Raw genomic sequence first — 144179 nt, forward strand, 5'->3', positions numbered from 1 at the left:
GTCAATTTCGAGCTGGTGTTCCCACCATCCTTCTTCAATATCATGACGCACATCCTAGTTCATCTAGTCGACGAGATTGTCATTCTGGGGCCCGTATTTCTACACAATATGTTCCCCATTGAGAGGTTCATGGGAGTCCTACAGAAATATGTCCGTAACCACGCTAGGCCAGAAGGAAGCATCTCCGTGGGCCATCAAACAGAGGATGTCATCGGGTTTTGTGTTGACTTCATTCCTGGCCTTAAGAAGATAGGTCTCCATAAATCGCGGTATGAGGGGAGACTGACTGGAAAAGGCACGCTTGGAAGGGACTCAATAATATGCAGGGACGGATATTCTTGGTCTCAAGCACACTACACAGTTCTACAGAACTCTACCTTGGTGACCCCGTATGTCGATGAACACAAGAACAGTCTGCGCTCCAAACACCCGGAGCAGTGCGACGACTAGATTACATGTGAACACATTAGGACTTTCAGCAGTTGGTTGGAAACACATCTCAGAGGTGACAACGCTGTTTGTGATGAGTTGTACTTGTTGTCCAGGGGACCATCTTTGACTGTTACGATTTGGAAAGGATATGAGATAAATGGGAATATATTTTACACGATTGACCAAGATCAAAAGGGCACCAACCAAAACAGCGGTGTCCGCTTTGATGCAACAACCGAGAGGGGAAAGGACACATATTATGGTTACATAGTGGACATATGGGAACTTGACTATGGACATGATTTTAAGGTCCCTTTGTTTAAGTGCAAATGGGTCAATCTGTCAGGAGGCGGTGTACAGTGGATCTGAAAAATCTTGGGTACACTAACGAACTGTTCGTCCTAGCCAATGATGTCGCACAGGTTATCTATGTGAAGGACATGTCTACCAGACCGAGAAAAAGAAAAGATAGGGAAGCGAATACATCATACGATGAGCCAAAGCGCCACATAGTTCTTTTAGAGAAAAGGGACATCGTGGGAGTGGAGGGCAAGACAGACACGTCTGAAGATTATGAAAAGTTTCATGAAATTCCTCCCTTCAAAGTCAAGGCTGACCCAAGCATCCTGATAAACGATGAAGATTATCCATGGTTACGGTGCAATAAGCAAATGACACAAGGGAAGAAAAAGTCAAGACTTTCTCCCGCAACTATTATGATGATACCATGCCAACTTTGTAACAGACGAGTATGATACCATTCTCCGTTTTGTACATGTACATGCTATGTGGGTGAAATTATGATACCATGCCAACTTTCAACTTTTTCAGAGTTCATTTGAAATGCTTTAATGTCTTATGGTTCGGCCGTCGTAATACCATTAATCAAGGTTCGCTCCTTGTCAACTATGTTCTCACCAAGAACACTCTCAAGAGGGCAGCCACATGGGCCATTGGTCCCGGTTCGTCTGGACCTTTTGGTCCCGGTTCCACGCACGAACCGGGACCAATGCACCTCGCCCGGGACCATGACCATTAGTGCCGGTTTGTGCCACAAACCGTGACTAAAGGGTTGGTACTCGTTTCGCTCAGAGTTTAGTCCCACCTCGCCAACCGAAGGGTGCTCACACCAGTTTATAAGCCCGTCCCACTCTGCCTTGTTGAGCTCCTCTCAAAGTGAAAATAGATGCCCCTGTACAGGGAATTTGACCTAAAATCATAGTGAATTTCTCTGAAATTCATAGAAATTTATTATGAATTTAGGTTGAATTTTCTCTATTGGCGCATCTATGTTCATTTTTTTAGTAAAGTTAATCACAAACTTGTGATTCACACAAATTTCAAAGAATTCAAATTTTAACTATTCAAATTTGAAAACTAATGGCACTAATAGAAAGTTTATAATTTTTCTAAAACTAATGGCACTAACAAAAAGTTTATAATTTTCCTGACCTAAAAGCAAAAAGAATTAAAAATAATGCAAAAAACAAAAGAAAATAAATAATGCAGAAAACAAAACAAAAAAACAGGAAACAAAATAAAAATAGCAACAATAATTATTTTTTTGTAAGTAGAAACAAAATAAAATAAATAAAGCAACAAACGAAGAAAACAAAAAAGGGTTTTCAAATTTGAAAACTAATGGCACTAATAGAAAGTTTATAATTTTTCTAAAACTAAAAGCAAAAAAGAATTAAAAAATAAAGAAAAAAACAAAAGAAAATAAATAATGCAGAAAACAAAACAAAAAAACTGGAAAAAAATAAAAATAGCAACAATAAGTAAAGAAAACAAAAAACAAAAAAAGTGCCTCCTACTAGGCCCCCACGACCTGAATACGACTAGAAACCCAACAATGGGCCAGGATTTAGGCCCGCAGTAAGCCCAGTAGGCCCACAGGCACATAGAGACAGATTAGGCCCGAAAGCCTGATTTAGAGAGGAGCTCGAGAGGGTTGGCACATCGCACCTTATAAACAGGTGCGTCTCTCTCTCAGCTAGCGAGGTGGGACTAAACTCCCACCACCACGCCGTTGTGCAAGGCCCATTGGTCCCGGTTGGAGCTACCAACCGGTACCAATGCCCCCCCCCTTTAGTCTCGGTTGGTGCCACCAACCGGGACCAAAGGGCGCCGCTTCCCGCACTTTGGGATGCTGAAAACTGGCCTTTCGTCCCGGTTGGTGGCACGAACCGGGACCAAAGGGGGCATTCGTCCCGGTTTGTGCCACAAACCGGGACCAAAGCCTTTCCTATATAACCAAACACTTGGGAAATTTCCCCCACCCGCCATTCTTCTCTCCAGCGCCGTCAGGCTGCTACGCTGCTCCTCGACGCCGGCCCCTGCCACAACATCGCTGTCGCCTCCCCTAGCCGCCTGAGGTCGCCGTCGCTGCCCGCTCAACGTCGCCCGTGCCCTCGCTCGACGCCGTCGCCGCTCGCCGACCTGCCCCGACGCGCGTCGCGTGCCGCGGCCCTCCCCCGTCGTCGTCGTCGCCCTGCCCCAGCCCCTTCCTTGCCGGCCGTCGCCCCTGCCCCGTCGCAGTCCTCGCCGCCGAACGCGCGCCCCCTGCCCCGGTGCCGTCCTCGCCGCCGAACCCACGCCCCTGCCCCTCCGTTGGTCCGGCCGGCGCCCCTCCCCTGTTTTGTTTTCTTATATTACAGGCTTGTTTTTTTCAGATTATATATATATATATATATATATGTATATATGTGAGTATATGTATTGTGTATATTGCTTCTTTTCAGATTTTTTTCATATATATGATGATTTTTATTTTGCTTTTTTATAAAAATGTATATATGTTTGTATGTTCTCTATGTATATATGTTCATATATGCAAAAGTTAGATTTATATATTTAGAAAAGGATTATCTATATATGTTCTATGATTTAGTACATTTTAGGTTAGTTTCATTTTTAGAAAAGTTTTATATATTTAGGAGAGGAAGAAGGAAAATAAGAAGAGGAAAAAGGAGAAGAAGAGGAGAGGAAGAAAAGGAAGAGGAGAGGAAGAAAAGGAAGAGGAGAAGAAGAAAGGAATAGAGGAGAAGAAGAAGAAAATAGAAAAAAATTCTATTTTTTCTTCTACTCCTCTATTCCTTCCTTCTTCTCCTCTTTTTTTTCTTCTTTTTTTTCTTCGATCTTCTCATCTATTCCTTTCTTCTTCTCCTCTTTTTATTTCTTCTTCGTTTTCTTATGTTTTATCGGGTCTATCGTCGTCCATATCCCCCTCCCAATAACTTCAACATGCGGGGGGGGGGGGGGGTCGATATACCCCCTCCCCGATAATATTATTTTCCCATGTACGTATGTCGTGTCGATATAAACTTCCGATAACTTCAACACGTGGGGAGGGGGGGTCGATCGATATACCCCCTCCCGATAACTTCAACACGTGGGGGGGTTCGATATACCCCCTCCCCGTTACTATTATTTTCCCATGTACGTATGTCGTCGTTGTCGATATAAACCCCTCCTGATAACTTCAACGCGTGGGGGGGGGTCGATATAACCCCTCCCAATAACTTCAACACGAGGGGGGGTCGATATACCCCCTCCCCGATAATATTATTTTCCCATGTACGTATGTCGTGTCGATATAAACTCCCGATAACTTCAACATGTGGGGGGGGGGTCGATCGATATACCCCCACCCGATAACTTCAACACGTGGGGGGGGTCGATATACCCCCTCCCCGTTACTATTATTTTCCCATGTACATATGTCATCGTTGTCGATATAAACCCCTCCCGATAACTTCAACATGTGGGGGGGGGGGTCGATATACCCGCTCCCAATAACTTCAACACATGGGGGGGGTCGATATACCCCCTCCCCGATAATATTATTTTCCTATGTACGTATGTCGTCGTTGTCGATATAAACCCCTCCCGATAACTTCAACATGTGGGGGGTCGATATACCTCCTCCTGATAACTTCAACACATGGGGGGGGTCGATATACCCCCTCCCCGATAACATTATTTTCCCGTGTATGTATCTCGTCGTTGTCGATATTACCCCCTTGAAGCATTGTCGAGGCCACCCCAAACCCTAGAGAAGCAGCGTCGAGGCCACTAATTAATATGATTCCTTACTGTGATTAGCTAACTAGTTCTACGTTTGCCACTAATATATCCATATATGTCATGTTTGAATAATAGTTGCCATGTTGTAAATATTTGTAGAAACTATGGACACCCCCCGAGATGAAGCAACAGAAGCGATGTTGGGGGAGATAATCGCACATGGAAGTGATGCCGTCTTATCGTTTCTAAATGACACCAATGGTCTGGAAGGACAGGGTGAAGAAGCAGGCAATTATGATGGCTCCTTTGACCCAATGCCGGTGCAAGGAGACCATGAGGACGGCTCCAGTGACCCAATGATGGTGCAAGAAGGAGACTGTGATGACGGCTCCGGTGACCGAACCGAGTCTGGCCAGGTATATATATTAGTTAAGCCTGTACTGACTAGCTAATTGATGCATTCATTGTTTTGGTATATGTACACATATTAATTAACTCTCGTCTTTCTTCTTTTTTCTAGCCCTCCGGATCGAGCACAACTTCAGTAAGGAGACGAGACCCGAAGAAAAAGTTGAGCTCGGATGAAAGGTTTGAGATCACAGCAATCACGCGCGACGACGAACCGATTGAACCCATCCGGACAAAGAACGCATTTTCTGCTCAGTGCGGGGTTCTTGTTAGGGACAAGATCCCGATCAGCATCCACCAATGGTATAAGACTAAGGAGGAAGACCCTGAGGTGTCTTATGTCAATGATATGCAGAAAGATGATCTTTGGACTGAGCTGAAGGCAAATTTCACCCTACCGCCAGAGGAGGATCTGGAGAAGCCAGTTAAAGAGCAATTAATCAAGTCTTGTGATCTTAAGAAGATGGCAGGCCTATTCAGGAGGTGGAGGAAAGAGCTAAAAAAGTTTGTCGACAAAGAAGAGACACTAGAATTCATCGACAAATATGAGAAGATCAGATATCACTGGCCCGCATTTGTGGCCCACAAGACATCGGAAAAAGAGTAAGAAGATGTCGGCGACAAACAAGCAAAATTCTGTGAAGAAGAAGTTTCACCATCGCACGGGGTCAGGTGGCTACCTCAAAGCCCAGCGTAAGTGGTCCAAGGCTGAGAATGATCTGCTTGATAAAGGGATCGAACCAGAGACAATGAACTGGCCAGACCATTGCTGGACTTGGTTCTTCGGGGCTGGCGGAATCTTGGACCCTGTATCATGGAAGTGCCATTGCACGGACGAGCAACTGAAAATAACAGTCAATAGGCTTCGGCACTATATCGATGCAGCGCAGCAAGGGACGTTCGTTCCAGACAGGGAGAAGGACGAGCACACAATGGCCCTTGGGAATCCTGAGCACCCTGGACGGACACGAGGCACGCCAGGCTCCATTCCATGGAAGGTTGGTTTTCCGGACGCAGGCGGTTACAAATGCCATGAGAGGAGGAAGAAAGTGGAGCATAGCCAACTGGAGGCGCTGCACGCAAGGGTACAAGGGCTAGAGGAACGAGAAGCATATCACAGCAAACGACCTGCCGAAGCTTCCCCCGAAGCTACCCCGCCATCTCAGCGGAGAAGCAGCGTGGCTTCCACCGAGTTGCTTCAGCCGGAGCATGTCTTGATGGCTCCTGCTAGCTACCCCATGGATTTTATCACGGAGTCTCAAAATTTCCACCTTATGATGCAATGGCAGAACTTAAAAGTCAAGGCGGCTGTCGGCCAAGTTTGACCTTCTGAACCCGGCGCAACTTTTCACTGTCTTACGATTACAGAAGGATATGCTAGGGTGATGGTGGAAAAATAACGGAGGGATTTGAGGACCCTACCGGTGAAGGGGAGACTCGGCTGGGTTCTGCTCTGAAGACTCCATGCCTATGGAGGAAGGAGTTCATGAAGCTTCCGAACTGGACGCCTCCTCCTCCTCCTCCGGCGAGTCAGGGCACTCCGCCTCCTCCACCGCCTACTCCTCCGGCGAGTAACGATCAGGGCACTCGGCCTCCTTCTCCGGCGCGTGGCGGCACTCCGCCTCCTTCTCCGCCTGTGCCGGCGCGCCCGAGCAGCCAGCAGCCTCCTCCTTCTCCACCTCGCCAGCAAGGGCGGAAGAGATCCGTCACCGCACTGGCTACTCCGGCGCGTCGTAGTACTTCTCCTCCGCCTCGTAAGCAAGCACGAAAGAAGACAAACGCTGCAGCCGCTCTGTCTGCTCCGGTGTCTAGCAGTACAGCCAGCAGAGGTGGGAGGCAATACATATATAGTCCTTCTCTCAAGCCTCTAGTGAAGTTACCGTACGAGAGGACCAAGGAGGAAAACGCGAAGATCGTGCGGACCGAAGTGGAGGACTTCTTTAAAGGCTTGAAAGCAAAGAGACATCCACCTCCGGAGGAGAAGGTAGATCTAGTGAAAGCAAAGCGCACTATCGATGCCCTGAGGAAACCACCAAAGTCTCCATCGAGAACCAACTATGAGCGCAATACTGAACAGGCATATCTCGCAGCGGAGCGGTGGGGAAGTACTGTCAGTGATCGAAGGTTAAAAGAACGAGCAACTAAGAAAAAAATTGCCCAGCTCGACGAACAAGCAAATCAATCGTAGCCCCCGCTCAATGTGTCTAGCGGCGACATCATCGCTAATGCTCCGGGGATGGTGCCCAGTTATAACAATCTTGCAGATTACCTGCCTGATGATACGTCCATTTTGCATCATGCTTTTATATCAATATTTATTGCATTATGGGATGTTATTACACATTATATCTCAATACTTATCTGTTGGAAATATGCCCTAGAGGCAATAATAAAATGATTATTATTATATTTCCTTGTTCATGATAATTGTCTATTATTCATGCTATAATTGTGTTATCCGGAAATCATAATACATGTGTGAATACATAGACCACAACATGTCCCTAGTGAGCCTCTAGTTGACTAGCTCATTGATCAACAGATAGACATGGTTTCCTGATTATGGACATTGGATGTCATTGATAACGGGATCACATCATTAGGAGAATGATGTGATGGACAACACCCAATCCTAAGCATAGCACAAGATCGTGTAGTTCGTTTGCTAGAGCTTTTCCAATGTCAAGTAACATTTCCTTAGACCATGAGATCATGTAACTCCCGGATACCGTAGGAGTGCTTTGGGTGTACCAAACGTCACAACGTAACTGGGTGACTATAAAGGTATACTACAGGTATCCCCGAAAGTGTCTGTTGGGTTGACACGGATCGAGACTGAGATTTGTCACTCCGTATGACGGGGAGGTATCTCTGGGCCCACTCGGTAACGCATCATCATAATGAGCTCAATGTGACCAAGTGGTTGGTCACGGGATCATGCATTATGGTACGAGTAAAGTGACTTGCCGGTAACGAGATTGAACGAGGTATTGGGATACCGACGATCGAATCTCGAGCAAGTAACGTACCGATTGACAAAGGGAATAGTATACGGGATTAATTGAATCCTCGACATCGTGGTTCATTCAATGAGATCATCATGGAACATGTGGGAGACAACATGTGTATCCAGATCTCGCTGTTGGTTATTGGCTGGAGAGCTGTCTCGGTCATGTTTGCGTGATTCCCGAACCCGTAGGGTCTACACACTTAAGGTTCGGTTACGCTAGGGTTGTAGAGATATTAGTATGCGGTAATCCAAAATTGTTCGGAGTACCGGATGAGATCCCGGATGCCACGAGGAGTTCCGGAATGGTCCGGAGGTAAAGATTTGTATATGGGAAGTCCAGTTTCGGCCACCGAGAAAGTTTCGGGGGTCACCGGTATTGTACCGGGACCAACAGAAGGGTCCCGGGGGTCCACCGGGTGGGGCCACCTATCCCGGAGGGCCCTATGAGCTGAAGTGGGAAGGTAACCAGCCCCTGATGGGATGGTGCGCCCCCTTGGGCCTCCCCCTGTGCCTAGGGTTGGAAACCCTGGGGGTGGGGGCGCCCCACCTGACTTGGGGGGCAAGTCCCCCCTTTGGCCGCCGCCCCCCCCCCCCCCTTGAGATTGGATCTCTAGGGGGCCGGACCCCCTCCCCCAAGGGCCCCCTATATAAAGAGGGGGGAGGGAGGGCTGCGTACCCTAGCCCCTGGCGCCTCCCTCTCCCCCATAACACCTCTCCCTCTCGCTGAGCTTGGCGAAGCCCTGCCGAGATCCCTGCTACTTCCACCACCACTTCGTCATGCTGCTGGATCTCCATCAACATCTCCTTCCCCCTTTCTAGATCAAGAAGGAGGAGATGTCTTCCCCAACCGTACGTGTGTTGAATGCGGAGGTGCCGTCTGTTCGGCACTAGGATATTCAGTGATTTGGATCACGACGAGTACGACTCCATCAACCCCGTTCTCTTGAACGCTTCCGCTCGCGATCTACAAGGGTATGTAGATGCACTCCTCTCTCTTGTTGCTAGATGACTCCATAGATTGATCTTGGTGAAGCGTAGAAAATTTTTATTTTCTGCAAGGTTCCCCAACAGTGGCATCATGATCTAGGTTTATGCATAGTTTCTATGCACGAGTAGAACACAATTTTGTTGTGGGCATAGATTTTGTCAATTTACTTGCCACTACTAGTCTTATCTTGTTTCAGTGGCACCATGGGATGAAGCGGCCCGGACCGACCTTACACGTACGCTTATGTGAGACAGGTTCCACCGACTGACATGCACTAGTTGCATAAGGTGGCTAGCGGGTGTCTGTCTCTCCCACTTTAGTCGGATCGGATTCGATGAAAAGGGTCCTTATGAAGGGTAAATATAAATTGGCATATCACGTTGTGGTTTTGATGTAGGTAAGAATCGTTCTTGCTAGAGCCCTATAGCAGCCACGTAAAACTTGCAACAACAATTAGAGGACGTCTAACTTGTTTTTGCAGCATATGCCTTGTGATGTGATATGGCCAAAAGGATGTGATGAATGAATTATATGTGATGTATGAGATTGATCATGTTCTTGTAATAAGAATAACGACTTGCATGTCGATGAGTATGACAACCGGAAGGAGCCATAAGAGTTGTCTTTATTTATTGTATGACCTGCGTGTCATGGAATAACGCCATGTAATTACTTTACTTCTTTGCTAAACCATTAGCTATAGTAGTAGAAGTAATAGTTGGCGAACAACTTCATGGAGACACGATGATGGAGATCATGGTGTCATGCCGGTGACAATGATGATCATGGCGCCCCGAAGATGGAGATCAAAAGGAGCAAAAAATGATATTGGCCATATCATGTCACTATTTGATTGCATGTGATGTTTATCATGCTTTTGCGTCTTATTTGCTTAGAACGATGGTAGTAAATAAGAAGATCCCTCATAATAATTTCAAGGAAGTGTTCCCCCTAATTGTGCGCCATTGCGAAAGTTCGTTGTCTCGAAGCACCACGTGATGATCGGGTGTGATAGATCCTAAAGTTCACATACAATGGGTGTAAGCCAGATTTACACATGCAAAACACTTAGGTTGACTTGACGAGCCTAGCATGTACAGACAAGGCCTCAGAACACAAGAGACCGAAAGGTCGAACATGAGTCGTATAGAAGATCGGACACGGCCTAGTTGAATCGGATCATGGATCACTTAGATGACTAGAGGGATGTCTATCTGAGTGGGAGTTCATTAAATAATTTGATTAGATGAACTTAATTATCATGAACTTAGTCTAAAACTTTTGCAATATGTCTTGTGGATCAAATGGCCCACGCTAATGTTGCCCTCAACTTCAACGCGTTCCTAGAGAAAACCAAGCTGAAAGACGATGGCAGCAACTATACGGACTGGGTCCGGAGCTTGAGGATCATCCTCATAGCTGCGAAAAGAGCATATGTCCTAGATGCACCGTTAGGTGAAGCACCCGTTTTCCCCGCAACTCAAGATGTTATGAACGCCTGGCAGTCGCGTGTTGATGACTACTCCCTCGTTCAGTGCGGCATGCTTTACATCTTAGAACCGGGGCTCCAAAAGCGTTTTGAGCAACACAGAGCATATGAGATGTTCGAAGAACTGAAAATGGTTTTCCAAGCTCATGCCCGGGTCGAGAGATATGAAGTCTCTGACAAGTTCTACAGTTCTAAGATGGAGGAAAATAGTTCTATCATTGAGCACATACTCAAAATGTCTGGGTTGCACAACCGCTTGTACCAGCTGGACATTAACCTCCCGAATGAGGCGGTCATTGACAGAATCCTTCAGTCGCTCCCACCTAGCTACAACAGCTTTGTGATGAACTACAATATGCAGGGGATGGTGAAAACTATTCCTGAGGTATTTTCAATGCTGAAATCAGCGGAGGTGGAAATCAAAAAGGAACATCAAGTGTTGATGGTCAATAAAACCACTAGTTTCAAGAAAGGCAAGGGTAAAAAGAACTTCAAGAAGGACGGCAAGGGAGTTGCCGCGCCCGGTAATCCAGTTGCCGAGAACAAGCCAAAGCATGGACCCAAACCTGAGACTGGGTGCTTTTATTGCAAGGGAAACGGACACTGGAAGCGGAACTGCCCCAAGTACTTAGCGGACAAGAAGGCCGGCAACACCAAAGGTATATGTGATATACATGTAATTGATGTGTACCTTACCAGTACTCATAGTAGCTCCTGGGTATTTGATACCGGTGCGGTTGCTCATATTTGTAACTCAAAACAGGAGTTGTGGAATAAGCGGAGACTAGCGAAGGACGAGGTGACGATGCGCGTCGGGAATGGTTCCAAGGTCGATGTGATCGCTGTCGGCACGCTACCTCTACATTTACCTACGGGATTAGTTTTAAACCTCAATAATTGTTATTTAGTGCCAGCTTTGAGCATGAACATTGTATCTGGATCTTGTTTAATATGAGATGGCTACTCATTTAAATCCGAGAATAATGGTTGTTCTATTTATATGAGAGATATGTTTTATGGTCATGCCCCGCTGGTCAATGGTTTATTCTTAATGAATCTCGAACGTGAAGTTACACATATTCATAGTGTGAATACCAAAAGATGTAATATTGATATTGATAGTCCCACATATCTATGGCTGCCGCCTTGGCCACATTGGTGTCAAACACATGAAGAAGCTCCATACAGATGGACTTTTGGAGTCTCTTGATTTTGAATCATTTAACACGTGCGAACCATGCCTCATGGGTAAAATGACCAAGACTCTGTTCTCCAGAACAATGGAGCGAGCAACCAACTTATTGGAAATGATACATACTGATGTGTGCGGTCCAATGAGAGTTGAGGCTCGCGGTGGCTATCGTTATGTTGTCACCCTCACTGATGACTTGAGTAGATATGGGTATGTTTACTTGATGAAACACAAGTCTGAGACCATTGAAAAGTTCAAGGAATTTTAGAATGAGGTAGAGAATCAACGTCACGAATTTGGTACGCACTTATGGAAATGTGCAATCATTTCACAACTCACGCCGCCTGGAACACCTCAGCGTAGTGGTGTGTCCGAACGTCGTAATCGCACTCTATTGGATATGTTGCGATCTATGATGTCACTCATCAATTTACCGCTATCATTTTGGGGATACGCTCTAGAGACAGCTACATTCACTTTAAATAGGGTACCGTCTAAATCCATTGAGACAGCACCGTATGAATTATGGTTTGGGAAGAAACCTAAGCTGTCGTTTCTAAAAGTTTGGGGATGTGATGCTTATGTCAAGAAGCTTCAACCTGAAAAGCTCGAACCCAAATCGGAAAAATGCGTCTTCATAGGATACCCTAAGGAAACCATTGGGTATACCTTCTACCTAAGATCCGAAGGCAGGATTTTCGTTGCCAAGAATGGGTCCTTTCTGGAGAAAGAGTTTCTCTCGAAGGAAATAAGTGGGAGGAAAGTAGAACTCGATGAAGTACTGCCTCTTGAACCAGAAAGTAGCACAGCTCAGGAAGATGTTCCTGTGGTGCCTGCACCGACTAGAGAGGAAGTTAATGATGATGATCGAGGTACTTCGGATCAAGTTGCTACTGAACTTCGTAGGTCCACAAGGACACGTTCCACACCAGAATGGTATGGCAACCTTGTCCTGGAAATAATGTTGTTAGACAACGGTGAACCTTCGAACTATGAAGAAGCGATGGAGGGCCCAGATTCCAACAAATTGCTTGAAGCCATGCATCCCGAGATAGGATCCATGTATGAAAACAAAGTATGGACTTTGACAGACTTGCCCGATGATCGGTGAGCAGTAGAAAACAAATGGATCTTTAAGAAGAAGACGGACGCGGATGGTAATGTAACCATCTATAAAGCTCGACTTGTTGCTAAGGGTTATCGGCAAGTTCAAGGAGTTGACTACGATGAGACTTTCTCTCCCTTAGCGAAGCTGAAGTCCGTCCGAATCATGTTAGCAATTGTCGCATACTATGATTATGAGATATGGCAAATGGACGTCAAAACGGCATTCCTTAACGGCTATCTTAAGGAAGAACTGTATATGATGCAGCCGGAAGGTTTTGTCGATCCTAAGAATGCTAACAATGTATGCAAGCTCCAGCGATCCATTTGGGTTTATGAAGACTTATGGAGAAGCCTGCGTTTACAAGAAAGTGAGTGGGAGCTCTGTAGCATTTTTCATATTATATGTAGATGACATACTTTTGATGGGAAATGATATAGAAATTTTGGACAGCATTAAGGCCTACTTGAATAAGTGTTTTTCAATGAAGGACCTTGGAGAAGCTGCTTACATATTAGTCATCAAGATCTATAGAGATAGATCGAGACGCCTCATAGGTCTTTCACAAAGCACATACCTTGATAAGATATTGAAGAAATTCAATATGGATCAGTCCAAGAAGGGGTTCTTGCCTGTGTTGCAAGGTGTGAAATTGAGCTTCGCTCAATGCCCGACCACGGCAGAAGATAGAGAAAAGATGAGTGTCAACCCCTATGCCTCGGCTATAGGTCTATTATGTATGCCATGCTGTGTACCAGACCTGATGTAAACCTTGCCGTAAGAAGTTACCAAAGTAATCCCGGCATGGAACACTGGACAACGGTCAAGAATATCCTGAAGTACCTGAAAAGGACTAAGGATATGTTTCTCGTTTATGGAGGTGACGAAGAGCTCGTCGTAAAGGGTTACGTCGATGCTAGCTTCGACACAGATCTGGATGACTCTAAGTCACAAACCGGATACGTGTATATTTTGAATGGTGGGGCAGTAAGCTGGTGCAGTTGCAAGCAAAGCGTCATGGCAGGATCTACATGTGAAGCAGAGTACATGGCAGCCTCGGAGGCAGTGCATGAAGCAATATGGATGAAGGAGGTCATCACCGACCTAGGAGTCATACCCAATGCGTCAGGGCCGATCACTCTCTTCTGTGACAACGCTGGAGCTATTACCCTTGCCAAGGAGCCCAGGTTTCACAAGAAGACCAGGCACGTCAAGCGTCGCTTCAAATCCATTTTTGAAAATGTTCAAGATGGAGACATTGATATTTGCAAAGTGCATACAGATCTGAATGTCACAGATCCGTTGACTAAACCTCTTCCGCGAGCAAAACATGATCAACACCAGAACACTATGGGTGTTTGATTCATCACAATGTAACTAGATTATTGACTCTCGTGCAAGTGGGAGATTGTTGGAAATATGCCCTAGAGGCAATAATAAAATGATTATTATTATATTTCCTTGTTCATGATAATTGTCTATTATTCATGCTATAATTGTGTTTTCCGGAAATCATAATACATGTGTGAATAAATAGACCACAACATGTCCCTGGTGAGCCTCTAGTTGGCTAGCTCGTTGATCAACAGATAGTCATGGTTTCCTGAGTATGGACATTGGATGTCATTGATAACGGGATCACATCATTAGGAGAATGATGTGATGGACAAGACCCAATCCTAAGCATAGCACAAGATCATGTAGTTCATTTGCTAGAGCTTTTCCAATGTCAATTATCATTTCCTTAGACCATGAGATCGTGTAACTCTCGGATACCGTAGGAGTGCTTTGGGTGTACCAAACGTAACAACGTAACTGGGTGACTATAAAGGTATACTACAGGTATCCCCGAAAGTGTCTCTTGGGTTGACACGGATTGAGACTGGGATTTGTCACTCCGTATGATGGAGAGGTATCTCTGGGCCCACTCGGTAATGCATCATCATAATGAGCTCAATGTGACCAAGTGGTTGGTCACGGGATCATGCATTACGGTACGAGTAAAGTGACTTGCCGGTAACGAGATTAAACGAGGTATTGGGATACCGACGATCGAATCTCGGGCAAGTAACGTACCGATTGACAAAGGGAATTGTATACGGGATTACTTGAATCCTCGACATCGTGGTTCATTCGATGAGATCATCATGGAATATGTGGGATCCAACATGGGTATCCGGATCCCGCTGTTGGTTATTGGCCGGAGAGCTGTCTTGGTCATGTCTGCGTGATTCCCGAACCCATTGGGTCTACACACTTAAGGTCCGGTGACACTAGGGTTGTAGAGATATTAGTATGCGGTAATCCGAAAGTTGTTCGGAGTCCCGGATGAGATCCTGGATGTCATGAGGAATTCCAGAATGGTCCGGAGGTAAATATTTATATATGGGAAGTGCAGTTTCGGCCACCAGGAAAGTTTCGGTCATCACCGGTATTGTACCGGGACCACAGAAAGGGTCCCGGGGTTCCACCGGGTGAGGCCACCTATCCCGGAGGGCCCTATGGGCTGAAGTGGGAAGGGAACCAGCCCACCACACCCCCTCGGACCTTCCCCTGCACCTAGGGTTGGAAACCCTGGGGGTGGGGGGCGCCCCACCTGACTTGGGGGCGCAAGTCCCCCCCTTTGCCCCCCCCCCTCCCCCTTGAGATTGGATCTCTAGGGGGCGGCGCCCCCCCAGGGCCCCCTATATAAAGAGGGGGGAGGGAGGGCTGCGTACCCTAGCCCCTGGCGCCTCCCTCTCCCACCGTAACACCTCTCCCTCTCGCTGAGCATGGCGAAGCCCTGCCGAGATCCCCGCTACTATCACCACCACGCTGTCGTGCTGCTGGATCTCCATCAACCTCTCCTTCCCCCTTGCTGGATCAAGAAGGAGGATACGTCTTCCCCAACCGTACGTGTTTTGAACGCGGAGGTGCCGTCCATTCGGCACTTGGATCTTCGGTGATTTGGATCACGACGAGTACGACTCCATCACCCCCGCTTTCTTGAACGCTTCCGCTCGCGATCTACAAGGGTATGTAGATGCACTCCTCTCTCTCGTTGCTAGATGACTCCATAGATTGATCTTGGTGAAGCGTAGAATTTTTTTATTTTCTGCAACGTTCCCCAACATTATGTCTATTCTCTCTTATTTTACAAGGTTTACCATGAAGAGGGGGAATGCCGACAGCTGGAATTCTGGCTGGAAAAGGAGCAAACGTTGGAAACCTATTCTGCACAACTCCAAAAGTCCTGAAACTCCATGAAACAACTTTTTGGATTTATTAAGAATTTATGAGCAAAAGAAATAGGCCAGGGAGCCCACACCCTGTCCAGGAGACAGGGGGCGCCCCCCCCCCCTGTAGGGCGCGGCCCCCTATCTCCTGGGCCCCCTGGTGGGCCTCCGGCGTCCATCTTCAGCTATATAATCACTCTTTCTCTGGAAAAAAATCTAGGGCTCTGGCGGAGCTGTTCTGCCAGGGAAACTTCCCTCCAGGAGGGGGAAATCATCACCAACATCATCACCAACGATCCTCTCATCGGGAGGGGGTCAATCTCCATCAACATCTTCACCAGCACCATCTCCTCTCAAAACCCGAGTTCATCTCTTGTATCCAATCTTGTATCAAAACCACAAATTGGTACCTGTGGGTTGCTAGTAGTGTTGATTATTCCTTGTAGTTGATACTAATTGGTTTACTTGGTGAAAGATCATATGTTCAGATCCTTTATGCATATTATTACTCCTCTGATTATGAACATGAATATGCTTTGTGAGTAGTTACGTTTGTTCCTGAGGACACGGGTGAAGTCTTGCTATTAGTAGTCATGTGAATTTGGTATTCGTTCGATATGTTGATGAGATGTATGTTGTCTTTCCTCTAGTGGTGTTATGTGAACGTCGACTACATGACACTTCACCATTATTTTGGCCTAGAGGAAGCCATAGGGAAGTAATAAGTAGATGATGGGTTGCTAGAGTGACAGAAGCTTAAACCCTAGTTTATGCGTTGCTTCATTAGGGGTTGCTATGGACCCATATGTTTAATGTCGTGGTTAGGTTTACCTTAATACTCCTTTTTGTAGTTGCGGATGCTTGCAATAGGGGTTAATCATAAGTGGGATGCTTGTCCAAGTTAGGGCAGTACCCAAGTTCCGGTCCACCCATATATCAAATTATCAAAGTACCGAATGCGAATCTTACGAACGTGATGAAACTAGCTTGACGATAATTCCCAATGTGTCCTCGGGAGCTCCTTTCTCATTATTAGAATTGTCCAGGCTTATCCTTTGCTACATAAAGGATTGGGCCACCTTGCTGCACTTTATTTACTTTATTTACTTTTTGCTCGTTACTATTTATCTTATCACAAAACTATCTATTACCTACTATTTCAGTGCTTGCAGAGAAAACCTTACTGAAAACTGCTTATCATTTCCTTCTGCTCCTTGTTGGGTTCGACACTCTTATTTATCGAAAGGACTATGATAGATCCCCTACACTTATGGGTCATCTGGCGCCGTTGCCGGGGAGTGTAGCGCTTTTGGTGAGTGGAACTTGGTAAGGAAACACTTATATAGTGTGCTGAAATTTGTTGTTACTTGTGACTATGGAAACTAATTCTTTGAAGGGTTTGTTTGGGGTATCTTCACCCCAACCAGAAGAACAAAGAGATTCTCCTCAACCTACTGAACCTTAAGAAAATATTCACTTTGAGATTCCTTCGGGTATGATAGAAAAACTGCTAGCTAATCCTTTTGCAGAAGATGGAACATTGCATCCCGATTTACATCTTATCTTTGTGGATGAAGTTTGTGGATTATTTAAGCTTGCAGGTATCCCCGATGATGTTGTCAAAAGGAAGTTCTTCCCTTTATCTTTGAAGGGAGATGCAATGACATGGTATAGGCTATGTGATGATACGAGATTTTGGAATTATAAACGATTGAAGTTGGAATTTCACCCGAAGTTCTATCCTATGCATCTTGTTCATTGTGATCGTAATTACATATATAATTTCTGGCCTTGCGAAGGAGAAAGCATCGCTCAAGCTTGGGGGAGGCTTAAGTCAATGTTATATTCATGCCCCAATCATGAGCTCTCTCGGGAAATGATTATTCAGAATTTTTATGCTCGGCTTTCTCTTGATAATCACAACCTGCTCGATACTTCCTGTGCGGGTTCCTATATACTGAAGACTATTGATTTCAAATGGGATTTATTGGAAAGAATTAAACGCAACTCTGAAGATTGGGGTTCCGACGATGGTAAGGAGTCAGGTATGACACCTAAGTTCGATTGTGTTAAATTTTTATGGATACCGATGCTTTCCGTGGATTTAGCTCTAAGTATGGACTTGACTCTGAGATAGTAGCTACTTTTTGTGAAACTTTTTCTACTCACATTGATCTCCCAAAAGAGAAGTGGTTTAAATATAATCCTCCTGTTGAAGTGAAATTAGTTGCACCTATTACAGTCGAAGAAAAGACTATTACATATAGTGATCCTATTATTCCTACTGCTTATGTTGAAAAACCTCCTTTTCCTGTTAGGATAAAAGATCATGTTAAAGCTTCGACTGTTGTTCGTAAGAGTAATACTAGGACTTATACACCTCCTAAGAAAATTAATGTTGAACCTGGTATTGCTATGATTAAAGATCTCTTGGATGAGGATTTAGATGGGCATGTTATCTCTTTCTTGGGTGAAACTGCTAATATTGCTAGACCCGATACTAAGACACGTAGACCCGTTGTAGGCACGCCTGTTATTTCTGTTAAAATAGGAGATCATTGTTATCATGGCTTATGTGATATGGGTGCTAGTGCTAATGCTATACCTTATGATCTTTATAAAGAAATTATGCACGATATTGCACATGTTGAATTAGAAGACATTGATGTTACTATTAAGCTTGCTAATAGGGACACCATTAAACCTATTGGGATTGTTAGAGATGTTGAAGTCCTGTGTGGGAAGATTAAATACCCTGCTGATTTTCTTGTTCTTGGTTCCCCACAAGATGATTTTTGTCCCATTATTTTTGGTAGACCCTTCTTGAATACTGCTAGTGCTAAGATTAATTGTGAAAAGAATATTGTCACTATTGGCATAGATGGTATGTCTCATGAGTTTAATTTCGCTAAGCTTAGTAGAAAACCTCGTGAAAGGGAACCACCTAATAAGGATGAAATTATTGGTCTTGCTTCCATTGATGTTCCTCCAACGGATCCGTTAGAACAATATTTGTTAGACCATGAAAACAATATGTTTATGAAGGAAAGGGAAGAGATAGATGAAGTGTTCCTTAAACAAGAACCTATGCTAAAACATAACCTTCATGTTGAAATTCTTGGGGATCCCCCTCCACCCAAGGGTGATCCTGTGTTCGAACTCAAACCCTTACCTGATAATCTCAAGTATGCTTATCTTGATGAAAAAGAAATATATCCTGTTATTATTAGTGCTAACCTTTCAAAGAAAGAAGAAGAAAGATTATTGAAAACTCTGAAGAAGCACCGAGATGCTATTGGATATGCTCTGGACGATCTTAAGGGCATTAGTCCCACATTATGCCAACACAAAATTTCAGTGGAGAAAGATGCCAAACCAGTTAGAGTTCCTCAAAGACGATTAAATCATAAAATGAAGGAAGTGGTAAGAAAGGAGATTCTAAAACTCCTTGAGGCAGGTATTATTTATCCCGTTGCCGATAGTGAATGGTAAGCCCTGTCCATTGTGTCCCTAAAAAGGGAGGTATTACCGCTCTTCCTAATGACAAAGATGAATTGATCCCGCAAAGAATTATTACAGGCTATAGGATGGTAATTGATTTCCGTAAGCTAAATAAAGCTACTAAGAAAGATCATTACCCTTTACCTTTTATTGATCAAATGCTAGAAAGGCTATCCAAACACACACATTTTTGCTTTCTAGATGGTTATTCTGGCTTCTCTCAAATACCTGTGTCCGCGAAGGATCAATCTAAAACTACTTTTACTTGCCCTTTTGGTACTTTTGCTTAGAGACGTATGCCTTTTGGTTTATGTAATGCACTTGCTACCTTGCAAAGATGCATGATGGCTATATTCTCGGATTTTTGTGAAAAGATTTTTGAGGTATTCATGGATGACTTCTCCGTCTATGGATCCTCTTTTGATGATTGTTTGAGCAACCTTGATCGAGTTTTGCAGAGATGTGAAGACACTAGTCTCATACTGAATTGGGAAAAGTGTCACTTTATGGTTAATGAAGGCATTGTCTTGGGGCACAAGATCTCCGAGAGAGGTATTGAAGTTGATAAAGCTAAAGTTGATGCTATTGAAAATATGCCATGTCCCAAGGACATAAAAGGTATAAGAAGTTTCCTTGGTCATGCCGGCTTTTATTGGAGGTTCATTAAGGACTCTTCTAAAATCTCTAGGCCTCTGACTAATTTATTGCAAAAAGATATTCCTTTTGTCTTTGATGATGATTGTGTAGAAGCATTTGAAACACTTAAGAAAGCTTTGATCACAGCACCTATTGTTCAGCCAGCTGATTGGAATTTACATTTTGAAATTATGTCCGATGCTAGTGATTATGATGTAGGTGCTGTTTTAGGGCAAAGAGTCGATAAGAAATTGAATGGTATCCAGTATACTAGTAAGACTCTTGATCTGCCCAGAGAAATTATGCTACTACTAAAAAAGAGTTCTTAGCAGTTGTGTTTGCATGTGATAAGTTTAGACCTTATATTGTTGATTCCAAAGTTACTATTCACACTGATCATGCTGCTTTAAATATCTTATGGAAAAGAAAGATGCTAAGCCTAGACTCATTAGATGGGTTCTCTTGCTCCAAGAATTTGACTTGCATATTATTGATAGAAAGGGAGCTGAGAACCCCGTTGCAGACAACTTGTCTAGGTTAGAGAATGTTCTTGATGACCCACTGCCTATTAATGATAGTTTTCCTGATGAACAATTAGCGGTTGTCAATGCTTCTCGTACTGCTCCTTGGTATGCTGATTATGCTAATTACATTGTTGCTAAATATATAGCGCCTAGTTTCACATACCAGCAAAAGAAAAAGTTCTTTCATGATTTAAGACATTACTTCTGTGATGATCCACACCTTTATAAAGAAGGAGTTGATGGTATTATTAGATGTTGTGTTCCTAAGCATGAACAGGAAGAAATCCTACGCAAGTGTCACTCTGAATCTTATGGAGGACACCATGCTGGAGATAGAACTGCACACAAGGTACTACTATCTGGTTTTTATTGGCCTACTCTCTTCAAAGATGCTCGCAAGTTTGTCTTATCCTGTGATGAATGTCAAAGAATAGGTAACATTAGTAGACGTCAAGAAATACCTATGAATTATTCTCTTGTTATTGAACCGTTTGATGTTTGGGGCTTTGAATATATGGGACCTTTTCCTGCCTCCAATGGTTATACACATATTTTAGTTGCTATTGATTACGTTACTAAGTGGGTAGAAGCTATTCCAACTAGTAGTGCTGATCATAACACTTCTATTAAAATGCTTAAAGAAGTTATTTTTCCGAGGTTTGGAGTCCCTAGATATCTTATGACTGATGGTGGTTCACACTTTATTCATGGTGCTTTTTGTAAGATGCTTGCTAAGTATGATGTCAATCATAGAATCGCATCTCCTTATCACCCGCAGTCTAGTGGTCAAGTAGAGTTGAGCAATAGAGAGCTCAAATTAATTTTGCAAAAGACTGTGAATAGATCTAGAAAGAATTGGTCCAAAAAACTTGATGATGCATTATGGGCCTATAGAACTGCATAAAAAAATCCTATGGGTATGTCTCCATATAAGATGGTTTATGGAAAAGCATGTCATTTACCTCTTGAACCTGAACATAAAGCATATTGGGCTATTAAAGAGCTCAATTATGACTTCAAACTTGCCGGTGAGAAGAGGTTGTTTGATATTAGCTCACTTGATGAATGGAGAACCCAAGCATATGCGAATGCCAAGCTTTTCAAAGAAAAAGTCAAACGCTGGCATGATAAGAGGATACAAAAGCGTGAGTTTAACGTAGGAGATTATGTGTTATTATTCAACTCTCGTTTAAGATTTTTTGCAGGAAAACTTCTCTCAAAATGGGAAGGTCCCTACATTATCGAGGAGGTTTATCGTTCTGGTGCTATAAAAATCAACAACTTCGAAGGCACAAATCCGAGGGAGGTAAACGGTCAAAGAATTAAACATTATATTTCAGGTAATCGTATCAATGTTGAAACTAATATTATTGAAACCATAACCCCTGAGGACTACATAAGAGACACTTTCCAGAACGTTCTAGACTCCGAAAAGGCATAGGTATGTGGTACGGTAAGTAAACCGACTCCAAAACAACTCTAATGGCAATTTTTATCAGTTTTGGATTATTTAAGAATTTTAGGAAGAAAGAAGTAGTCCAAAAGGGACACGAGGCTCCCACGAGAGAGGAGGCCGCGCCCCCCTGTAGGGCGCGCCCCCTGTCTCGTGGGCACCTCGTGTGCCTCCCGGACTCCGTTTTCTTGTATGTTAAGTATTTTGGTCGGTAAAAATTCATTATATATACTCCCGAAGGTTTTGACCACCGTATCATGCAAATATCCTATGTTTTCGTTTCGAGTTGTTTCCGTTGCAGATTTAGAGCACCATGACTTCTCCCTCCCCCAACAACGAAGACAAGGATGCTTGGCTATTGAAGATAGAGTTGAAAAGATAGGAACCAGAAGAGATCAACAAGGATGAAGGGATCAAGAAAGCCATGGAGGTTCAAGTTCCGGTGGTGAAAGAAGAAGACATCCCTCAACCTTTACCTAACCTTTTCACTCCAACAGAGATTAAAGCTTTCAGGATGATTGAGTTAGCCCGCATACAGAACAAGTATCTCACACAGGAGAATATTTTGTTGAAGGATCATATTGCTGGGCTCAAGGGCATTATCCGTAAGTTGGAGGAGATTTTACGCTCGATGTGCGACTATCCACCGTCATCATCACCACCTCCATCACCTCCGAGGAAATAATCATATGGGTATGGGCACTCCCCTTGGCAACTGCCAAGCTTGGGGGAGGTGCCTCGGTATCGTATCACCATCACGCTCCTATCTTTACTGCTTTATTTAGTTTGATCCTTTTAGTAGTATCTTGATCTAGTAGATTGAAGTTTCATTCCAAGTAGTTTTGAGTTTTGCATTGTGATCTCTTTATGTAAGGAGTCTGTGTGCTATCTATAATAAAGATTAGTGTTAAGTCAAGGGCTTTGCTATTTTGCTATGATCTTGAGAAAGTAGCTAGAAAGAACAAAAGAGTTCATATTGATCTTATGGATAGTAATAACTTCACACATAGAAAGTATGAGGCATAAAAATTGTTGAGAGTTGATGAACGTAGCATTGGTCATCGTTGCAATTAAATGGAAGTGATAACGAAAGATGGGTTCACATATAAATATATTATCTTGGACATCTTTTATGATTGTGAAGCACTCATTGAGTATGACATGCTAAAAGAGTTGATGTTGGACAAGGAAGACAACGTAATGGTTTATGTTGTCCGACATCTCAGTTACAGTATATTGTCATTGACCTTCCAAACATTTAGAGCTTGCCTTTCCCCCTCTTGCTAGCCAAATTCCTTGCACCAAGTAGAGATACTACTTGTGCTTCCAAATATCCTCAAACCCAGTTTTGCCATGAGAGTCCACCATACCTACCTATGGATTGCGTAAGATCCTTCAAGTAAGTTGTCATCGGTGCAAGCAATAAAAATTGCTCTCTAAGTATGTATGACTTATTAGTGCAGAGAAAATAAGCTTTGTACGAACTTGTTGTGGAAGTAATAAAAGCAACGGATTGCATAATAAAGGTCCACATACAAGGGGCAATATAAAGTGCGTTCTTTTGCATTAAGATTTCGTGCATCAACCATAAATGCGCATGACAACCTCTGCTTCCCTCTACGAAGGGCCTATCTTTTACTGTATGTTTTTACTTTATGCTTGAGTCAAGGTGATCTTCACCTTTCCTCATGTTTGAAAGATCATGATACATATATCCAATTGGATGTAAGTTGGCATAGGCTATTATTGTTGACATCACCTAAAGGTGAATACGTCGGGAGGCAACATAATAAGCCCCTATCTTTCTCAATGTCCGGCTGAAACTTTATAACCATAAGTATTGCGTGAGTGTTAGCAATTATGGGAGACTACGAGATAGTTGAGTATGTGAGCTTGTTGAAAAGCTCTATTATTTACTCTTTCTGATGTTACGATAAATTGCAATTGCTTCAGTGACTGAGATTATAGTTTGTTAGTTCCCAATGAAGTTTATGAACTATACTTGACATTGTGAATTGCTTATTACTTGAGCATAGGAAATCATATGACAAACTCTATATAGGTTGCTGTTATTAGAATGATCATGATGCCCTCATGTCCGTATTTTATTTTTATCGACACCTCTATCTCTGAACATGCGGACATATTTTTCGATCTTGGCTTCCGCTTGAGGACAAGCGAGGTCTAAGCTTGGGGGAGTTGATACGTCCATTTTGCATCATGCTTTTATATCAATATTTATTGCATTATGGGCTGTTATTACACATTATATCTCAATACTTATGGCTATTCTCTCTTATTTTACAAGGTTTACCATGAAGAGGGGGAATGCCGGCAGCTGGAATTCTGGCTGCAAAAGGAGCAAACATTGGAAACTTATTCTGCACAACTCCAAAACTCCTGAAACTCCACGAAACAACTTTTTGGATTTATTAACAATTTATGAGTGAAGGCCAGGGGGCCCACACCCTGTCCAGGAGACAGGGGGGCACCCCCCCTGTAGGGCGCGGCCCCCTATCTCCTGGGCTCCCTGGTGGGCCTCCGGCATCCATCTTCTGCTATATCATCACTCCGTTCCCTGGAAAAACTCCGCCGCAACGAGGTGGAACCTTGGCGGAATCAATCTAGGGCTCTGGCGGAGCTGTTCTGCCAGGGAAACTTCCCTCCAGGAGGGCGAACTCATCACCAACGTCATCACCAACGATCCTCTCATCGGGAGGGGGTCGATCACCATCAACATCTTCACCAGCACCATCTCCTCTCAAAACCCTAGTTCATCTCTTGTATCCAATCTTGTATCAAAACCACAAATTGGTACTTGTGGGTTGCTAGTAGTATTGATTACTCCATGTAGTTGATACTAATTGGTTTACTTGGTGGAATATCATATGTGCAGATCCTTTATGCATATTATTACTCCTCTAATTATGAACATGAATATGCTTTGTGAGTAGTTACGTTTGTTCCTGAGGACATGGGTGAAGTCTTGCTATTAGTAGTCATGTGAATTTGGTATTCGTTCGATATTTTGATGAGATGTATGTTGTCTTTCCTCTAGTGGTGTTATGTGAATGTCGACTACATGACACTTCACCATTATTTGGGCCTAGAGGAAGGCATAGGGAAGTAATAAGTAGATGATGGGTTGCTAGAGTGAGAGAAGCTTAAGCCCTAGTTTATGCGTTGCTTCGATAGGGGTTGATATGGACCCATATGTTTGATGTTGTGGTTAGTGAGGGAGTCTTGGATAAGGGGGTATCCAGACAGCCGGACTATATTCATCATCCAGACTATAGAAGCGTCAAGATACAAGACTCAAGACTTCAGCTCGTGCCCGGATGGGACTCTCCTTTGCATGGAAGACAAGCTTGGCGATCCGGATATTATGTTTCCTTCCTTGTAACCGACTCCATGTAAACCCTAGCTCTTCGGTGTCTATATAAACCAGATAGGATGGTCCTTAGAAGTCCGATCACAATTACAATCATACCATGATAGGCTAGCTCTTAGGGTTTAGCTTCTACGATCTCATGGTAGATGTACTCTTGTACTACTCATATCTTCAATATTAATCAAGCAGGAAGTAGGGTTTTACCTCCATCGAGAGGGCCCGAACTTGGGTAAACATTGTGTCCCTTGCTTCCTATTACCATCAGCCTAAGAAGCATAGATCGGGACCCCCTACCCGAGATCAGCCGGTTTTGACACCGACATTGGTGCTTTCATCGAGAGTTCCTCTGTGTCGCCACTGCAAAGGCTCGATGGCTTGTCTCATTGTCAAGGACGACATCACTTCTGGGGGAGCACTGGCTGTAGGCCAGACTCTCCGGCTTGGCAGCTTCATTATGACCGCCCCATTGGCTGTCGCGCCGACGATGGCCTCTCAGGTCATCACACATAACCTTCACGTCAATTCGGAGCTTGCCGAACAGATGGATCCGATAGAACTCTCCTCTCTTAACGAGCTCTTGGATCACATCGCCGCTTTGGGAGTCACTACGGACTACGACCGGATTGGGATTAAACCCGACCAGAGGGACATTAGATCCCCGCCGGCCACCCATGAGATAGCGGTAGTGGAGGAACCACACGTGGGTCGCCCCTCGACTTTGAGAACGAATTATGTCTGGATCACTGAACTCAGTGAGCCAAACACCCACTCAAAGGAAGACATGACCCAGGTCCCGGACTTAGAATCGGGCATTGGGCCAAAGGGATTAGGTAATACTCCAGATCCCGAACTGTCAGGCTCGGTACTTCCCGTGCCCCCAGGCATCAGATCTGACCAGAATCCGGATTTAGCCAATGATGCCCGCTCGGACTTAAACCGTCTCTTCCGTACCAGGCAGGAGCCCCAGGAGACGGTACACCGTTACTGTGCCAGATTCCTCCTTGCTCTAAATAAGGTTAAGGACTGCCACAAGGAGGACGTAGTCTCTCTTTTCTGCAGAAACTGCACGAACAGAGGACTCCTTAATGTTATAAGTCGACGTGACATAGTGCACTTTACGGACTTGGCAACCATAGTACAGAAGTATTGTGCGATGGAAACTGCCTGCAAGACCCAAACCGAATTTTGGGATAGTACAGCCTTCACCAGAACCTTTGTCCGAACTAAACGTCTGAACTCTCGTAAGTCGACCAACTCAATTCCCAAGAAACCAAAACCCGCCCCAGGGCGCGGAACCGTATTGGAAGAATGGCTCAACGGGCCATGTAAGCTTCACAGCACGCCGGATGCAGCGCCGACCCATAGCCTTAGAGCATGTTGGATACTCCGGCAGGTAGCTAAGAGTGGCGAGGATCTCCTCGAGAACCATAAACCAGAACCACATCCCGCCAAGGAACACAATACGGTACTGGTGGTCTTCGAGACCTTCGCCTCAAACAATATGCGCAAGCAAGTGCATCGAAGCTCCACTGAAATTTGCCATGTGGCAAAAATAAATCTGTGGAACGACACTGCTATAACCTTCAATGCCAGTGACGAACCCCAATTCCAGTCCGTCTGGGCGCCGGCCGCTCTAGTCCTCAGCCCAATAGTGGACGGCTTTCGGCTCACTAAAGTACTCATGGACGGTGGAAGCGGATTAAACCTAATCTACGAAGAAACACTCAAGAAGATGGAGATTGTCAAAAGCCGCATTGAACAAAGTGGCACAACCTTCAGGGGAATTATCCCAAGTCGGGAGGCACGGTGTGCGGGAAAAATCACACTCGATGTGGTATTCGGCACCCCAGAGAATTACAGGTCCGAAGAAATCACCTTCTAAGTGGCTCCTTTCAACAGCGGATACCACACCCTTCGAGGGCGGGACGCGCTTGCATGCTTTCAAGCCATACCCCATTATGGGTACATGAAGCTCAAAATGCCCGGACCCAATGGAATTATCACTCTAGCTAGTGATCCGGACGTCGCACTCCGTGCCGAAAACAAAACCGCGGCACTAGCGTTGGAAGCACTATCCGAAGCCCTAGCGGCAGAAGAATTAACAACGTTGTGCGCCACCGTGGACAGGGACGACGTGATACTCGACAAGCGACCCAAGTCCACCTCATTTAAACCCACAGATGAGATAGTCAAATTCCAAGTCCACCCAACCGACCCCACGAAGACAGCTTCCATCGGGACATAGTTGAACCCCGCTATGGACGCCGCACTGCGCGACTTCTTACGTGAGAATTGGGATGTCTTCGCCTGGCACCCATCAGACATGTCGGGCATCCCACGCAAATTGGCCGAACACAGCCTCAACATACTAAAGGGATACAAACCTGTTAAACAGACCCTAAGGCGATTTGTGGAACCCAAACGGCAAGCCATGGGGGAGGAGCTAGCCAAGCTACTTGAGGCTGGATTCATCAAAGATATCAAACATCCGGATTGGCTGGCGAACTTGGTAATGGTACCAAAGAAGGACAAATCCTGGCGCCTGTGCGTCGACTTCAAATACCTTAACAAGGCTTGCCCCAAGGATCCCTTTCCCCTCCCCTGCATTGATCAAATCATCGATGCCACAGCTGGACACGACTCGTTGTGTTTCCTCGACGCATACTCTGGATACCATCAAATAAAGATGGCAGAGTCCGACCAAGATGCAACAAATTTCATAACGCCATATGGCCCTTTCTGCTTCAACACTATGCCTTTCAGTCTTAAGAATGACGGAGCAACCTATCAACACATGATTCAAACATGCTTGGAAAAGCAAATCGACAAAACAGTGCAGTCATACATGGACGACGTAGTCATAAAAACAAGACACGTTGAAACCCTAATAGATGACTTGAGGCTTACGTTCGACAACCTACAAACATATGACATCAAGCTGAATCTGGAGAAATGCATTTTTGGCGTCCCCTCTAGAAAACTGTTGGGCTTCATCGTTTCCAATAGAGGAATTGAAGCTAATCCGGCAAAAATCCGAGCTTTGTCGCAGTTGGCTATACCAACAGACCTCAAACATATCCAGAAACTAGTTGGATGTGTGGCTGCTTTAAGCCGCTTTATCTCCAGGTTAGGAGAAAAAGCATTGCCTCTTTACCGCCTTCTTTGGCGTACCGAACACTTCGTGTGGACGGATGCAGCCGCGGCCGGACTCGATGAAATAAAGACCTTGTTGGCCAATAATCCAGTCCTAACAGCGCCAAATATTGGCGAACCTATGCTGCTGTACATAGCTGCAACACACCAAGTTGTAAGCACAATACTCGTTGTCGAGCGAGAGGTTGACGGATACAAATTCCCGCTACAAAAGCCGGGTTATTACGTATCCACGGTCCTCACCCGATGCAAATCCCGATACCCACACTATCAAAAAATAGCATACGCGGTCTTCATGTCATCTCGAAAGCTACGACACTACTTTCAAGAGTGTTCGATTATGGTGGCCTCCGAAGTACCACTAAACAATATAATAAATAACTGCGATGCCACGGGCCAGATCGCTAAATGGGCCATCGAGCTCCTTCCATTTGACATAACATACAAGCCTTGGCGGTCTATGAAGTCGCAAGTATTAGCCGACTTCGTCGCCGAATGGACGGAAGCCGAACTGCCTAAAGAGTACGGCGCATACTCTAACTGGATCATGCACTTTGACGGCTCTAAAATGCTGGCCGGATTGGGAGCATGCGTAGTCCTGACTTCTCCCATCGGAGACACGGTCCAATACGTCCTCCAAATATTATACACAGATTCCAACAATGCAGCCGAATATGAGGCTCTGTTGCACGGTCTCCGGATGGCAGTCTCTATGGGCATTCAACGCCTAGAAGTGCGCGGGGATTCAAACCTCGCAATATCACAAATAAATGGAGACTTTGATGCCAAGGATCCGAAAATGGCAGCCTATCGCAATGTCGTCCTTAAAATGTCAGCTCGGTTTGAGGGGCTCGAATTCCACCATGTGGCTCGAGAAAACAATCAAGCGGCAGATGTCCTTGCCCGCATCGGCGCTAAACACGACCCCGTCCCACCTAACGTATTCCTGGAAAGGCTGTTCAAGCCATCCATGGTATGGGAAGGGGAGTCCGGCAATACCAGCACGGATCCGAATACATCCCCAGATTCCGAACTATCAGACATAATCGGAGGTTCTACCACCGAAATAACATCGTCAGCCCACGAAATAATGGCTGTCATCGCCCCGTGGACTAAGACTTTCTTAGCCTACCTAAGTAGGCAGGAGCTCACTGAAGACCAAAATGAAGCACGCTGCATTGTCCAGCGTTCTAAACCTTACAAAGTCCATGAAGGGGAACTCTATAAGAAAAGTGTCACCGGAGTGCTCCAAAGGTGCATCTCCGAATAGGAAGGGCGGCAGCTCTTGGCTGAAATCCATGTCGGACTAGGCGGTCGCCATGCTGCGGCTCGAGCATTAGTCAGCAAGGCCTTCCGTACAGGTTTCTATTGGCCCACAGCTCGAGCAGACACACAAGACCTTGTCCAACACTGCGTAGGTTGCCAGTTGTTTGCCAATCAGAGTCATATGCCCCCTACCGCTCTCCAAACAATCCCCATAACTTGGCCCTTCGTGGTCTGGGGGTTGGATATGGTTGGACCCCTTAAAGGGGGAAGCCATAAGAAAAAATACTTATTGGTCATGGTTGACAAGTTCACCAAATGGATAGAAGCCAAACCAGTGAAAACGGCCGAGTCCGGACTAGTAATAGACTTTATATCCGGGTCATACACCGATACGGTGTCCCCCACAGCATCATCACCGATAATGGCTCAAATTTCACGGCCGATGAGGTGAAATCTTAGTGCGGCAAAATGGGCATTAAGCTCGGCTATGCTTCCGTCTACCATCCTCAAACAAATGGCCAGGTCGAACGGGCAAACGGTCTTATCATGAGCGGCATCAAACCCAGACTAGTGTGATCCTTGACAGAGTCCAATACTCGGTCGGTCGAGGAGCTCGACTCCGTACTCTGGGGGCTGCGGACCACGCCGAATCGCACCACCGGATATACACCATTTTTATGGTGTACGGCGCGGAAGCAATACTACCATGCGACATAATACATGATTCGCCACGCGTACGCATGTACGAAGAGAAGGAAGCCGAGTTAGATCGCCAGGATAATTTGGATGCCCTAGAGGAGGAGCGCGATGTCACTAAGGCCCGTTCCGCATTCTATCAGCAACAGGCTCGACGATACCAAAACAGAGAAGTGTGGGCCAAAACTTATAATATTCGTGAACTCGTTCTACGCTTACCGGAGAAGAAGAAGGACAAGCTCAAACCCAAGTGGGAATTCCCCTTCATCATCAACCGGAGGAGCATACCACTTACTAATGCTTCTGGACTCGAGCCGAACCCATGGAACGCGGCCAGACTCCGGAGATTCTACGCCTAGCACCGAACTCAGTGTTCGTCTCCTTAACCCTCCTTTTTCAATTATGCTCCCCCCCTTTTCCTTTCTCGATCTTTTTCTTTTCACACACAATATTTAATATAGTACGGACTACCGGATTACTCCGGCCGCACTATGTGTGTAAATTTTACCTGGGGGCTTCCTATACGGAAGCTAAATATCAATTACTTTCAGGGCTTTTTGCCCGTCGCACATGCATTTCTTTTTCCATGGGTGCCTTTTCTTCACCATTATATGCATCGATATGACTTAAGACGTGGCCAAGATGGGTTGCCTGGCTCCTATGTTTATGCCCTACATTCCCATTAATTCGGTTAGGGCATAAGGGGAGCACCTCTGCGATTGTTACTGCCGGTTGAGCCGGATGTGTACCTCAGACTGGGTGAAGCGGAAAGCTAGTTTCCTTAAGAGAATATTCGGTCGGTGAACAAAAGATGTGTTCGTTTATTATAACATTAATACCCAAAAGTTTTGTATCCTGCGCTTTGGTTCGTAGTCCGGACATGTGCCTTGACACATGCTTACCCAGGGAAAGGAACCTTAACGGAACTATTCTCCCTGGAAGATATTTCTTACTAACCATGTAATATAACATAACTAGTTGGGTACTTGTCTGTTCAAGCACTTATGACCCCTACGCGCATACTCCGGTTTTGTATAACCGAGCGGGTATTCGGACACACCCCGGACATTAGGATCCGGGGGCTGAAGCGAAAAGGTCCGCCATGACAAATGATTTTAATCCGGCTAGGGGCTACTTATGTCCATCGAATTACACAGTCATTTGGACTGATTATATTCATCCTCTATACCATCCAACAGGCTATCTAGCTTACAATCCTGTTGAGAATACTTTGTGGCTAACGCCACCTGGTCATATACTAGACTCACGGGAATTTCTTCCCCATCTAGCCCGGCCGGTCCAACTTCGGCCATATGGTCCGGGTCCAGCTTGGTGTAGCGCGTCTTCACCATCGCCCATGCTTCTCTTGCACCTTGCCGGCAGGCTGATATCTTTCACAAACGGAAGCACTGTCGTGCCCCTTGACGCATGTACACAAGCCCCCCCCCATGCCATTTGGCAGGGAGCTTGATGGCCACAGAGACTGCGCAATGCCCTGCATCACCTGCCGAGCTCTCTCGTGCAGTTAGGAGAGGTCCTGTAGTACATCACCTGAAGAAGCGGGCATCTCCTCCTCAGGGCGACCCGTCAGCTTTCCTGCAAACATAACTTTTTCAATATACTTCCTCACCGAACTATGCTATAGTTCGTTTAGGCACTTACGATAAATGTCGCGGCGAAGCCTTCTGTTCTCCTTCACGGAGTCTTCCAGATGCGTGCGGACGTCCTTCAATTCCACGTCTAGCCGAACCTTGGCATCTTGGAGCATAATCTTATCATCTTTCACTTGCGTAAGAATGCGCTCACCGGCCTTTAGTTGCCTCTGGAGATGCGACTCGTCATCCCCGCCGCCCTCCGGATTTACTCCGGGGTTGTCTACAGAACTTTCTGTTAAATTTGGCATACCAGCCAGTTGCCAACTAGTGCACTTTCATATAATTCAGATAAATGTTACCATATGAGGCCTTCTGGGATTCCTCTAGCTTGGCAACTGTGGCCCTCAGTTGAGTCTTGCACTCCTCTAGCTCCCGAGACAATTGCTCATTTTTATCTACAAGAACCTGTGCATGAATTGATACTTAAAACTACTGTTTCAACCGTTTCAAGTCTCAGGGGCTACTGCTATATATATGCTCATCAAATTTTCTTACCCATATATCTTTGGTATACTGGACTGTTGCCCGAGCGAGTCCGCTTTGAGCAGCTCGGATGTATGCGTCTCCCGAATTGAAAGCATTAAATGCCTCTTCGGAAAAGATGTTGTTGCGAAGCACGGCCCGTCGACGCCGATGATGCATGGCGCTCTCTACTTCCGAATTTGTGGCAGAGAGAATGTATGCGTCCTCTGTCGGAGGACTATGCGGTGTCGGCCCTACGTCCGCCTCCTCTCTCGAAGTTGGTCTTGGATCCCGACTGGTGGAGGCGTGGTTGGCAGGATCTCCGGATACAGTTTGGATAATCCTCTTCCTGCCAAGATGTAAAAAGGGCACTGTTAGACTTCAAATGACAACAAATTACATGATAGGTTGTTTTCTTACCTCTGTAGAGGCGTGTCGGTTCTAATTGCTTTCCTCTTGAGCCTACCCAATCCGTACGCCTGTGGCTGACGGGTCCCTAGGGGCTAAGCCCTATGCTCCGAACGTCGCTTCTGCAAAAGCACGACCTATTAGGGATAAGATGTGGTATCAGGAAAGAATCCTCTTCGAAGGATCGAGTTTTCGGCTTGACTTACACGCGACCAAGGTAACAGTCCGGGATAATTAGTGGTGATAGCCACTGGGGCGCCGTCACGGCTCGCCCGATAAAATATCCCGTCGACAAGATCCACGGCCACATCTGGGTCTTCTTCGAGTCCCGGATCCAGGGCCCTTTCGGGGTCCTCAGGCTGCGGGGAAGGGCTGGAGATTCCTTCCACATCCCTCCTCAATTCCTGCTCGGAAATATCGATGCAGATAACTTTAGCAAAGAACGCCATAATAAGTGGAGCAAGGAAATAAATGACGGCTTACCCAGTTAGGGGGATTATACATGGAGAATCTGTCCCGCAGTTTGATATGGAGGAAGTCTTCCTCTTCTCCTTTGTATAGGTCGGACAGTATCCTTGCCAGAAAGGTGGGGGAGTCCGAACCCTTATGGCCACAATGGGTGGCGTCATCTGTCCCGTTGAAGTGCCACATGGGATTGCTCTGATATTGAAGCGGTTGCACTCCCCGCATTATGCATATTGCCATCACCTCGACTATTGTCAGTCCGGATTTGGCTAGTAACTTTATCCTGCTCATCAAGAAATGTACTTCCTTGGAATCCTCTTCTTGGAGGCCTCGGGGGCACCAGCTTAGATGTACCCTCGGCGGGGTGTTACTGAACTTGGGGAGTCCTGTCCGGACTGGATCCGAAAGGGGAGCGTCGTCAATATAAAACCACTCTGAAGCCCAGTCATCTGGTGCCTTCTTGGGAGTACCGGATAGCTATCCGGTCTTAGCGATACGCCATACTTCGGCCCTGCCCACTTGACATAGGGATTCTCCCTGGTTGCGGGGGACAAGGCAGAACAGTTTCTTCCACAATCCGAAATGAGCCTCGCAGCCTAGAAATAATTCACAAAGGGCGACGTACCCTGCTATATGCAGTATGGAGGCTGGTGTAAGATTGTGCAACTGGAGGCCGTAGAAGTCAAGAAGCCCACGAAGGAACAGGTGAATAGGAAACACGACACCCCTTAGAAGATGCGGAATTAGGCATATTCGCTCCTCTAGAGATGGATTGAGGAATCTCTCCACCTGTTCTCCGCCGTTATAGGTTGCCACTCCGGCTCGAACGGGGACCATGAACGCCGGCGGGAGGAGCCCTTGGGTTTGTAACTTTATCAAACGACTATGAGGGACTGAACACTCTCCCCAGTCCCCCGGCTTGGGGCAAGGGGAGCGAGCAGAAGAGCTGCGATGACCGGCCATGTTGGAATGATTTTTTCTGGCCGCTCTGTTGGATGCTTGCTCGAGGAGGGAGAGTGGGGTTTGGATCTTAGGATCCTCCGTCTCTTCAAATAGAAGGCTAGCCCGAAGGAACGACGGTGGCAAATGCAAAAATGCCTCAACTCCTCGCATTCACTCGACACGTGGAAATGGTCATTATTGAAGCACTGAAGCCGAGGAGTAAAACATTGATGAAGATGCTGACACTGTTCGTCATGATGGGATCATTGGAGTATTCGGAGGAAGGAACCCGCCTTGCAATGACGAAGACAAGACTGCGCGTCGGACTCATCGTCATTGAAGCCTGGTTCAGGGGATACTGAGGGAGTCCTGTATAAGGGGGTATCCGGAAAGCCGGACTATATTCATCGTCCGGGCTATAGAAGCGTCAAGATACAAGACTCAAGACTTCGGCTCGTGTCCGGTGGGACTCTCCTTTGCGTGGAAGACAAGCTTGGCGATCTGGATATTATGTTTCCTTCCTTGTAACCGACTCCATGTAAACTCTAGCTCTCTAGTGTCTATATAAACCGGAGAGGATGGTCCTTAGAAGGCCGATCACAATTACAATCATACCATCATAGGCTAGCTCTTAGGGTTTAGCCTCTACGATCTCGTGGTAGATCTACTCCTGTACTACTCATATCTTCAATATTAATCAAGTAGGAAGTAGGGTTTTACCTCCATCGAGAGGGCCTGAACCTGGGTAAACATTGTGTCCCTTGCTTCCTGTTACCATCAGCCTAAGACGCACAGATCGGGACCCCCTACCCGAGATCCGCCGGTTTTGACACCGACAGTTAGGTTTACCTTAATACTCCTTTTTGTAGTTGTGGATGCTTGCAATAGGGGTTAATCATAAGTGGGATGCTTGTCCAAGTTAGGGCAGTGCCCAAGTGCTGGTCCACTCACATATCAAATTATCAAAGTACCGAATGCGAATCTTACGAACGTGTTGAAACTAGCTTGACGATAATTCCCAATGTGTCCTCGGGAGCTTCTTTCTCATTATTAGAATTGTCCTAGCTTATCCTTTGCTACATAAAGGATTGGGCCACCTTGCTGCACTTTATTTACTTTATTTACTTTTTGCTTGTTACTATTTATCTTATCACAAAATTATCTATCACCTACTATTTCAGTGCTTGCAGAGAAAACCTTATTGAAAACCGCTTAACATTTCCTTCAGCTCCTTGTTGGGTTCGACACTCTTATTTATCGAAAGGACTACGATAGATCCCCTGCACTTGTGGGTCATCACCTGACAATGTAAATATTGATTTCATGGAGGTGGACGAACACAGATACGAGTACGGGAAGCCTCTCGTCAAAGATGAAAAATCTCTAACAACGATGATGCGAAGATTCCATAATTGGTACATGAAAACCTGCAGAGAGTCTGGGTGGATGAATACTTTGTATCTAAGAATTAAAGAGGAGCACGACCTCGTTGGAATTGATTTGTTGCCTGTTCCATTTGAGGAGTTCTTCGAGTTCTTCAATCAAAAGGCCCTCGATAAATTAAGGGTCTTTTACTACTGTCTGTAAGTACTATTTCTGTCATTAAGTCTCTATATATAGCTCAGCTCTTTCATTGCATGTATTTATAATTAATTATCCTCACTATATTATGCAGATTGAAGATCGTCGAGTGCAGAAAACAAGAAATGTATGATATTGGGTTCATTAACACAAATATCATAGATGAATTTCAGGTTAAAAAGCACGCCGAAGAGGCCGAGGCCAACTTGCTACAATCGTTGATCAAAAATCAAAACAAAGATTTAATACTCTTTCCTTACAACTTCAAGTGAGTGCTACTGTCGTGTGCATATTCGGTTTCCCTTATTACTCGAGCGAGGTTATAGTAATGTAATTGATGAGTTATGCATGCGTGCGTAGCTTCCACTATGTTCTTCTGGAGGTTAAGCTTGAGCGGGGACTAGTAACCGTCTTAGACTCGAGACGAAAAGATCCCGAAACCTATGCGGACATGACTAAATTGCTCAACAAGTAAGTTCAATCGATCATTATCGCACCATATCGGCAACTTTTTGTTCATTTCCTGATATCTCAAGTAATAATAATTATTTTCTTTGTCTTGCAGGGTTTGGAAACAGTTCACCGCAGAAGCTCCGGGACTGCCGAAGGAGCTGCCATATACATACCCAAACGTAAGTACTACTGGCTAGCTAGTTGCGCGCATCTCCCGTTGATTCTATAGCTATACTTTCATCAATGCCATTTATATTGCTTCATTATCAGTTTGATTGACCTCTATTTCTCGTAAAGTGCTTGTGGCAGGAACAAGGGAATAATTTATGTGGATACTACGTGTGCGAGTTCATCTACAACGCAGCTTTGAAAAATAAGCGGGGCTACTCTAAAAGACAATATGAAGTGCGTAAGCAATAATATTCACAATTTCATTTTATTACACCATCATTTCTATTGAGTTTCATTCATATATATGTATTAACCCCCTTCTTCAAATTAGACGTGGCAGATGCGGGATGAACTCCTAGAACAAGATTGCATGAAAGCAATTCAAGAGGAATTGGCGGGATTCTTTCTTGACCACGTCATCAATAAAGTCGGAGAATACCATGTGGAAGTTGATTTCAATTGCTAGGGGATTGTAAGAGATCTTACATATTGTATATGTATGTAGCCAGTAGCATCGGCTAGATAATACGAAAACTTGTTGTTTGACCAATCTCTCGGGGAAGGAGAGGTCGATCGATCACTTCTCTTGGTATGCATGACGAACTTCTGTACTTAATGGTTCCCTTCATTTTCTTACTAGCTAGCGTGTCGAGGGCCTCTCTATGTACAGTACGTAGCGTCGACCAAGCACGGATATAAGAGAGGACACTTCTCTCTATTAATTAGCTAGCTAACACAATATATGAAACACCTTAATTAACCCCCCAAAACCCCCAACCCCCCCCCCCCTTTCAAAAAAAACCCCAGCCACTGAAATGCTGACGCGTGGATGCCTTTTGGTCCCGGTTGGTGCCACCAACCGGGACCAAAGGCCCTCCTGCCTGGTCTCGGCGCACCGGCCACGTGGAGGCCCATCTGTCCCGGTTCGTGTTAGAACCGGGACTAAAGGTCTAGGGCATTAGTAACGACCCTTTAGTCCCGGTTCAAGAACCGGGACAAAAGGCCCTCATCAACCGGGACTAATAGGGGTTTTTCTACTAGTGCTACCTCCATATCTCAAAACAATTATCAAGTATCAAATTGATCATAGCATCCAATTCACTTCCTATGATAGTTTTTATTATACTGAACTTGGATGCCTACCATTCTAGGACCAATTTTATAAGCATAGCAAATACCATGTTGTTCTAAGAGACTCTCAAAATAATATAAGTGAAGCATGAGAGACTAGCAATTTCTACAAAATTAAGCCACCATCATGCTCTAAAAGATATAAGTGAAGCACTAGAGCAAAAATTATCTAGCTCAAATGATATAAGTGAAGCACATAGAGTATTATAATAAATTTCAATCAAGTGGGATTCTCCCAAAAGGTGTGTACAGCAAGGATGATTGTGTAAAACTAAAAAGAAAATACTAATATCATACACGATGCTCCAAGCAAAACACATATCATGTGGCAAATAAAAATATAGCTCCAAGTAAAGTTACCAATGAACGAAGAAGAAAGAGGGGATGCCTTCCGGGGGCATCCCCAAGCTTAGGCTTTTGGCTATTCTTGAATATCTTGGGGTGCCATGGGAATCCCCAAGCTTAGGCTCTTGCCACTCTTTATTCCATAGTCCTTCAAATCTTTACCCAAAACTTGAAAACTTCACAACACAAAACTCAACAGGAAATCTCATAAGCTCCGTTAGTGAAAGAAAGCAAAACCACCACATAAGGTACTGTAATGAACTCATTATTTATTTATTTTGGTGTTAAACGAACTGTATTCCAAGTTCTCTATGTTTCATACCACTTAATACTAGCCATAGATGCATCAAAATAAGCAAACAACACACGAAAAACAGAATCTGTCAAAAACAGAACAGTCTGTAGCAATCTGTAACTAACGCAAACTTCTGGAGCTCTAAAAATCCTACCAAAATAGGAAGTCCTGGATAATTTGCCTATTGATTAGCAGCAAAAAGAATTAACGCAAAATCACGTTTCTGTGATTTAACAAAACTAATTTCGTGCCCGCAAAGTTTCTGTTTTTCAGCAGAATTAAATCACCTATCACCACAGGTTATCCTATAGGTTCTACTTGGCACAAACACTAATTAAAACATAAAAACACATCTAAACAGAAGATATATGTAAAATTCATTACTAAACACAAACAAAAACACAAAACACAAATAAAATTGGGTTGCCTCCCAACTAACGCTATCGTTTAACGCCCCTAGCTAGGCATAAAAGCGAAGATAGATCTAAGTAGTGCCATCTTTGGCACTCGGAAAGGAAAAGGAGGATCTCCTTTCTATGGAATTCATTCTTCTATTTAGGGTAAGCACATTGCCATTAATGGATGAAGTAAGATTAAGCACGTTACGGAAATTTGCATCTAAACTAGACTTCATCTCTTTGATAATTTCATTTTGATAAAAGCACACGAGAGTAGTTGATTCAACCTTATCATTCATAGGGTGCCCAAATATGGTTTTCATTTTTTCATAGGTATGTATTGCATCCCCTTTAAGAAAACCTTCTTCAAAAATAGAATCTAGAACTTGCTTGAAAGAAGCGGGTAAGCCAACATAAAAACTTTTTAAACTTCAATTTGATATTGTGGCACATAGCTAGCCTGAATCTTTAATAACCTATCCCAAGCATCTTTTAAAGACTCGTCAAGCAAATAGCGAAAAATTCCAGAGTCATCTTCATCAAAATTATTTAAGCTCTCATTGGTGACCCCGGTGGGTCTTTCCATAGCATCATTATTTATGAGCTTAGAAAGGATAGAGGGGTTATCCAAGGTACTAGAACCCTGGAAGAGACCCTTGGTGATCTTAGATTCGGCCATGGCAACGGAAAGGCAAACGGAAAAGAGAGGAGATTGGGAAAGAGAGGGAAAATAAAACGGCAAGGGTGAAGTGGGGGAGAGGAAAACCGAGAGGTAAATGGCAAATAATGAAAATGTGAGGGAGATGAGTTTGTGATGGGTACTTGGTATGTCTTGACTTGAGCGAAGACCTCCCCGGCAACGGCGCCAGAAATCCTTCTTGCTACGTCTTGAGCTTGCGTTGGTTTTCCTTGAAGAGGAAAGAGTGATGCAGCAATAGTAGCATAAGTATTTCCCTCAGTTTTTGAGAACCAAGGTATCAATCCAGTAGGAGGCTCCTCAAAAGTCCCACGCACTGATGTCTACTACACAACCTTCTTCTTGTAGACGTTGTTCGGCCTACAAGTGCACAAGTTTGTAGGACAGTAGCAAATTTCCCCCAAGTGGATGAACTAAGGTTTATCAATCCGTCGGAGGCGTAGTATGAAGATGGTCTCTCTCAAACAACCCTGGAACCAAATAACAAAGAGTCTCTTGTGTCCCCAACACACCCAATACAATGGTAAATTGAATAGGTGCACTAGTTCGGCGAAGAGATGGTGATACAAGTGCAATATGGATAGTAGATATAGGTTTTTGTAATATGAAATTATAAAAACAGCAAGGTAACAGGTGGTAAAAGTGAGTGTAAATGGTATTGCAATGGTAGGAAACAAGGCATAAGGTTCATACTTCCACTAGTGCAAGTTCTCTCAACAATAATAACATAGATAGAATATATAACAATCCCTCAACATGCAACAAAGAGTCACTCCAAAGATACTAATAGAGGAGAACAAACGAAGAGTTTATGGTAGGGTACGGAACCACTTCAAAGTTATCCTTTCTGTTCTATCTATTCAAGAGTTCGTAGTAAAATAACATGAAGCTATTCTTTCCGCTCAATCTATCATAGAGTTCATACTAGAATAACACCTCAAGACACAAATCAACAAAAACCCTAATGTCACCTAGATACTCCATTGTCACCTCAAGTATCCATGGGCATGATTATACGATATGCATCACACAATCTCAGATTCATCTATTCAACCAACACAAAGTACTTCAAAGAGTGCCCCAAAGTTTCTACCGGAGAGTCAAGATGAAAACGTGCGCCAACCCCTATGCATAGGTTCATGGGCGGAACCCGCAAGTTGGTCAACAAAACATACATCAAGTGGCACATGATATCCCATTGTCACCACAGATAAGCAAGGCAAGACATACATCAAGTGTTCTCAAATCATAAAAGACTCAATCAGATAAGATAACTTCAAAGGGGAAAACTCAATCCATTACAAGAGAGTAGAGGGGGAGAAACATCACAATATCCAACTATAATAGCAAAGCTCGCAATAGATAAAGATCGTGCTATAGAGAGAACACGAGAGAGAGAGGGATTAAACACATAGCTACTGGTACATACCCTCAGCCCCAAGGGTGAACTACTCCCTCCTCGTCATGGAGAGCGCCGGGATGATGAAGATGGCCACCGGTGATGGGTTCCCCCTCCGGAAGGGTGCCGAAACGGGCTACCGAGAGGTTTTTGGTGGCTACAAAGGCTTGCGGCGGCGGAACTCCAGATCTATCTTTGTTCTCGGTGTTTTTAGGGTACGTGGGCTTATACAGGCGAAAGAAGTCGGTCAGGGGGTGCTCAAGGGGCCCACGAGACAGGGGGAGCGCCTAGGGGGGTGCACCCTCCTATCTTCTGGCCTCCTCGAGGATCTTCTCATGTGAACTCCAAGTCTAGGATCATATTCTTCCAAAAAATCACGCTGCCGAAGGTTTCATTCCGTTTGGACTCCGTTTGATATTCCTTTTCTTTGAAATACTAAAACAGGCTATAAAACAACAATATGGGCTGGGCCTGTGGTTAATAGGTTAGTCCCAAAAGTAATATAAAAGTGTATAATAAAGCCCATAATCATTCAAAATAGATAATAAAATAGCATGAATGCTTCATAAATTATAGATATGTTGGAGACGTATCAGCATCCCCAAGCTTAATTCCTGCTCGTCCTCAAGTAGGTAAATGATAAAAGAAAGAATTTATGAAGTGTGAATGCTAGAGGTGCACAAGTTTGATCAATGATAATTTCAATCACCTTTACGAGCATCATTATATGTCATAACAGTAGTTCATCTCATAAAACTTTTCATGATCAAGTAACAAGCTATTCACATGTTAAAGCATAGACCATAAACATTCTTTAAAACTAGCAAACTTCATTCTTAGTCATCAAACAATTGCAATTCATCTTATTTTCAGGAAGGGTCTATGTTAGAGCTTTGATTTAGCAAACTTCACATACTCAACTATCATATAGTCTTCTACAATTGCTAACACTCACACAATACTAATGGTTATGGAGTTTTAATCGAACATTGAGAAAGATAGGGGCTTATAGTATTGCCTCCCAACGTATTCACCTTTGGGTGATGTCAACAATAATAGTTCATGCTAACTTACATCCAATTAGATATATGTATCAGGATCACCCCAACACAAAGTGCTTGCCAAAGGATAAAATGAAAAAGGGAAAGGTGAAGATCACCTTGACTCTTGCATAAAGTAAAAGACATAAGGTAAAAGATAGGACCTTCGCAGAGGGAAGCAGAGGTTGTCATGCGCTTTTAGGGTTGGATACACAAAATCTTAATGCGAAAGAACGTCACTTTATATTGCCCCTTGTTTATGGACCTTTATTATGCAGTCCGTCGCTTTTATTGCTTCCATAACAAGATCGTACAAAGCTTATTTTCTCCGCACTAATAAGTCATTCATATTTAGAGAGCAATTTTTATTGCTTGCACCGATGACAACTTACTTGAAGGATATTACTCAATCCATAGGTAGGTATGGTGGACTCTCATGGCAAAAACTGGGTTTAAGAGTATTTGGAAGCACAAGTAGTATCTCTACTTGGTTCTAGGAATTTTGGCTAGCATGAGGAGGAAAGGCAAGCTCAACATGTTTGAATGATCCATGACAATATGCTTTAACTGAGATGTGAGAAAACATAACCCATTACGTTGTCTTCCTTGTCCAACATCAACTCTTTAGCATGTCATACTTAATTAGTGCTCACAATTACAAAAGATGTCTAAGATAGTATATTTATATGTGAAATTTCTCTTCCTTCAATATTCTTTCATGAATTGTTCAAATGACCAATACAATGCTTGCTAACCATCAATAACCTTACTACCTCTACTTCTTAGATGTGAAGTCATTACTCCCCATGGGATAAGAAACTGAAACATATATAATTTTAGATTTATGACATTCAACTCATTCAACCATTTACTCATAGGATATAAGTGAAGCACACGAGTAAATGACAAACTACTCCAAAAAGATATAAGTAAAGATCAATGAGTAGCTAAATAATTATGCAACTATGTGAAGACTCTCTCTCATTAAAGAATTTCAGATCTTGGTATATTATTCAAACAGCAAGTAAGCAAAATGACATTGCAAGGATAGCACAACTCGTGTGAAGAAGCAAAAACTTAGGCTCAACCGATACTAACCGATAGTTGTTGAAGAAGAAAGGTGGGATGCATGCCTCACGGGGCATCCCCAAGCTTAGATGCTTGAGACTTCTTGATATATTATCTTGGGGTGCCCTGGGAATCCCCAATCTTGTGCTTTTGTGTCTCCTTAATTCCTTTTATATCATGGTTTCTCTTTTTATCAAAAGCTTCATCCACACCAAACTCAACAAGAACTCGTGAGATAGGTTAGTATAAACCAATGCAAAATCTTATCATTTTCTACTGTAAAAAATCACTAAAATTATTATTCAACATTGCATACTAAATTACTCTGCATATTTAATACTCCTATCCTCAAATAGAATCATTAAACAAGCAAACATATGCAAATAATGCAAACATAACAGCAATCTGTCAAAACAGTACAGTCTGTAAAGAATGCAAGAGTATCAATACTTCCCTAACTCCTAAAATTATGAGAAAAATACCACGTTGTAGAAGATTTATCAGAGCTCAATATGCAAAAATATTCAACAATATATCACTCTCTGACTTTTCTAGGGAATTTTTACAACAGTGGTAAACTTTCTGTTTTCAAACAGCAACATGTATACTTGCAAAATTAGCATGGTAAAGGCTATCCTTGACATTTTTATTGAAAATATAGATGCAAAACATTATTCTAAATAACAGAAAGCAAATACTAACAAAATAAAATGACGCTCCAAGCAAAACACATATCATGTGGTGAATAAAAATATAGCTCCAAGTAAAGTTATCGATGAACGAAGACGAAAGAGGGGATGCCTTCCGGGGCATTCCCTGTTGGAAATATGCCCTAGAGGAAATAATAAAAGGATTATTATGATATTTATTTGTTCATTATAGTTGTCTTTTATTCATGCTATAATTGTATTATCCGGAAATCGTAATACACGTGTGAATACTTAGACCACAACATGTCCCTAGTGAGCCTCTAGTTGACTAGCTCGTTGATCAACAGATAGTCATGGTTTCCTGACTATGGACATTGGATGTCATTGATAATGGGATCACATCATTGGGAGAATGATGTGATGGACAAGACCCAATCCTAAGCATAGCACAAGGTCGTGTAGTTCGTTTTTCTAGAGCTTTTCCAATGTCAAGTATCTCTTCCTTAGACCATGAGATCGTGTAACTCCCGGATACTGTAGAAGTGCTTTGGGTGTACCAAACGTCACAACGTAACTGGGTGACTATAAAGGTGCACTACAGGTATCTCTGAAAGTGTCTGTTGGGTTGACACGGATCGAGACTGGGATTTGTCACTTCGTATTACGGAGAGGTATCACTGGGCCCACTCGGTAGTGCATCATCATAATGAGCTCAAAGTGACCAAGTATATGGTCACGGGATCATGCATTATGGTATGAGTAAAGTGACTCGCCGGCAATGAGATTGAACGAGGTATTGGGATACCGACGATCGAATCTCAGTCAAGTAACATACCGTCTGACAAAGGGAATAGTATACGGGGTTGTTTGAATCCTCGACATCGTGGTTCATCCGATGAGATCATCGAGGAGTATGTGGGATCCAACATGGGTATCCAGATCCCGTTGTTGGTTATTGACTGGAGAGCTGTCTCGGTCATGTCTGCATGTCTCCCGAACCCGTAGGGTCTACACACTTAAGGTTCGGTGACGTTAGGGTTGTATGAATATGAGTATGCAGCAAACCGAATGTTGTTCGGAGTCCCGGATGAGATCCCGGACGTCACGAGGAGTTCCGGAATGGTCCGGAGGTAAAGAATTATATATAGGAAGTGCTGTTTCGGCCATCGGGAAAGTTTCGGGGTCACCAGGTATTGTACCAGGACCACCGGAAGGGTCCCGGGGGTCCACCGGGTGGGGCCACCTATCCCGGAGGGCCCCGTGGGCTGAAGTGGGAGGGGAACCAGCCTCTAGTGGGCTGGTGTGCCCCCTTGGGACCCCCTGCACCTAGGGTTGAAAACCCTAGGGTGGGGGCGCACCCCACTTGCCTTGGGGGGCACTCCACCCCCCTGGCCGCCGCCCCCCCTTGGGAGATTGGATCTCCCAGGGCCGGCGCCCCCGCCTGGGGGCCTTTATAAAGGAGGGGGAGGGAGGGCAGCCGCACCCTGTGTCTTGGCGCCTCCCTCCCCCTGCTACACCTCTTCCTCCTCCCGCAATAGCTTGGCGAAGCCCTGCCAGAGTTCTGCTGCATCCACCATCACGCCGTCGTGCTGCTGGATCTTCATCAACCTCTCCTTCCCCCTTGCTGGATCAAGACGGAGGAGACATCACGTTGACCGTACGTGTGTTGAACACGGAGGTGCCGTCCGTTCGGCGCTAGGATCTCCGGTGATAGGATCACGACGAGAACGACTACCTCAACCCCGTTCTCTTGAACGCTTCCACACGGGATCTACAAAGTGGTATGTAGATGCATCTCTCTCCTATCACTCGTTGCTTGGATGAACTCATAGATGGATCTTGGTGAAACCGTAGAAAAAAAATTTATTTTCTGCAACGTTCCCCAACAGTTGCATCATGATCTAGGTCTATGCGTAGTTCTCTATTGCACGAGTAGAGCACAAATCTGTTGTGGGCGTAGATCTTGTCAACTTGCTTGCCACTACTAGTCTTTTCTTGCTTCAGCGGTATTGTGGGATGAAGCAGCCCGGACCGACCTTACACGTACGCTTACGTGAGACAGGTTCCACCGACTGACATGCACTAGTTGCATAAGGTGGCTAGCGGGTGTCTATCTCTCCTACTTTAGTTGGAGCGGATTCGATGAAAAGGGTCCTTATGAAGGGTAAATAGAAGTTGACAAAATCACGTTGTAGTTATTCGTAGGTAAGAAAACATTCTTGCTAGAACCCAATTGCAGCCACGTAAAAGATGCAACAACAATTAGAGGACGTCTAACTTGTTTTTGCAGCAATTCTCATGTGATGTGATATGGCCAGAAGTTGTGATGAATGATGAATGATATATTATGATGTATGAGATCATGTTCTTGTAATAGGAATCACGACTTGCATGTCGATGAGTATGACAACCGGCAGGAGCCATAGGAGTTGTCTTAATTATTGTATGACCTTCGTGTCAATGATTTAACGCCATGTAATTACTTTACTTTATTCCTAAACCATTAGCTATAGTAGTAGAAGTAATAGTTGGCGAGCAACTTCATGGAGGCACGATGATGGAGATCATGATGATGGAGATCATGGTGTCATGCCGGTGACGAAGATGATCATAGAGCCCCGAAGATGGAAATCGAAGGAGCTATATGATATTGGCCATATCATGTCACTACTTTATATAATTGCATGTGATATTTATTATGTTTTATGCATCTTGTTTACTTAGAACGGCAGTAGTAAATAAGATGATCCCTTATAATAATTTCAAGAAAGTGTTCCCCCTAACTGTGTGCCGTTGTTAAAGTTCGTCGTTTCGAAGCACCACGTGATGATCGGGTGTGATAGATCCTTACGTTCACATATAACGGGTGTAAGACAGTTTTACACATGCATAAACACTTAGGTTTAACTTGACGAGCCTAGCATGTACAGACATGGCCTCGGAACACAAGAGGCCGAAAGGTCGAACATGAGTCGTATGGAAGATACGATCAACATGGAGATGTTCACCGATGATGACTAGTCCGTCTCACGTGATGATTGGACACGGCCTAGTTGACTTGGATCGTGTAACACTTAGACGACTAGAGGGATGTCAATCTGAGTGGGAGTTCATTAAATAATTTGATTAGATCAACTTACTTATCATGAACTTAGTCTAAAGTCTTTGCAAAATATGTCTTGTAGATCAAATGGCCAACGCTCATGTCAACATGAACTTCAACGTGTTCCTAGAGAAAACCAAGCTGAAATATGATGGCAGCAACTATTCGGACTGGGTCTGGAACCTGAGGCTTATCCTCATAGCAGCCAAGAAAGCATATGTCCTAGAAGGACCGCTAGGTGAAGCACCCATCCCAGAGAACCAAGACGTTATGAACGCTTGGCAGTCACGTGCTGATGATTACTCCCTCGTTCAGTGCGGCATGCTTTACAGCTTAGAACCGGGGCTCCAAAAGCGTTTTGAGCAACATGGAGCATATGAGATTTTCGAGGAGCTGAAAATGGTTTTTCAAGCTCATGCCCGGGTCGAGAGATATGAAGTCTCCGACAAGTTCTATAGTTGTAACATGGAGGAAAACAGTTCTGTCAGTGAGCACATACTCAAAATGTCTGGGTTGCACAACTGCCTGTCCCAGCTGGAGATCAACCTCCCGGACGAGGCGGTCATTGACAGAATCCTTCAGTCGCTCCCATCAAGTTACAAGAGCTTTGTGATGAACTACAATATGCAGGGGATGGTAAAGACCATTCCTGAAGTATTTTCAATGCTGAAGTCAGCAGAGGTTGAAATCAAGAAAGAACATCAAGTGTTGATGGTCAATAAGACGACTAAGTTCAAGAAGGGCAAGGGTAAGAAGAACTTCAAGAAGGACGGCAAAGATGTTTCCGCGCCCGGTAAGCCAGTTACCAGGAAGAAGTCAAAGAATGGACCCAAGCCTGAGACTGAGTGCTTTTATTGCAAAGGGAAGGGTCACTGGAAGCAGAACTGCCCCAAATACTTAGCGGACAAGAAGGCCGGCAACACTAAAGGTATATATGATATACATGTAATTGATGTGTAGCTTACCAGTACTCGTAGTAACTCCTGGGTATTTGATACCGGTGCCGTTGCTCACATTTGTATCTCACAGCAGGAGCTGCGGAATAAGCGGAGACTGGCGAAGGACGAGGTGACGATGCGCGTCGGGAATGGTTCCAAGGTCGATGTGATCGCCGTCGGCACGCTACCTCTACATTTACCCACGGGATTAGTTATGAACCTCAATAATTGTTATTTAGTGCCAAGTTTGAGCATGAACATTGTATCTGGATCTCGTTTAATACGAGATGGCTACTCATTTAAATCCGAGAATAATGGTTGTTCTATTTATATGAGAGATATGTTTTATGGTCATGCCCCGATGGTCAATGGTTTATTCTTAATGAATCTCGAACGTAATGTTACACATATTCATAGCGTGAATACCAAAAGATGTAAAGTTGATAATGATAGTCCCACATACTTGTGGCACTGCCGCCTTGGTCTATTGGTATCAAGCGCATGAAGAAGCTCCATGCTGATGGACTTCTAGAGTCTCTCGATTATGAATCATTTGACACATGCGAACCATGCCTCATGGGAAAAATGACCAAGACTCCGTTCTTCGGAACAATGGAGCGAGCAACCAACTTATTGGAAATCATACATACTGATGTGTGTGGTCCAATGAGCGTTGAGGCTCGCGGAGGATATCGTTATGTTCTCACTCTCACTGATGACTTAAGTAGATATGGGTATGTCTACTTGATGAAACACAAGTCTGAGACCTTTGAAAAGTTCAAGGAATTTCAGAATGAAGTAGAGAATCAACGTGACCGAAACATAAAATTCTTACGATCAGATTGTGGAGGAGAATATTTAAGTCACGAATTTGGTACGCACTTAAGGAAATGTGGAATCGTTTCACAACTCACGCCGCTTGGAACACCTCAGCGTAACGGTGTGTCCGAACATCGTAATCGCACTCTATTGGATATGGTGCGATCTATGATGTCTCTTACCGATTTACCGCTATCATTTTGGGGATACGCTCTAGAGACAACTACATTCACTTTAAATAGGGCACTGTCTAAATCCGTTGAGACTACACCGTATGAATTATGGTTTGGGAAGAAACCTAAGCTGTCGTTTCTAAAAGTTTGGGGCTGCGATGCTTATGTCAAGAAACTTTAACCTGAAAAGCTCGAACCCAAGTCGGAAAAATGCGTCTTCATAGGATACCCCAAGGAAACCATTGGGTATACCTTCTACCTTAGATCCGAAGGCAAGATCTTTGTTGCCAAGAAAGGATCCTTTCTGGAAAAAGAGTTTCTCTCGAAAGGAGTAAGTGGGGGGAAAGTAGAACTCGATGAAGTACTACCTCTTGAACCGGAGAGTAGTGCAGCTCAGGAAAATGTTCCTGTGGTGCCTACACCGACTGGAGAGGAAATTAATGATGATGATCAAGGTACTTCAGATCAAGTTGCTACTGAACTTTGTAGGTCCACGAGGACACGTTCCACACCAGAGTGGTATGGCAACCTGTCCTGGAAATCATGTTGTTAGACAACAGTGAACCTTCGAACTATGAAGAAGCGATGGCGGGCCCATATTCCAACAAATGGCTAGAAGCCATGCAATCCGAGATAGAAGCCATGTACGAAAACAAAGTATGGACTTTGACTGACTTGCCCGATGATCGGCGAGCGATAGAAAACAAATGGATCTTTAAGAAGAAGACGGACGCGGATGGAAATGTCACCATCTTTAAAGCTCGACTTGTCGCTAAGGGTTATCGGCAAGTTCAACGGGTTGACTACGATTAGACTTTCTCTCCCGTAGCGAAGCTTAAGTCCGTCCAAATCATGTTAGCAAGTGCCGCATACTATGATTATGATATATGGCAGATGGACGTCAAAACGGCATTCCTTAATGGTTATCTTAAGGAAGACCTGTATATGATGCAGCCGGAAGGTTTTGTCGATCCTAAGAATGCTAACAAAGTATGCAAGCTCCATCGATCCATTTATGGGCTGGTGCAAGCATCTCGGAGTTGGAACATTCGCTTTGATGAAATGATCAAAGCGTTTGGGTTTATGCAGACTTATGGAGAAGCCTGCGTTTACAAGAAAGTGAGTTGGAGCTCTGTAGCATTTCTCATATTATATGTAGATGACATACTTTTGATGGGAAATGATATAGAATTCTTGGACAGCATTAACGCCTACTTGAATAAGTGTTTTTCAATGAAGGACCTTGGAGAAGCTGCTTACATATTAGGCATCAAGATCTATAGGGATAGATCGAGACGCCTCATAGGTCTTTCACAAAGCACATACCTTGATAAGATTTTGAAGAAGTTCAAAATGGATCAGTCCAAGAAAGGGTTCTTGCCTGTATTGCAAGGTGTGAGATTGATCTCGGCTCAATGCCCGACCACGGCAAAAGATAAAGAAGAGATGAGTGTCATCCCCTATGCCTCAGCCATAGGATCTATTATGTATGCCATGTTGTGTACTAGACCACATGTAAACCTTGCCGTAAGTTTGGTAGGTAGGTACCAAAGTAATCCCGGCAAGGAACACTAGACAGCAGTCAAGAATATCCTGAAGTGCCTGAAAAGGACAAAGGACATGTTTCTCGTTTATGGAGGTGACGAAGAGCTCGTCGTAAAGGGTTACGTCGACGCTAGCTTCGACACAGATCTGGATGACTCTAAGTCACAAACCGGATACGTGTATATGTTGAATCGTGGAGCAGTAAGCTAGTGCAGCTGCAAGAAGAGCGTCGTGGAGGGATCTACATGTGAAGCGGAGTACATGGCAGCCTCGGAGGCAGCGCATGAAGCAATTTGGGTGAAGGAGTTCATCACCGACCTAGGAGTCATACCCAATGCGTTTGGGCTGATCAAACTCTTCTGTGACAACACTGGAGCTATTGCCCTTGCCAAGGAGCCCAGGTTTCACAAGAAGACCAGGCACATCAAGCGTCATTTCAACTCCATTCGTGAAAATGACCAAGATGGAGACATAGATATTTGCAAAGTACATACGGATCTGAATGTCGCAGATCTGTTGACTAAACCTCTTCCGCGAGCAAAACATGATCAACATCAAAACTCTATGGGTGTTCGATTCATCACAATGTAACTAGATTATTGACTCTAGTGCAAGTGGGAGACTGTTGGAAATATGCCCTAGAGGCAATAATAAAAGGATTATTATTATACTTCTTTGTTCATGATAGTTGTCTTTTATTCATGCTATAATTGTATTATCCGGAAATCGTAATACACGTGTGAATACTTAGACCACAACATGTCCCTAGTGACCCTCTAGTTGACTAGCTCGTTGATCAACAGATAGTCATGGTTTCCTGACTATGGACATTGGATGTTGTTGATAACGGGATCACATCATTGGGAGAATGATGTGATGGACAAGACCCAATCCTAAGCATAGCACAAGGTCGTGTAGTTCGTTTTGCTAGAGCTTTTCCAATGTCAAGCATCTCTTCCTTAGACCATGAGATCGTGTAACTCCCGGATACCGTAGAAGTGCTTTGGGTGTACTAAACGTCACAACGTAACTGGGTGACTATAAAGGTGCACTACAGGTATCTCCAAAAGTGTCTGTTGGGTTGACATGAATCGAGACTGGGATTTGTCACTCCGTATTACGGGGAGGTATCACTGGGCCCACTCGGTAGTGCATCATCATAATGAGCTCAAAGTGACCAAGTGTATGGTCACAGGATCATGCATTACGGTACGAGTGAAGTGACTTGCCGGCAACGAGATTGAATGAGGTATTGGGATACCGACGATCGAATCTCGGGCAAGTAACATACCGTCTGACAAAGGGAATAGTATACGGGGTTGTTTGAATCCTCGACATCGTGGTTCATCCGATGAGATCATCGAGGAGTATGTGGGAGCCAACATGAGTATCCAGATGCCGCTGTTGGTTATTGACCGGAGAGCCGTCTCGGTCATGTCTGCATGTCTCCCGAACCCGTAGGGTCTACACACTTAAGGTTCGGTGACGCTAGGGTTGTATGAATATGAGTATGCAGCAAACCGAATGTTGTTCGGAGTCCCGGATGAGATCCCGGACGTCACGAGGAGTTCCGGAATGGTCCGGAGGTAAAGAATTATATATAGGAAGTGCTGTTTCGTCCATCGGGAAAGTTTCGGGGTCACCCGGTATTGTACCGGGACCACCGGAAGGGTCCCGGGGGTCCACCGGGTGGGGCCACCTATCCCGGAGGGCCCCGTGGGCTGAAGTGGGAGGGAAACCAGCCCACTGCGCCCCCTTGGGCCCCCCTGCGCCTAGGGTTGAAAACCCTAGGGTGGGGGGCGCACCCCACTTGCCTTGGGGGGCACTCCACCCCCTGGTCGCCGCCCCCCCCTTGGGAGATTGGATCTCCCAGGGCCGGCGCCCCCGCCTGGGGGCCTTTATAAAGGAGGGGGGAGGAAGGGCAGCCGCACCCTATGTCTTGGCGCCTCCCTCCCCCTGCTACACCTCTTCCTCCTCCTGCAATAGCTTGGCGAAGCCCTGCCGGAGTTCTGCTGCATCCACCACCACGCCGTCGTGCTGCTGGATCTTCATCAACCTCTCCTTCCCCCTTGCTGGATCAAGACGGAGGAGACGTCATGCTGACCGTACGTGTGTTGAACACGGAGGTGCCGTCCGTTCGGCGCTAGGATCTCCGGTGATAGGATCACGACGACAACGACTACCTCAACCCCGTTCTCTTGAACGCTTCCGCACGCGATCTACAAAGTGGTATGTAGATGCATCTCTCTCCTATCACTCGTTGCTTAGATGAACTCATAGATGGATCTTGGTGAAACCGTAGAAAAAAAATTATTTTCTGCAACATTCCCCAACATCCCAAGCTTAGGCTCTTGGTTGTCCTTGAATATTACCTTGGGGTGCCTTGGGCACCCCCAAGATTAGGCTCTTGCCACTCCTTATTCCATAGTCCATCAAATCTTTACCCAAAACTTGAAAACTTCAACCACACAAAACTCAACACAAAACTCGTAAGCTCTGTTAGTATAAGAAAATAAAACCACCACTTAGGTACTGTAGTGAACTCATTCTAAATTCATATTGGTGTAATATCTACTGTATTCTAACTTCTCTATGGTTCATACCCTCCGACACTACTCATAGATTCATCAAAATAAGCAAACAACACATAGAAAACAGAATCTGTCAAAAACAGAACAGTCTATAGTAATCTGTATGAAACGTATACTTCTGGAACTCAAAACATTCTGAATTAAATTTCTGGACCTGAGGAATTTGTCTATTAATCATCTTCAAAAAGAATCAACCTAAAATCACTCTCCAGTAAAAAAATGGCAGCAAATCTTGTGAGCGCTAAAGTTTCTGTTTTTTACAGCAAGATCACATAAACTTCACCCAAGTCTTCCCAAAGGTTCTACTTGGTACTTTATTGAAACAAAAGCTATAAAACATGATTACTACAGTAGCATAATCATGTAGACACACAAAAACAGTAAGGGTAAATATTGGGTTGTCTCCCAACAAGCGCTTTTCTTTAATGCCTTATTAGCTAGGCATGATGATGACAATGATGCTCACATAAAAGATAAGAATTGAAACATAAAGAGAGCATCATGAAGAATATGACTAGCACATTTAAGCCTAACCCACTTCCTATGCAAAGAGATTTTGTGAGCAAACAACTTATGGGAACAATAATCAACTAGCATAGGAAGGCAAAACAAGAATAGCTTCAAGATTTTAAACACATAGAGAGGAAACTTGATATTATTGCCATTCCTACAAGCATATGTTCTTCCCTCATAATAATGATCAGTAGCATCATGAATGAATTCAACAATATAAGCAGCACCTAAATCATTCTTTTCATGATCTACAAGCATAGAAAACTTGCTACTCTCCACATAAGCAAAATTCTTCTCATTCGGAATAGTGGGAGTAAACTCAACAAAATAATTATCATGAGAGGCATAATCCAATTGAAAACTAAAATCATGATGACAAGTTTCATGGTTATCATTATTCTTAATAGCATAAAAGTCATCACAATAATCCTCATAGATAGCAACTTTGTTCTCATAATCAATTGGAACCACTTCCGAAATAGTGGATTCATCACTAAATAAAGTTGACACTCTTCCAAACCCACTTTCATCAATATAATCATCATAAATAGGAGGCATGCTATCGTCAAAAAAAATTTGCTCATCAAAACTTGGGGGACAAAAAATATCATCTTCATCAAACATAGCTTCCCCAAGCTTGTGGCTTTGCATATCATTAGCATCATGGATATTCAAGGAATTCATACTAACAACATTGCAATCATGCTCATCATACAAAGATTTTATGCCAAACATTTTATAGACTTCTTCTTCTAGCACTTGAGCACAATTTTCCTTACCATCATTCTCACGAAAGATATTAAAAAGATGAAGCGTATGAGACAAACTTAACTCCATTTTTTTGTAGTTCTCTTTTATAGACTAAACTAGTGATAAAACAAGAAATAAAAAGATTCGATTGCAAGATCTAAAGATATACCTTCAAGCACTCACCTCCCCGGCAACGACGCCAGAAAAGAGCTTGATGTCTACTACACAACCTTCTTCTTGTAGACGTTGTTGGGCCTGCAAGTGCACAAGTTTGTAGAACAGTAGCAAATTTCCCTCAAGTGGATGACCTAAGGTTTATCAATCCGTGGGAGGCGTAGGATGAGGATGGTCTCTCTCAAACAACCCTGCAACCAAATAACAAAGAGTCTCTTGTGTCCCCAACACGCCCAATACAATGGTAAATTGTAAAGGTGCACTAGTTCGGCGAAGAGATGGTGATACAAGTGCAATATGGATAGTAGATATAGGTTTTTGTAATATGAAATTATAAAAACAGCAAGGTGACAAGTGGTAAAAGTGAGCGTAAACGATATTGCAATGGTAGGAAACAAGGCATAAGGTTCATACTTTCACTAGTGCAAGTTCTCTCAACAATAATAACATAGATAGATCATATAACAATCCCTCAACATGCAACAAAGAGTCACTCCAAAGACACTAATAGCGGAGAACAAACGAAGAGACTATGGTAGGGTACAAAACCACCTCAAAGTTATCCTTTCTGTTCTATCTATTCAAGAGTTCGTAGTAAAATAACATGAAGCTATTCTTTCCGCTCAATCTATCATAGAGTTCATACTATAATAACACCTTAAGACACAAATCAACCAAAACCCTAATGTCACCTAGATACTCCATTGTCACCTCAAGTATCCGTGGGCATGATTATACGATATGCATCACCCAATCTCAGATTCATCTATTCAACCAACACAAAGTACTTCAAAGAGTGCCCCAAAGTTTCTACCGGAGAGTCAAGACGAAAACGTGTGCCAACCCCTATGCATAGGTTCATGGGCGGAACCCGCAAGTTGGTCACCAAAACATGCATAAAGTGGCACATGATATCCCATCGTCACCACAGATAAGCATGGCAAGACATACATCAAGTGTTCTCAAATCATAAAAGACTCAATCAGATAAGATAACTTCAAAGGGGAAAACTCAATCCATTACAAGAGAGTACAGGGGGAGAAACATCACAAGATCCAACTATAATAGCAAAGCTCGCGATACATCAAGAACGTGCCATAGAGAGAACAAGAGAGAGAGAGAGAGAGAGAGAGATCAAACACATAGCTACTGGTACATACCCTCAGCCCCAAGGGTGAACTACTCCCTCCTCATCATGGAGAGCGCTGGGATGATGAAGATGGCCACCGGTGATGGGTTCCCCCTCCGGCAGGGTGCCGGAACGGGCTCTCGAGAGGTTTTTGGTGGCTATAAAGGCTTGCGGCCGCGGAACTCCCGACCTATCTTCGTTCTCGGTGTTTTTAGGATACGTGGGCTTATATAGGTGAAAGAAGTCGGTCGGGGGGTGCTTGAGGGGCCCACGAGACAGGGGGCGCGCCTAGGGGGGTGGGTGCGCCCTCCTATCTCCTGGCCTCCTCGAGGATCTTATGACGTGAACTCCAAGTCTCCAGGATCATATTCTTCCAAAAAATCATGCTACCGAAGGTTTCATTCCGTTTGGACTCCGTTTGATATTCCTTTTCTTTGAAATACTGAAACAGGCAATAAAACAACAATATGGGCTGGGCCTCCGGTTAATAGGTTAGTCACAAAAGTAATATAAAAGTGTATAATAAAGTCCGTAATCATTCAAAACAGATAATAAAATAGCATGAATGCTTCATAAATTATAGATACGTTGGAGACGTATCACGCACCTACACAAACAAACAAAGAACTCGCAACCAACGCAATAAAGGGGTTGTCAATCCCTTCACGGCCACTTGCGAAAGTGAGATCTGATAGAGATAGTATGATAAGATAAATATATTTTTGGTATTTTATAATATAGATTGGAAAAGTAAAGATGCAAATAAAAGTAGATTGAAAACTTATATGATAAAAGATAGACACGGGGGCCATAGGTTTCACTAGTGGCTTCTCTCAAGATAGCATAAGTATTACGGTGGGTGAACAAATTACTGTCGAGCAATTCATAGAAAAGTGAATAATTATGAGATTATCTAGGCATGATCATGTATATAGGCATCACGTCCGCGACAAGTAGACCGACTCCTGCCTGCATCTACTACTATTACTCCACACATCGACCGTTATCCAACATGCATCTAGAGTATTAAGTTCATAAGAACAGAGTAATGCATTAAGAAAGATGACATGATGTAGAGGGATAAACTCATGCAATATGATATAAACCCCATCTTTTTATCCTCGATGGCAACAATACAATATGTGCCTTGCAACCCCTATTGTCACTGGGTAAGGACACCGCAAGATTGAACCCAAAGCTAAGCACTTCTCCCATGGCAAGAAAGATTAATCTAGTAGGCCAAACCAAACTGATAATTCAAAGAGACTTCCAAAGATAACTCAATAATACATAAAAGAATTCAGAGGTGATTCAAATATTTCTCATAGATAAACTTGATCATAAACCCACAATTCATCGGATCTCGACAAACACACCGCAAAAAGAGTTATATCAAATAGATCTCCACAAGAGAGGGGTGAACATGGTATTGAGATCCAAAAAGAGAGAATAAGTCATCTAGCTAATAACTATGGACCCGAAGGTCTGTGGTAAACTACTCACAACTCATCGAAGGGGCTATGGTGTTGATGTAGAAGCCCTCCGTGGTCGATTCCCCCTCCGGCGGGCGAAGGCTCCAAGATGGGATCTCGCGGATACAGAAGGTTACGGTGGTGGAAATTGTTTTTTGTTGGCTCCCTGGATGTTTTCGGGGTACGTGGGTATATATAGGAGGAAGAAGTAGGTTGGTGGCCGCCCAAGGGGACCACGAGATAGGGGGGTGCGCCCTGTAGGGGTGGGTGCGCCCTCCATCCTCGTGGCTGCCTCGGCTGCTTCTTGGCTTGCACTCCAAGTCCTCTAGATCACGTTCGTTCCAAAAATCACGCTCGTGAAGGTTTCATTCTGTTTGGACTCCATTTGATATTCGTTTTCTTCGAAATACTGAAATAGACAAAAAACAGCAATACGGGCTCGGCCTCCGGTTAGTAGGTTAATCCCAAAAAAGATATAAATGTGTAAAATAAAGCTCATAAACATCCAACAGGGGTAATATAATAGCATGGAACAATCAAAAATATAGATACGTTGGAGACGTATCAATCCCCAAATAGGAACTTAGGAGGCCGAGGTCGCTCATCTTAAACAGCTGCTGCATCTGATTCTTGAACTGATCGTTGTAGGCTTTATCAGTGCCGGTGATAATCAAATCAACAACATACACACCCACCAGAAAGTACGAGTGCGCATCTCCACGCCGGTAAACCGCGTGCTCGAGTGGGCTTCGTTCGAACCCGAGAGCACCCAAGGTCCCGTCGAGTTTTGCATGCCATGCCCTCGGAGCCTCTCACAAGCCATAAAGTGCCTTCTCGAGTTTTAGAACTTGATGCTCGTTTCTGGCAGCAATGTACCCCGGTGGTTGTGCCACATACACCTCCTCGGCGAGGTCTCCGTCCAGGAACGCAGATTTCATGTCCATGTGGTGAACCTCCAAACCGGAGTGTGCAGCCATGGCGAGGAAGAGGTGTACAGTCTCCATCTGCGCCACAGGTGCGAACACTTTGTCAAAGTCCATGCCCTCACGCTGTGAGCCTTAACAACCAGCCGTGCCTTGTGTTCGATGATGTTGCCGTCAGGATCACACTTCACCTTAAATACCCACTTCAACCCGATCGCCTTGTGTCCCTTAGGAAAATTGGAGAGCTGTCATGTGGAGTTCTCTGTGATCGAGTCCATTTCAACATCCATGGCCCCCTTCCAAGTGGCGTCAGCAAGTGAATCGTCGACGTTCGACAGCTCCTCGGTGCTCAGGAGGCAGCGCTGCATCGCCTCGCGCACGGCCTCCCCCTCATTCTCGTCGAGGACACAGGAGAGGCGGCGATAGCGAATGGGCCCAGTGTCCATGTCGCGGCCGTCATCGTGGGTCAGTGGTGTGGCCCAGCGGATCTCCAGTCTCGTAGCAGGTGTCGCCATCTTGGTCTGGGGTGAGCCGTGCGCGCTCACCGATGGCATGAGCTCCGCAGGAAATGTCACCGCTGGTGTCGACATGGGGGATGCAGTCGCCGCGCGGTGCAGCCAGTGGCGCGGGCATTGCCACTGTCAAGCTCATGCATGCCGTGTGCCGTGGTATAGACCACGATGATGGTTGCTGATGCCGGCGTGTCCGCGGCCGTGCCCAGAGCGCACCATGTCCTTAGCCTGCCTTCCTCGAAGACTACATCATGCATGATCTGGACCTTCTCAGTCACGGGATCGTACACACGGTAAGCAGGGCCGGGCCCATAGTGGTAGAAAATGTGCGGCCGGCACAGGGCCCAAAAATCTAGGGGGCCGAATTTTTTCATATAGGCCTAGTATTAAAAACAAAAAACGGTACTAGGCCGCTGGAGTGGGCTAGAGACCTGGAGTCGAGGCGACTAGGCATCGAGCGACAAGCGTGATCTCCTCGACTCCTCCTACTCGATCGCTACGGGTTTCTGTAAAAAAACTCGATCGCTACAATGATCGGGGATCGCTAGACCAGAATCGTGAAAAGTGAAAACTCTCGATCGTGGGGCGTATCGTCGCCCCGTCCCTGGTTCCTGGTCGCCCCGTCCCTGGTGATTAGATCGATCAGATCACAGGGCGACCGGCCGCTGCCTACTTGCCTTCCTCGCCTCCTCTCTCTCAATTTGGATTGATCGCTAGCCTCCACGTGCTCAAAGAATACTAAAAAACAAAGATGTTCAAATAAATAGCAACAAGGAGTTGGATAGGTATGACTTTTTTATATGTCCAATTGTTATGTAAGACATATATTATATATTCCTCTGTAAATTAGTGTAAGAGCGTTTAAATCATTAAAGTAGTGAACGCTCTTATATAAGTTTACGGCAGGAGTACATTATAATTTTTTCTACGATATATATGTACATTATAATTGCTTGTTAGTTCTTTTTTCAATATAGAGCCCCATTTTTTAGTTTCGCACGGGGCCCATGATTTTGCCGGCCTGGCCCTGACGGTAAGCCTTGGAGCCCTCCTCGTAGCCGATGGAGACCATAGGCGTTGAGCGATCACTCAATTTGGTGATGCCGAGGACGACCTTCTTGACATGAACCGTGCACCAGAAGGTGTGTATGTGTTGTACGCTGGGTTTGCGGCCGTAGCACGCCTCATATGGGGTGACACCATATCCAAGCTGCGTGTAGGAGCTCGGTTCAGGACGTAGACAACAGTTTTCACCGCTTCCACCCAGAAATATGTCGGCAGGCTCATACTCTTCATCATATATATGCCGTCTTCATCACAGTCTGATTCCGCCGTTCCACCACCCTGTTTTGTTGGGAAGAGTATGGGGCAGTGGTGTAGTGTTTGACCCCGATCTTTTCATAGTACGCCTTGAATTCGCCGGAGTTAAACTCCCCGCTGCGATTTGAGTGAAAAGCGCGCAGCTTGCACTTGCCGTCCGTCTCTGCCAATGCCTTGACCTTTTTGAAGCGGTGGAAAGCCTCGTACATGGTCTTCATGAGCTCTAACCACATGTAGCGACTGTGGTCATCAACAATCAACAAAAAAATACTTGTTACCTCCAGGTGTGGTTGGCTCTATCGGCCCAGAAAGGTCAGTGTGCATGAGCTCTAGCCCATGCTCTACACGATACGCCGTGGCTCGGGGGAACGGTGCACGGTGTTGCTTTGCCAAAGCGCACCCGTCACAGTATTCTTCAACCCGGTCGATGACGGCCATGCCACGCACCAGATGCTTCATGGACATGGTCCGGAGCGTGTGGAAATGCAGGTGTCCCATGTGCGCGTGCCACCGCCATGTCGCCTCATCACCCTGGGCCATCAGATAGGTCGGGGTGTCGATGGTGATCTGCCCCGTTTACAGCAAGCTGCACAACCTCTTGACGCGGGCAATGATCTGTCGTGCCAGGTCGCGAATGGCCATGATCCCACACTCGATGGTGATGGAGCAGCCGCCCTCATCCAGCTGCCCCACGAAGATGATGTTACTTCGCAGGCTCGGGATGAAGAAGACGCTTGCGAGTGCTCGCTGATCTCTGCTCTGTCAACGAAAAACTACGGAGTCTTGCCCTCGGATGGCAACAACCGACCCTTCGCCGAATTTCACGGTGTCGTGCACACCGTCACCGAGCATAGAGAACATAGCCCTGTCTCTGGTCATGTGGCTGGAGTTGCCGAGTAATGCTACACCTACGGGAAGCTACGAAAACTTTTACGTAATTGCCGCCGGGGCACACCGCTGAAATCAGAGGGGGGCGGTTAATTAGGAGTGGATGGTTCATTAGACGAGTAAGAATAGGACAAGTCAGCACGTAAGCTCAGTACGTAAAAATCTGTACGTAAGTCTAGCATTTTTGTGGAGTTGCCGGTATCAAAGTACCAAAGGCCCATGGGAGAGGAGACAGGGATTACCTTCTCTTTGTTGAGAAAAATAGTCTGCGGCCCCACGATCTCTTATGTGGAGACAGTTGTGACCACCGCCATGAGCAGTTCCTGATCATTTTCGTCGCCTGCCTGGGCCAGGTTTGCCTGATCCTACTTCCCATTCTGCTCTTGTTCACAGAGCCACGTGCGATACTCCTTCTTCCAGTGCCAGGTATGCCACAGTAGTGACATTTCCCCTTTTTCTTCTTGCTGCCAGAGCCGCCCGTGCCCGTGTTCCCCTGCGCACACTTTCCACCGCCTTGAGATCTGGGCTTAGCGGGCGACTTGCTCTTGCCGCCGCCGCCGCCGGATGATGACCCACCGCCACCGCCCTGCCTCTCTCGGGCAAGCCACTCTTCGTGAATGAGCAGGAGGCACCCGATGGACTGTGTGGCGTCGTCTAGGTTGTAGTGGTCCTTGCACGCGGAGAAGTGCCCGGCGAGCTCCTCGATGGACATCGTTTTCAGATCGATGAGGGACTCGATCGCCATGGCCATCTGGCGTTCCTTCCGCGGCACGACGCGGAGGAACTTTTGTACGGCCTTGTGCTCCATCACGGGATCGCCGTACAACTCGAGGTCGGCAACTAGACCGGTGAGCCGCAGTGCGAAGTCCTTGACAGAGTCCCTGCCTTTGAAATGGAGATCCTTGAACTCGCAGCGGTGCACTTGCGCCTTGGCCTCGCGAGCCCTCTCGCTCCCCATGCGGAGGGTCTTGATAGTCTCCCAGGTGGTCTTGGCCGTGTCCTTGACCGCCAGTACCCGAAGCATCTCCGACGGCACCCCGATGAGGATGATCTGCAGCACGCATCGGTCATCGCGCTTGTCAGCAGCGCCGTCGTCACAGCGGACCAGACGCCGGTGACCTACAGCTTGACCTGTATCACGAGCGCCCACTCGATGTAGTTGGTGCGAGTGTGCACCATGGTCGACGACGAGCTCTCGCTCTCCTGCACCACCCTCTCGATGATGCGGATCTCACCGCTGCCGTTGCCCGTCAGGCGCGCCAGGGGCGCCGTGGACGGTGGCGTCATTTGCGGCAACTTGGTGCTGCTCTTGTTCTTCTCCTCCGACTCGTCGCCTGACATGTATGCCATGGATCAAACACCGCCGGACCGCCAAGGATCAAACACCATGGCTCTGATGTCAATTGTGGTTGCCAAACGAGCGATCGAGAGAGAGATGCGAGCGAGAACGATGAACACGAACTGGAGAGAGAGTGGTTTTTTGGCTGCACAAACCTCGCAGCTTTTCTGCTATCTTTCTCTTTCTCTTATCTTAGTTACACTGAGTGAAAACAACTAACTAGCTAACCTCCCGGCCTGCTCGCTGTGATCCGGTGAACTCGCGCCATCCCACGACTCCTTCACACGTCCATATGTGCTGACCGGGAGAGAAACAACGAGAAAGAAGGAGCGCGTGCACTGTGCACGTCTCCACTACGTGCGTGCATGCGGCTGTCACATCAGGCCCATGCACACATTATTTACAACAGAAAAATATAGCATCCTACGCTGAGTGATGATGAGCTTATAGCAGGCTAACACGCACTGGGAGACTCTGAAGGGGCATAGGTGGCCGTCGCAACCGAAGCGATCAATGACGCTCGTGCAGTGGTTATTACCGAGTGAAGGACAGCGGCCCATGTGGGTAAGGAGCTCAGCTCAGCTTATAAAAAGGAAAAAAGACTCCAAAGAAAATACAAAACTGGAGCTTAACATTTGACTAGCGTCGCACAATGACTACCATAGAGTACAATAGCATTCCAGGATTCCCGCAAAATAACAATTAGCATTCCAGTTCCAGGAACGAATTTAAAGATTAACACCATTGTGTTCGTACCAACAATATGGATTTATTATACTTAACAAGTACAAATTTGAGTCCTCACGGTGTCATGCGTCTGAATATCAGAACTATATCCATAAATCTGGGATACAAATGTGTAATAAGGTGCAGAAGGCACAAGAATTAGATATGCACAAGAATAATCTTACAAGTGCAGATTCTATTCAAGTATGCTTCCAGAATGCTTGGCATAAAATGTTCTTGAATGTATATGAAATCAGGCTTAGGTCATCAGACATCAGTTGTCTTCTTCTTCTTTGGCACATACTGTCGAGCCCATAGATGTTTTCCCCTGGTCATGAACTTAACTCTCATATTCCCGTCTAGAACACGGAAGAGTGTCATCTGTGAGTAAAATGTAATGTGTGCGTACAGTGGTGGCCTACTTCCGATTGGCTCCTCTACACTTATTTCTTCAATATCTCCATAGTGCCTGTGACATGGAAGAAATTAATGAAACAAAATTAGAAACTGCATATATAGGCAAAACTATTGAAATGAATTTAATCTACTGAATTTTCTCCTGAAATTCCATTTGTGTTCCTTACTATTCCCTCCGTTCCTAAATATAAGTCTTTGTAGAGATTTCACTATGGACTACATACGGAGCAAAATGAATGAATCTACACTCTAAAATGCATCTACATACATCCGTATGGGGTTCATAGTGAAATCTCTCCAAAGACTTATATTTAGAAACGGAGGGAGTATATCCTTACATGTCTTTTATGTCAATTATATGTAACTATCAAATTGATCACTTTAACTAGTAGATTTCAGATTTTGCGACCTCTATTGATCGCCTTCACAGATTGAGGGGTTGGGGTGTATGTCTTCACACCTCCCTTTATGAGGACATCAGGACGGTTTTTCTGGCGCCTAGCAAAGAAGATAGCAGCAACCTGTTGAGCATTTTGCAACCTTCGATGAGGTTATCAGTCATGTTTCCAATGTGCTGCAAAAGCTCTTAGTGCCTACTACCTTTGTTCGTCCATCGATCTGAACAGCATCCTTCTTGATTGTTGGGATGTTTGCACTCAATTCCAACTGCCGCACTTAGATCTTCCTCTGTCAGCGAATCATTTGAAAAGCGTGTACAAGATCATGTGCAAGCGTATTAATTAACTTGCATGGCATGGCAAAGAAAAACGCATTGGTTATCGGTCCTTAATTCACAAGCTATGATGTTGGTCATGGCTTTCATGGAAGACCCGGATAGGGCATAGGATTGGGACCCCCTTGCGACGCCATTGATATGGACCTCTTCTATGATGTTACCACGATGACCATTGGACATGGTAAAACCGCAGCCTTTTGGCATGCAACTTGGCTTGGGGTCCGCAAAAGAAAAGACATTGCACTATCCATTTTAAAAATTTATATGCATAGGAACCTAACCATGGAGAGAGATTTTTTAGTACGATTGATGGATCAACAACATTAAGATAAATTTTGGTCTCTTTGTGGAACACATCATTGATTATTTTTTCTGCTTTGGGTCAATTTGCAAGACACTCAAGCGATGACAACAAGAATTAAACTGTTTGGAACCTTACTGCTTCGGTAGAGTAGTCGACATCATTGGAATATACTCTTTAAAGTGTTTAGTTAATGAAGCCAGATTTTTGGAAAAATTGATTGTCGTCTAAGAGAAAGAAATATTCTTGGCTTATCTTGCAAGAAAGGGTGTGGACAGCTAATATATTACAATTTTGCAAAAGGGCCCCAGAAATTTTACGTTCATGAGGCGGATTTACAGTGCGATAAAAGTGTTGTTTGGGCTTATTGATGTTAACACTGGTGAATGGAGTTACTTCAACTCGGCCAAAGATTGGTGATATTATGTGATCAAGATCAACGGAAACATGAGGAGGTGGGTCTATTCCCTCCTCCGTACTATCAGATTCGGCTTGTAAAGAGTTGCACCAGATACCACTTCCAAGAGCCAAACTAGTGTGAGCTTCTCTTACTTAATCTCTCACCAATTCCCACAAACTCTCTAAATTCCCACACATAGTTCGCAGTAGATACCAGATACCAAACAAAGCACTAGGAAATAAAATGACACAACATTTTCCATTACCCTAACCCCCTCGTCTAAACTCCCATCCCCTTCGCCAATGTTGCCAAACACACTATGAGAAAATACATGCCATTATGGACCACATAGGGAGTGGAGTTTAGTCATAACTTAATGCTTTTACCTTTTCATACCAAATTATATGAAAGCTCTACTTTTCCAAATTTACTATTAATTATGCATCACATACCTAATGCGTAAACTATTCAATGTTCCTGCATCCCACCATCCGGGGCGGCATGGTAGGTGACCATTCCGGCCCACCAAACACTTTTCACTACAACTCTCTGATCCCCGGTGAGTGGCAGCCAGAGAGCTCACGAAGCTCGAGGACGGCGTCATTGAGACGCTCTTCATGTGCACCTCATTACAATAGCGAGTGGCGCACCTACGTTTGGCGGTTGGGCGACAAGGAAGTCCTAGTTGACGACCAAGAGCCAGCGCCGCGTTCGGTGCCCTCCTATGTTAGTGGGGCTTTGTGGATCTTAAGTTGAAACCTCTCGCAAGCGGAGCTCTATCAACACGATAATGTGGCGATTCACTTTGAAAGTTTGGATGGAGCACCATATCCCTCCTCTCTGCTGCTAGCTAGTAGTGTGTGTGAGTATGCACCGAACGTCGATTTTGAATTTTGGTGCTTTGGACCAGGATGGTAGTCTAGATCTAAGAGGGGTTTTTGTAGCAAACTAGTGGTCTGCACTTGGAGATCTACTGGTCGGCATTGGGTCTCATGGTTGCGAAGGATTGTTTCTTCCTTCTTTTGTTGTGAAGGCGTGGGGTTTGAAAGTCGGGGTGGTAGCCCTGGATGGTGGTCACTCCTGTGTCCTAATGGTGAACCTTGCAATGCAGGGTGCTAGTTGGCTGCTAAGGCAATAGAGTGGTCTTCTTAGCGATTGGTTGTGGTTTGTGGGTCGTCTATGATGCCTAGATTTGGGTGTCATCTTGACCAGTAGTTCCCTTCTCTCCTTTTCGGGGGTGTAGTGATAGGCCTTTAGATGGATGGGTGTCGTTGTGCCCTGGAGATAGCTTTGCATGACAGTGGTAAGTGCCGATAACGATGATGTTCTTGGACATCAATGTCTTCCCCAGAGGCCTCATTGAGGTTACACGCTCATCTTCCTTGATTTTCGGGTGAAAATCATTAACCCGGATTGTCAGAGAAGCGCTACAGCCTCGTTACATTGTTGGAGGCGTCGACCTTCAAACTTTTGCTCCTAATCAATGGGTCGATGCGTGGTTGTGAGGCAGTCAGTGGTAGTTGTGATGACAATGTGGACTTCGCTTTGGTGTTTGCAAAACAACCCAATGTTTTTCTCCTCCTTTAGATTTTGTCACCAGTCCTCACGGTATGCTCTAGGCGAGCTTCTCTACACGCCCATGGTATGACACCCATGGAGACAAGGCAAGAATGCAGGGGGTCCTCTTCGGTGATGGGGACGAATGAGCTAGTATGTAGTGTGATTTAGCCTTCTTTGAAATAGAGGAGGACCTACATTGCTTTCCTACACACACACACACACACACACACCAAGTTCTTCAGAGTGATTTTTTTCAAGGTTGAGCTCCATAGTACCTTCTATCTATGTCGTTCGTACCAAATTCACTTTCCTCGAGATCTCAACCATGGCCTGCGACCCATTGTGATTAGCAGCAGTACCTCTATCGCACCTGTTGTCTCCCTACACTCTCTCTCTCCCTCTCTCTCTCGAGAAACTTCACAATGTCTCTTATTCCTTCCCTTTTCTCTCTTTAGTCTTCTCCTCTATCTCTCCTCTGTTCTCTCTCAGAGCCTCCTCCCATTTATCATCTATATCTTTTTTTAGAGAAATGGAAATTTCCCGAGTTTATAGATAAAGCCAAAGGAGATTCACAACACCGATTACAACCATTAAAAAAGTATCACAAGTTGCTGAACAACCAACAACCAACAAATCCCACAGGAACAGTTCAGAAACGACAATCGGGCCAACAACCAGGTACCAAAAGAAAACTAGTAAATGATGATACGATGTCCACTAAGCTAGAGCTTGCACCCTTGGTGATAGAGAGTTCGACGTAGCCCTGAAGCGATAGCTGAGTAGGTCCGTGGCGTCGATGTCGTACCTCTTAACCAGAGGCCTCCACTACTGCATTAGTGTAATGGATTTGAAAATAACATTAGCTGGTTTCGACGGGAACACATGCTCGATGGTAAACTTATTTTGAGTAGTCCAAAGAGACCAACTGCAGCAGCAAACCCAAACTAGAATATGCAACTCAATGGGGCAGATAATGCACTAAAAAGCGGCAGTAATTGAGCAAAAATCGGTCGGAGCCCAGCTAACCCTCAACCACGACCGAGTACAACTTCACAAGAGAATGACAAAGTCACATGAAAACATAATATGGTCAGAATCTTCTGGCCTAGAGCATAAATAGCAAGTAGAATCAGCTTGAGCATTATGCTTCCTAATTTGATCAACATCACGAAGCTTCCCATGGATGGCTTGCCAAAGAAAGGTCTTAATTTTTAGTGGAACACGAGCCCTCCAGACACCCATGAACTTAGAAGAACAGGACCTAGCAATAAGTCTATGGTAAAGCGATTTGACCGAAAAATTCCTAAGGGGGAATGAGGCTAGACCACTGAGTCCAGAATCTCCGAGAGTGTGAGGAAAGTGGCATCAAGTTGATGCCACCGTTCCAACTCTACAAGAGATAGGGAACAGTGAAAGGCCAAATTCCAACCAGAATTAGTAAGATCAAAGATAGTAATATCAACATTACCACAAAAAGAGAAAATGACCAGGAAAGAAGAGCAAAGAGGGGTGGCCCGTTCCACCAATCAAGCCAAAAGCGACTGGATTTCCCATCTTTAACAATAAACTTCACATGAGAACGGAAAACATCTTTAAGCTTATTCAAAGCTGCCAAAATTGAGATCCATTATTAGCCAAAGCCAGCTGATCACTAGTGGAGGGAAATATTGTGCTTTAAGAATATCAAACCAAAAAGTCCTAGCGGAAGCAAGAAGAATGCACCACCACCATTTGAAAATTAAGCAACAATTCATAATTGACGTGTTAATAATGCCCAGGCCACTGTGGCTTTTAGGCTAGCAAATGATTTTCCACTTGACTAATTGATCCTTCTTTCTATTATCAGCCGAATTCTAAAAGAATCTGCTATGATGCTTATCAAGACTAGTGTGGGTACCCTCAAGTAGCCTATAAAACCCCATAGAGAACATAGGTAGAGAGGAAAGAGAAGAGTTTTTTGTGAGAACTTCCCCAGCAGTTGTATTATATCTACCACAACACGACACAACCCTATTATCCACCTTAAGAACTATGGGGGCTAAGTCTTTTGTCACACTTTAGAAGACGAGGGGGAGTGTGAGTAGAAACCTGGCCCTCAGCTCGAACATTGATCTGAAAGGCTTTACTTTTGGGGTATACCTCGGTGAAACCACTTCGGACCTGATCTGGCGCACTACACCAATTCCTCGTATGAACTAGGCCAGACTAGCCAAAGAATCTTCATCCACAGAAATAGGTTTTCTAATGAGCTCACCAAACACCATAAAACACGCCTTGTTACGCATGATCGAATGAACATCATTTAACAAAACACGGGGATCCGCCAAGTTGCCAAAGCATCGATCATCGTCCCCAACCTTTTTGATAGAAATTACAAGCTGGTTCACGCGAAGCATAAAACTAGTGCTCTTAGATAACATCTTTAAACTTTCCTGAGACTGGGAAAGCAATCCCAAATTCTAATTGTGAAATCTACTGTAACTACCAGTCCCAACCATCCGGACCCCATTCCCTTAGCTCATCCGCAATTGTCTGCAGGGTCACATAGCAGATTGGACCGAGATGATGGCAACGTTAGATGTCTGAGGCGCAACCACAACCACGTCCAAACCACCATCCAAACCAAAAACGCATAACCTGGCAGGCCTAGACTATACTGCTTAATTGAAGGAGGTTTGGAGCGATTAGTACAACCCACTATGAGGTGGCCTTCGACACAGCAAATCAGGCAGAAAAGGAGGAAACATACGGCGGGATTCAGAGTGGCCCGGCCTATGACATGGAAAACATGTGAAAGAAGGATGACCCGAGCTATTTACCAGAGCTACCCACCGGTGGCGCATATCCAGAGATTGGCAGGGGTGGGTGAGGACTCCATCATCAGAGCCATCAGAATTGTCATTCAACCAAAATTTCCTGAACTTGTTTGGCCGATTGTTGGGAGGGCATTGTGGAAGCCACTAGGGAGGGAGTTGGGACGGAACTGCCCTTGGAACCCATAACCACTAGAAGGAGGAGCGAGTAGAGTAGCAGCCGCAGTCGGACGAGGAGCATGAGCATGGGGGAGGGGGCACGGTGCCCGATGCTGTTGCCTCCCAAGTATCTAGGGCAGAGGAATCTGAGCCCACCCATTGAGATGGGATGGGGGAAGAGGAGCAAGCTGCCGCCATCCTTTCCTCCTGATGTGCGTGCTACTCCTTACACCACTCTTCTTCTAGAAACCAAACCGGCGGTGTGCCTCCTGCCCATGCTGCAACTTAGCCCTCAACTCAGCCTCAGGCGCCAGGAGTCCACAAGTGGCCTCACTAGATCCATGAAGCTGCCTCTTGCCGTTGGTGTTGCGGTCGCCCAACGAGCCCATCTTCAGCACCTCAGCAAAGGAGTGGGTCAGAGGTGGGGGTGGAAGGATTTGGATGGAACGAGGAAGGAGGTGACCTGATCTGATCTTGTAAATCTTAGTGCAGGAAACAAAAAAACCCTAGGATTAGGTTGACACAACCTCAACGGGGCAACATATACCCACAACATGGACCAACTGGCTGCTCTGGGCCACTCACAGGAGAAACGAGCCCAAGCCCAAAAGGGAGAGGGGAAAGGATAGCAAGCAGTATCCAACCCTTGGACAGGGCCACCACCCTGTGCAGAGCCCACTAAGCTCATAGACGAGCGCACCATCTCACAAGCTGACGACCGGATTAGGGTTTTGTCCCATAAGTAGAAGAAGTAGAGACGGGTCCAACAAGGCGGAGGACACATTGAAACCGGGTCAGAGCCAAGCAAACTAGGGGAAGGAGTAGGATGAATGTGGACGAGGAAATCTTCAATCCAGATGGCCGGATCCGTCGTTCCATCGTATAGTTCGATGTTTACGGGTTTAAACCCTTCCAGAAACTATTGTTCCATAACCTCATCAGTGAAGCATAGGGGGTGTGCGGCCCCTCTATATCGTGCAATGTCACGGCGGAGATCGGCGGACATCTGAGTTTGGTACTGATCCCAAACATAGTAACGGTCGTCATGTCGGGCTTTATAGCCATTATCTTGTGCTGGGGCATGGCCCTTTGAGCCGTAGATTGATCTGGTCTGGCCAGCTTTAATGGCTATGTCACGTTGCAAATCGTATGTATATCCCATGGCTGCAGTCTCCCTGCCTCTTCGGCGAGGGGGTGGGGGTGGTATTTGTCTTGGTATGCCGTTTTATCCCGTCCACGTGGTGGTCGGTCTGGTTGATCTGCCTGATTGTATTTTGACGGTATTGGTTCAAGGACTTCGTCGTCGAATTGAGGCAGCAGCTTACGCCTAGGGTAACTTTTGACAGGTCATTTTGGCCGTATTCCTCAGCGGCCAGGACCTTAGTCCACCTCTCATTCATTGTGTCTTGCTCTTCTTTGAGCTACCACTGCTTCCTCTTCAGGCTCCGAGCTGTGGCAATGAGCTGCCGCCTAAAGCGTTCTTGGTCGAGGGGTTCTTCTGGGACGATGAAGTCTTCGTCACCGAGGCTAACCTCCTCTTCGGATTTTGGCATGTAGTTGTTGTCCTCCGCATCTTCGTTGTCAGCACGTCCAGGGCTGTGTTCACCTTCTTCCCACTCGTCATGTTCTGATGTGGGCTCGATAAGGTGTTCGACATCTTCGGCGCCTTCCGGAGTCTCGTTGTATCCGGTGCCGGTATTACTATCCTTTGCCCGACGCGATTGTGAGCGATGCCGCTGACGTCGGTGCTTTGGTGGCTTATCGACAGGTCTATCCTCATCTGGGCTTGGGTTCTCCTCGTCGTTCTTCGGAGTGTCCATGATGTACACATCGTAGGTTGAGGTGGCCGTCCAACGCCCCGTGACGGGTGGGACTTGGCATGGTTCGGCGTCAGCATTGTCGTCCATGTCGTCGATGTCTTCGGACGCATAATCTAGCATGTCAGTTAAGTCCTCGACAGTGTCTATTAAGTGGGTGATGGGTGGGGCGTAAAACTCCCCTCTCTTAGCCCCTAGTCCAGGTTGGGTGCAGTTTGGAGGTAAAGCCTTCGTGATGGCGAGAGACTTCATCAGACCCAACGTTTCGTCTAAGAGCGGGAGCGAGAACCGCGGGTCTGTCACGATGTGTTCGGCTTGGAGCGCGTGATCGGGTCCGCTAAGTGTAGACCTCGGCAGTTCGGAACGGTTGCCTAGAGCCAGGTTTAAGCCTGCGTCTGGGTCTTCGGTAGGAAGTTCGATAAGGGGAAATAGTCCGGCGGGGCTTACGCTCCTGTCTTCAGACGATGAAACCTGCCCCGGATCTAAGGCCGAGGTGAGTGCTGGTGTTGACCCCTGGACGAGATCTGATAGGGTATCCCAAGAGTCTTCTTGGATGGGACGCAGAGTGGCGGCCGAGGCAGCAAACCCATCAAAGACCAAGTCTGCTCGGATGTCAGCAATGTAATTCAGGTTTCCAAACCTGATCTGGTGGCCAGGGGCGTAACTATCGACCTGCTCGAGGCGGTCGGTCGAGTTGGCTCGAAGCACAAAGCCACAAAACACAAAAACTTGTCTAGGAACAAAAGTCTCCCTGGACACAGTGTCACCATTGATGAAGAGGTGAGCCATCAATCCTTCTGTCAATGACACAACAGAGCTCTCAATGAAAGCACCAATGTCGGTGTCAAAACCGGCAGATATCTAGTAGGGGGGCCCAAGCTGAGCGTCTGAGGATCAATAGTAACAAAGGAGAAGGGACACAGTGTTTACCTAGGTTCGAGCCCTCTTAATGGAGGTAAAACCGTACTCCTGCTTGATTATATTCGAGGGTATAGGGGTTACAAGAGTCGATCCACCATGAGATCGATTTGGCTAACCCTAGATAGCTAGCCTAGCAATGTTGTGATCCTGCCTCCGATCTACCCTTCGGTTTATATAGACACCGGAGGGGCTTAGGGTTTGTACAAAGTCGGTTTTATAGAAAGTAATAGGATATCCGGACACCTATATTTGCCGTCCACGCATACGGGAGTCCCCACCAGACATGAGAGATAATCTTCTATCTTGTATCTTGACGACCCATCAATCCGGCCCACATCAATAGAGCGGACGCCCGAGGACCCCCTACTCCAGGACTCCCCCCCCCCCCCCCCGAGACAAAGAGCTACGAGCACTGAGCGGACACCAGGTGCGAACTTGTGGAGTCGGCCACCAACACCCCCTAGGTCACGCAGCATCATCGCAGTGTCACCATGGGAGAAGGCAAAGGGGAGCTACCAGTTCAAAACATCGTCGACATCCACATCCAATGCCCAGAACGATTGGTGGGAGAACGCACCGAAGAACAAAGAGAGAGGGAGGGGCGGAGAGGGTGGAAGGAACTGGGGAATAAGGGGAGGAGGACGAGCCACATGGAGATCCCAGAGCAGGGAGGCAGGGCAGACAAGAGAAGGGCAGGGGCGACGAGGTCATCGGAGAAGGGAAAGAGAGGGGCGTCGGGCGAGGGGGAGCAAGATAGGGAACCATCTTCACACATCGCAACTCCACGCTCGACCTCTCTCCTCTATCTCTCACATCTTCTTATTCTTATTCGCTCTCCCCCCCCCCCCCCTATTTCTGCTCTCTCACAACCACTCTCTCTACTGCTCACATGCTGAGAGGGGATGGCGCATTCTCTCTCCTTCCATTTCACCTATGTTCTTTCTCACACACACAACCTAGTCCCATTTCGGCTTTGCTCTCCCTGACACACACATCCTAGTCCCATTTCATCTCCTCTCTCTCTCTCTCTAATTTTCTTGTTCTTCTCTTTCTCTCTCTCCTTCCCATGGCTGCTCTCTCACAGCCTCTTTCTCTGTTGCACACACGCCATGAAGCAGGAATCCTGCATGGAGAATGTGCTTGTGTTCTGTGGGGCAGCTCATCACGTGAGAATAGTGACAGAAGATGATGCCAAAGAGGGGCTTGGTAAACACCTGGTAATGACGCAAGAGCGGTCAGACGTGGGCTGCGCTCCCAGCTGCAACGATGGTCAGACGTGAGTGCGTCGACGACTCCAAGCTCCGCCTTTTCTGTTTTACATTTGTTAGCTTGCTCTTGTTTGCTGCCCTATAAGTTGTTTCCTCGGCACTTTGTATCTCTCTATAGCCGTTTGGAAAATTAGTAATTTAAAGTCGGGCTCAATGAGCCTATTGTCTAAAAATATTTGTATGCATCACATCAAATTCCCGGGGTGAATATATGAATGAGTGCATACATTAGAAATTTGGTTCACTAATTTCCCGCTGACTCCTATATTACACTGCTTATTACCCGCAATCAATAACCATACCACTCCCCTAATAAATAATGGTGAATTTACATATGTAATAAAGCCTGAAATGATAGGCATACCTCATAAAAAATTCGTGTAGTTCATCCTTGGTCAGTGGATAGCCATTAGAAAATGTCACGAACAAAGTTCTCTCATCAGGTGGAACATCAGATAGGTCTTGCGTGATCTGCAGAGAAATATATTATTATTTTCTCTTCAAGCTATGAACTAAACTAGATATTTGCAAAGAATGATCAGGGACGATGACTTACTGCATCATTATGGTTCTCTCTTAAGCTCAATTTATCCAGCAACGTGACCAAACCGGAGGTTGGCTCATAATCATATACTTCGTCCTCTGTATCATGGTGGAGCATACGACTTGTTTGAGGATGGATATTTCTTGAATTCGAACCTTCTCCATGACGCATTTGACTTGTTTGAACACAGATATTTCTAGAACTTGTGCCTTCTCCATGATGTTTCGGATTATTAGCATACAAAGCCTTGATCTTGGTAAGAAGGTGTTTCTGCATATAGATGATATGGTGAATCAGAAGGAGGAGAAAATACTTCACAAACTATTAACAGATCTTTCATTAATCTCACCGAGCTATTAGGAATCTGTTCATGCGATGATTCTCCATAGGCCTCTTGGTACAGATCTGTCATCTGCATAGATGATAAAGAAAATCCCAAAAGGGTGAAACCTTGTACTAGTAACAGATCTGATCTTGAATAACTAAATATGAACTCTAGTCTTACCGAGCTATTAGGAATCTGTTCATGCGATGATTCTTCATAGGCCTCTTGGTATAGATCTGTCATCTGTATAGATGATAAAGAAAATCATGAAAGGGTAAAACCTTGTACTAGTAGCAGATATGGTCTTGGATAACTAAATATGAACACTGGTCTTACTGAGATATTAGGAATCTGTTCATGCGATGATTCTCCACAGGCCTCTTGGTATAGATCTGTCATCTGCATAGATGATAAAGCAAATCACAAAAGGGTAAAACCTTGTACTAGTAACAGATCTGATCTTGAATAACTATATATGAACACTAGTCTTACTGAGATATTAGGAATCTGTTCATGCGATGATTCTCCATAGGCCTCTTGGTATAGATCTTTCATCTGCATAGATGATAAAGCAAATCACAATAGTGTAAAATCTTCTACTACTAACAGATCAGATCTTGGATAACTAAATATTAACCCCAGTCTTACCGAGCTTGCAGTAGGAACCCGATCAGTGCTGGACTGTCCATAGGCTTCTTGGCGCAGGTATGTCATCTGATTACGGACAAAATTCATCTCTATCCTTTCTCGAAGATCTTCTAAGGCCTCATAACAGATAGTATTGAGGTAGAGAGAAATTCCTTCAATAGCTTGGTTCTGAAAGTCACTTCTCGGTATAGATCTGGCCTCTGAACCACCGAACGCAAAATGGAGAACTTCCAGAAAACGTTTTGCAGAAGAAACAATTGCGCGAAAATGGTTGTCACCAAGAGAGTATATGTGCTGAAGGTAACCAACTTGGCCATTCCCTTGTTGGAGCCACAACCAAAAGGCAATTATCTCCATGGAAAGGGAAGACTCAACTTGAAGACCAAGGACCAAACGAAAGAACAACACTCGAAGTAGCATATAGGAAGAATTTGAAGCATTATTCAGTGTTGGTGCCATGGAAGGTGTGGAAGGCATACAGGAGTGTATAGAAGAGTTGGTAGTTTTGAATCAACAAAGACATACGGGGAAGAAGAAGGTAGGAAGAATAAGGTATGTGGACTTGCTTATCATTTAAGTAAATCAAGGAGGTTCAAGCGGATGTTGATTGAGAAATTAATGCCTCCCAAAGTATGAGTAGAGGATAGGCAGAGGCGACAAAAAAAGCAAGTTGTTGACAGTCTATACTCATTAATGGCAGCCCCATTATAGCCACACTTGCCAAATAACTGCTGATATTATTTTTTTGCATGCATCACCTTTCTAGTAATCTCATACTGTACAAAATCACCAACTCTATCATGCGACATATAAAAAATATATGAAAATATTCATTATATAATGCTATTTAAGGCGCTCCTATGTATATACTTAGGCTGCTTGTAATGGGGTGTATCATATACTAGTATTATGCATATGATACTAGTATATGATACTACATCCGTAATGCATAGTATCATATGTTGGTATTATAGAGGGCTATATTTATTAACATGCATGACACAAAGTAACACATTATTTAATATGATACAGTATCATGATATGATACTCAAACATCTCTTTCTTCATTTAATTCTACGTCCCCTCATCAAAAGTGATTAGTTGACATGCATGATACTACCTATGATACTTCCATTACGGGCAGCCTTAGGACCGAAAAAAGACATATGCAGTTTGTACTATGTGAAAAGCTACCCACTTTATGTTGGCAAATAATATATGATCATTAGTTACCTGATCCCTGAGCTAATGCCTCATCTTTAGATTTTGTTGTTCCATAATTCCTTCTTCTCACAACCATCAATCCCATCGAATTGCCTAGATGTTTTGCACTATCTGCGAAGATGGAGAAGACTACTGGAAACACTCCCTGATTAGCTGCACAATGGCACGGTGTGTGTGTGTGTGCATATGTGCTTTAGTTGATGAAGAGTTCAGTGAGCATATCTTGAGAAGTGCCGCTGGTGACCCACGGGAATGGCTAATGGAGCTCCAGGATACTGTTAACTAGTGAAGAGTTCATCACAAGGTGCTCATTATTTTATGGGCGATCTGATCAGCCAGGCGTAAAGCAATCCTCGAATCAACTTTTCAGTTGCCGTGTAATAATTATCGTGTTTGCTAATGGACTTATCAGTGAGCTCAAGTTTCTAGCAAAGAAGAATGTAAAGGTAGGTAATTCTCCAGTGAAAACGAAACCGCCCAGTGGCATCTGCAAACTTAATGTTGATGGAGCGATGACGAATTCATCAAACAGGAGATCAGCTAGTGCAATTTGGAGAGCGGAGGATGACTAGCATGCACACTACCGGAATCGGCATGTTTGCCAAGTGCATGCTCGTTCGCCGAGTGTCTTTTTTTCGGGCACTCGGCAAGCAAACCCTTTGCCGAGTTCACAGGAAAATACACTCGGTTAGCTCCTGGTTTGCCTAGTGTTACACTTGGCAAACAAAAAACACCGACAAAAAATTATTTTTTTTTAATGTTTTCATTATCTTTGCCTAGTGTTACACTTTGTTTTGTTGTATTTTCATTATATTATTTCTTTCCTTCTCTATATTTTCATTCTTTAAATTATTTTTTATTTTGTTCTCTTTTATTGTCTTTTTCCCCTTTGCAGACATGAAAAAAGGTTGGGGGAAATTGTATTCAAAAATAATATTTATATTAATGAGTCTATGTTTAAATATTATATCCAAGAAAAAAGAAGAATTTCAAATATCAGGGTGCCAAGACTCAACCCAGAACATGAAACTTATTGGGTTTTTTATTCTAAAAAATGCAAGCGAATTCTGAAGACATAAACATGGTGTCATTATATGATCCCTAGAGGTTGTGGTAAAATTTTGAGAAGGTTCCGTAAATTTTGTTATGTACACTACCTAGAAAATGAACCATGTTCAAGTAAGAATCGTGGTTTTGAGAAGGAACAGGTCAGGTTTGATTGTGAAGTGTCGGTTGCTTCATTGGTTGACCTTGAAACTTTTTCTACAATCAATATATACCATCACATGTTCCATGTCAAAATTGGCCTTTCCTGGGCTCGTTGCTATATTTAAACCATTACGTGCATTTCTAGTCATTCAATTTGACGGATATAACTCAAATTCAAACTGTAAGTGTGTAAAAAAATTATCAAAAATTGGTTAAAAATTCTATGTGTGTCAATGAACTTATGTTTAGGCCTTATCAAAGAAAACAAGAGGAATTCCAAACATCCTGGGAAGCCAACTCGATCTCAAACATGAATCGTGTTGGTTTTTTAATTTCAAAAAATGCGAGTGAAGTGTGAGAAACATGAAACTTGGCATGGTGTTATTACGTGACACTTGGAGGCTGTGGTAAATATGTTTGAAGGTTTCACCAAATTTCATATCTTCAAGAAAGAATCGTGGTTTCGAGAGAGAATATGTAAAGTTTTTGAAGGTAATGATCATTTCTTTATTGTTTGACCTAGAATTTTTTTTTATATGCTAAATATACACCATTACATGTTAAAATTTGGCCTTTTTCTGGGTTCATTTGATATATTTAATACATACATTAAGCGCATCTCTAGGAATTTAATACGTTGAGTGCATTTCTAGGCCCTTTTCTTGCTGGTATTCACTGAAGAGGCAGAACCCCTTGCTTGGCAAAGTCTATGCTAGTTTGTCTTGCCGAGTACCCATTTTTTGACACTCGGCAAAGGCTTCGCCGAGTGCGGCATGGAAAGAACTCGGCAAAGAGCACTTTGTTTGATGGATGTCTACTGATGAACCGCTCTTTTGCCAGAATCTGGGGATTCTCCCAGAATCCGACCCCTACCCAGCTTCTCCCAGAATCTTTGAGCCTCATTTGTTTTACAGCCCTATCTAATTAGACCCTAACTACATAGGATTGAAACAAATTAAGACCAAAGATTCTCGGAGAAGCTGGGTAGGGGTCGAATTCTGGGAGAATCCCCAGATTCTGGCAAAAGAACTGGGCCTGAGTGTGGTTTGCTGACTGTAACACTCGGCGTAGCCTTTGTCGAGTGTACCTATCACTATAGGAAAATAACTCGATTGACAATAGACTGTATCGTTGAGGCGATGGCCTGCCGAGAGGCACTAGGTCTTGCACTTGACCTGAACGTACGTGTGCCTTCTTCAGGTCGCTTCAGATTATCTATTGGTGGCAGAGGATATAAGTAAAGGAAGTAAATGCATATATAGGTCTAGCCTCTTGAAACACTCGTCACGGCGAGCTTTCTTTAAAAATATTTTGTTTGAATTTGAGAGTAGAAATTCAAATAAGGAGGCAGATAGGCTAGCAAAACTTGCAATCTCTGTGTTGTTAGGCCGAAATACTTGGCTCTTGGAGCCACCTGATGATGTACCGTGTCCTTTCCAATAAAAAGGGAAAAACAGTGGTTAACATTTAACCAACATCACACAATAACTACTATAGATGAATATAGGTTTCAAGGACCGAATGTTAATGTTGATATGACCCTTACACGTACCAACAATACGAATTTGCAATCCTTAACAAGTACAAATTTGAGTCCTCACAGTGCCATACATCGGAAGTCCAGAACAATAACAATAAATATAGGTCACAAATGGGTAATTAAGGTGCAGTACGCACAAGAATAATCTTAGAAGTGCAGATTCTATTCGAGTATGCCTCCAGAATGCTTGACATACGTAGAATATTCTTGAATGTATATGCAAGGAGTAGATCATCACACTTCAGTTTATTTCTTCTTCTTTGGGACAAACTGTCGAGCCCGTATATGTTTTCCGCTGCAGGTCATGAACTTGACTCTCATGTTCCCATCTAGAACACGGAAGAGTGTCAACTGCGAGTAAAATGTGACGTGTGCGTATAAAGGTAGCCTGTCTTCGAATGGCACCTCTATACTTATTTCTTCAATGTCTCCATAGTGGCTGTGACATGCAAGGAATTAATGCAACATAATTAGCAACTGCATATATAGGGAAAACTAATGCAATATATTATCCTCATATCGATTTCTTTTTCCTTATGATAGTTTTCCTGTGTTTTATGTCATAATATCTAACTGTCAAATTTACCACTTTCTTTTTTGTGGAAGTCAAATTTACCACTTAACTAGTTATATATCTACATATTTTTGCTTATCACATACCAAGGCGTCATGCAAACCTACTAATTTGTCTGGCAATGTTGAGCAATATCTTGTTAATTACCTCTAAAAGTTACCTCACTGGTCATATTCAATCGAAACAGTCATCTCAACATTGTTTCACCAATCGGACTATATATCCTTTAAAAAACAATCTGATTATATATGTACGAGTAAAATATATAGTCTTCGTTATATGTAACATGTTCCCAGTATATACATTAGTAAATTGGTATAATTACAACAATATGTGTTAGCCATTTTCAGGTTCAGTGATATAGAAAATAATCAACTTCAACATGTTGATTCTTCTAGTAGCCTTTCATCTACATAAATAAATTAGGATGCAGAAGCTTACTCAATGCATACTAAAAAACCTATAACATTTCTTTCTCGTCACTTTTCTGACGTGGGCACTCCCAATCGAAACCTAGCTATATCATCTATATTTAATTAGTTGATCATCACTACTTCTATTGATCTCAACATGCATACATGGCACCTCATCAAAGGCCTACCTCAACATGTATGGGAAAAATTTTCCATTATTACTTGGTCCCCGTTACTTCTATTTTTCTCAAAGTACACACATATAGTCTAACCACACATGTCACCTTATCAAAGATCAACGACAACATGCATGTGATTTTTTTTCATTTATTATGCCATCACATTCAATAAATATTTTCTTAGCTATATTGTAGTCAAATACAATATATAATATGTATTTTCAGTTTTATTTCATATATTATTAATCCAAATATTCATGTTTCATGCAACCAATCTCATTAAAAAACATTCCAGCTGATTCTCGAAGAAATGCATGGGGTATCATCTTGTTAATGCAAAGAACAAACACACTGTCTCTCCTTCTCAAGTTGGGCATGAAAAGGCTTTCGACTCTATGCAACAAGAATATTTATTGGACCTTTTGCAGAAAAGAGAGTTGCCTTTGAGGTTCTGTGGCTAGTTGATCGATCTATTGTGCATGTCATCCTATGATGTTCTTCTTAATAACATCTGGGGTAGCCTACACAATACTATAGATCCCATCGTTAGGGGAAGCTAATGTCCCATTCTTGTTTGTCATCACTATTAAGCTGTTGCAGTAGATTTTGGATTTGGCGATGGCTAATGGTGGCCTTCCATAGATTCAGAGGTTGGGTTGCATGTCTTCACACCTCCCTTTATGCAGGCTGCGCTTCGGTTTTTGTGATCGCTATCAAAGAAGATATCGGTAACATGTCAAGCATTTTGCAAAGCATTGGTAAGGTAACCGGTCTCGCTACCAGTGTGGAAAAAATCTCTGTGGCCCCTTATGCATCGATCTCAATGATATTCTTCTTAATTTCCAAGTTCTTCGCACTGAATTCCCGCTGTGATACTTAGGTTTTCCTACGTCAGCGCATTGCTTGCGAAGTGTGTAGAAGATCACATGCAAGCTCATTGACAAGTATGGCATGGTTGGGAGAAACACGTTGATTTAATCGGTCCTTAATTCATAAGCCAACTACCCCCTTACTCCCCTTGTTCTTAAGCAATCATGAATACTCTATTTAAGTTGAAGTGTGCTTTTTTATGGGTCGGATCCGAGAAGGAGTCTAGAGGGAAGTATAAAATCAAGTGGGAGCTTGTCTGTTGGCCGCCATCTATGGGTGGGTTGGCATCCTTCATCTAGAGAAATTCCAAAGAGGCTACTCTGTTGGCCATGGCTTGCATGAAAATGCCCTATTTGGACAAATTGCATGAAAATACATGTATAATGGGTATGGTTTGACACCTATTTGACGCCATCAACATGGACCTCTTCTATGATGTGACCATAACCCCTATTGGACATGGTAAAATTGCTACCTTTTAGCATGCACCTTGCCTTGGGGGGGGGGGGGGGGGGGGGGGGCACAAGTCAAAATACATTGCTCAATCCACTTCCGCAATCACCAAGTGGAAGATCCAAATGCTTCAGAGAGCTTTGAAGCAGGACCAATGAATAAAAAACATTAAGATCAATTTGGGTCTCTCTATGCAACACATAATTGATTTTTGTTTTTGAGATTTGGGTCAGTTGCATGACACAAGCGATGACAACCAGGATGAAATTGTTTGGAACCTTTCAATAGAGTACTCGACATCATCAACATATTCCGCTCAACTCGACTCCACGAACTTTTAGTTGTTGAAGCCGCCTTTTTGAACAATTGGTTGCTGCCTACTACAATTTTTTGCATGGATTATCTTGCAAGACTAGGTGTGGACGGTTGATAAACTACAACGTAGAGGACGGTTTATGTCAATCATGCAGAAGGGAGCCAAACTCAGTTGAGCATTTATTATTCAAGTGTAGGTTGACGAGGTGTGTTTGGAATGAGAATAAAGTGTTTCTTAGGCTTATTAACGTTAACACCGACGATTGGAGCTACTTCAACACAGTCAAAGACTAGTCGTATTCTATGATCAACATCAATATAAAAGTGATGAGGAGGTCACTTCCCTCCTTATTATTAATTCATGGGAAGACTGAGTTGAATGCGAGTATTTTTATGAATCTTTCAACCATGTTTAGTATCATCACGTGCAAGGTAAAAACGGAGGCCATGCTTTGGGGGTGGCAAGTGCAGAAGATTTGAGATTGATCATGCTGCGAGAGTAGGTTAGATGTTTATGTGCCATCTTTGGCTAACTTCTAATTATTGTAAAACTCTTATTAACTAATGAAATGAGGCAATTGCATCCATTTCGAAGTAAAAGCATGTCATTATGGATATAAACAAGGTCTTCAAATGCATCTTGTACCACACTCTTATATAATATTCGTGGAGCACAAGAAGATAAAATGTTATGAAATATCTTTTGCACAAATTTAAGTATATGAATTTTACATATCCAGTTAAAGTAGCTAAAGTTTGACTACACCTAGTAGTTTGGTTGGAAGGGAATGGGAATTTGGGGTATGTTAGATACAAACTAACTTGTTTGGTCGGAACGAATGAGAATTTTAGTAGAGACTAAACATAGCAGTTTAGAATTCACCTCCCACCATTTTAATAATAGAAAAGGGGTGGGAATTGGGAAGGGGTTGCTTTACAAAGAGCTATCTTGAGGAATCGTCATAACTTATCTAATCATCTCTTACTTTTCTTTGAGGAAGCGCCGCCATGGTGCACTTCATTATAACCAACCAATAGTTACATTGTCCACATGAGAGTTCAAAATAAAGCTAGGAGGATCATTGACCCATTTTCAACTGGTACGTTGGACAAAAGAATTTCTAGCTATCTTGTGTGTTGCCACATTCGCTTCCTAGTGACAATGCATAAAGTCCACCATGCCAATATCATAGGCCAACTTTGAAACGTTGGCATAGATAGGCAGCAGGTTGATTCCACCATGTTTCCTCCCCAACAACGCTTCAGCAACCTCCATACTATAGGATTCGACTTGTAAAGAGCCAGACCATTGTTATCATCTCTTAGTTAACCTCTCATTTAGTTCCCAAAAACTCTCACAGATTCCCACACATAATTCCCTGTAGATACCAAAAGAAAGGTCTCAGGAATAATGTGACTCATCATTAGTCTTTTACATAACCCATGCATCTTAACTCCCATTCCCCTTCGCAAAAGTTGCCAGACGCACTAGGATAAAAAAGACAAGTCTTTGTGTGCTACGTGGAGAATGGAGTTTTGTCACAACTTAATGTTGTCACCTTTAATACCAAATTATATGAAAGCTCTAACTTTTCCATTTTCAACTATTTATTAGGCCTCACAATACCTTTTTGGGAAACATCTCACTTCCCCATGTCTCTCCATCCAGACTGATATCGTAGGCGACCAACCAGAGCCATCAAACACTTCCCTCCCGCTCACTGCTCACATATCATGGTCAAGTGGTAGCCGGCAAGTTCGTGAAGCTCGAGGATGACAACAGCGAGCCACTCTCTATGTGCCACTCATTTATTAATGGGTGGTGCAACCATGTTTGGCGTTGGGTTACTCGGGGGGTCCTAGATCCTAACGACCAAGAACCAACGACGCATTTTGCATCCTCCTAGGCCGCTGACAGTTTTGTGGATCTGGACCTAATGCCTCTCGCGGTGGGGAGGGGGTGGGTGGTGGGGTTGCTCCAGCGATACAATGTCATGGCAGCTCTAGGAGTTTGCATGGGGGCACCCTCTTCGTCCTTTGTGCTACCAGTACGTGTGTGTGTGTGTGTGTGTGAGAGAGAGAGAGAGAGTACACAAAATCGTGTGAGTTGTATTTTGGTTCTTGGACAAGTATGAGCAGTTTTTTTATGCTTTCTGGTGGTCCACACATGGAGATATGCTAGTCGGTGTTGGATCTCTCAGATGAGAAGGTGATACCATCTTCCTTGTTCCAACGTGGAGGCGTGGGAGCCTTAGATGGTGATCCCGACGGTCACGTGACTAAGCATTGTGACATGGAGGATTAGTTTTTCTTTCTTGGTTGCTAGGCATCAGAGTGGTCTACTGGTGATCGGTCATGGTTCACTACATGTTTGTTACGCCCGCCCCACCCCCTTCTAGATCTGGGTGGCATCTTCTTGACCTCCAATGCCCTATCGTAGTGCCCATGTAATACCTTTGTGTGATGGTGGTTCATGCCTCCAATTGCGACGTTCTTGGATGTCACTTTCCTCCCTTGATGCATCATTGATGGTCCACACTCATCTTTCTCGAGTTCCGAGTGAAAATCCTTGGACCGGATTATCAATTTGGGAAGCGCTATGATGTCATTACTAATTAGAATTCTTCGGCCTTGGAACCTTTGTCCCTGATCTGCATATCGACATGCCGTCGTGAGGCAGTCAACAATAGTTGTGATCTACGACATGGCCATTTGTCTTTCTTCTCCTTGGCGGGTTTCTCATCATTCCTAACGCTATGCTTTAGGGGAGCTTCTCTATTCGTCAACCGTACGACACCCATCGAGCTTGAGCAAAAGCGTAGGGTTCTCTTCGGCGATGCATACAAATGAGTGTGCGACGTGATCTAGCCTTCTTTGAAATAGACAAGGGTGTCTCCACCGCTGATTGCCTACTCTCACACCAAGTTCCAGCTTAACCATCACTCTCGCAAGTGCTTTGTCGAATCCAAGGTCCACGTTTCTGCTTTACTTTTGTTAGTTAATTCTTGTTTTCTACCCTATAAGTTGTTTCCTCGGCACTTTGTATCTCTACTACAACCGTTTGGAGCTTTATTAATTTAAAGGAGGCTCGTCGAGCCTACTCTCTAAAAAAGGATATGCATCACATCAGATTTTTGGGGTGAATAGATGAATATGTGCTTACATTTGAAATTTGGTTTACTAATTCCCCACGACTCTGATAGTCGACTGTTTATTACCATGCCATTCTCCAAGCATATAATTGTGTTGTTACGTACACTTTAGTTATATGTAAATTGCCTAAAATTTAATTCTAAGTTAATCGATTTTTTGACCATTGATTTCTGCTTTGAGATTCCTGCTTTTCCTGTAGGCTATAATGTGAGCTGGTTTGCGGTGTTTCCTGTTTTCTTTTGACTGACCACAAATTTAGGCCAGGGCTGAAACCCATTACCTATGCCACCCAACCCTCCCTTCTCTCCCTTTGTTTCATTTTTGCATTTTCTATTTTTATATGTTTCTTCTTTTGTTTTTTGTTTTTCTTTATTAGTCGATTTTTTTGTAGGTATTTTTGGGATGTTGGGTGAGTGTAAATATACACACATAAATACTATGCAATAGTGTGAAAATTACACTATTATATGATTGCCGTTTGCATGCAATAAAAGTTCAATTTTAGTGCAAAGATGTGTGCAAGTTTTCTTTTAAAAAAATCATTATCTATTTTCTTCCATGCAGATCAATTCAATAAAAGTTCAATGTTGCTAATTCATTTTTTTATTAAATTTTATTAATTTGATTTAGTTAGCATTTCCTTTTAATTCTTTTTTAAGGGTAATATCAATTTTACTAATTCACTCCTTGTTAGGAAACATTTTTCTGATCAACTCACACTATTATATGCTTATTCTTGCATATTAAAAACACAAATTTTATGTATATCGTATGCAAATTTGGTCATTGTTTGTTTTAGTTTTTTTCTTAAAGGGTAATACCAATGACACTAATTCATTCTTCCTTAGAAAACCCCATATTTTTCTTCCTATTCTTAAAGCGACTAATTCATTCTTATGTAGAATGCATTATTTTGATTTTGTCTTAGATTTTATTTCATTTTATTTCTTCTTTTATGATACTAGCAATATCACTAATTCATTCCTTCTTACTTCTATATTTTGTAGAAATTACAACACTATATGTTTATTCTTGCATATTTTAAAAAGCGCAATTTTTGTGTAAATTGTATGCACATTTTGTCATGTTTTGTTTATTATTTTTCATTTTTTCCTCTTAAGGGGTAATATGGATGGCACTGATTCATTCATTTCAGAAAGCCTCATTATTATGATTTTATGGTTTTTATTTCACTTTATTTATTATTTAAGGGAAATACCAGTGCCACTAATTCATTCCTTCTTCGGGATTTTTTTTGTAAATTCCCCTATAATATGCTTATTCTTGCATATTATAAGAAGTGTAATTTTTGTGTAAAGTGTGTACAATATTTTTTTAATTATTTGTTTATTATTTTCCATTTTATTTCTTATTAAATGTTAAAAGTAATACCACTAATTCATTCTTCCTTACAAAACTTCATCATTTTGATTTGCTTTAATTTTTATTTCTTTTTAACGGTAATACCAATGCGACTAAGTCCACTATTATATGTTTATTTATTCTTGCATATTGTAACAAAGCACAATTTCTGTGTAAATTGTGCACAAATTTTGTCATCATTTTCTAGTTTTTATTTTATTTAATTCTTTTAGGGTAATATGGATGCCACTAATTCATTCAATTCATAGAAAACTTATTTGTAGGAAAAGTTCCTCAATTATAAGTTTATTCTTGCATGTTATTAAAAAAGCAATTTCATTTATTTTTTAGCTTATTTTTTATTTTCTTTCTTTTTAAAGGGTAATACAAATGGCACCAATTCATTTTTCTTAGAAAATACTTCACTTTTTTTTTCATTTTTTGTCATGTGTCTTACCAAGTATTGGGACAGCATTTAGACAAACAGGGAGGAGCTCCCCAACCCCATGATATTAATTAATTAAACCAAAACGGCACTGGATACCAGCACCAAACGCTGATCATAAAAGCATCGAAATAGCAAAAATGACCAGGCCTCCTACGACAAGAGCTATAGTTATGAAGCTCCACTCGGGGGCAGGAGTTCCCTCAAAGAAAACTCGGGTGCAGGAAACTAAACTTATGTTGCTCAGGTATCTAGTGGGCCCTCTGCTTTATGGTTGCGTAGGGCCGACTGCTACTCTCAAAAAATCGGCTGAGCAAAAATTTGGCGCAAGTCAATTTTTATTTTGATGCACTTTCATTTGTCCGTTGGATGGTGCAAAATCGGATTTACCACAAGTATTAGAATTTCGTACAATTACCCCTTTTCTTCTTTTGATTATTATCTGGTTAATGGCTTTGTATTGCCTCAGCTCAAGATCTATTGTGTTAACGGTTTTCTATTTGCCCATAATTTTTTGTTACGAACTTAAATGGAATTTATATGTTAATCGTGTTTGCTATTCTTCTGTCGCATGAAATTTTTTTCAGTTTCAGTCAATTTTTCGTCTGTTTTGAAGCAGCCCAACTACATAGGATAGTATCCTGTGCGTGATTCAAGTATACATAAAAATGACTGATCTCTCCCTGACCTACGCCTGAAAGAAGTCGCGGCCCTATGCATGAATATCAATGTCCAGCCTGCACAGTTTGCTACAGCTGGATGATGAAAGCATCTCTTTCTTTTCCTTTTTCTTTTTTGCGAGGGGGGTGAAAGCATCTCTGCTAGTATGTACGAACACACATGCAAATAGAAAATTCAACTAGTGATAAAGCAGCTACAGCCGGGTGATGAAGTAAGCAGCTACTAGTACGTGTACTGCTAAGCAGCTGGGTGATGAAAGATATGGAGCAAATCGGCAAACAGAATTTTTAGACCAGTTGACTGATCAAAATAGAAAAATCAGTCAACTTGCATGTAGGCTGTCCCTATTACGTATGTAATGAACTGAAATGAAAGGCATACCTCATAAAAAAATCATACAGTTCATCTTCGGTCAGTGGGTAACCATTGGAAAATGTCACGAACAAAGTTCTCTCATCAGGTGGAACATCAGATAGTTGTTGCATGATCTGCAAAGAAATATATTATTATTTTCTCTTCAAGTTAGGAACTGCACCAAGTATTTGGATGAAAGCTATAAAGTCTTATTGGAAAATAAACGAATGAACATGCAAAGAATGATCAGTGATGATGGCTTTCTTACTGCATCGTTATGGTTTTCTCTTAAGCTCAACTTATCCAAGGTTGACTGATAATCATGGCGGAACATATGACTTGTTTGAGCATGGTTATTTCTTGAACTAGAGCCTTCTCCATGATGCATTTGACTTCTTTGAACATGGATATTTCTAGAACCTGTGCCTTCTCCAGGATGCTTTGGAGTGTTAGCATACAAAGCCTTGATCTTGGTAAGAAGGTCCTTCTGCATAGATGACTTGGTGACTCAGAAAAGGTAGAAAATACTTCACAAACTATTAATAGATATTTCATTATTGCAGATTTGAACTATACTCTCACCGAGCTTTTAGGAACATCAGATGGTTGTTGCATGATCTGCAAAGTATTGGATGAAAGCTATCAAGTCTCATCAGAAAATAAAAGAATGAGCATGCAAATAATTATTAGTGACATATAATCACGATGCATAGAATTTATGGCATTCTTACTGCATCATTAAGCTTCTCTCTTAAGCTCAAGCTATCCAATGATGTCACCAAACGGGAAGTTGACTGATAATCGTGTACTTCGTCATTTATATGACTTGTTTGAACATGGGTATTTCTAGAACTTGTGTCTTCTCCATCATGATTTGGAGTGTTTACATACAAAGCTTTGATCTTGGTAAGAAGGTGCTCCTGCATAGAGGACTTGGTAAATCAGAAAAGGCAGAAAATACTTCACAAACTACTAACAGATCTTACCACTCCGCATGAGCAGTTAAACTATCTTAAAACCAACAATCAAAAACTAATACTACTGATGTTTGTTGGAATTAACCATGCTGTTGTAGTCCGGCTAGGACAAGAATCAATCACCGTATAGGATTAGGAGAGTATATATAGCTAGCTATGGCTGCATTATATATACCTATAACCTAGCCCTGTAACACCAGATCAAAGCAAGACTACAGGAGTGACACGCTCGTCGTGTGCGTGTGTCCCGGCGAGATCAATCGATCTACACCTAGCATCAGCGTACAGGGACCAAGGCCAACAATCTTTCATTATTTGTAGGTATAGATCAGTCATCTGCATGGATGATAAGGTAAATCTCTCAAATCACAAAAGGGTAAAACCTTCAACTAGTAACAGATCCGATCCTCAGTAACTAAATATTATTTTTCTAGAATATCGGTAACTAAATAATAACCCTAGCTAGTCTTACCGAGCCTACAGGAACCCGATCAGTCATGGACTGTCCATAGGCATCATGGCGCAGATACATCCTCTGATTATGGATAGAATCCATCTCTATTCTTTCTCGAAGATCTTCCAAGGCCTCGTAACAAATACCATTGAGGTATAAAGAAATTCCTTCAACAGCTTCCTTCTTAAAGTCACTTCTTGGTATAGATCTGTTCGCTAAATCATCAAATCCGAAATGGAGAACTTCCAGAAAACGTTTTGCAGAAGAAACAAGGGCACGAAAATGGTTGTCGCCAAAAGAGTATATGCGCCGAAGGAAATCAACTTGGCCATTCCCTTGGAGCCACAACCAAAAGGCAATTATCTCCATGGAAAGGGAAGACTCAACTTGAAGACCAAAGACCAAACGGAAGAACAACTCTCGAAGAAGCATATAGTAAGAATTTGAAGCATTCACTAGATCGGGTGCCATGGAAGGTGTGGAAGGCATACAGCAGGATGAGTTGCTTCTTCTTTTTTTGAGGGGAGGATAGAAGAGTAGCTAGTTTTGAATCAACACATTCATAAGAGGAAGAAGAAAGCAGGAAGAAGAAGGTATGTCGGGTATGCTTATCATTTAAGCAAATGAATAAAGGTTCAAACAAAGATGCTAAGAGTTTAATACCTCCCAAAAAGTGTGAATGAAGGATAGGCAGACGCGACAAATAGAGCAAACTGTGGACAGCCTATACTCATTAATGACGGTCCCATTGTAGGCATACTCCGCCACCTTTATGGTAATATCATATTACTATACAAAACCAAGCGTATCTGGAAACACGTATAGAATAGAATTTAAAAAAATTGTATAGAAAATATTTATTATTAAATGCTATTTAAAGCGTACCTTACAAAAAATCCACCCACTTTATGTTGGCAAATAATATATTTTCTTTAGTTGTTTTTTCCGAAAGGAGCCAGAACTACCGTTAAATTTCACCAAAAGTAGAACGAAACTCAAACATAATAAAACTTACATCGACGTCCTTAGACCACTGAATGACCACTGTGCTGCTAGAACGAGTCGCCGATGCACCGCTCCCCTCCCGGAGCTGACCTGAACTTGTCGATGACGGCCGGGAAGTCTTCATGTATATGTCCCTAAGGACCGGCGTCCTAGAGCCACAATTGTCATGGTTGAACCTTGGATCAATCTGAAGTGCCTCACACCAGATCTCTCGCCACCAAGCACGACCACAAGTAATCCTAACCTTGTTGTTCCAAAGAGACGATCGGAATCTAGATGGGAGTTCCATCAACTCCACCCGATGGACAAACTTGAGGAGGATCGAAGCCCGGAACACCGGTTCAAAGATGAAGTGTCGCTATCCACCCAAGCGCCGCCAATGCAAGGACAGAAAACACCTAACCTGAACTATAGTTGGAGCCGAGGCACCGAGATTCCCCTCCCAGCCACCGGTCATCAGAGTGACAGGCGGAGAGGAGGCGAATCCACAGGCTCGCTTGCTGAGCCTATAGGGGACGAGTGCTTTGCCCTAGGCACCACCTTCGCAAGAAGGGAAGGAAAGGATGTAGCCTCATTAGTTCGTAGAACTTTTTTTTAGCTAATGCCTCATAGTTAGAATTGGTTGTTCCAGAATTCCTTCTTCACAATCACAGCCACCGATCCCATCTAATCGCCTAGATTTAAATTTTAAATTGTCTCCTTCAATTTCTACAATTGTCATCTGTAGTTCTCAGTTCACATATGTGTTGTTATATATTTAATACAACAAAATTTTAGAAGTTCATAAAAAATTGAAACACATGGTGAACCCAGGGGATAAAAATTATTTGTGCATATTCAACAAGTGCATGATATTCTCACAAGAGCATTGCCTGCAACGTGCATTGAGTGTGGATGACTGACATGAAAAATGTGCTTATGCATAGGCAGAACTGGAATGTATTCATGTTAATCTAGAAAATAGAAAATTAGTTTCAACTGAATCAACAAATTGTCATTCTATGCTAATACTTTAAACCACTCCACAATTTAAAAAAAAATTAAACCAGCCCGTCTTGAAATTACTATAAGAATCCTTAGCGCAGATAAATACTTGCCTCAAATCTCGGTGCAAGGAGGGGAGCCACCATGATTTTAAATAGCGCGCTATAGCTTGGAATATATGTTCTTACTAAATAAGATGTTCACAAATAAGATTCGAATATATGTTCATACTAAATAGGATACTTGCCTCAAATACTTGCCAACCATCTCCACAAGTTCTAAGATAAAAAATGCTTCCTTCATTCACTATTATAAGATGTTCTTACTAAATCGAATATATGTAGACATGTTGTAGTGTGTTTGTTCGCTCATTTTAGTCCATATGTAGTTTATATTGAAATATCCAAAATATCTTATAATAGTGAGTGGAGGGATTAGTAAGCAACGTGAAAAATTCACGTGAGCACCCAAATGTCTTATATTATTGCAAAAAATGATAAACTGAACTTGAGTTTTATAACAAGTTATGGCAATATGACAAGCTCAAGCGACACATGTAGTATACTTCCACCCTATAATGAGCATCGGACATTGACTGCAAGAAAATGTTCGCTATTACAAGCTACAATGTTGTGTTACATATGGAATTCCTTGTCCATGGTCCATTCTCCATTGGCAGCTTCAGTTTGTAGCTGGCTAGTGGAGATGGTTGGATTTTTTTTTCTTTTTGAAGGAAGAAACATGAGTGAATTTTGCCATGCAACAACGTTTTGTTGATATAACATGTCGTTAACTTGAACTATTGCCAAACAGGCCTAAACAGAACATGCACCAACAGCTGCTGCGGCAGCAACATCTGCAAATATCATCGGCGGGCGACATGATTGATCCCTGCCCAAGATGCGGTCGCCTGAGACGATGCAGGAGATGGCTGATCCTGATTGTCTTGGTAAAGACATCTTCCTCACAACGCTGGCTGGCTCGGTCAGTCCATGCCGATACAAGATGCTTGAGGACAAGGATCTCACCCGCCGCAGATACCTGCTAGCAATCCCAACAAGGTTCCATCATATAAATGAGAGCTCTTAAGTTCAGCAGAAATAAGCGACAATGATAAGTTTAAAAAGAAAAGTTTATCGGTTATCCAGGACAAGGTTTAATACTACTTTGTTTTTTTTTACCACCAATCATCTTTGGTTAAAAGGTCTGTACTTAACAACATAAGCATCAATTTAGACAATAACCAAATGGCCATGTGTTGCAATGCATTAAAAAGCATGTTGCTTTTGCATGACCTGCACACGCCATTCTTGTCTCTATTGTGTATCAAACTGAGCTTTACCTCGACGGGCGCATTGTATTAGACATAAAATTAGTTCAGCATGACTATAATATCATATTTTTCCACTACACCATGACTATAAAAAAATTGGAATATTGTAGTGAAAAATATACATGACTTGACAAACATAGCGTTTTATTCTGGTTTCTTATAAGCTTTCTTACGGCAAAATAAATTGCAACACATGAGATGGCATGAAGATGCAGAGGTCTCTCAGTTGGAGGATGGAGTATAGCTATCGATGCATACTAGATAGCAAGAGCAGCTATTCTGCACCCAAGCTCATTTGCACTCGGGCATGAACAGTACATTTATTAAAAAACAATTCAAAAAATCTGAAAATTTTAGGCATCCAAGATGCTCATGTGTGCAAGATGTGTGCAAAATTAGTGGTGTTTGGACATCCGAGGAGCTAGTGTAAAAAAAATCAAATTTTGGGTGTCCGAGAAACTTTGAAAAAGAACACTATTCATAGCCCATTTTGGTTTTATTTTTGCACGAGCTCCTTAGATGTCCAAACAATCTAAATTTTGCATGCACCTGGAGTACATGAGCATCTTGGATGCCTAAAAAATTCAGATTATTTTCAAGTTTTTACTATTTTTGAATTAACTATTCATGGAGTGTAGATGAGCCTTGGCACCGTTTTGAATTATCGGCTGGATAGCAGACTATAGATACATTGATGTACTGCCTATATGTTATGATGACATTTGTGATTTTACCATAAATATTGCAATATTGTATACACACACAGAGACGCACACACACATGTTTATATTTAGGGAAAATTCGGTCGGTGGCACTATCCAAAGCCGATATTCGTTGTTGCCACAAGATTTTCGTGAGTTGTGGTTGTGCCATGAACACTACCGAAGAAATTTATCACAATCCATTTTGCACCATCTCCGTGACTTGTCATTAGATGAGCCCTCGTTGTCATCTCCTTTGACATGTTTCCTTCTTTCTGGTAACCACCTCTTTGTCATCTGATCAGTAAACATGTCTAACAAGTAACCATTGGTGGGCGGCTTCTGGCGACGCGGGAGGCGACTGGGGGCGCGATCGCCGGGTTCCCCGCGGGGCCGCCGCCCGTTCCCTCCGGTGACCGTCGGCGGGTGGGGGGCCGGTTTTGGGCCCTCGCCGACGCTGACGACAATGAGGGGGATGGGGAGGCGGATGCGGCGTCGCCGTCTCCACCATCGCCGACTCCTTCAGATTTTTTGTGTGATTTTTTGAGCGTAGGGTACGAGGAAGATGAGGTTGCCTCCACCGTCGACAAGGTCCTACCCCATCGATGATCCGGCTAGGGTCGGGCTCCATGCGGGAGAGGCCAAGGAGATGCTGCGCCGGGTAGTTCACCGGCGAACGGCGGTGCGGCCTTGGAAGGGACCCTTGCCTAAGGTAAGTCTTCCAAATTTGACTATTTTTGATTTGATTCGACCGGAATCATGGACTATGTCAAGAGGAGAAAGAGTGCTCGCCGGAAAGGCCCTCGATCGGCGCCGGAGGTGACCGCGGCAGCGCCGCCGGCGGTCACGGCGATCCGGATCAGGGAGGCTTGCCAGGAGCGTTTGAATTAGCTCCTGGGCCGAGCTGAGCTGCGGGATGTTGTTGGGCCGGTTTGTATCACTGGGATGGGGTCCGTTGGGTATGAGGCCCAGCAGGAACCGGTACAGATCAATACCGAGGGGGTAGACGCATGCAGTACGTCCAGATCGTCGTCTATGTCCCTCTCGCCGCGCCCTAGGGTTCTTCATCGTCGGGTCCCGCGTCTTCGTACTGCGGGGATCGGCCGGGCTCGCCGCATCTTGCCTCTCGAGGCCATGGCAGGGCCTGGTGGACCGCCGCCTCCCGGAAAGAGGCCGGTTGTGTCTGGCAGGGCGAGCCGTGCCGGTGGGGCACCACCCTCGGGTGCGGGCACTGGCCGGGGCATTGTGCCCGTGCCGGCATCTGGTGCTGGGCGCGGTGGGCCGTGGGGCGCCTAATGCTGGCGGGGTACCCGCTGCTAGGCCGCCGGCGCCGGTCTTGCCCTCGGTTGGGTGAGGAGGGCCGGTCACCGGTCCTCGTCCGGTGGCGATCGGCAGTGCTGGACTTGCCGCTGCGGGCCGGGGTGCTGCGCCGCCCAGGCCGCCTGGGCCAGGGAGCCAAGGGGTGACTACGGGTCTGTAGCCTCGGCCGGCCCCTCCACCTCACTTTGTTGCTCGACCGTCTCAGAATCGGACTATGCCAGTTCTGGCGCAGGTTCCGCCGCCGCAAACCAACGCCGTTGGTGGTGCTTCGGCTGTGCCCCGGGGTCAATGGGGGGGGGATGGCTACAATGCCTATGGTGTTGGTCAGCACCACGGCTCTTCGTCCACGGGTGGAGGTCGTGGATATGCGTGGCAGAGCGATGGTTCGGCTGAGAGGCTATTCTTGGGTCCTACCGGTGGTTTCGTTGAGGGGGCATCTAGCCTGGGTTATCGGCAGCGGGGAGGTTTCCGCAGTCATCGTGGTGGTCGAGGCGGTCGAGGTGGCCGGTACCGTCCACGACAACCGCCTCCGACCGTTGTTGTCGAGCAGACGACCGATGGCGGGGCTGCCGAGGGGCCAGTGTTGACCGGTCAGGCTATGGAGGTTGTGACGGCTCTCGCTAATGTTCAGGTTCCTGAGAACGAGGCTATGGGTGATGTGTCTGTGGAGGTGCCGGATAGGGCTGAGTCAGATAGGGCGTCCAAGTGGGCGCGCAAGGAGAAGATGTTATGTTATCGTTGTGGCAACAAGGGTCATTTCATTGCTGAGTGTGTGGCTCTGTTATGTGATACTTGTGGTAAGCCGGCACACGATTCGGGGGACTGTCCGCTTTTGCGAGATCAGGCACTGTCACTTATGATGTATGGAGTTTACTGTGCTGAGCTCACGTTTTTTGAGTCTCCTAATGAGAGGGAGGTTCCTGATGAGGCCCCGAGCATGACCACTGGGATTGTCAAGGTGACTAGAGGAGAGGTCTCTGAGACCCAGATCGTGCAGAGGCTCCGGGAGTTAGCCCCTGGGGAGTTCCAGTGGGAGCTCGTCAGTCTCGCGGATAAGATGTTCAAGGTTGAGTTCCCGTCAGTGGAGGATTTGCAGAGGCTGCTGAGTTTTGGGATGTGCAAAGTGCCGGGTACAGATTGCATCCTTGAGTTTCATGAGTGGACGCAGGTGGAGCCTCAGGGTAAGCCGCTTACTTAGGCGTGGTTGCGTTTCTCCGGGGCTCCCTCCAAGCCGTTGCAGTATGCTAGGGTTGTGGCTAGCTTGGGCATTATGGTGGGGAAGCCTGAGCGAGTGGATATGGCGTTTACCAGAGCTCACGGGATAGCTCGGGTTCTGGTTAGTATTCTGGACATTGAGTATGTACCTGAGGTTGTCAAGTGGACTTATCGAGGCAAGATTTATAACCTGGTGATTGAGTTTGAGGATGAGAGTCTGTTGGCCGTGGTGGCTAACGGGTCTGATGTGGATATGCATGAGGGCGATGACAGCGCGGGAGTGAAGGAGACTCAGGTCGATGATTCGGGACGACAGTTGTCCAAGGGACCGGGGTCCGAGTCCATGACGACCGGGGATGGGGCAGGTCCACCTTCCTCGGTGCCTATGACGGCCCTGAGATTTTGGTCCTTCGAGCCTGCTTCTGCACCCCCGAGGCTGTGGAGTGATCGGGTGGAGTCGGATGAGGATTTTGAGCTCACGTTGCTTGCTTTGGTTTTTGAGGATGATGTGAGCACTGCTCCTGGGGCTCCTGGGGCTTCGACGGTCTTGGTCAGGGGAGAGGAGGAGGTGATTCGGCAGGTGGCCACTCCCTCACGTGCACAGCACGTTGCCTCTCCTTAGGACGTGGCTCCGGTGTTGGAGGCTGTTTAGTCGTGAGGGGTCCCGGGGCAGGCGGCCTCGGGTTTCTCTTCTCCTGATGAGGTGCAGGGGCTGCAAGGGGCGGTTCCGCCTTCTGTAGGGGACTCAGGGCAGATGGCACCCGTGTCCTTCTCTCCTTCAGTGTTGGACGAGGCCTTGGCGGAAGCGGTCTTACCGTTGGGAGGGGGTCCGAGGCAGGTGGGCTCGGAGCCCTCTTCTCCCGTCGCGTCTTCCGCTCTGCAGGTGGCGGCCTCGCTGTCGAGAGGGGGCTCGGGGCAGGTGGCCTCGGAGCCCTCTTCTCCGGGGGCGCCTATGGTGGATGCCTCTCCGATGCCGGGTGGGGAGTCTGGGAAGGTGGCCCATGCACTCCCTTCCCCCGGTGTGCTGCCGTCTCCACCCTGTGGGGTGCGCCCGACGTTTGCGGCGATGGTGAGGGCCTCACCGCTTCCTGGCGATACCACTGGTGAGTCCGTGGAGGCTGACCGGCCTCGTGTTTGGGGTGAGGCAGGAGGCCTCACCTCGAGCAGGGTCTCTGGGGAGGAGGTTATAGCGTTTGGAGGGATTCCAGATATGATTTCTGAGGGACGACGGTTGAGCGGCCATTTCCAGACTCAGTCGGAGGTGGACGACATTCAGCAGTGGTGCGCCATGAGGGCAGCCAAGCTTCGTGACATTGAGTTCACTACTGGTATGTCGGTTAATACCTCTAATTCCATATTGCATTTTTCTAATAATGAGATTGTTGATAGTGCAAATCAATTAGGAGTTTCACTAGGTAGTAATGTTAGTGAAATTTCAAATTCTGTTAATGATCTCCTGGATTTAGAGGCTGAGCGGGCTTTAGAGACGATTCATAACTTAGCGGCGGTTAAGCCCATGAGTGATTCTGAGGTTGATGCTTTGGGGGTCGGGGTGCTCGATAATTTTTGTACGGATCTTATTCCTCCCTTACCTGAGTCGGAAGAGGAGGATGATACTTCTAAGAATGTTGTGGTTAGACCTTTTGAGACTGGTTGTCAGGACCGGTTGCAGAGTCATAATGTTACTAAACGCAAGTGGAAACGAAAGGTGAACCCAGTGTCCGCAGTGTGTAGAAGTGCTAGGATCCGTATGGCTAAAAAATTCCATGATGAATTATGAAAGGAATCTTTTGGAATAGCAGAGGTCTAAAAGACTTGGCTAAAAGAAGGTTTCTTGCTAAGGTGTCTGTCGCGCATCGATTAGATTTTATCGCTTTATAGGAAACTAGTAGAGCTATTTTTTGCCACAATTTCTAAATACTTTGTTGGGAGGTATTGATTTTGACTGGCATTGTCTGCTACCGAGAGGGAGATCAGGTGGGATCTTACTCGGAGTTTGATGCGATTCGCTCGAGGTTCGAAGTGTGGTAACGGGATATTTTGCAGTCAAGTTTCGGGTGCGGTCGAAGGAGGATGGGTTTAATTGGGCTTTGGTCGCGGTATATGGTGCCGCACAGCCCAAACTTAAGCCCGAGTTCTTGGCTGATCTGGTTAGGATTTGCGAATCTGAGCAGCTCCCTATCCAGTTGGGGGTGATTTCAATATCATTAGAAGGCGTGAGGAGAAGAACAATGATAACTTTGACGGTAGATGGTCGTTCATGTTTAATACTATCATTGAAAGTTTGGATCTAAGAGAGATTGAGTTATCGGGAAGAAAATTCACTTGGGCTAATGCGCTGCCAAATCCGACGTTTGAGAAGTTGGATCGAGTGTTGGCTAGCATCGAATGGGAACAGAAGTTTCTTTTCATAACAGTTCAGGCTCTATCTCGTGGAATTTCTGACTACACACTGTTATTTTTAGACTCTGGTGAGGCTACCCACTTGGGAAACAAAAACTCGTTCTCCTTCGAGCTTGCTTGGTTTGAACGAGACAGCTTCTTTGATCTCGTAGCCAGAGAGTGGGCTAAGGATACAGGAGGGAAGACTGCGCTTGAGCGCTGGCAGAATAAGATCAGGCATTTGAGAAGTTTCCTGCGTGGGTGGGCTAAGCATCTTAGCGGGATTTATAAGGTCGAAAAGGAATGGCTCCTTACTGTTATTCAGTCCTTAGATGTAAAAGCAAAAACCACCGTGCTGCCAGCCTTGGAGCTTCATGCCAAGCTTGATGCGGAGATGAGGCCAAAAGAACTTCTTTGAGAAGAGGAATTAAAGTGGGCGTTGCGGGCCAAGGTCCGACGAGTAGTCTAGGGGGGGTGCGAAGACTCAATTCTTTCACATGATCGCTAATGGTAAACATAGAAAGAAGAGGATTTTTCAGCTTGAACAAGATGAAGGAACAATTTTAGGACAGGAAAACCTAAGATTATACATTTCCGAGTATTACAAGCAGCTGTTTGGACCTCCAGAGGATAACTGTGTGTCTCTGGATGAGTCCAGGAGAGGATGTTCCTCAACTAACATCAATGGAGAATGATATTTTAACGGCTCCTTTTACTGAGAAAGAAGTGTCTGAGGCCATATCGCAAATGAAGAATAATAAGGCGCCAGGCCCGGATGGATTTCTGGCTGAGTTTTATAAGAAGTGCTAGCATATTATTAAAGGGGATCTGTTGCCTTTGTTCAATGATCTCTTCTCTGGGCAGCTTCAACTTTTTCAGCTGAATTTTGGAATGATAACCCTTCTCCCTAAGAAAACAGAGGCTGTGAGAATTGAGCAATTCAGGCCCATCTGTCTTCTTAATGTTAGTTTCAAAAAATTTACCAAGGCCGGGACTAATAGGCTCACACAGATCGCGCATGCTGTGGTGCAGCCTACCCAAATTGCTTTCATGCCGGACAGGAACATCCTTGAAGGGGTTGTGGTCCTTCATGAAACGCTCCATGAGATTCACACAAAAAACCTTGATGGAGTTGTTTTCAAAGTGGATTTCGAGAAAGCGTATGACAAAGTCAAATGGCCTTTCCTTCAACAGGCCTTACGCATGAAGGGTTTTGATGAAGCTTGGCGACGCCAGGTAGAATCTTTCACGCAAAAAGGGAGTGTTGGAATTAAAGTGAATGATGATATAGGTCATTATTTCTAGACACACAAGCGACTGAGACAAGGTGATCCAATGTCTCCTATCCTGTTCAACATTGTGGTTGACATGTTGGCAATTCTAATAGGATGGGCAAAGGAGGCCAGTCAGGTGGGTGGCTTGGTGCCTCATCTAGTTGATGGTGGCGTGTCCATTCTGCAGTACGCTGATGATACAATCATCTTTGTGGAGCATGACTTGGCAAAAGCGAGAAATATGAAGCTGGTGTTATGCTTATTTGAACAATTGACCTGATGAAGATTAACTTTCATAAAGGCGAGTTGTTCTGCTTTGGTAGAGCCAAGGAGGAACAAGAGGCTTATAGGCAATTGTTTGGATGTGAATTAGGGGCTTTACCTTTTATGTACCTAGGTATACCCATTCACCATCGTAAGCCAACAAACAGAGAATGGAAGTGCATCGAGGATCGGTTTGAGAAGAAACTGAGTTGCTAGAAGGGCAAACTCATGTCATATGGAGGTCGATTGATTCTTATTAATTTGGTGCTCACGAGTATGCCGATGTTTCTCTTATCTTTCTTTGAAGTCTGAGTTGGGGTTAGGAAAAGGCTGGACTTCTATCGATCCCGATTCTTCTCGCAGATTGATGAACTAAAGAAAAGTACCGACTCGCCAAATGGGATATCATCTATCGACCAAAGGACCAAGGGGGCCTTGGTATTGAGAATCTTGAAGTCAAGAACATATGTCTTCTCAGTAAGTGGTTGTATAAGTTATCAGTTAAGACTGAGGCAATGTGGGCACAGATTCTCCGTAGCAAGTATCTGCAGTCCAAGACTTTGTCCCAGGTGACAGTGAGACCAACTGACTCGCCGTTTTGGAAGGGGCTTATGAGAGTCAAAGCTGCTTTCTTTAATAGAACAAAGTTTATTGTTGGTAATGGCAACTACACTCATTTATGGGAGGACACTTGGCTTGGTGAAACGCCGTTGGCGCTCCAGTATCCGTCCCTGTATCATATTGTTTAACGACACGATGCTCTTGTTGCAACAATTATGCAGTCGATTCCCCTTAATATTCAGTTTTGGAGGGTGCTTGTTGGTGACCGGTGGGAAGCATGGCTTCATTTGGTGAGTAGACTGATGGAGGTTCAGCTAGCTCATCAGCCCGATCAGTTGTGTTGGAAACTTACTAGGTCTGGAGAATTCATAGTCAAGTCGATGTATATCGATGTCATTAACTCTAGTGTTATTCCTAGTTCCAAACATGTTTGGAAAGTCAAAGTTCCTTTGAAGATTAAAGTGTTTATGTGGTTTGTGCATAAACAAGTCATTTTAACAAAGGATAACTTGGTTAAGCGCAACTGGACAGGATCTACTAGGTGTAGTTTCTGTGATCGGGACAAGACTATCAAGCACCTCTTTTTGAGTGCCCATTGGCGAGAGTTTTGTGGTGCACCGTGCAAATTGCCTTTAACATTACTCCTCCGAATTCGGTCAATACGTTATTTGGAACGTGGCTTGTTGGGATAGAGTCCGAAATAGCTAGACACATTCGTGTAGGAGTATGTGCGTTGTTGTGGGCAATTTGGAACTGCAGAAATGATTTTGCTTTTAACAGAACATCAACTATTCATTTTTTGCAGGTTTTATTCCGAGCTACTGCGCTGATCCGTATGTGGTCCTTACTCACTCTGACGGAGGCCAGGGAGCATTTGGTTACTAGATCTGTCCGGTGGGAGATGGTAGCGCGGGATATCTTCAACCGGTTTGTATGGTGATCATGTAATAGGATAGGCGATTAGTTTACCTATCTTTTTTTGCCAGCCGGTTGTGGCTTTTGGGCCTTCTGTTTTTGGCGTTGTGGCTCTTTGTGAGCTTGCCATTTTTATTGTTTCCAGATTATAAGACCTTGTTGAACCTCTTTTTATCTATAAATGTGGCCATATGCATTGTTTTGATGCAGAGGCCGGGGAGTCCCCCTTTTCGAAAAAAGAAATCAGTAACGGAGAGGAGATTCATTTGACCCTTTGGGATCTATCACTTTGCCATGTCATCAGCAACATAGAGGAGACTCATTTGACCATTTAGACCCGGGTATGTCAAAGGAAAATAACATGATTCATATAAAGAATAGCTATCCCACTTCATTGCATCTGGTGCGCCACAACCGCCAATCCACATATTCATTGCCGGTCTGTAACCTCCTTCCCTTGCCTTCTCCGGCAATTGAGCCAGTCGAGCGGGAGAGGGATTTACAGGCTCGCGATGTAAGGCTCATGTTGCTGATGTGGACATGGACGCATCAATATATGAGTACCACCTTTTGTGAGGCTTGTGTTGCGATTCGTGCCAGACATGCGTGAGCTGAGTGTTTGCTGGGTTTCAAAGAGGTTCATGCGAGGAGTACATTTGTGGGCTGGAATTTGTGCGCCAATGAGTAACCAGTGCCATGGATTTTGATGAATTCTAGTTTCTAAAGTTCATGTTGCCTCTCACCCCGTCTACTACAACATTTATGTGTGAAGATTGGGTCATTGGTGGCTATGCAAAGAAGAGTAGAATCAATTGAATCTAGTCTCAACCTATAATAACTAGGATGCTTGTTGTCTAGATTTCATGGTGGTGATGCTGAGTTTTCACTTATTTTATTTTTAGTGTGTGATTTATCGGTCTTATTAGTTTGTTTATAAGTTCAGGGAAGGCAACAAATAGTCAATGTCATCAACAACAAAGAGGAGACTCGTTGCTCCACTTCAACTTTGAGCCCCACCAATTAATTGGTGTCACACAAATACAGAATCAATGTAAAAAACCACCGTCTTGTCCATTTCATTCTATCTCGTATGTAGCGAGTCTGCTGCTACCATCTAGTCCATTACAATGTTTGTCCGCCACCGGTCCGCCGCTGCCTCCCAGCCCCCGCCTCCTCTAGCAATCGGACCAGCAGAGCTGTAGACGACAAAACAGGCTCGCGGGGTGAGGATCATATTTCCGATGTGGTTATGGTTGTAGATGGAGTTGAATGCCACCTTTTATGAGGCTTGTCATACGGTTTGCACTGGTGATGCCAAGGATCATTTTTGCTAGATTCTAAGGACAACCACACAAGCCTAGTCCGTGGATATGTTTCTCAGATGATGTTGAACTTTGTAGTGATCGTTAGTTCAACGTCACCGTCCCGTGATTCCAAAGACGGCTACACAAGCGATCATATGTTTTTCTAAACTTGGTGATGGTAATGTTGAACTTGTTGGGGAACGTTGTAGAAAATAAAAAATTTCTACGCTTCACCAAGATCAATCTATGGAGTCATCTAGCAACGAGAGAGAGGAGTGCATCTACATACCCTTATAGATCGTGAGCGGAAGCGTTCAAGAGAACGGGGTTGAAGGAGTCGTACTCGTCGTGATCCAAATCACCGAAGATCCTAGTGTTGAACGGACAGCACCTCCGCGTTCAACACATGTACGGTTGGGGAAGACTTCTCCTCCTTCTTGATCCAGCAAGGGGGAAGGAGAGGTTGATGGAGATCCAGCAGCACAACGGCGTGGTGGTGGAAGCAGCGGCGATCTCGGCAGGGCTTCGCCAAGCTCAGCGAGAGGGAGAGGTGGTACGGGGAAGAGGGAGGCGCCAGGAGCAGGGGTACGCAGCCCTCCCTCCCCCTTCTTCATATAGGGGCCCTGGGGGGCGTCGGCCCCCTAGAGATTGGATCTCAAGGGGGGAGGCGGCCAAGGGGGTGGCTTGCCCCCCAAGCCAAGTGGGGCGCCCCCCACCCCTAGGGTTTCCAACCCTAGGCGCAGGGGAGGCCCAAGGGGGGCGCACCAGCCCACCAGGGGCTGGTTCCCTTCCCCACTTCAGCCCATGGGGCCCTCCGGGATAGGTGGCCCCACCCGATGGACCCCCGGGACCCTTTCGGTGGTCCCGGTACAATACTAGTGACCCCCGAAACTTTCCCGATGGCCGAAACTGGACTTCCTATATACAATTCTTTACCTCCGGACCATTCCGGAACTCCTCGTGACATCCGGGATCTCATCCAGGACTCTGAACGACTTTCGGGTTACCGCATACTAATATCTCTACAACCCTAGCGTCACTGAACCATAAGTGTGTAGACCCTACGGGTTCGGGAGACATGCAGACATGACCGAGACAACTCTCCGGTCAATAACCAACAGCGGGATCCGGATACCCATGTTGGCTCCCACATGCTCCTCGATGATCTCATCGGATGAACCACGATGTCGAGGATTCAAGTAATCCCGTATACAATTCCCTTTGTCAATCGGTACGTTACTTGCCCAAGATTCGATCGTCGGTATCCCAATACCTCGTTCAATCTCGTTACCGGCAAGCCACTTTACTCGTACCGTAATGCATGATCCCGTGACCAACCACTTAGTCACTTTGAGCTCATTATGCTGATGCATTACCGAGTGGGCCCAGAGATACCTCTCCGTCATACGGAGTGAAAAATCCCAGTCTCGATCCGTGTCAACCCAACAGATACTTTCGGGGATACCTGTAGTATACCTTTATAGTCACCCAGTTACGTTGTGACGTTTGGTACACCCAAAGCACTCCTACGGTATTCGGGAGTTACACGATCTCATGGTCTAAGGAAATGATACTTGATATTGGAAAAGCTCTAGCAAACGAACTACAGGATCTTGTGCTATGCTTAGTATTGGGTCTTGTCCATCACATCATTCTCCTAATGATGTGATCCCGTTATCAACGACATCCAATGTCCATAGCCAGGAAACCATGACTATCTGTTGATCAACGAGCTAGTCAGCTAGAGGCTTACTAGGGACATGTTGTGGGCTATTTATTCACACATGTTTTACGATTTCCGGATAACACAATTATAGCATGAATAATAGACAATTACCATGAACAAGGAAATATAATAATAATCATTTTATTATTGCCTCTAGGGCATATTTCCAATAGTCTCCCACTTGCATTAGAGTCAATAATCTAGTTACATTGTGATGAATCGAACACCCATAGAGTTCTGGTGTTGATCATGTTTTGCTCGTGGAAGAGGTTTAGTTAACGGATATGCGACATTCAGATCCGTATGCACTTTGCAAATATCTATGTCTCCATCTTGAACATTTTCATGAATGGAGTTGAAGCGACGCTTGATGTGCCTGGTATTCTTGTGAAACCTGGGCTCCTTGGCAAGGGCAATAGCTCCAGTGTTGTCACAGAAGAGAGTGATCGGCCCCGACGCATTGGGTATGACTCCTAGGTTGGTGATGAACTCCTTCATCCAGATTGCTTCATGCGCTGCCTCCGAGGCTGCCATGTACTCCGTTTCACATGTAGATCCCGCCACGACGCTCAGCTTGCAACTGCACCAGCTTACTGCCCCACCATTCAAAATATACATGTATCCGGTTTGTGTCTTAGAGTCATCCAGATCTGTGTTGAAGCTAGCGTCGACGTAACCCTTTATGACGAGCTCTTCGTCACGTCCATAAACGAGAAACATGTCCTTAGTCCTTTTCAGGTACTTCAGGATATTCTTGACCGCTGTCCAGTGTTCCATGCCGGGAATATTTTGGTACCTTCCTACCAAACTTATGGCAAGGTTTACATCAGGTCTGGTACAGAGCATGCACTACTAGGGAAAACCTTATACACAGAACTTTAGCAGTAGTGTGGGTCAAAAATGCACGCTGGTGCTAAATAGCAGCAGCGCGCCTGCCGAAACCGCGCTACAGATAGTGTCGTAGCAGTAGCGTGTCTCGGTGAATACACGTTACTACTAAAATTCTCACGGCTTAGCCGATATGGTACACATAGTAGTAGCGATCTATATGGAACCGCGCTACTGCTACTTTCTTTGTAGCAGCGCATTTTGCTCTAAACTCGCTACTACTAAAGGATATAAAATTAAATGAAAAGCAAATAGAAAGGTAATTGAAAGTGAAAGAAATAGAAGAAGGTGAAAGGAAAAAAAATAAAATGTGAAGAAAAATAAATGGAAAAGGGAAAAAGGAGAAAGTAGTAGCAGTAGCGCGTATCCCAGAATGCGCTGTAGCTAACGTAGCAGCAGCGTGCTTTCAGGAAAGCGCTACTACTACTTCTGACTTAACCACCGCGTTCGTCCTTCCCCACGGCCACTTCCCCCAAATCGAACTCCTCCGCTCTCGCCGCCGCCGTCGCCCGTCGGTCGCCGCACGCTCTCCGCACACCCTATACGCCGCCCCCGACCCCGGATTCAACGCCGCCCCCGCCCCCGACCTCAACGCCGCCCCGGACGCCGCCCCCGACCTCAATGCCGCCCCGGACGCCGCCCCGTCCCAAGCCCGACCTCGACGCCGCCTGCCCCTCTCTCGCCGCAGGCACCCGATCGAGGTGAGCAGGCCTGCTCCTCCCCCTCCCCTACCTCTGCCTAGATAGGGTTCTTCAAATTTTAGTTGCATCAAATAGTTAGGGTTCATCTATGGGTGGAAATGAATTGGATACAGATGCAGCTGGGATTTTTTCTTAGGTGATGTTTTCTTAGATGATGAATAAACACTAGTGTAATGCATAATAAAACGAGTAAAATTTGACCTTCTTCTATTTAGTTAGTAAGAACTAGTTAGTAAGAACTAGGTACTAATTAGGTGATTTTTTAGTTAAAGCAATTTTTCCCGCCTCGACGTGGACGATGCCTATCCCGCATCCTCGTCGTCGAGTCGGCGGAGGACGACACCTGCTTGACCAGATCGGCCATGTCCGGGACTGGGCTCCGTCGGGGTGGTACTGGGAGGCTCTACCTACCGGGGGGCGCAGGTTGGTGAGGAGCCAGCCTGTCGTTGACCCGAACCTTCTTTGGTGGCGGTCGCATGGGCCAGTGATGATCCAGAGGCTCGAGGACTCCGCGGAGGTGGTGCGTCACCGTGTCAGTGAGGAGGACGCGCACGTCCGTCGCTACTTGTTTGTGTTGGAGCACAGGCCGTTCTCCAATACCTGGCAGGTTCTCCGGGGATCTCACTGGAGCTATGATCCCGTGATGGTGCCTTCTCTGTGGGTATCCACTGCCCGCGCCGATACCCGTCGTGTGCTAGAGTTTTAGTTGTATTAGTGATGTTATATGTATGACACTATTCATGATGTATTAGTGATAATATTCGACGATGTACTGACGCATGAGATGATTTACTTTTGCTTATTGAATGCATGCTAATTTGAGTCCTATAAGATATTTTGGAATGTATATCTTGTGTTGCTCAATATCCAAGTGGCCGGTCATGTTTGCAGGTTACACCTTCGAGTGGCCTATGTTTTGCCGGAGTGTTGATTCATTTCCGTTCCGGCAAATTTCAGGCGCTCGATATGTCCTATTTTAGCAAAGGTCATGCCGGATTTTTCCGTGAATTTTGGCATGACTTGTGCTAGAATATGTAGGAAATATCGAGTGCCCTGGATTTGTGTGTTGAGTATCTTGGTAGTTGTCTTCGATCGATTTTCATTTAATGTTTTAACTATGAACATAGGAAATATCTGACGACGAGAAGGATTTCGGTATTTGCAAATACTGCAAAGATGAGCGTGGCCTGTGCGACGGAATCTTCCTAGATAATGATAGGCGCTTCAGCATCAAGCTGGACGAGAACTTCGAAGTGGATACAGTAAGTCACAACGACAAGTCTTTTTTCGTAATTAAGCATGACATCTGCTTCATTTGCTTCAACTTATATTTTTTTATTATTCTACTAGCGTATCCCCTACCATGCAAGAGTTTTGGTATTGGATAAGATAGGTTTCAGTCATAGTATGGAGGAAAAGAAAGTTTACTTGAAGACCGAGCATGGTTATATTTTCCATGCAAAGTTATACAATTCAGACGACTACACCTATTTTGGATGCAAAACATGGCGAGCACTATGCAAGACTTATGCATTTGAGCCTGATATGGTTATCACCTTTGATATTCGTCCGAAAGATGATATTGGAGGTAATACCGACATCTGGGTCGATGTGCAAATGCCTCCAGTTATACCATCATGTAAGTTTCTCAACCATATTTATGTCTTTGATATTGTTTATTTAAAAATAGTTGATAACTAATTTGTATTGTCAGCTTATTTCCGTGCAAGCAAACATGTCCAGCGCTTGGTAGACAGGACCGTATACTGTCCTGGGGCTAAACTCAACTGCGAGGAGCTCAGTCATTATGTTTCATGGCTTGAGGATCTTGATACTGTCAAGACAAATTTTCTTCCTGCATTTAGAAATGTTAGTACTGAAAATGTGCGACCAATAGTGTTCGTAATGAACTACAGTCACATCTATTTAGGAAGGATGGTAAGATTTTTACTATTTGTCGTCGGTGCATCTTTTCCATACATTATTTTTGAAGCCAAACTTCATTGCTAAGTATGTTACCGTACGATGTTCTTCAACATGGACTCCCGATGAATGTTGTGCCTTATGGGATCGAGACTAAAGGTACCATGAGTATTATCAGCTTACGGCCAAGATATCCTACAGATTACTTTAGTGCATTCAAGATTAGCGACGGATGCTTAATAGTGCAAGACTGGACCAAATATGTGATGGGGGAGCGTAGAGAAGTACTAGGGGGCAGCAAACAGATGCGCTACCCACGATTAGGAGACATATTCATCTGCATGCTCCAGTTTGATCGAGGAGGAGAGCTATATATGTTTTATGTTATTTTACCTAAGAGAGAGCAGCAGGAGTGATTAGCTAGCTAGAAATGAGTTTGAGGATGATGATGTGCTACACTATTACTATGATGATAAAATAGCTAGTGTTGGTGGTAATGACTATGATGATTATTATTAGCTAGTGTTAGTGCTGATTAAATAAATACTGTTGGTGGTAATGATTATGATGATGATTAAATAGCTTGTGCTGGCGGATTAGATTCAAGTGGAGGCAACATGTGGTGCACATCGAAAGTACTACTAGTCCAAACTAGATCAAGTTTGGATTAGTAGTATACTTTTGACATGCACCACATATTGCCTCCACTTGAACCTAATTCACCTTCATTTAATACACTGCTATGGACATAATGATGTAAACCTCATAATAGTTGGTATTGTACCAATATTTGTATGATGGCGCATAAATACACTAAAAATAAAAAAAATAAAAAAATACTAGTAGCGATGGAAAGAAAACACGCTGCAAGTAGATACCTTAGCAGTAGCATGGTATTGAACAAACACTGCAGCTATTTGTCCTAGCAGTAGCGCGTGCTGGCACGCGTTACTGCTAAGCAATAGCTGTAGCGCCTTATTAGTAGCGCGGCCACCCGCGCTACTAGTGGGCACAAAACACGCGCTACTACTAGGGTTTTCCCTAGTAGTGATGGCATACATAATAGACCCTATAGCCGAGGCATAGGGGATGACACTCATCTTTTCTCTATCTTCTGCCGTGGTCGGGCATTGAGCCGAGCTCAATTTCACACCTTGCAACACAGGCAAGAACCCCTTCTTGGACTGATCCATATTGAACTTCTTCATCATCTTATCAAGGTATGTGCTTTGTGAAAAACCTATGAGGCGTCTCGATCTATCCCTATAGATCTTGCTGCCTAATATGTAAGCAGCTTCTCCAAGGTCCTTCATTGAAAAACACTTATTCAAGTAGGCCTTAATGCTGTCCAAAAGTTCTATATCATTTCCTATAAAAAGTATGTCATCTACATATAATATGAGAAATGCTACAGAGCTCCCACTCACTTTATTGTAAACGCGGGCTTCTCCATAAGTCTGCATAAACCCAAACGCTTTGTGTTGGGTTTCGTAGTAATTTCAAAAATTTTCCTACGCGCACACAGGATCATGTGATGCATAGCAACGAGAGGAGAGTGTTGTCTACGTACCCAACGCAGACCGACTGCGGAAGCGATGACACGACGTAGAGGAAGTAGTCGTACGTCTTCACGATCCAACCGATCAAGCACCGAAACTACGGCACCTCCGAGTTCGAGCACACGTTCAGCTCGATGACGATCCCCGGACTCCGATCCAGCAAAGTGTCGGGGAAGAGTTTCGTCAGCACGACGGCGTGGTGACGATCTTGATGAACTACAGCAGCAGGGCTTCGCCTAAACTCCGCTACAGTATTATCGAGGAATATGGTGGCAGGGGGCACCGCACACGGCTAAGGAATTGATCACGTGGATCAACTTGTGTCAACTTGTGTGTTTAGAGGTGCCCCTGCCTCCGTATATAAAGGAGGAGAGGAGGGGAGGCTGGCCGGCCAAGGGGGGGAGGCGCAGGAGAGTCCTACTCCCACTGGGAGTAGGATTCCCCCTCCAATCCTAGTCCAACTAGGATTCCTCGGAGGGGAAAAGAGGAGGAGGGGGCCGGCCACCTCTCCTAGTCCTAATAGGACTAGGGGAAGGGGGGCGCGCGCAGCCCATATAGGGCAGCCCCTTCTCTTTTCCACTAAGGCCCACTATGGCCCAAATAGCTCCCGGGGGGTTCCGGTAACCCTCCCGGTATTCCGGTAAAATCCCGATTTCACCCGGAACACTTCCGATATCCAAATATAGGCTTCCAATATATCAATCTTTACGTCTCGACCATTTCGAGACTCCTCGTCATGTCCGTGATCACATCCGGGACTCCGAACAACCTTCGGTTCATCAAAATGCATAAACTCATAATATAACTGTCATCGTAACCTTAAGCGTGCGGACCCTACGGGTTCGAGAACAATGTAGACATGACCGAGACACGTCTCCGGTCAATAACCAATAGCGGGACCTGGATGCCCGTATTGGCTCCTACATATTCTACGAAGATCTTTATCGGTCAGACCGCATAACAACATACGTTGTTCCCTTTGTCATCGGTATGTTACTTGCCCGAGATTCGATCGTCGGTATCCAATACCTAGTTCAATCTCGTTACCGGCAAGTCTCTTTACTCGTTCCGTAATACATCATCTCACAACTAACATATTAGTTGTAATGCTTGCAAGGCTTATGTGATGTGTATTACCGAGAGGGCCCAGAGATACCTCTCCGACAATCGGAGTGACAAATCCTAATCTCGAAATACGCCAACCCAACATCGACCATTGGAGACACCTGTAGTACTCCTTTATAATCACCCAGTTACGTTGTGACGTTTGGTAGTACCCAAAGTGTTCCTCCGGCAAACGGGAGTTGCATAATCTCATAGTTATAGGAACATGTATAAGTCATGAAGAAAAGCAATAGCAACATACTAAACGATCGGGTGCTAAGCTAATGAAATGGGTCATGTCAATCAGCTCATTCAACTAATGATGTGACCTCGTTAATCAAATAACAACTCATTGTTCATGGTTAGGAAACATAACCATCTTTGATTAACGAGCTAGTCAAGTAGAGGCATACTAGTGACATTTTGTTTGTCTATGTATTCACACATGTATTATGTTTCCGGTTAATACAATTCTAGCATGAATAATAAACATTTATCATGAAATAAGGAAATAAATAATAACTTTATTATTGCCTCTAGGGCATATTTCCTTCAGTCTCCCACTTGCACTAGAGTCAATAATCTAGATCACATCACCATGTGATTAACATCGATAGTTCACATCATCATGTGATTATCACCCATAGTTCACATCGCTATGTGACCAACACCCAAAGGGTTTACTAGATTCAGTAATCTAGTTCACATCGCTATGTAATTAACACCCAAGGAGTACTAAGGTGTGATCATGTTTTGCTTGTGAGAGAATCTTAGTCAACGGGTCTGCCACATTCAGATCCACATGTATTTTGCAAATTGCTATGTCAACAATGCTCTGCATGGAGCTACTCTAGCTAATTGCTCCCACTTTCAGTATGTATCTAGACCGAGACTTAGAGTCATCTAGATTAGTGTCAAACTTGCATCAGCGTAACCCTTTACGATGAACCTTTTTCCACTTCCATAATCGAGAAACATATCCTTATTTCACTAAGGATAATTTTGACCGCTGTCCAGTGATCTACTCCTAGATCACTATTGTACTCCCTTGCCAAACTCAGTGGTAGGGCATACAATAGATCTGGTATACAGCATGGCATACTTTATAGAACCTATGACTGAGGCATAGGGAATGACTTTCATTCTCTTTCTATTTTCTGCCGTGGTCGGGCTTTGAGTCTTACTCAACTTCACACCTTGTAACACAGGCAAGAACTCTTTCTTTGACTGTTCCAGTTTGAACTACTTCAAAATCTTTTCAAGGCATGTACTCATTGGAAAAACTTATCAAGCGTCTTGATCTATCTCTATAAATCTTTATACTCAATATGTAAGCAGCTTTACCGAAGTCTTTATTTGAAAAACTCCTTTCAAACACTCCTTTATGCTTTACAGAATAATTCTACATTATTTCCGATCAACAATATGTCATTCACATATACTTTATTAGAAATGTTGTAGTGCTCCCACTCACTTTCTTGTAAATACAGGCTTCACCGCAAGTTTGTATAAAACTATATGCTTTGATCAACTCATCAAAGCGTATATTCCAACTCCGAGATTCTTGCACCAGTCCATAGATGGATCGCTGGAGCTTGCACATTTTGTTAGTACCTTTCGGATTGACAAAACCTTCTGTTGCATCATATACAACTCTTCTTTAATAAATCCATTAAGGAATGCAGTTTTGTTTATCCATTTGCCAGATTTCATAAAATGCGGCAATTACTAACATGATTCAGACAGACTCAAGCATAGATACGAGTGAGAAGCTCTCATCGTAGTCAACACCTTGAACTTGTCGAAAAACCTTTTGCGACAATTCTAGCTTTGTAGATAGTAACACTACTATCAGCGTCCGTCTTCCTCTTGAAGATCCATTTATTCTCAATTGCTTGCCGATCATCGGGCAAGTCAACCAAAGTCCAAACTTTGTTCTCATACATGGATCCCATCTCAGATTTCATGGCTTCAAGCCACTTTGTGGAATCTGGGCTCACCATCGCTTCTTCATAGTTCGTAGGTTCATCATGATCTAGTAGCATGACTTCCAGAAAAGGATTATCGTACCACTCTGGCGCGGATCTTACTCTGGTTGATCTACGAGGTTCAGTAGTATCTTGTTCTGAAGTTTCATGATCATCATCATTAGCTTCCTCACTAACTGGTGTAGGTGTCACAGAAACAGTTTTCTGTGATGTACTACTTTCCAATAAGGGAGCAGGTACAGTTACCTCGTCAAGTTCTACTTTCCTCCCACTCACTTCTTTCGAGAGAAACTCCTTCTCCAGAAAGTTTCCGAATTTAGCAACAAAAGTCTTGCCTTTCGGATCTGTGATAGAAGGTGTATCCAATAGTTTCCTTTGGATATCCTATGAAGACACACTTCTCCGATTTGAGTTTTGAGCTTATCAGGATGAAACTTTTTCATATAAGCATCGCAACCCCAAATTTAAGAAACGACAGCTTAGGTTTCTTGCCAAACCATAGTTCACACGGTGTCGTCTCAACGGATTTAGATGGTGCCCTATTTAACGTGAATGCAGCTGTCTCTAATGCATAACCCCAAAACTATAGTGGTAGATCGGTAAGACACATCATAGATCGCACCATATCTAATAAAGTACGGTTATGACGTTCGGACACACCATTACATTGTGGTGTTCTAGGTGGCATGAGTAGTGAAACTATTTCACATTGTTTTTAACTGAAGGCCAAACTCGTAACTCAAATACTCTTCTCTACGATCAGATCGTAGAAACTTTATTTTCTTGTTACGATGATTTTTCACTTCACTCTGAAATTCTTTGAACTTTTCAAATGTTTCAGACTTATGTTTCATCAAGTAGATATACTCATATCTGCTCAAATCATCTGTGAAGATCAGAAAATAATGATACCTGTCGCGAGCCTCAATATTCATCGGACCACATACATCAGTATGTATGTTTTTCAACAAATCTATTGCTCGCTCCATTGTTCCGAAGAACAGAGTCATAGTCATCTTGCCCATGAGGCATGGTTCGCAAGCATCAACTGATTCATAATCAAGTGATTCCAAAAGCCCATCAGTATGGAGTTTCTTCATGCGCTTTACACCAATATGACCTAAACGGCAGTGCTACAAACAAGTTGCACTTATCATTATTAACTTTGCATCTTTTGGTTTCAATATTATGATTATGTGTATCACTATGATCGAGATCCAACGAACTATTTTCATTGGGTGTGTAACCATATAAGGTTTCATTCATGTAAACAGAACAACAATTTATTCTCTTACTTAAATGAATAACCGTATTACAATAAACATGATCAAATCATATTCATGCTCAACGCCAACACCAAATAACACTTATTCAGGTTCAACACTAATCCCGAAAGTATAGGGAGTGTGCGACGATGATCATATCAATCTTGGAACCACTTCCAACATACATCGTCACTTCACCCTTAACTAGTCTCTGTTTATTCTGCAACTCCCGTTTTTGAGTTACTAATCTTAGCAACTGAACTAGTATCAAATACTGAGGGGTTGCTTATAAACACTAGTAAAGTACACATCAATAACATGTATATCAAATATACTTATGTTCACTTTGCCGTCCTTCTTTTCCGCCAATCACTTGGGGTAGATCCGCTTCCAGTGACCAGTCCCTTTGCAGTAGAAGCACTTAGTCTCAGGCTTAGGACCAGACTTGGGCTTCTTCACTTGAGCAGCAACTTGCTTGCTGTTCTTCTTGAAGTTCCCCTTCTTCCCTTTGCCCTTTTCTTGAAACTAGTGGTCTTGTCAATCATCAACACTTGATGCTCTTTCTTGATTTCTACCTTCGTCGATTTCAATATCACGAAGAGCTCGGGAATCGTTTTCGTCATCCCTTGCATACTATAGTTCATCATGAAGTTCAGTAACTTAGTGATGGTGACTAGAGAATTCTGTCAATCACTATCTTATCTGGAAGATTAACTCCCATTTGATTCAAGCAATTGAAGTACCCAGACAATCTGAGCACATGCTCACTAGTTGAGCGATTCTCCTCCATCTTTTAGCTATAGAACTTGTTGGAGACTTCATATCTCTCAACTCGGGTATTTGCTTGAAATATTAACTTCAATTACTGGAACATCTCATATGGTCCATGATGTTCAAAACATCTTTGAAGTCCCGATTCTAAGCCGTTAAGCATGGTGCACTTAAACTATCAAGTAGTCATCATATTGAGCTAGCCAAACGTTCATAACGTCTGCATCTGCTCCTGCAATAGGTCCGTCACCTAGCGGTGCATCAAGGACATAATTCTTCTGTGCAGCAATGAGGATAAACCTCAGATCGCGGATCAAATCCGCATCATTGCTACTAACATTTTTCAACACAATTTTCTCTAGGAACATATCAAAATAAACATATGAAAGCAACAACGCAAGCTATTGATTTTACAACATAATTTGCAAAATACTATCAGGACTAAGTTCATGATAAATTTAAGTTCAATTAATCATATTACTTAAGAACTCCCACTTAGACAGACATCCCTCTAATCCTCTAAGTGATCACGTGATCCAAATCAACTAAACCATAACCGATCATCACGTGAGATGGAGTAGTTTTCAATGGTGAACATCGTTATGTTGATCATATCCACTATATGATTCACGCTCGACCTTTCGGTCTCCGTGTTCCGAGGCCATATCTGTATATGCTTGGCTCGTCAAGTATAACCTCAGTATTCCGCGTGTGCAACTGTTTTGCACCCGTTGTATTTGAACGTAGAGCCTATCACACCCGATCATCACGTGGTGTCTCAGCACGAAGAACTTTCGCAACGGTGCATACTCAGGGAGAACACTTCTTGATAATTTAGTGAGAGATCATCTTATAATGCTACCGTCAATCAAAGCAAGATAAGATGCATAAAAGATAAACATCACATGCAATCAATATAAGTGATATGATATGGCCATCATCATCTTGTGCCTGTGATCTCCATCTTCGAAGCACCGTCATGATCACCATCGTCACCGGCGTGCCACCTTGATCTCCGTTGTAGCATTGTTGTCGTCTCGCCAATCTTATGCTTCCACGACTATCACTACCGTTTAGTAATAAAGTAAAGCATTACATCGCGATTGCATTGCATACAATAAAGCGACAACCATATGGCTCCAGCCAGTTGCCGATAACTCGGTTACAAAACATGATCATCTCATACAATAAAATTTAGCATCATGCCTTGACCATATCACATCACAACATGCCCTGCAAAAACAAGTTAGACGTCTTCTACTTTGTTGTTGCAAGTTTTACGTGGCTGCTACGGGTTTAAGTAAGAACTCATCTCACCTACGCATCAAAAACCACAACGATAGTTTGTCAAATAGACTCCGTTTTAACCTTCTCAAGGACCGGGCATAGCCATACTTGGTTCAACTAAAGTTGGAGAGACAGTCGCCCGCAAGCCATCTATGTGCAAAGCACGTCGAGGGAACCGGTCTCGCGTAAGCGTACGCGTAAGGTTGGTCCAGGTCGTCTCGTCCAACAATACCGCCGAACCAAAGTATGACATGCTGGTAGGCAGTATGACTTGTATCGTCCACAACTCACTTGTGTTCTACTCGTGCAAATAACATCAAACCATAAAACCTAGGCTCGGATGCCACTGTTGGGTTTCGTAGTAATTTCAAAAATTTTCCTACGCGCACACAGGATCATGTGATGCATAGCAACGAGAGGAGAGTGTTGTCTACGTACCCAACGCAGACCGACTGCGGAAGCGATGACACGACGTAGAGGAAGTAGTCGTACGTCTTCACGATCCAACCGATCAAGCACCGAAACTACGGCACCTCCGAGTTCGAGCACACGTTCAGCTCGATGACGATCCCCGGACTCCGATCCAGCAAAGTGTCGGGGAAGAGTTTCGTCAGCACGACGGCGTGGTGACGATCTTGATGAACTACAGCAGCAGGGCTTCGCCTAAACTCCGCTACAGTATTATCGAGGAATATGGTGGCAGGGGGCACCGCACACGGCTAAGGAATCGATCACGTGGATCAACTTGTGTCAACTTGTGTGTTTAGAGGTGCCCCTGCCTCCGTATATAAAGGAGCCAAGGGGGGGAGGAGGCGCCGGCCAGGAGGAGGTGGCGCAGGAGGAGTCCTACTCCTACCGGGAGTAGGACTTCCCCCCCCCCCAATCCTATTCCAACTAGGATTCCCAAGGGGGAAAGAGGGAGAGGGGTGGCCGGCCACCTCTCCTAGTCCTAATAGGACTAGGGGAAGGGGGGAGGCGCGCAGCCCCCTTGGGCTGCCCCTTTCTCCTTTCCACTAAGGCCCATGATGGCCCATATGGCTCCCGGGGGGTTCCGGTAACCTCCCGGTAACCCGGTAAAATCCCGATTTCACCCGGAACACTTCCGATGTCCAAACATAGACTTCCAATATATCAATCTTTATGTCTCGACCATTTCGAGACTCCTCGTCATGTCCGTGATCACATCCGGGACTCCGAACAACCTTCGGTACATCAAAATGCATAAACTCATAATATAACTGTCATCGTAACCTTAAGCGTGCGGACCCTACGGGTTCGAGAACAATGTAGACATGACCGAGACACGTTTCCGGTCAACAACCAATAGCGGGACCTGGATGCCCATATTGGCTCCTACATATTCTACGAAGATCTTTATCGGTCAGACCGCATAACAACATACGTTGTTCCCTTTGTCATCGGTATGTTACTTGCCCGAGATTCGATCGTCGGTATCCAATACCTAGTTCAATCTCGTTACCGGCAAGTCTCTTTACTCGTTCCGTAATACATCATCTCACAACTAACATATTAGTTGTAATGCTTGCAAGGCTTATGTGATGTGTATTACCGAGAGGGCCCAGAGATACCTCTCCGACAATCGGAGTGACAAATCCTAATCTCGAAATACGCCAACCCAACATCGACCATTGGAGACACCTGTAGTACTCCTTTATAATCACCCAGTTACGTTGTGACGTTTGGTAGTACCCAAAGTGTTCCTCCGGCAAACGGGAGTTGCATAATCTCATAGTTATAGGAACATGTATAAGTCATGAAGAAAAGCAATAGCAACATACTAAACGATCGGGTGCTAAGCTAATGAAATGGGTCATGTCAATCAGCTCATTCAACTAATGATGTGACCTCGTTAATCAAATAACAACTCATTGTTCATGGTTAGGAAACATAACCATCTTTGATTAACGAGCTAGTCAAGTAGAGGCATACTAGTGACATTTTGTTTGTCTATGTATTCACACATGTATTATGTTTCCGGTTAATACAATTCTAGCATGAATAATAAACATTTATCATGAAATAAGGAAATAAATAATAACTTTATTATTGCCTCTAGGGCATATTTCCTTCACTTTGATCATCTCATCAAAGCGAATGTTCCAACTCCGAGATGCTTGCACCAGCCCATAAATGGATCGCTGGAGTTTGCATACCTTGTTAGCATTCTCAGGATCGACAAAACCTTCCGACTGCATCATATACAGTTCTTCCTTAAGATAGCCGTTGAGGAATGCCGTTTTGACGTCCAACTGCCATATCTCATAATCATAGTATGCGACAATTGCTAACATGATTCAGACAGACTTCAGCTTCGCTACGGGAGAGAAAGTCTCATCGTAGTCAACCCCTTGAACTTGTGGATAACCCTTAGCAACAAGTCGAGCTTTATAGATGGTAACATTACCATCCACGTCCGTCTTCTTCTTAAAGATCCATTTATTTTCTATTGCTCGCCGATCATCGGGCAAGTCTGTCAAAGTCCATACTTGTTTTCATACATGGATCCTATCTCAGATTGCATGGCTTCAAGCCATTTGTTGGAATCTGGGCCCGCCATCGCTTCTTCATAGTTCGAAGGTTCACCGTTGTCTAACAACATGATTTCCAGGACAGGGTTGCCATACCACTCTGGTGTGGAACGTGTCCTTGTGGACCTACGAAGTTCAGTAGAAACTTGATCCTAAGTACCTTGACCATCATCATTAATTTCCTCTCCAGTCATTGTAGGCACCACAGGAACATCTTCCTGAGCTGCGCTACTTACCGGTTCAGGAGGTAGTACTTCATCAAGTTCCACTTTCCTCCCACTTACTTCTTTCGAGAGAAACTCTTTCTCCAGAAAGGACCCGTTCTTGGCAACAAAGATCTTGCCTTCGGATCTAAGGTAGAAGGTATACCCAATGGTTTCCTTAGGGTATCCTATGAAGACGCATTTTTCCGACTTGGGTTCGAGCTTTTCAGGTTGAAGTTTCTTGACATAAGCATCGCATCCCCAAACTTTTAGAAACGACAGCTTAGGTTTCTTCCCAAACCATAATTCATACGGTGTCATCTCAACGGATTTAGACGGTGCCCTATTTAAAGTGAATGTAGTTGTCTCTAAAGCGTATCCCCAAAATGATAGCGGTAAATCGGTAAGAGACATCATGGACCGCACCATATCCAATAAAGTGCGGTTACGACGTTCGGACACACCGTTACGCTGAGGTGTTCCAGGCGACGTGAATTGTGAAACAATTCCACATTTCCTTAAGTGCGTACCAAATTCGTGACTTAAATATTCTCTTCCACGATCTGATCATAAGAACTTTATTTTTCGGTCACGTTGATTCTCTACCTCATTCTGAAATTCCTTGAACTTTTCAAAGGTCTCAGACTTGTGTTTCATCAAGTAGACATACCCATATCTACTTAAGTCATCAGTAAGAGTGAGAACATAACGATAGCCACCGCGAGCCTCAACGCTCATTGGACCGCACACATCAGTATGTACAATTTCCAATAAGTTGGTTGCTCGCTCCATTGTTCCGGAGAACGGAGTGTTGGCCATTTTACCCATGAGGCATGGTTCGCACGTGTCAAATGATTCGAAATCAAGAGACTCCAAAAGTCCATCTATATGGAGCTTCTTCATGCGTTTGACGCCAATGTGACCAAGGCGGCAGTGCCACAGATATGTGGGACTATCATTATCAATCTTACATCTTTTGGTATTGACACTATGAATATGTGTAACATCACGTTCGAGATCCATTAAGAATAAACCATTGACCAGCGGGGCATGACCATAAAAAATATCTCTCATATAAATAGAACAACCATTATTCTCGGATTTAAATGAGTAGCCATCTCATATTAAACGAGATCCAGATACAATGTTCATGCTCAAAGCTGGCACTAAATAACAATTATTGAGGTTTAAAACTAATCCCGTAGGTAAATGTAGAGGTAGCGTGCCAACGGCGATCACATCGACCTTGGAACCATTCCCGACGCGCATCGTCACCTCGTCCTTCGCCAGTCTCCGCTTATTCCGCATCTCCTGCTTTGAGTTACAAATATGAGCAACGACACCGGTATCAAATACCCAGGAGCTACTATGAGTACTGGTAAGGTACATATCAATTACATGTATATCACATATACCTTTAGTGTTGTCGGCCTTCTTGTCCGCTAAGTATTTGGGGTAGTTCCGCTTCCAGTGACCCTTCTCTTTGCAATAAAAGCACTCAGTCTCAGGCTTGGGTCCATTCTTTGGCTTCTCCCTGGCAACTGGCTTAACGGGTGCGTCAACTCCCTTGCTGTCCTTCTTGAAGTTCTTCTTACCCTTGCCTTTCTTGAAACTAGTGGTTTTATTGACCATCAACACTTGATGTTCCTTTTTGATTTCCACCTCCGCTGATTTCAGCATTGAAAATACTTCAGGAATAGTTTTCACCATCCCCTGCATATTGTAGTTCATCACAAAGCTCTTGTAGCTAGGTGGGAGCGACTGAAGGATTCTGTCAATGACCGCCTTGTTCGGGAGGTTAATGTCCAGCTGGGACAAGCGGTTGTGCAACCCAGACATTTTGAGTATGTGCTCACTGACAGAACTATTTTCCTCCATCTTACAACTATAGAACTTGTCGGAGACTTCATATCTCTCGACCCGGGCATGAGCTTGAAAAACCATTTTCAGCTCTTCAAACATCTCATATGCTCCGTGTTTGTCAAAACGCTTTTGGAGCCCCGGTTCTAAGATGTAAAGCATGCCGCACTGAACGAGGGAGTAATCATCAGCACGTGACTGCCAAGCGTTCATAACGTCTTGGTTCTCTAGGATGGGTGCTTCACCTAGCGGTGCTTCTAGGACATATGCTTTCTTGGCAGCTATGAGGATGATCCTCAGGTTCCGGACCCAGTCCGTATAGTTGCTGCCATCATCTTTCAGCTTGGTTTTCTCTAGGAACGCGTTGAAGTTGAGGTTGACATGAGCCTTGGCCATTTGATCTACAAGACATTTTGCAAAGGTTTTTAGACTAATTTCATGATAATTAAGTTCATCTAATCAAATTATTTAATGAACTCCCACTCAGATTAGACATCCCTCTAGTCATCTAAGTGATACATGATCCGAGTCAACTAGGCCGTGTCCGATCATCACGTGAGATGGACTAGTCATCATCGGTGAACATCTCCATGTTGATCGTATCTTCCATACGACTCATGTTCAACTTTTCGGTCTCTTGTGTTCCGATACCATGTCTGTACATGCTAGGCTCGTCAAGTTAACCTAAGTGTTTTGCATGTGTAAATCTTTCTTACACCCGTTGTATGTGGACGTTGGACTCTATCACACCCGATCATCACGTGGTTCTTCGAAACAACGAACTTTCGCAACGGCGCACAGTTAGGGGGAACACTTTCTTGAAATTATTATGAGGGATCATCTTATTTACTACTGTCATTCTAAGCAAATAAGATGCAAAAACATGATAGACATCACATGCAATCAAATAGTGACATGATATGGCCAATATCATATAGCTCCTTTGATCTCCATCTTCGGGGCGCCATGATCATCTTCGTCACCGGCATGACACCATGATCTCCATCATCGTGTCTCCATGAAGTTGCTCGCCAACTATTACTTCTACTACTATGGCTAACACCATGATCTCCATCATCGTTACTCCATGAAGTAAAGTAATTACATGGCGTTTAATCATTGACACGCAGGTCATACAATAATTAAGACAACTCCTATGGCTCCTTCCGGTTGTCATACTCATCGACATGCAAGTCGTGATTCCTATTACAAGAACATGATCTCATACATCACATATATATCATTCATCACAACTTTTGGCCATACCACATCACAAGGCATATGCTGCAAAAACAAGTTAGACGTCCTCTAATTGTTGTTGCATGTTTTTTACGTGGCTGCAATAGGGTTCTAGCAAGAACGTTTCTTACCTATGTGAATGCCACAACATGATATGCCAATTTATATTTACCCTTCATAAAGACCCTTTTCATCGAATCCGATCCGACTAAAGTGGGAGAGACAGACACCCGCTAGCCACCTTATGCAACTAGTGCATGTCAGTCGGTGGAACCTGTCTCACGTAAGCGTACGTGTAAGGTCGGTCCAGGCCCGCTTCATCCCACGATGCCACCGAAACAAGATAAGACTAGTAGTGGTAAGAAAATTGACAACATCTACGCCCACAACAAATTTGTGTTCTACTCGTTCATAGAAACTACGCATAGACCTAGCTCATGATGCCACTATTGGGGAACGTTGCAGAAAATAAAAAATTTCTACGCTTCACCAAGATCAGTCTATGGAGTCATCTAGCAACGAGAGAGAGGAGTGCATCTACATACCCTTGTAGATCGCGAGTGGAAGCGTTCAAGAGAACGGGGTTGAAGGAGTCGTACTCGTCGTGATCCAAATCACCGAAGATCCTAGTGCTGAATGGACAGCACCTCCGTGTTCAACACACGTATGGTTGGGGAAGACTTCTCCTCCTTCCTGATCCAGCAAGGGGGAAGGAGAGGTTGAAGGACATCCAGCAACACAACGTCGTGGTGGTGGAAGCAGCGGTGATCTCGGCAGGGCTTCACCAAGCTCAGCGAGAGGGAGAGGTGGTACGGGGAAGAGGGAGGCGCTAGGAGTAGGGGTGCGCAGCCCTCCCTCCCCCCTTATTTATATAGGGGCCCTGGGGGGCCCGACCCCCTAGAGATTGGATCTCAAGGGGGGGCGGCCAAGGGGGTGGCTTGCCCCCCAAGCCAAGTGTGGCGCCCCCCCACCCCTAGGGTTTCCAACCCTAGGCGCAGGGGGAGGCCCAAGGGGGGCGCACCAGCCCACCAGGGGCTGGTTCCCTTCCACACTTCAGCCCATGGGGCCCTCCGGGATAGGTGGCCCCACCCGGTGGACCCCCGGGACCCTTCCGGTGGTCCCGGTACAATACCGGTGACCTCCGAAACTTTCCCGATTGCCAAAACTGGACTTCCTATATACAATTCTTTACCTCCGGACCATTCCGGAACTCCTCGTGACATCCGGGATCTCATCTGGGACTCCAAACAACTTTTGGGTTACCGCATACTAATATCTCTACAACCCTAGCGTCACCGAACCTTAAGTGTGTAGACCCTACGGGTTCGGGAGACATGCAGACATGACCGAGACGACTCTCCGGTCAATAACCAACAGCGGGATCTGGATACCCATGTTGGCTCCCACATGCTCCTCGATGATCTCACCGGATGAACCACGATGTCGAGGATTCAAGTAATCCCGTATACAATTCCCTTTGTCAATCGGTATGTTACTTGCCCGAGATTCGATCGTTGGTATCCCAATACCTCGTTCAATCTCGTTACCGGAAAGTCACTTTACTCGTACCGTAATGCATGATTCCATGACCAACCACTTAGTCACTTTAAGCTCATTATGATGATGCATTACCGAGTGGGCCCAGAGATACTTCTCCGTCATACAGAGTGACAAATCCCAGTCTCGATCCGTGTCAACCCAACAGATACTTTCGGGGATACCTGTAGTATACCTTTATAGTCACCCAGTTACGTTGTGACGTTTGGTACACCCAAAGCACTCCTACGGTATCCGGGAGTTACACGATCTCATGGTCTAAGGAAATGATACTTGACATTGGAAAAGCTCTAGCAAACGAACTACACGATCTTGTGCTATGCTTAGGATTGGGTCTTGTCCATCACATCATTCTCCTAATGATGTGATCCCGTTATCAACGACATCCAATGTCCATAGCCAGGAAACCATGACTATCTGTTGATCAACGAGCTAGTCAACTAGAGGCTTACTAGGGACATGTTGTGGTCTATTTATTCACACATATATTATGATTTCCGGATAACACAATTATAGCATGAATATTAGACAATTACCATGAACAAGGAAATATAATAATAATCATTTTATTATTGCCTCTAGGGCATATTTCCAACAGAACTCTACAATGACTAGTTGGTTTCTTATTTGGGTTCGACCACCGATGTGAGGCTCAACATTGCGTCTTGGAGCACGCCAGTAGGAGGCGACTCCATTCACAAAGAGGCGGAGGGGGATCGTTGGGCTCTTCCATGCACAAGTACCACCCCGTGTGGGTGTTCGCAAGGTTGTCAGGGTCGCGTTGGCCGGCCATGCGGGGGTGGTACCAAAGCATTGGGGCAAAAGAGAGTTTTGGGTGGGTTTACTGTTGGGGACAAAGATTTTTGAGTGACTTGAGATAGATTATCTTTGGTGGTTGACATGTGGGCAAGCAAGTTGCAAGTCCCAAATGTCTGCAAGCCCAAAGTCGTATCCCTTGAGTGAGAGGATCCAAAAATGTTGAGTGGTAGAGTTTGTGTGTAGGAGCAAAGAAAGGTTCCCCACATGTCATTGACTTCTATTTTAATATTTTTTTCCCACTTGTTGAAATAAACTCAATTCTTTTTTGCGGGTGAATAAACACAATTTTGAACTATATGTATACGGAATGAACAGTTAAAATCGCGTAAACAATATAAACAAGTACACATATACAATTGTGGATCATGTGCAAGGAATGCACATGGATAAAATATCAATTATTTTGGCGGAAGTCAAAGTGAGATTTTTTGTGTGTTTAGCACACACAAAAATTGTAGTTGCTTTAACTAAAACTTTGTGTGACGTACTAATATTGGTACATGAGTTGGTCAAATACATTTGGGAACAATACATAAAATTTAATACAAGGTTTTCCACAAAATGGACTATCTCAAATATTGTTTCATAACATTCACAACACATCTTCAACTTTATACCACATAACCAATTTCAATGACAAGTTGAGCTCTTTTTCACTTCAAAACTCTCTACCTCTTGGTTTAACATTTGTAATAATGAATGTGAATTAAAATCACCATTTTTATGGGTTTTTTTTTGAATCTTCTCTAGCTATTTTAGAGGAAATAAAAATGGAAAAAATATCTTAATGTTGTTAAAAATATAAAAAATTGGCAACGAATCGCAATATTGATTCAATAGCTTATGATAAAAATCCTAGAATAATGCAAGTAAGATAAACATTAATTGTTCACCAAGTGGACTATCTCACATAGCAACCCATGCAAATATCCACAGAAACCAATTGGCTCTTTTCCACTTAAAAATTTGACTACATCTTGACTCAAGATTTGTAATAAGGAAAATGAATTAAAATCGCAATTTTATGTTTTAAAAAATTGTTTCAGCATTTTTCTAGATATTTAGAGGGCCAAATTAAACAATATCTAAATAATATTAAAATTTTCAAGGAGTCCTAATATTGCTTTAGTATCTTGTAATAAAATTATGGAAAGAATGAAAATAAGAAAAGTACTAATTGTTCACCGAGGGGGCTATCTCCCATAACATCTCGTGCAAATATCTATTTAACCAAATCTCGGTGGTCATTTAAGCTATTTTCCATTTCTTCAATACACCTTGTTTAATATTTGTAATAATGTGAACTGAAATCACCATTTGTATTTTCAAAATGTGATGAATGCTTTCTAAAATCATGCACATATTTTTCATATTGTCTTAACATTGTTTAAATAAAACTAACATATTTTTGAAACATGCAACAATTTAAAATGCCAAGAACATTTTATTGAATGCTATCAACATGTTATAAAAGTTATGAAAAAACAATTTTATACTGCATGGACATTTATATGCACGATGAATGCTTTTAAAATTTTAAGTAAACTAATTTTTAGGAATATATGTATTAGATTATTTCAAAAATATAAAAAAGGAAACAAACAGACAACCAAAGCGACCTGTCCTGAAAGAACACAAGATCAACATTTATATGCACTCGATGAACAAGATGCGGCAGTCAGGCAGGCACAAGCTCTGTCTCGTGGGCACGCGTCTGAAGGAGCACCCAACCCCCCCAAAAAAATCTGAAGGAACACCCCAAGCGAGCCAGCCCAGTAATATTTCTCTAGTCAGTCATTTTTTACTTTTGTTCATATTTTCAATACAATATTGTAAAATACATATACTTCAGAACTTAAACAAATTGCAAAAAGCATAAATTAAGAAAGGTTAAAATAGTGTAAAAAATTGTTAAAGTATAGTTTAAAAAATGTTGATAGCATTCAGAAAAAATGTTCACGAGTTTCAAAATTGTGTTCGCGAAAAAATGTTCATACAATGTAAAAAAATGTTTGTATAGTCTAAGAAAATGCATCATATCATTAAAAATGTTCCAATGCATATACAAATAGTTTTTACGCGTTCAAACAAATATTCAATAACATGTGTTTTGAAAAAATGTTAATCACGTAATAAAAAAATATTTAACTTGTAAATAAAAGGTTTTAGGTGTATACAGAAAATTTAGATTGTGTATGAAAAAAGTAGACAAGAAAACATATATTTGAAAAAAGTTATTCAGGTATTAGAAAATGTTAAATTTGTTTAAAAATGTTTCATATGTATAGAATAATTTTAATGTGTTGAAAAATAAACGTCAAAGCTTATATTGAAAAATATTAATCTTTATTTGACATTTTTAAAGATGCACAAAAATGTACCGTATGTATACTCAAAATGTACACTGTGCATGAAAAAAATTAGACATGAATGCGTGTATCTTAGAAAATGTTAGTCATGGATACTAGAAAGGTTAAACGTGTATAACAAACTTTCTGCTATATACGAAAAATGTAGAATATTTATGAAAAAAGTAGACATATATAGAGAAAAGAAGGAGAAGGAACAAAAAAACGAAAAACTAGGTGAAAACGGAAAAAAATCAAGAAAGAAACAAAGAAAAATGAAGAATGAAAAAAAGGAATAAATAATAGTACTGATAAAAGACCCTTGTAGAAGGAGGAACTCAACTGACACATGAAAGGAAAAATCAAACGAGCATATGCGAATTGAAAATGCAGAGAAGGAAACTCACTCGAGCGTACACGTAATGGGCTGCGACCCACTTGTGAGCGATTGATGCGAGCGCGACTTGTAGCTTGCAGTAGGCGATGTATAGCTCTCACGCTGTCTCGCGGACGCGTCTATGTCTCGGTGGCAGGTTTGGTCATTTTCTTTTCTAACGCCGTTAGTTGTTCCCGGGAGGACTTGCCGTCTTGGTCCCCCAGCCGAGGAAAATTTAGGATGTGAGCATGTAACTAGCACACCAACGTAACACACCTGGACATGAATTTATAAAATCGGTTCATGTGTTTTCAAAATGATGATAGTGTATTAAAACTTATTAAATATGTATAAACATAATGTTTTTTATTTATAAAAAATGCACAACTTGTATAAACAAAGTAGGCATAAAAACATATATTTAAAACAGTGTTGATCAAGTATTTGAAAAATGCTAAACATGATAGAGTGTAGAGAGTGTAGAGTGTATGTATACGCGTATATAGCACGACCTGCGGTCAGTGCATGCGTGTGAGTAGTGGGCATGTCGCCCACGATCAGCCAGGTAGTGGCGCACAATGATCTCTGTAACCTGTATATAGTTTTAGCCAACAGAGCTAATAGATGTGCGTTGATCCCTATAGCTACTCTCTCCTTTTCATGTATCAGATACCGACGACCGGCTCAATCCTTTCGCCCCGGTCGACGATCCCGCTTCCGCTGCTATGGAGAACAACCCGCCTTCCCCCCCTCCCCTGCTCAGGATGGCTCCGGCGCCCCTGCCGCCGTGGTCGTGCCACCTCCACCTCCACCCGCTCTCCTTCCGCCCACCCCTGTGGTTCCTGCTCCAGTTGTGACAACCGTCTCTCCCACGGTGCTGCAAACCATTGACATTCGTCGTCACGTTCCGATCACCCTCGACCTCCTCGTCGGCAACTACGCGCAGTGGCTTCGCCACTTCGACACGGCGATCGACATGTTCGGGCTTCGCGATCGCGTGGACGCCACGACTGTCCCGCGCTTCAACGATCCCGACTGGGCCATGGCGGATCACGCTGTGGTTCACTGGCTCAACGCCACTGTCGAGCCTGATCTTCTCGATGCGGTGATGGCGGACGAGGACACGGCCCTCACTATCTGGACGGCCATCGACGGGCTCTTCCGCGACAACCAACTCGCCCGGGCGGTGTACATCGACGCTGAGTACCACGCCGTCGTGCAAGGCGACATGACGGTCATGCAATACTGCACCAAGCTGAAGACATACGCCGACCAGCTTCGCGATCTCGGTCAGCCCGTGTCGGAGCCACGCCAGGTCTTCCACCTCCACGCCAGGTCTTCCACCACGGTGCCATTCCCCACATCACGTCGCAGTCGCCATTGCCTTCGCTCCTCCAGACGCGCTCCTTCCTGCTTCTTGAGGAGCACCGCACTGAGCAGACGGCATACCTCCAGGGTGAGCACGCGCTCTACGCCGGGCGTGGTGCCGCGTCGTCGCCTCCTTCGCCTACAGTGCCTTCCCCGGTCGTGCCTGACACCGCCGGTGGCGGTCGTGCGCGCGGTGGCTGTGGACGTCACCGCAAGCGCGACAATGGCGCCGGCGGCTTGCCGTCCTCACCTGCGCCCCCATGGGCCCCCGGCCTGCCCGCTCCCGCCCCCGACACCAACTCCTGGACGGGGTTGGTTCAGGCCTGGCCCATGCTGTGGCGCGCGCCGGGCTCTGGTGTTCTTGGCTCGCGCCATTGCACGCCGCCCCAACAGGCTATGTACGCCGCTCCCGCTGCTTTCGGTGTGTACGGCTACGGGCCTCCGCCTGCCTATGCACCTCCGTACGGCTATGCTCCGACGCCTGCCTACGCTGCTCCTCCTGGCACACAACATCAGCAACCGCCAGACCTGGCCTCTCTCCAGGCCGCGCTTCACAGCGCCACGGCGGGGCCGTCGTCCTCCGGCAGCGCCTCCGAGTGGTACATGGACTCTGGTGCGGCGTCCCACATGACCAACTCCCCCGGTACTCTTCAAACTATTCTTCCCTCTTCTTCCTCCTCTCATATTGTCGTTGGTAGTGGCGAGCATCTGCCCATCACACACACAGGCACCGGCTCGCTCATCTCCGGCACCTCTCCCATCCAACTGCGCAACATTCTTGTCTCTCCCTCACTGATCAAAAATCTTCTCTCCGTTCGTCAGATTTGTCATCACAATCCTGTTTCGGTGGAGTTTGAATTTTTTGGTTTCTCTGTCATGGACCTTCGAACTCGGGGGGTGATCCTGCGCTGTGATTCCACTGGTGACCTCTACTCCGTGACGGCGGCGACCACACACCCTGCGCCTCCCTTTGCCGGCGTCGTCACTGCTTCTCACCTTCACCAGCGGCTCGGTCACCTTGGTTCAGCCCAACTTCAGCTCGTCGATAGTAGCTTTCTTTTTAGTAAACCTGCACCGCATCCTTGCCACGCCTGTCGCCTTGGCAAGCATGTGCGCCTCCCATTTTCAGATTCTGTCAGTTGTACTTATTTCCCTTCTCAAATACTGCATCTTGATGTATGGACATCTCCGGTTCCCAGTGTTTCTGGTTATCAACTCTACTTAGTGGTTCTTGACGATTATACACACTACGTCTGGACCTTTCCCCTCAAACACAAATCTGAAGTTCTGCCTATATTGCACGATTTCTATGCCTATGCCCGCACGCAATTTCAGCTGCCGGTGTTCTCTGTCCAAACAGACAATGGCCACGAGTTCGACAGCCATGCCTCACGAGAGCTTCTCGCCTCCCACGGCACCGTGCTTCGGCCCTTACACCAGTCAGCAGAACGGCAAGGCTGAACGCATCCTCCGCACGCTCAATGACAGCGTGCACGCGCTTCTTTTTCATGCCTCGATGCCGTCGCGGTTTTGGGCTGAAGCTCTGAACACTGCAACTTTTCTGCTGAACCAACACCCCTATCACCACAGCGCGCCGCGGACGCCCCATGAGCTTTTGCTCGGAGTTGCCCCCTGATTATAGCATCCTGCACGTGTTCGGCTGCCTCTGCTACCCTAACCTCACTTCCATCGCTCACCACAAGCTCGACTATCGCTCAACCGCGTGTGTTTTCCTCGGCTATCCAGCCGACCACCACGGGTATCGCTGCTTCGATCTTGAGTCCAAGCGAGTCATCACCTCCCGCCATGTTCTTTTCCATGAGGACATCTTCCCCTTCTCGCGCCATGAGCCTGCCGCTCCGCCCGCTCCACCGCCACTTGGGGCTCCACCGATTCTGCAGCTCCTTCCATCTGCGCCGCGCCCGCCTCCAGTCACTGGATCAGTCGCTGGATCGCCCGTGCCTTCGCCAAGTTCAATCGCAGCCGTTGAATCGCCCGCGTCTCCCACGCGTTCAAACGTGACCGTCCGATTATCTCTGGACGGCTCTCCTGGCACCGCTGCTAACGCGCGCTCCGCTCATTCAACTGAGGCCGCCCGATCCTCATCCAGCGGATCTGGCTCTTCGTCGTCTCTGGAGCGGTGTTCTGCTTCAGTTTTAGCTGCGGCTTCAGGTTCAGAGACCGGTGTGCTCGCGCCAGCCGCGGCCTCCCGCCGCCCGGTGACCCGCTCCCAGGCCAGCGTCTTCAAGCCCAATCCAAAGTACTATGATGCCGTTGTTGCCTCCTCCACCACCTCACTCTCGCCGCTGCCCAGCTCCGTTTCGATTGCCGTGTGCGATTCCAACTGGTTAGCTGCCACGCGCGAAGAGTTTGTTGCGCTCGTCGCCAACCGTACCTGGGAGCTGGTCCCTCACCCATCCAACGCCAACCTGATCAGCGGCAAATGGGTCTTCAAACACAAATTCCGCGCGGATGGCTCCCTCTAACGGTACAAGGCGCGGTGGGTGGTCCGAGGCTTCAATCAGCGCGCTGGCGTGGACTACGGTGAGGCCTTCTCGCCGGTGGTCAAGCCGGCGACGATCCGCTCCGTCCTCACCATTGCTGCCTCGCGCGGCTGGCCGGTTCATCAACTGGACGTCAAGAACGCGTTCCTGCATGGTACGCTTGCGGAGGAGGTTTATTGTCTCCAGCCGGCTGGCTTCATCGACGAGCACCGTCCTCAGCATGTCTGCCGCCTCAACAAGTCCCTGTACGGGCTTAAGCAAGCCCCACGCGCCTGGTTTCAGACGTTCGCCGCCTTCATCAACACGATCGGCTTAATCGCGACGTGCTCTGACTCCTCTCTGTTCACCTACGCGCGCGGCGCTGACGCGGCCTTCCTGCTCCTCTACATCGCTGATATCGTGCTCACCGTGTCAACCCCGTCTCTTCTCCAATGGACCGTCCATGCCCTCACCAGTGAGTTTGCCATGAAGGACCTCGGCGCCCTGCGCTTCTTCCTCGGCATCCAGGTGACGCGCACCGCGTCGGGCTTCTTCCTCTGTCAACAGCAGTACGCCGAGGACATCCTCGAGCGCGCTGCCATGGACAACTGCAAGCCGTCACCCACACCGGTCGACACGAAGGCAAGCTTCCCCAGGCCGAGGGGCCGCGCACAGAGGATCCATCGGGCTATCGCAGCATCGCCGACGCGCTCCAGTACCTCACCATCACCCGACCTGAACTGGGGTACACCGTGCAGCAGATATGTCTGCACATGCACGATCCATGGGAATGCCATCAGGCTCTCATCAAGCGCGTGCTGCGCTACATCCGGGGGACGCCCATGCACGGGCTCCATCTCCACGCTTCCTTGACACTGGATCTCCGCCGCTACACCGACGCTGACTGGGCCGGCTTCCCGGACAACCGTCGTTCGACTTCTGGGTTCTGCATCTACCTCGGCGACGCGCTCGTCTCCTGGTCCACCAAGCGTCAGGACACCGTGTCTCGCTAGAGCGCTGAAGCTGAGTACCGCGGCGTTGCCAACGTCGTCGCCGAATGCGTCTGGCTACGTGAACTTCTCGGTGAGCTTCTTCTTCCTGTCCGCTCGGCGACCATGGTCTACTGTGACAATGTGTCCGCCTGCTACCTCTCCGCCAACCCCATGCACCACCGCCGCACCAAGCATGTCGAACTCGACATCCATTTCGTGCGGGAACGAGTGGCGCTCGGCCAGTTTCGCGTACTTCACATCCCCACCACACAGCAGCTCGCCGGTGTCATGACGAAAGGCTTGCCCACGGACATTTTCCTTCAGTTCAGGGCCAGTCTTTGCGTCGCGCCAGCCGACGCCAAGACTGCGGGGGGTGTTAGAGTGTAGAGAGTGTAGAGTGTATGTATACGCGTATAAAGCACGACCTGCGGTCAGTGCATGCGTGTGAGTAGTGGGCATGTCGCCCATGATCAGCCAGGTAGTGGCGCACAATGATCTCTGTAACCTGTATATAGTTTCAGCCAGCAGAGCTAATAGATGTGCGTTGATCCCTATAGCTACTCTCTCCTCTTCAAAACATGTAGAAACATTGTTCGTGATGTATATGAAGAAACAAAGAAGATTTTCAATTGAATAAAATCTACAACAGAAGAATTGTACTTTGCACTACAACACGACTCACATTAGAAGGCGTTTTAAAATGCCTCCCAAAGTCTCTAAAATGCCTTTAAATATTTTCTGGGGCGTCTTTGAAAAACGCTAGAAATGGTCGTGAAGGGGATTGTTAATCAAGGCGTTAAACAAGAACGCCTCGGAAGACCTACATTCAAAGGCGTTTCTGAAAAGTGCCTCGCAAGCTTTCCGGCGATTTGCTGAGAAGACCTGTATATAGTTTCAGCCAGCAGAGCTAATAGATGTGCGTTGATCCCTATAGCTACTCTCTCCCAAAGTCTCTAAAATGCCTTTAAATATTTTCTGGGGCGTCTTTGAAAAACGCTAGAAATGGTCGTGAAGGGGATTGTTAATCAAGGCGTTAAACAAGAACGCCTCGGAAGACCTACATTCAAAGGCGTTTCTGAAAAGTGCCTCGCAAGCTTTCCGGCGATTTGCTGAAGTGCCGCTAAACTCAGCAACTGGAAAACGTAAATAGTGGGATCGGGCCCAGGCCCAGCTAGCTAAGCTTCTCTATTTTCCTTTAGGTCTCTTTTTTTTAAGGTGCTTATATTGGTCTTCTTCTCACTACCTTAACTTGGGCTCTCAAGTTATATTACTTGGGCTGCAATGGACGGCCGTTACCGCAGGCTCCTCTCGTAGCTGTTGTCCTGAAGCAACGCGATTGCCCTGTCGTTTTAAGGTGGTCAAACTACTGTTCCCTAAGCGGTATGGGACTAAAACTGCTTTGGCTGAGAAGCAGCGAACGAACTGCTTGGTCAGCGCCGCCGCCAAAATACATCTACTCCATCATATGAATCTTCAGGAACCATGTATCATTAGCTTCGCCTGTTCAGCCTGAGATGAAAAATTCGTTTAATTTTGTTTTCAGCAAGTGACGAGGCAGATTTTTCGTATTTCTCTCCCAACTCCGGCCAGACGTACCGGCGACCATAACTTCTATATTTCTTCCTTGCTCAGAGACAATGAATCATCGATTTTACACCGCTGGGCCTCGTCGGATTGTTCTGACACATCACTTCTTGTGTGTAACGGTAGATCACCGACCAGTACACACCAAGGTAGCTGTCTGCACTCCAATGGGAAGGGACGTCTTTTAACATATATACACAGTCTGACAGGCATGTCTGACAGTCCAAAACAATGTCACCGTCTTCTCCAGTGCCGGCGTTCGGCTGCCTCGGCGTTGTGATTAAACGGCGACACCCGCGAGCGAGAGTCTCATTCATGCACATAGCACAGCAGCTCGGCCACCTGCGGTCACCACATTCATTCCGAGGCAATTTTCTAAAACGCCTCCATAGCTGCATTAATCCGAGGCATTTTTCTAAAACGCCGCCAAAGCTGCATCAATCCGAGGCACTTTCCCAAATCGCCTCCATAGCTACATCAATCAGAGGCAGTTTCCTACAACGCCTCTATAGCTGCATCAATCCGAGGCACTTTCCTAAAACGCCTCCAAAACTGATCAATCCGAGGCGTTTTCAAGGTGCCCTTAAAAAAATGCCTTCAATCAACGACCGTGGTGTAGTGTTGGTGACATCATGTCTCGCTTTTACAGCATCACGTTCTATACATGTATCAATCAAAACTTGTGGCGTTGCAGATCAGCCACCAAAGTGAAGAATTCTCGAACCTCCTTTTGGTTCTTAGATAAAAAAAACAATTTCTTCTAGTATACGTACCCTTTTTTCTGCTTGGCCTAGAGTTCCTTCTAGTATCTGTACCAAAGTGAAGAACCCTTTTTTCTTAGTATCTGTACCCTTTGGAGTCAACTAGTAAGCATGCACGTGCAACGCACGTATTATCGTGTGAAATATCAATAAAATGAACAAAAATATAAGCAAGACAATAGAGAATTAGAGATGTTCAACAATTGTGGAAATAATCATAACTTGATGTAAAAATAAGATCATAACTTGAAAAAATTAAATGTGTAGCAAAAATAACCTAAACTTGCCGAAATAATAAAGATGTACATAGCATCTTCTACTCTCTCAGTCCAAAAATAAACTTTGCACTACTGAAGTTCTTTAAGAACGTACATATGTACATAGTATCTTCCAAAAACTGAAGTTGCTTCTTTCTTTATGACAACGTTTGAGGTGTACAACACTGAACAAAAGAGACTATAGGAACATGTAGTGTCTTTAGCACAAAAGAAGTTGTACAAGTTATTCCAAGGATGTCAAGATGAAATGTTAGTAGATGCACCAGCTTGATTATTCAGAACTGAGTTCCAAGGATGTCATTTCAAGTTACATTATTCAGAAAATTTCAAGATACATAAATAAATCGAACAGTCACAACCTAATTCAAGGTACATTATGGAAAGATCTGCCACCATTGATTGCTCTTGTGTGATTGTTGTTGGGCGTAGGGATGCCGTGGACGCTTACTCAAGCCACAGAAGCTCACATCGGGAATCTTGCTAGGCCACTGTTTAGAGGTCTTAAACTGCAGTGTTGCATCTGAGTATGGACACTCTAGCTACAGTTACAATCCATTGGACAGATGAACTGTGAAATCTCAAACCATTTTTCAACTCTCACATGCTACACCTCCGAGAGTTTCGGGAAAAGTAGAAGTTCAAATATTAGCCGTGGTACAAATATTAAGAAACTTGATGTACTATCTTACATTTGTTTGCATAGAAACCAATAAATAAACATCACTCCAGTCTAGTAGCACGGCAAACAAAATAAAGACTATCTGTAGACAAGAACGAAAACTATGTTAATAAGCTACACAATGCCACTTGAATGGGAGAATACATATTGCTAATACACTTTGTTACTCCTCTCATGGAGAATGAATGAATTGCAACTGGCGAAACTTTCTTCTAGGTGAATGAGTGCATCGAGGTAAAATTGCAAATACATGATTATATCATTCGTGGGGACAAAAATACTTTAAAGAAAGCAACAACTCCAAAGGATAATTTACGACTTTCAGCTCAAGACGATTTGCCTCTATCACCAGCATTTGAAAGACCGATGAACTGAAGATCTAAGGTGCCATAGGCATAGAAGTTTCAAGTGACATTTCTATTTTTAGTAAACTGAAGAAATATAGTATAAAAGGGAAGCTAATGCCATGTGTGCACAACCAGCATATGAAAGACCAATGTATTACATGAGGGTATATTTAGTTCATAGATAATCAGTGTGAAGGAAATATGCCCTAGAGGCAATAATAAAGTTATTATTTATTTCCTCATATCATGATAAATGTTTATTATTCATGCTAGAATTGTATTAACCGGAAACATGATACATGTGTGAATACATAGACAAACATATAGTCACTAGTATGCCTCTACTTGACTAGCTCATTAATCAAAGATGGTTATGTTTCCTAACCATAGCCATGTGTTGTCATTTGATTAACGGGATCACATCATTAGGAGAATGATGTGATTGACATGACCCATTCCGTTAGCATAGCACTTAATCGTTTAGTATATTGCTATTGCTTTCTTCATGACTTATACATGTTCCTGTAACTATGAGATTATGCAACTCCCGTTTATCGGAGGAACACTTTGGGTACTACCAAACGTCACAACGTAACTGGGTGATTATAAAGGAGTACTACAGGTGTCTCCGAAGGTGCATGTTGAGTTGGCATATTTCGAGATTAGGTTTTGTCACTCCGATTGTCGAAGAGGTATCTCTGGGCCCTCTCGGTAATGCACATCACTATAAGCCTTGCAAGCAATGTGACCAATGAGTTGGTTATGGGATGATGCATTATGTAACGAGTAAAGAGACATGCAAGTGACGAGATTGAACTAGGTATTGGATACCGACGATCAAATCTCGGGCAAGTAACATACCGATGACAAAGGGAACAACGTATGTTATTATGCGGTTTGACCGATAAAGATCTTCGTAGAATATGTAGGAACCAATATGGGCATCCAGGTTCTTCTATTGGTTATTGACCGAGAATAGTTCTAGGTTATGTCTACATAGTTCTCGAACCCGTAGGGTCCGCACGCTTAACGTTATGATGATAGTTTTATTATGAGTTTATAAGTTTTGATGTACCGAAGTTTGTTCGGAGTCCCGGATGTGATCACGGACATGACGGGGAGTCTCGAAATGGTCGAGACATAAAGATTGATATATTGGACGACTATATTCGGACACCGGAAGTGTTCCGGACGTTTTCGGAGAAAACTGGAGTGCCGGAGGGGTTACCGGAACCCCCCCTGGAGAGATAATGGGCCACATGGGCCTTGGTGGAAAGAGAGAGGGGCGGCCAGTGTGGGCCGCGCGCCCCCTCTCCCTCTGGTCCGAATTGGACTAGGAGGGGGGGTGCCCCCTTCTTTCCTTCCCCCTCTCCCCTTCCTTCCCCCTCCTAGTAGGAGTAGGAAAGGGGGAGTCCTACTCCTACTAGGAGGAGGACTCCTCCTTGGCGCGCACACAAGGGCCGGCCGGCCTCCCCCTCCCTCCTTTATATACGGGGGCAGGGGGGCACCCCATGACACACAAGTTGATCTACGGATTGTTCCTTAGCCATGTGCGGTGCCCCCCTCCGCCATATTCCACCTCGGTCATATCGTCGCGGAGTTTAGGCGAAGCCCTGCGCCGGTAGAACATCATCATCGTCACCACGCCGTCGTGCTGACGGAACTCATCCCCGAAGCTTTGCTGGATCGGAGCCTGGGGATCGTCATCGAGCTGAACGTGTGCTGAACTCGGAGGTGCCGTACGTTCGGTGCTTGGATCGGTCGGATCGTGAAGACATATGACTACATCAACCGCGTTGTGCTAACGCTTCCGCTTACGGTCTACGAGGGTACGTGGACAACACTCTCCCCTCTCGTTGCTATGCCATCACCATGATCTTGCGTGTGCGTAGGAATTTTTTTGAAATTACTACGTTCCCCAATAGTGGCATCTGAGCCTAGGTTTTATGCGTTGATGTTATATGCACGAGTAGAACACAAGTGAGTTGTGGGCGATACAAGTCATACTGCTTACCAGCATGTCATACTTTGGTTCGGCGGTATTGTGAGATGAAGCGTCCCAGACCGATATTACGCGTACGCTTACGCGAGATTGGTTTCACCGTTACGAGCACTTGTGCTTAAAGGTGGCTGGCGGGTGTCTGTCTCTCTCACTTTAGCTGAATCGAGTGTGGCTACGCCCGGTCCTTGCGAAGGTTAAAACAACACTAACTTGACGAACTATCATTGTGGTTTTGATGCGTAGGTAAGAATGGTTCTTGCTAAGCCCGTAGCAGCCACGTAAAATTTGCAACAACAAAGTAGAGGACGTCTAACTTGTTTTTGCAGGGCATGTTGTGATGTGATATGGTCAAGATGTGATGCTATATTTTATTGTATGAGATGATCATGTTTTGTAACCGAAGTTATCGGCAACTGGCAGGAGCCATATGGTTGTCGCTTTATTGTATGAAATGCAAACGCCCTGTAATTGCTTTACTTTATCACTAAGCGGTAGCGATAGTCGTAGAAGCAATAGATGGAGTAACGACAACGATGCCACGATGGAGATCAAGGTGTTGGGCCGGTGTCGATGGCGATCATGACGGTGCTTCGAAGATGGAGATCACAAGCACAAGATGATGATGGCCATATCATATCACTTATATTGATTGCATGTGATGTTTATCCTTTATGCATCTTATCTTGCTTTGATTGACGGTAGCATTTTAAGATGATCTCTCACTAATTATCAAGAAGTGTTCTCCCTGAGTATGCACCATTGCGAAAGTTCTTCGTGCTGAGACACCACGTGATGATCGGGTGTGATAGGCTCTACGTTCAAATACAACGGGTGCAAAACAGTTGCACACGCGGAATACTCGGGTTAAACTTGACGAGCCTAGCATATACAGATATGGCCTCGGAGCACGGAGACCGAAAGGTCGAGCGTGAATCATATAGTAGATATGATCAACATAATGATGTTCACCATTGAAACTACTCCATCTCACGTGATGATCAGACATGGTTTAGTTGATTTGGATCACGTGATCACTTAGATGACTAGAGAGATGTCTGTCTAAGTGGGAGTTCGTAAGTAATATGATTAATTGAACTTAAATTTATCATGAACTTAGTACCCGATAGTATTTTGCTTGTCTATGTTTGTTGTAAATAGATGGCTCGTGCTGTTGTTCCGTTGAATTTTAATGCGTTCCTTGAGAAAGCAAAGTTGAAAGATGATGGTAGCAATTACACGGACCGGGTCCGTAACCTGAGGATTATCCTCATTGCTGCACAGAAGAATTACGTCCTGGAAGCACCGCTGGGTGCCAGGCCTGCTGCTGATGCAACTGACGACGTTAAGAACGTCTGGCATAGCAAAGCTGATGACTACTTGATAGTTCAGTGTGCCATGCTTTACGGCTTAGAACCGGGTCTTCAACGACGTTTTGAATGTCATGGAGCGTATGAGATGTTCCAGGAGTTGAAGTTAATATTTCAAGCAAATGCCCGGATTGAGAGATGTGAAGTCTCCAATAAGTTCTATAGCTGCAAGATGGAGGAGAATAGTTCTGTCAGTGAACACATACTCAAAATGTCTGGGTATAATAATCACTTGATTCAACTGGGAGTTAATCTTCCTGATGATAGTGTCATTGACAGGATTCTCCAATCACTGCCACCAAGCTACAAGAGCTTCGTGATGAACTATAATATGCAAGGGATGGACTAGACTATTCCCGAGCTCTTCGCAATGCTAAAAGCCGCGGAGGTAGAAATCAAGAAGGAGCATCAAGTGTTGATGGTTAACAAGACCACCAGTTTCAAGAAAAAAGGGCAAAGGGAAGAAGAAGGGGAACTTCAAGAAGAACAACAAACAAGTTGCTGCTCAAGAGAAGAAACCCAAGTCTGGACCAAAGCCTGAAACTGAGTGCTTCTACTGCAAGCAGATTGGACACTGGAAGCGGAACTGCCCCATGTATTTGGCAGATAAGAAGGATGGCAAAGTGAACAAAGGTATATGTGATATACATGTTATTGATGTGTACCTTACTAATGCTCGCAGTAGTACCTGGGTATTTGATACTGGTTCTGTTGCTAATATTTGCAACTCGAAACAGGGACTACGGATTAAGCGAAGATTGGCTAAGGACGAGGTGACAATGCGCGTGGGAAATGGTTCCAAAGTCGATGTGATCGCGGTCGGCACGCTACCTCTACATCTACCATCGGGATTAGTTTTAGACCTAAATAATTGTTATTTGGTGCCAGCGTTAAGCATGACCATTATATCTGGATCTTACTTGATGCGAGAAGATTATTCATTTAAATCAGAGAATAATGGTTGTTCTATTTATATGAGTAATATCTTTTATGGTCATGCACCCTTGAAGAGTGGTCTATTTTCATAGTGTCGAAACCAAAAGATGCAGAGTTGATAATGATAGTGCAACTTATTTGTGGCACTGCCGTTTAGGTCATATCGGTGTAAAGCGCATGAAGAAACTCCATACTGATGGGCTTTTGGAATCACTTGATTATGAATCACTTGGTACTTGCGAACCGTGCCTTATGGGCAAGATGACTAAAACGTCGTTCTCCGGAACTATGGAGTGAGCAACTAATTTGTTGGAAATCATACATACTGATGTTTGTGGTCCAATGAATGTTGAGGCTCGCGGCGGGTATCGTTATTTTCTCACCTTCACAGATGACTTGAGCAGATATGGGTATATCTACTTGATGAAACACAAGTCTGGAACATTTGAAAAGTTCAAAGAATTTCAGAGTGAAGTGGAAAATCATCATAATAAGAAAATAAAGTTTCTATGATCTGATCGTGGAGGAGAATATTTGAGTTACGAGTTTGGTTTACATTTGAAACAATGCGGAATAGTTTCGCAACTCATGCCACCCGAAACACCACAACGAAATGGTGTGTCCGAACGTCGTAATCGTACTTTACTAGATATGGTGCGATCTATGATGTCTCTTACTAATGTGCCGCTATCGTTTTGGGGTTATGATTTAGAGACGGCCGCATTCACGTTAAATAGGGCACCATCAAAATCCGTTGAGACGATGCCTTATGAACTGTGGTTTGGCAAGAAACCAAAGTTGTCGTTTCTTAAAGTTTGGGGCTGCGATGCTTATGTGAAGAAACTTCAACCAGATAAGCTCGAGCCTAAATCGGAGAAATGTGTCTTCATAGGATACCCAAACGAGACCATTGGGTACACCTTCTATCACAGATCTGAGGGCAAGATTTTTGTTGCTAAAATCGGATCCTTTCTAGAGAAGGAGTTTTTCTCGAAAGAAGTTAGTGGGAGGAAAGTAGAACTTGATGAGATAAATGTATCTACTCCCTTGTTGGAAAGTAGTTCATCACAAGAACCGGTTCCTGTGACAACTACACCAATTAGTGAGGAAGCTAATGATATTGATCATGAAACTTCATATCAAGTTTCTACTGAACCTCGTAGGTCCACCAGAGTAAGATCCGCACCAGAGTGGTACGGTAATCCTATTCTGGAAGTCATGTTACTTGACCATGATGAACCTACGAACTATGAGGAAGCGATGATGAGCCCAGATTCCGCAAAATGGCTAGAGGCCATGAAATCTGAGATGGGATCCATGTATGAGAACAAAGTATGGACTTTGATTGACTTGCTCGATGATCGGCAAGCCATTGAGAATAAATGGATCTTTAAGAAGAAGACTGACGCTGATGGTAATGTAACTGTCTATAAAGCTCGACTTGTTGTGAAAGGTTTTCGACAAGTTCAAGGGGTTGACTACGATGAGACTTTCTCACCCGTAGCGATGCTTAAGTCTGTCCGAATCATGTTAGCTATTGCTGCATTTCATGATTATGAAATCTGGCAAATGGATGTCAAAACTGCATTCTTGAATGAATTTCTGGAAGAAGAGTTGTATATGATGCAACCAGAAGGTTTTGTTGATCCAAAAGGTGCTAACAAAGTGTGCAAGCTCCAACAATCCATTTATGGACTGGTGCAAGCATCTCGGAGTTGGAATAAACGCTTTGATAGTGGGATCAAAGCATATGGTTTCATACAGACTTTTGGAGAAGCCTGTATTTACAAGAAAGTGAGTGGGAGCTCTGTAACATTTCTGATATTATATGTAGATGACATATTATTAATTGGAAATGATATAGAATTTCTGGATAGCATAAAGGGATACTTGAATAAAAGTTTTTCAATGAAAGATCTAGGTGAAGCTGCTTACATATTGGGCATCAAGATTTATAGAGATAGATCAAGACGCTTAATAGGACTTTCACAAAGCACATACCTTGATAAAATTTTGAAAAAGTTCAAAATGGATCAGGCAAAGAAAGGGTTCTTGCCTGTGCTTCAAGGTGTGAAGTTGAGTCAAACTCAATGCCCGACCACAGCAGAAGATAGAGAGAAAATGAAAGATGTTCCCTATGCTTCAGCCATAGGCTCTATCATGTATGCAATGCTATGTACCAGACCTGACGTATGCTTAGCAATAAGTTTGGCAGGGAGGTACCAAAGTAATCCAGGAGTGGATCACTGGACAGCGGTCAAGAACATCCTGAAATACCTGAAAAGGACTAAGGATATGTTTCTCGTATATGGAGGTGACAAAGAGCTAGTCGTAAATGGTTACGTCGATGCAAGCTTTGACACTGATCCGGACGATTCTAAATCGCAAACCGGATACGTGTTTTTATTAAACGGTGGAGCTGTAAGTTGGTGCAGTTCTAGACAAAGCGTCGTGGCGGGATCTACATGTGAAGCGGAATACATAGCTGCTTCGGAAGCAGCAAATGAAGGAGTCTGGATGAAGGAGTTCATTTCCGATCTAGGTGTCATACCTAGTGCATCGGGACCAATGAAGATCTTCTGTGACAATACTGGTGCAATTGCTTTGGCAAAGGAATCCAGATTTCACAAGAGGACCAAGCACATCAAGAGACGCTTCAATTCCATCCGGGGCCAAGTCCAAATGGGAGACATAGAAATTTGCAAGATACATACGGATCTGAATGTTGCAGACCCATTGACTAAGCCTCTCTCACGAGCAAAACATGATCAGCACCAAGACTCCATGGGTGTTAGAATCATTACTATGTAATCTAGATTATTGACTCTAGTGCAAGTGGGAGACTGAAGGAAATATGCCCTAGAGGCAATAATAAAGTGATTATTTATTTCCTCATATCATGATAAATGTTTATTATTCATGCTAGATTGTATTAACCGGAAACATGATACATGTGTGAATACATAGACAAACATATAGTCACTAGTATGCCTCTACTTGACTAGCTCATTAATGAAAGATGGTTATGTTTCCTAACCATAGACATGTGTTGTCATTTGATTAACGGGATCACATCATTAGGAGAATGATGTGATTGACATGACCCATTCCGTTAGCATAGCACTTGATCGTTTAGTATATTGCTATTGCTTTCTTCATGACTTATACATGTTCCTGTAACTATGAGATTATGCAACTCCCGTTTACCGGAGAAACACTTTGGGTACTACCAAAAGTCACAACGTAACTGGGTGATTATAAAGGAGTACTATAGGTGTCTCCGAAGGTACATGTTGAGTTGGCGTATTTCGAGATTAGGTTTTGTCACTCCGATTGTCGGAGAGGTATCTCTGGGCCCTCTCGGTAATGCACATCACTATAAGCCTTGCAAGCAATGTGACCAATGAGTTGGTTATGGGATGATGCATTACGTAACGAGTAAAGAGACTTGCCAGCGACGAGATTGAACTAGGTATTGGATACCGACGATCAAATCTCGGGCAAGTAACATACCGATGACAAAGGGAGCAACGTATGTTGTTATGCGGTTTGACCGATAAAGATCTTCGTAGAATATGTAGGAACCAATATGGGCATCCAGGTTCCGCTATTGGTTATTGACCGAGAATATTTCTAGGTCATGTCTACATAGTTCTCGAACCCGTAGGGTCCGCACGCTTAACGTTACGATGACAGTTTTATTATGAGTTTATAAGTTTTGATGTACCGAAGTTTGTTCGGAGTCCTGTATGTGATCACGGACATGACGAGGAGTCTCGAAATGGTCGAGACATAAAGATTGATATATTGGACGACTATATTCGGACACCGGAAGTGTTCCGGACGTTTTCGGAGAAAACCGGAGTGCCGGAGGGTTACCGGAACCCCCCCGGGAGAGATAATGGGCCACATGGGCCTTGGTGGAAAGAGAGAGGGGCGGCCAGGGTGGGCCGCGCGTCCCCTCTCCCTCTGGTCCGAATTGGACTAGGAGGGGGGGCGGCGCCCCCCTCTTTCGTTCCCCCTCTCCCCCTTCCTTCCCCCTCCTACTCCTACTAGGAGGAGGACTCCTCCTCCTTGGCGCGCCCACAAGGACCGGCCGGCCTCCCCCTCCCTCCTTTATATACGGGGGCAGGGGGGAACCCTATGACACACAAGTTGATCTACGGATCGTTCCTTAGCCGTGTGCGGTGCCCCCCTCCACCATATTCCACCTCGGTCATATCGTCGCGGATTTAGGCGAAGCCCTGCACCGGTAGAACATTATCATTGTCACCACGCCATCATGCTGACGGAACTCATCCCCGAAGCTTTGCTGGATCGGAGCCTGGGGATCGTCATCGAGCTGAACGTGTGCTGAACTCGGAGGTGCCGTACGTTCGGTGCTTGGATCGGTCGGATCGTGAAGACGTATGACTACATCAACCGCATTGTGCTAACGCTTCCGCTTACGGTCTACGAGGGTACGTGGACAACACTCTCCCCTCTCGTTGCTATGCCATCACCATGATCTTGCGTGTGCGTAGGAATTTTTTTGAAATTACTACATTCCCCAACACAGTGAACAAGAGGGCATAATTTCAGTTCATAGCCAGCCTACTATATAATTCATGCTAATTAAAAGACACTACTCTTAACCCGTCTTCAATAATTCTACAGCAAGAGCAAATTAGAACACAACCTTACATTATAAATTCATTTTCTAAGAAGACATTTCCATCACCATGTCGTGTTTTACAAAGTTCCCCTGGCCAAAGGTTAAAATGTAAGAAAAAATACATTTCAACAGTCATGCTCTCTGGAAACACAACTTTTTGGTACGGTGTGTAAGGTGGATGGTTTGGTAACCCCGTTTATAGAAGTTTAATGGTGAATAAACCTCAATGTGAGAGTGGGTCTTACCACACTTCCGAGGACTTTAAAGCCTCATCAGGAGCATTTCAAGCCAAATTCATGGTCAGGCTATAAAATCTCCAGAAAATAACACAGGTGAGGTTAATATTGCAAGGCATCCTTATCAGAGAACTCTTGTTACAGCTTGAAGAGATAAATGCTTCAACAATTATGAAAGTTTTTCTGACCCGCGAGTTTATCTGGCACCATGAGGGGGCATCAGGACAGAGTGGCCGATTTTCGGTGAATTTATGCTCTATTGTCATCATGGGAGAGAGGAGTTAATGCATACTGAATGAATGCGGCAAAACGCATTATAGATGCTCTTGCATTTAATTGGAACCACGAATAGCTAGAAACAAGTGGGGCCTGACAAAAAGCTGCAAGTAGAAACAC

This window comes from Triticum aestivum, chromosome 1B, assembly GCF_018294505.1.
Source record: "Triticum aestivum cultivar Chinese Spring chromosome 1B, IWGSC CS RefSeq v2.1, whole genome shotgun sequence".
NCBI lineage: Eukaryota > Viridiplantae > Streptophyta > Magnoliopsida > Poales > Poaceae > Triticum > Triticum aestivum.